General features: G+C 37.8%; 9 protein-coding genes and 1 non-coding gene across 13 annotated transcripts in view; 8 read left to right on the top strand and 2 right to left on the bottom strand.

The window, feature by feature from the left end:
• The first annotated feature begins 6,810 nt into the window (after positions 1-6,810).
• Positions 6,811-16,246, top strand: LOC131985368 (transmembrane protein 42-like). The gene is made up of 3 exons (XM_059350434.1): positions 6,811-7,091; positions 9,122-9,268; positions 10,773-16,246. The coding sequence occupies exons 1-3, from the start codon at positions 6,885-6,887 to the stop codon at positions 10,914-10,916; spliced, it is 498 nt and encodes a 165-aa protein (XP_059206417.1). The 5' UTR covers positions 6,811-6,884; the 3' UTR covers positions 10,917-16,246.
• A 1,593-nt stretch (positions 16,247-17,839) lies between these two features.
• On the bottom strand, positions 17,840-36,410 carry LOC131985196 (palmitoyltransferase ZDHHC3-like). The gene is made up of 7 exons (XM_059350261.1): positions 36,067-36,410; positions 26,193-26,524; positions 25,054-25,178; positions 23,760-23,856; positions 23,343-23,424; positions 22,888-23,018; positions 17,840-20,840 (listed from the first exon to the last, which is right to left on the bottom strand). The coding sequence occupies exons 2-7, from the start codon at positions 26,493-26,495 to the stop codon at positions 20,682-20,684; spliced, it is 897 nt and encodes a 298-aa protein (XP_059206244.1). The 5' UTR covers positions 26,496-26,524; positions 36,067-36,410; the 3' UTR covers positions 17,840-20,681.
• Positions 36,411-38,738: 2,328 nt separating this feature from the next.
• exosc7 (exosome component 7) lies at positions 38,739-43,115 on the top strand. Its single transcript, XM_059350319.1, has 8 exons — positions 38,739-38,829; positions 38,995-39,096; positions 40,039-40,133; positions 40,634-40,799; positions 42,287-42,357; positions 42,475-42,598; positions 42,690-42,845; positions 42,950-43,115. Exons 1-8 carry the CDS (start codon positions 38,773-38,775, stop codon positions 43,052-43,054), a joined length of 876 nt encoding a protein of 291 aa, XP_059206302.1. The 5' UTR covers positions 38,739-38,772; the 3' UTR covers positions 43,055-43,115.
• Positions 43,116-44,619: 1,504 nt separating this feature from the next.
• Positions 44,620-46,813, top strand: LOC131985476 (tetranectin-like). 2 transcript variants are annotated; one of them, XM_059350606.1, is made up of 3 exons: positions 44,620-44,747; positions 44,935-45,033; positions 46,407-46,813. In XM_059350606.1, exons 1-3 carry the CDS (start codon positions 44,651-44,653, stop codon positions 46,811-46,813), a joined length of 603 nt encoding a protein of 200 aa, XP_059206589.1. In that variant the 5' UTR covers positions 44,620-44,650. The 2 variants fall into 2 exon arrangements, with proteins under 2 accessions (XP_059206589.1, XP_059206590.1); XM_059350607.1 differs by having other exon boundaries at positions 44,651-44,765.
• Positions 46,814-49,585: 2,772 nt separating this feature from the next.
• On the bottom strand, positions 49,586-65,451 carry cdcp1b (CUB domain containing protein 1b). 3 transcript variants are annotated; one of them, XM_059350781.1, is made up of 13 exons: positions 65,261-65,451; positions 61,935-62,159; positions 61,000-61,338; positions 59,589-59,804; positions 58,690-59,034; positions 58,373-58,588; positions 57,318-57,674; positions 55,855-56,214; positions 55,434-55,634; positions 53,624-53,986; positions 52,764-53,120; positions 52,592-52,673; positions 49,586-51,442 (listed from the first exon to the last, which is right to left on the bottom strand). In XM_059350781.1, the coding sequence occupies exons 1-13, from the start codon at positions 65,313-65,315 to the stop codon at positions 50,947-50,949; spliced, it is 3,612 nt and encodes a 1,203-aa protein (XP_059206764.1). In that variant the 5' UTR covers positions 65,316-65,451; the 3' UTR covers positions 49,586-50,946. The 3 variants fall into 3 exon arrangements, with proteins under 3 accessions (XP_059206764.1, XP_059206765.1, XP_059206766.1); XM_059350782.1 differs by lacking the exons at positions 61,000-61,338; positions 61,935-62,159; positions 65,261-65,451 and adding an exon at positions 60,622-60,778; XM_059350783.1 differs by lacking the exons at positions 61,000-61,338; positions 61,935-62,159; positions 65,261-65,451 and adding an exon at positions 60,233-60,589.
• A 3,679-nt stretch (positions 65,452-69,130) lies between these two features.
• Positions 69,131-71,119, top strand: limd1b (LIM domains containing 1b). Its single transcript, XM_059349309.1, has 4 exons — positions 69,131-69,175; positions 70,548-70,678; positions 70,833-70,884; positions 70,988-71,119. Exons 1-4 carry the CDS (start codon positions 69,173-69,175, stop codon positions 71,069-71,071), a joined length of 270 nt encoding a protein of 89 aa, XP_059205292.1. The 5' UTR covers positions 69,131-69,172; the 3' UTR covers positions 71,072-71,119.
• A 1,373-nt stretch (positions 71,120-72,492) lies between these two features.
• On the top strand, positions 72,493-78,878 carry nrm (nurim). Its single transcript, XM_059350119.1, has 4 exons — positions 72,493-72,687; positions 76,058-76,251; positions 76,574-76,750; positions 77,223-78,878. The coding sequence occupies exons 1-4, from the start codon at positions 72,537-72,539 to the stop codon at positions 77,511-77,513; spliced, it is 813 nt and encodes a 270-aa protein (XP_059206102.1). The 5' UTR covers positions 72,493-72,536; the 3' UTR covers positions 77,514-78,878.
• trnak-cuu (transfer RNA lysine (anticodon CUU)) lies at positions 72,974-73,046 on the top strand. Its single transcript has one exon. It is a non-coding gene; the product is annotated as a tRNA-Lys (tRNA).
• A 14,873-nt stretch (positions 78,879-93,751) lies between the features above and the next one.
• cratb (carnitine O-acetyltransferase b) lies at positions 93,752-110,692 on the top strand. The gene is made up of 15 exons (XM_059350838.1): positions 93,752-94,088; positions 94,433-94,660; positions 95,324-95,442; positions 96,428-96,481; positions 99,097-99,262; positions 101,422-101,596; positions 102,541-102,631; positions 103,651-103,738; positions 103,830-103,930; positions 104,467-104,586; positions 105,847-105,969; positions 106,864-106,999; positions 107,111-107,173; positions 108,185-108,322; positions 109,847-110,692. Exons 1-15 carry the CDS (start codon positions 94,038-94,040, stop codon positions 110,048-110,050), a joined length of 1,857 nt encoding a protein of 618 aa, XP_059206821.1. The 5' UTR covers positions 93,752-94,037; the 3' UTR covers positions 110,051-110,692.
• Positions 110,693-112,103: 1,411 nt separating this feature from the next.
• The window catches only part of ppt2b (palmitoyl-protein thioesterase 2b), a 12,722-nt gene continuing 2,929 nt past the window's right edge, over positions 112,104-121,896 (top strand). Inside the window, exons 1-7 of the mRNA XM_059350389.1 lie at positions 112,104-112,549; positions 114,219-114,372; positions 117,854-117,949; positions 119,097-119,204; positions 119,793-119,876; positions 120,937-121,021; positions 121,585-121,639. Coding sequence (XP_059206372.1) covers positions 112,361-112,549; positions 114,219-114,372; positions 117,854-117,949; positions 119,097-119,204; positions 119,793-119,876; positions 120,937-121,021; positions 121,585-121,639 — 771 coding nt within the window. The 5' untranslated portion in view covers positions 112,104-112,360. The remainder of the gene's footprint in view (positions 112,550-114,218; positions 114,373-117,853; positions 117,950-119,096; positions 119,205-119,792; positions 119,877-120,936; positions 121,022-121,584; positions 121,640-121,896) is intronic.

Below are 121,896 nucleotides of genomic sequence, written 5' to 3'. Positions count from 1 at the left end.
GAGAGCAGGAGAGTGATTTCATAGTTCAAGGGTGTGTGTCTTTGAGTGAACATTTGACTTGCTGCCTTTTTCCATGCCGGGCTGAAATATGAATCCATACATATTCATCAAGGCCTCTAAAGAATAATGCTCTTTGATATCTGGAGATGAATATGGAGGCTGTAATGTTATATATGGGTCATAATATTCAGGAACTTACAGTTAACCTGAAGGTCAGAACACATTTACAGGAAAAAGGACAGGTAATTAAGATCAGTATATCAACACAAAGGTACTTAGCACTCAACTATCCACAAGAACATAAACCCGACTGCCTACCTGACATAGTGTATGCATTTATGTCCAAATCTTAAAGCTATGGCACCTTAATTTGCATATAGCATAGAGGAGGAAATCTCAAATCACTGTGCTAATTCGAATCACTTTGTTCAATTCAGCTCAAAGATTCTTAGCCAGTGACTGTGTTTGTCCTCGATCAACAAAATTGTCAACTTGTTGCACTCCTTTTCCATCTTGAGTTGCGTCCATGCTAACTAGTTTCTGCGGGCCAGGGAGATTCACTTTTCCCTAACCAACCAACCAACAAAGACAACACCAACAAAGACGACCAACATATCCACCTAAATCTAACATAATTTGAGTCAACACTGAGGCACAGACATGCTAATATACTGGATTTGCTGGGGTCTTAAGGATGTGGTGGAGCAAAGTAAAAACAAACAAAGACAACATTTAAAATATATGAGGTCTAATGTAAACAGCTTGACAACGATGCTAGTCCCACCCACTGCACTGATTGACCCATCATTAGTTCCACCACAACACCCATTGGATCGATTGTTTTTAACCAAGAAACCGCTGTTTCTAAGTGAGTGCATCACCATTTCAGTACATACAACAGTAAGAAAATGCATCAACATTTAATACATTGTTCAGATCAGATTCAGGGTGTCTTCAGGTCAGTGTTCTGTTGCTAGTTAAAGCTCTTGCGTTTAGTTCAGTACAAAATTATAAAAGCAGCGTACATAAAGTTAATAGCTCAGCAGCCTATTATATAAGACAGAATTGTCAGATAAGTTTGGCTTCTGTTGCTTTCAAGGTCTTTTAGTGTGCTTTTAATGAGGACGCTGGCTGCAGCTCCACTGCTAAAAGCTGCTGATACGCTCAGTTCAACTCCTCTGGTACTCTAGCACCTTTCAGACAGAGAGGGAAATATAAGTATATAAAAATATGAAAAGTGCAGATATAAGTTGACCCAAATTTCAATAATGGAAATAAAATTGCAGTAGAAAAATTTATCTGGTCTATCTATTTGGTTCCATCTGTTTGTACAATATAAATTCTGTTGATGTACCGGATAACAAGATAACCTTTGTGTAGGTATTTTTACTTATTATCTCTATTATAGTGTTTCCTTTATGTAGTAATTGGGTGTGTGTGCTAAATAAATAGATGAATACATTTTGCTGATCAACATATTGGAGTCGATATTGTAGTTATTGTGACGGGTGTAGTCAACATAGTCGGCAGAAAAATAGCTTCAAGCCAAAAAAGATCTAATAAGATGACTAACGTGTTAAAGAAAAGGTTATTAGTGTGCTTTACTGCATCTCGAGATGAAGAAGGTGTGATTATGGAAATAGATGCAAAATAGGCAAATTAGTAAGGAAAATGTATAAAAATGAGGAAAAAGTTCCATCTGCAACCATGTTTTAATGCTTGAATTTCCTTTTCATTCATCAAAATCTATTTTTGTCTGCAAGCGACTGACAGCTGAGTTAAAGGTCACAGTTGAAGTCGTTGCACTAATGAACCTGACACTTTGAGGATGGTATTTTCTTCCTTATTAAATCACCTTACAGGACTAAAAGCACAAAAGGTGGACGAAGACACGGGAAGGCAGAGACAGACCTTCAGTGAAAAATGTCACTAAAGCTCTCTGTGGGCTCAATTATCGTTCAATTGAACGGGAGCAGAGAGGGGCCGCCAATTTGCGCTCCAACTTGACACTTATGTTTGTCAGAGGAGCTTCAGGCTGGAAACTACAAGCGAGGAGAGAGCTGCTAATGACTCCTCTTGATTTCAGACTTTTCCTGCTAAGCAGACACTCCAGAAGGATGACGGTGTCAAAATGTGACAGAGCGAGGACGGTCATTTCCCCCGAAGCTTGTTTCAGTGGGATGAGAGCAGAGGACACTGTGACAGAAACACCTTAGTGCTTTTCTCCTGCTCTGTCATTACACGCCACTCTAATATCCTTTTTCACAGACAACACAGCCACACGAGGTCTGGCCCTGCATTGTTATGTGCTTGTTTTATTCTCTTCCTTCTTTTTTGTGCCTCTAATTTACTTTAAGGGGTTTGTTATCACCCTCTTATAGTTAAAATCCCTCTATAACTTAACTTGATATATGCAGATGTATAAAAATCATCAATAATGGCATAATGGCTTCTTTACAGTCCAATTAAGCTTTAATTGATCACAAATGTCAACACAAAACGGGTAATATGGATTTGAGTCAACAAGTCATCAAAACATCAACAAACAGGCTGTAATTCAAAATAATTGTTTCCTCAACCTTCTATGGAGTATAAAAAATAAATATACAGAGGCTGCAGCATCCTCAGCAGGTTGTGGAGGATGTGTATTTCTCTGAAGCACATTAGAGACATCTACTGGCCAGAAAACTGGTTTGGGTTTACAGTTGGCCTTGTTCAAGAAAATGATGATCTAACCTTCAAGATGTGATGTAATCGTCTTTGGAGGATTTAGATATTCTGCCCTGAAAACCAAAACACAATATTTATATATTTGATCAAACCTTTGACATTAGCTATATTAAATGATTATGTCACATGTTGATGTACAGTCACTACTGGAATGTAACCAAGTACATTACTCAATTACTGTATGTGAGTACAATTTTGAGGTACTTTACTTGAGTATTTCCATTTATGTAACTTAAGCTTCTACATTTACTACACTACATTTAGCTGACTGCTTTAGGTACTTTTCATGTAAAAAAAAAACACATTATCAATTTGAAACAATTGCACGTTTTTAGCAATTAAATCAAATAACATGTAATAAAGTGTATTAAGTAGTTAAAACCAACCTACATTGACAACAATAAATGGCATTTACATAAATACATAAAAAATAATAATCCAGATCCGTTGTTAAAGTTGGAATACATTTACCAATCTCTGCAAATTTACCACAATTTTTTCTTTTGATACTTTAAGTACATTTTGATGCGCATACTTTTACTTTTGTACTTTCACTTCAGTAAGGTTTTGAATGCAGGACTTTTACTTGGAGTAATTTCACAGTGTGGTATAAGTACTTTTACTTAAGTGAGGGTTCTGATTACTTTTTCCACCACTGCATACAGTTTATAATTCAGGTGAAAACAGCATGTATTTACAGTGACTATAGTTCAACTGTCAATTGTAAATCTAAATGCAATGATATGCATATGCACTGGCTCTCTCTGCCATTAAAAATAAATACAAATATGAAATAGGTCAAAGACAACAACAATGGTAAAATACAATACAAATTGTAGTTGGAAAAAAGCCAAATTGGAGTAAGTGGCCCAAAAACCAACCACCCTAATCAATGCACTTTCACACAGACAAGACAGCTAAAGTATTAGGCATTTCCAAATATGAAAAGCACAGATGTAGCCTGATTATTAACAGTAACATTGGTAACACTTGAATACAATGGAAAAAGTTAATATTATTAGTAGCACTTGTTTGTTTCTTAGTTAGACAGTCAAACTGTCTGCTGTGAGAAAAACCTGTGGGAAATGAAATTGGCTACAAACAATATTTTTATAATAAAGATGTAAAATGTGGGAGGTGAAATGAGCCACTTAGAGTAATGACAATTTTAACTGGGCTTTACAGGGTGTTTGAGGTAATTATATTTCCGGATCTCAACTTTAGCTTCAGCTTTGGTTGACTCATTTTCACCCGCAATTTTCAGACAAAAATGCTCTTAAAACGGTTGAAACCGATTGTTAACAGTTACCTGAGCAGCACCAAACAACAGAAAGGTAGTGTTAGCTAAATGAGATACTTATGATAGAACAACAACTATTTAGCAGCTAGGCTAGAGTAGTTGGTGTAGTTAGACAGATAACACAAGTAAACTGTTTTGACTCACATTCATCAGTTGGAAGAACCAGCGACACCAAAACGATGCTAATGTTTTTCCGGTGTTGTGTCCTTACTGGTTTCTGAACTAACTGGTGCCCGTATTGGTGTGTGCAGCTGCTTTCTGCCCCATTTAGCAGATTCGTCACATATTTAATAAACATATACAGTCATAGAAAAAATTATTAGACCGCCCTTGTTTTCTCCTTGCTTTCTTGTTCATTTTAATGGCTGGTACAACTAAAGGTACATTTGTTTGGACAAATGTAATGATAACAACAACAAAATAGCTGATAAGAATTTAATTTAAGAGCTGATATCTAGCCATTTAAAATGGTTTTCTTGATAATGACTTTGGTTATAATCAATAAAAACATGGAAATGTCTAGATATCAGCTCTTCAATTCAACTTTTATGAGCTATTTCTGCTATTACTGTCAAGGTGATGGTTCATGAACAATTACATTTTGCTGTAGTGAATTTGAATCCAGCTCTAACCGATCTTGCAAACATTATATTTTCATGCTTTCTTTTTATGTATAGGTGACTGGTGATGTACTGTTCATTTATAAAACAATATTATCCACAGTAGCTAGGACTACGTCAGAGCCGTTGGACTACATTAGCGGACTGTTTTCCCCTCGTTGTTTGCCGTAGTTTGGCAGTAACGTCTCTGCAGCAGCTTGATATAGACTTTTCTATGGAAGGGGGGAGGGAAAAAATGTTTTTGTGCACGTTGGGAAAAATTTGAAATGTTGAGAAAAATGTTGAAATGTCAATGAATAAAAATCAACTTTTTAAGTTTGGTAAACCAGACTGCAAGCTACAACCTGATTTTCCTCAATATGTCACATATATGTCTAAAAAAATCACATAAATTACAGAAAAGCTGATTTTCCCAAAACAATAGTTGTAGTTGTGCTACAAAGAATAGCTTGTTTATGTGTTGGGGAATTTTAGTACTACTACACCCTTAAATATTCTGGTTTTAGCTATTTTTATGAAATTGATAAAAAATCATGCAGTTGTAGTTTGCAGTTTACCAAACTGATGGTCGTTTCTTTAAAACAATGTTCCTCTGATGACTTATTGACACAGGAACAACCAATTTGTGAAAATCTATCCAACTTTACCCAATACAAAAAGTTGACTTGTTGACTCGTCATTTCAACTTTTTTTTCCTTTAACTGCATATTGAAAAAAAAAATCTCAATATTTTCTTCCTCCTACCTGGCCCCAATCCTCTTCTATATCTCTTTTATCATCATAAATTGTAATTTTACATTCAAAGGAATATTAATTAAACTGATGGGTTTTTGTTGTTGTTGTTTTTAAATGTCTTTTAACTATTCTAGGAAATATTTTTCTCAGTTTGTGCAATCAATCATCCACTGATTTGGAAGTAAGTTATTTAAATCCACTTCAACACTGACACCATTCTGTCTTTATTGTCCCTGCAGAGTCTGATGAAGAGAGGGATGTCTTTGTCCCATGACTCTTGTCTTTAATACAACACTCAGATTAATTCAGCCTTCACTGGCCCACACATTCATGACAATGACTCCACGTTCTTTTGCTAAATTAGGGGAATAATTTAGTCTTGTTCTGGTTCCACCTCTCTGACAGCCTCGTCTCTCTTTTAAAGGGCACTGAGGAGAAGAAATGAGGATCTTGTGTGAGCATCCACTACCCACACTCACACCCATCCATCCCACTTGTGTGTTTTAATGTAATGAGCCTTTATAACGCAGCTCATCAGTATGCTGAATGGAAGTCACACTTTGCTGTACGCCCACACACACACACACAAGGACATTGCATTAGCATTGATTGTCCTCTACTTCACCCAGTATTAATAGCACAGAAGAATATAGGAGACTGCAACTCACAGTCTATTAATAATCTGCTTAATATTTATTCTAGGCTACCTCTCTGTATTAGATTGGTAGTATTATCTTAAGTTTACTTCTTCTTCTTCTTTTATTAGCTTAATATAGACTTTCTTTCCCTCTGAGAACATGTTTCTTTCCAACAAAGAACAGTTCAATTGCAAAAACATATCTTTGTTCTATTGTCCAAAATATTTCTTTCTTTCTTGTTAAATCTGTGTTAGGATGTTTTCGATAAGATATCTCTGTCTTTTATTGTCATAAATCCTTTTATTTTGCACTTAAATGAATATCCTTAAACCGACATTGGTTTATTAATTCCTCTTAAAACATTTGTTTTACTTTATTACCACCATTTGGAAATAAACAGACAATTAACACACGTTGGGCTCCACTCTCCACGCTCCACTTATAATATTAAGGTGGGAAGGCTACATGGTTATACAGATGTTTGCTGATTAAATAGGTAGTAAAGGAAAAATAAATGTATTTTTATGTGTTTTTGTGATTAAAACACACATTTGCTGAAAATATGTAAATTATTATGATCCCCAACATGTATGTAAGCACCTTCCTGCAGCCTCAAAGTCATCATTAATTCAGTTAAAGGTTATAAAATAAAGAAACTACATCTCCCAGAATGCAATAAGGGATTTTTTTTGTCCAACCACAGCGCTGCACCGGGTTGACCATGTGTTGTGTGACTGCCACCGGACGGCTGTCTGTAGACAGTGCAGGGAAACGTGCCACTCAGTGACACACAGACACAAACCATGCAGGCAGCTCGAGCCGGACCAGCAGCCGCGGCAGAGACGTAAGAAGATGGATTAGATGAATTATGTGCCTCGGCTCTTCTTCAACATGTTCCCGGGAGTTTTCTATGCACTGTTGGCGGGTTTCCTCGGGGCCGTGGCGTCGTCGTCGGCCAAGCTGTCCCTCGGAGCCGACTACCTGAAGGGAGTCTGTGAAACCGGACTCCGGACGTGGGGCGAGCAGCGGAAATTTAGACAAGCGGACGAAACTACCGCCTGCGACCGGGTGAGGCATCGCCGCAGTTAAAGTTAATTATTAACGCAGTGACGGCCGTGAGTAATGCAGCGGGCAGTGCCTGCGAGCGGGGTGGTTTCTCACGGAGGAAGTTGGGGGTTATCCCCGCCCGCCTCTCCTCCCTGACTCTCTCAGCATCAGCACCATCAGCAGCATCACACGGGGGGAGCCCGTGCAGCAGCTGCGCTCTCGTGCCGTGTCCGCGTGCTGCTCAATGACATTGCAGCTCGTACGATTGTGTGTTAGTGTGTGTATGTTATCGCGTTATTTTGGAGAGCAACTTGTCTTAGCCATAGAGCGTGGCGGCTGTTTAGTTTTGTTTTTGAGGCTGGTTGGTGTCTGATAAAGGGGGTCAGGTTTCATGTGTGACCTTCACGCTCACCGCACACGTCACGTGATGATGTCAGAAACATCTGCAGGCAGCTGTCTGCAGCATGAAACGGTGCAGACAGTCACCTTTAATGTGAAGGATGTTTAAAATAGCACTGAGGTGTGCAGGTGCAAAACAAATGCTCTTAACCATGTGATGCACAACATATAAACACCTTCTAATGCACAACATGGGTCAAAAATGACCCATATTCATTTCCCATGTTATTTCATGCTGGCTGTGTGTTTGATTATTATTTTATTTTTTTATTACAACAGATCATCATATCCATTTTCCTTTCATACTTTATGAAGAAAAATAGTTTTTGATAATTACATCAAGTTTACACACATGGGTCAAAAATGACCTTGTGCATTAGAAGCGTAGTGATACAAAAAGGGTTTTTAGTCAAAGAGTAAGAAATGAAAACAAAAAAATATGATGTATGATGATCAAAAACAAGTTAATTGAGGAAAACCTGGAATACTGAATGATGAAATTCATTTATTGCAAAGATATGGAATATAAAAACTTAGTCGGGTCACTCTAGACCCATGTTGTGCATCAAAGGCTTAACATGCACCACAAGTTCTGCATGCGTCATAGAGTCAAACACCATTTAGCATGCAAATAATGTTATTATAATAATTCATATTAATAATGTTATTCTTTTCTCTGTGTTAGATGTGATGTTTGTTTTGGAATGTAACTAGCATATTTACTCGAGAACTGTACTCAAGTCATGTTTAAGTTGCTTTTACTGTACTGTATTGCATCCGACTTCACTAAATATTGTCCTTTTTACGCTAAAGTTCGGCTACTAGTTACTGAGGTTTAGATTTTACCCCACAAATGTAATCCGTTTATAAAATATGATGCATTGTAGGGCTACAAAATATGCAGTGATGTTTATGTTGAATATCGTGATAATATTATTTGTGGTAAATAAACAGTTATTTAAGTAGTCTAATCAGATCTGCCTTTCTGCTGCTTTCAGCATATTGCGAAATACAACAAATGAAAGGAAATTATTTTGAGCATTCTTTTATTAAGCAATTTGACTTTTACTGAACACAAAAAGCGCCAATGAGAGGTGAGTTTTATCCTGATACTATCTTCAACAAACTAAAAAAAATCCCTATATTGACATCCCAATGGCAATAACAAAAGAACACACTGTGCAGCTCTAAGTATTTAAAGTTTAAACTACCATAAAATATAAAAAGTAGGTAATATTTGCTTCACCTCTGCCAACTTCCACATGAAACTTTTCCTCCTGGTTTGTAGGATATCTTGCGAAATACGACTCTTCTATTTACCCTTGTTAACCGATTGCATGGTCACTGTTTTAAACACATGGTTAATATTGTAAAACTGACCTATTTTCTTAGGTTTAAACAACAAAACGTGCAATGTAAAGGTCAGAAAAAAGATCAGGGTTTGCTTTTATTCTGCTCTTTTTTCTTTTAACTAAGAAGGGTGAAGAGAGCAGCCACTTACACTTTAAAACATCTATTATGTAAATCCGATATTATAATGTATAATACACCGCTGAATTCTGCTGCATAATGAGCGCCTAAAGTCCACAACTTTAGCATTCATGCTGACACAACACAACCTTCATTTATACGTTTCTGTGTTTGTTCTTCAGCTGCATATCCCTCTGAGGCTGCTATGTGGCGGCCTGCTTTTCACCTGCAATGCTGTGATGTGGACCTTCCTTGCCAAAGCACTCAGGTACTCCTCTTCCTCCACCCAAACCACTGTGACCACCACCGCCTCCAACTTCGTATCTTCCGTAAGTACCCGGACCTCCCACACACCCTTGTATGCTTTCCTTTGTACCACTTGTCCTCTAAGTGTAATACTTCAGACTGTAGAGGCCCGTAAGTTAATTTCAGAGTGACCTTACATCCTGCCGTCCTTATATAAGCTGCTTTATTTTAGAAAATAGGCTGGACTATATTCAGAAATAACTTGTCGCAGTGATAAGGGCCTCTTACAGGAGTTTCTTGTCAAAGTTCAACTCCTTCTTTGAGATATCCCTCAGGGCATCTTTGTTGGCACTTTAGCAGGGCTTGAAGACCTCCGGCACGGTGCCGGAAATCCGGCTCGGGATTTTTTTTGGTGTTTTTTTTTTTTTTTAATCATGTTTAAAAAAACAAAAAACAAACCCTTAGTTAGTTAGATCTGGGTATGACCGGGGAGGGCGGCATTACGGTGGATAGCGTACAGCCTGCCGGAGAAGAAGAAGGCGGCTCATCGGCGAGCGTGCTTTAGACCCACGTCATGACTATTTCTCAAGAAAGTGACTGGAGACTAATCCAGCGACTCCTTCTTATTCTCTTTTTAACGACCCGCTAACGAGCCGGAGGCCGGCTCGTTAAGAAGAGCGGCCGTTAGCGGCAGTTAGCTCTGTAGCAGTACAGCGTGTATGTGCTGCTGCAGGAGAAACAGCGATCTGTTTGTTTACAACAAGCACCGGACACTCGGTGCGCAGTTAGCGCGTGCCGTTAATTCACGATCACTATGTTTATGATCAGCGGAGACACTGTGCATAATAATTAGCCATGCTGCTTTGTTTATGATCATTTGCTGTGCACAGTTAACGACGGCGATAACCAAACGTCACCTCCAGAGTCTCTAAATCGCTCTGGGGGCTAACTTGTGGAGACACGCAGAGTGAGCGGACATTTGAGAGGGTGTGGCATGAGACTTTCCCGGTGGTAGTAGAAACACGGCTATACGGTCCGTGCGTGCGCTCTCCCACATTTCCACCGGGCGCGGAGCGGCTCCGCCGCGGGTTTGCTCCGTCCTCTGCCCGGCGTCAGTTCCCACCAGGCGCGTAACGGCAGCGTAGCGAGCCAGCCGTATACACGCGAGATAACGAGAACACGCGATAATCCTGACCATACGGAAGACCGCGAGATCCCGTGATAAACTGTGCAAAAAATTATTTGGTGTCCTCTAGATGTTTGCTCTCATTTAGCTCTCAAAGTGCACAAAATAGATTCATTTTACTTAAAAATGTACAAATTTTCTGCCGGGGGGGCATGCCCCCGGACCCCCCTACATGGTTTGGTTCGATACTTTCAATTGTCAGTACCATATCATTAATGACTTTGATCTGGATCTCCTTTTAACTGAATGCTAATATTTCATCATACATGATGCATCAGAGCTCCCCCCCCCATGCATAAAAAAAATTCAGGCACAGGATTTTTTTCTGCTTCAAGCCCTGCTTTAGTGATTGATTTCATTTGACTAAAAAAGAAACTTGATTGTTTTGTTTCCCCCTGCAGGCTTTCCTGGGCCAGCTGATCTTTGGTGAGGCCCAGATAACTCTATGGTGGGTCGGGATCTCCCTGACCTTCTCTGGTCTGCTGGTACTGCAGAGGGTTTCACCGCAGGATGGGCAGCATGACGCGGGCGCCAAGGACGAATAATATGTCTTGTCTCCACTAGGGTTCAGCCTGGCTCCAGCTGGCTGACGTATGTGTGTTTTGTTTGCACCTCTTCTGATTTTAACATCAGGCCAAAGAAAAGTAAAAATTTCCTGTCAGTCCTCCTGCAATGACTAATTTCAATTGATTCCTGATGAACCAAATGACCCTCAAAATGCACCCTTCCCGATAAAGAGGACATGATTTATTTGTTATGTTGCTGTTTATGCTCCAGGCTGCGGTTTGTGGCTGAGAAACACTGCTGGCTCAGCTCAGCTGTGGTGCAGCATTGTTAAGGCTGGTGCTAAAAATCAGAGGAGGTGTTGGCCTTCAGCCAGTCTGGCCATGGCGCAGCTACAGTCTGGCTAGTGGAGACAAGCTAATGGATGCCCGCACGCAGATGCTTCCCAGAAGCTCTAAAATCATCTCTGTCCACAGGCTTACAATGAAGCAAAAATTATACTAGCTTTAAGTTACTTTTGGGGAATTTTTCAGTCAACGGCAGCACAACAACTCATGAGCTAACAGAACAGATGTGAAGGAAGGGATGAGGATTAAAGGAACTATTTCACATTTTGGGAAATGCACTTTTTTGCTCACTTGCTGAGAGTCTGACAAGTGTTACAGTGAAAATGTGAGTCCACCAGTTTATTTGAATCTGCAGAGTGGTTTTATGGACTCCAAAAAAAATGCAGTGGCCCTGCGGAAAAAAGTTGAAACAAATCATGTAACCGGCAATCAGATTAAATTAAGATGTTAATCGTTGTGCAGTCACTTGCTGTTGATGGCCATTTAAGTGACACACGTCACACAATCCTGTGCTAATCACAGCAATGTCTAATTTCTCTCTGCTGTGTCTGAAGCTCATAAAATTTGCTAAAATTTACTAATTAATATGTTTTATCTTGTTTGTGTAAATCTAACATTCACTTAAACCACAACGTGTTTTTCACAATTCAGTTTTTCTACGGATTAAACAAACAAGGCAGATTTTGTTAGCAGCGGACAGAGCCAGGCTAGCGACTCCCTCCTGTTTCCACTCTTTATGGGTAGCTAAGATAACAATTTCTTACCTGTAGGGCTGCAAATCACAATTATTTTCATTATCATGTAATTTTCTGATTATTTTTTTAGATCACCAGTATGTGAGCTCCCTCCAGCACAGGAATCTTTAAAATATTTTCTAAAAATTTAAATAAATAAATCTAAATGTATTTAATGCAAGTGAAATACTACAATGCTTCAAATGAAAACACTCAAAACTGTGAGATCCAAGAATTGTAATTTAAAAATAAGTTTTTTTCATTCCTGTAATATTTTTGTTTTGATATCAGCCATCTATTAGTCAACTAATCCTATCTTCATAATCTTCTCTTCTAACTCTCAGCAAAAAAGGAAACAAGTGCATTTATCATAAATGATTCCTTTAAAGGAAGAGACAGATAATATAATATATATTTATTTATTTATATAATCTGAGAATCTATGTGCATATTGACAGACTGCTCAGAAGTCAATGTTTTGGGTTTTGTTCATGAGCAGTGGACGAACAGCATCACTGGCGATGTGCACGATGTCACCGATACTCAGCCTGTGCATTATGGACAGTATCGCAGCCGTCAGATCACCAAAGCTTTCTTAATCCTCACATTTCCTTAAGTTCCTCTGACACTCACTGTAAACATCCCACACTGATGTTGCATTTTATGCTTGCTCGGGACGATGTAATAAATGAAGCACTTAGCCGACGAAGTGAACTTGTGTTTTCACAAGTAATAATAACACTAATGTAGCGCTGGAAGGCTCATCCCTGGGTCTTTTACTTTTTATTTGCCTTTCTTGACAGCTTGAACCTCAATATATATACGAGCACGACACATGTTTTGATTCAGAGGCAGCTTTTCTTCCACTTCATGACGGACGTGTGCATGTTCCTACCGAGGCCTGAACTCAAATATCTCACACCAAAGCATCCCGGAGCGCCAGTGCGCATCAGAGCTACGTCCCTGCGAGCTGCTTCATGTTATTAAACTCACAGTCTTGTGATTTAAGTGGACTAAGCGTCTCTCGAGCGTGGGAGGCATCACATGGCCTCTTGATTGCCTGTTGAGCTTCATGCATTTACAATCTCATTTTATCCTTCGCCTGTCATCCCTCTGGGTTTCATAGACACCTGGCTTCATTATAAGCTTCCCTGGAGCTGTCAGTGAGAGTGCAATAACATTATACTTCCTTTAAATCTCATAACACTGTGATGTGTGTAACAGCGAGGGAGTTTTGAGCATTAATAATTGAGCAGAGAGAATGGCAATACATGCTGCAAGAGGAACGTTTCTGTTAGCATAAATCAGCTAAGTGAGTACACAGGGGTTTGATGTGACGGGTTGCTTTACTGAACGATATTTTAAAATCAGCCTTTGCTGTTGTTTGGATACATATCATAATATAAATGCATAACGGTAGCTATAATACCTGTCTGTAATGTTTCACAGCAGTAACGCACAAATATATGAGATGTCCTTCCAGCTGCTGCTGTGCAGGTTTTGTATCATGTGATTTACATGCATCCCTTTTAATGTGACTGCAGTGACAATGTGATTATACAGCTCTTGTGTTAGAGGCCGGCTGAGTGATGTTTCATAGCAGGGCTGTGCTTTTTCAGCAATGGAGATCATTCAGCTGTTTGTGCCGCCATGTTTTGGGTTCCTGGGGTGTTGCATTACATAAAAAAAAATCCAGTCAGGACCGCTTTAGTCAAAGAAAACTTTACTTTCTATTTCTAGTAAGATATTTGGCGTTATGGCTCTGTTCTCTGTTCTCCCTGCCCTTCCACATGCATAGTGAGGCTGTCATGATATCAGATTTGCACTATGTGATTATTTTGGCCAAAAGAATTTGCGATAATATCACGATATGTATAGAAAATTTGCAAAAACAAAATGATATCTGAAAACGTATCTTTAACTTGTGCATTTTGTCTCTTTTAAGGGCAATGCCACAAAATGGATTTTCAGTCAAAGAAAACCTTAATTTGTATTTGCAGTAAGATATTTGGTTTTGGGACCTCCCTGTCCTTCCACATGCATAGTGGGGCTGTCATCAGATTTGCACCAAAAATATTATTAGAATTGTGATAATATTATCACGAAATATATAGAATATTCAAAGAAAAAAAAACTAAACGATATCTGGAAATGTATCTTTAACATGTGCATTTTGTCACCTTTTTGGCAATTGGATGCCAAAAAAAGTTCCTCCAAAAAATTTCAGTCAGCACCACATTTGTCAAAGAAATTTGTATTTGCATTAAAATGATGTTTGGTGAAATGGCTGTTCTGGGAACAGAAAATTTGAAAAAAAAGATATATCTATAAAATGTATCATTAACTTGTGCATTTTTCTTTTTTTTTGGCAATATGAAGCCAAATAAATTAAAAAATGTCTGGTTTTTGGCAATAAATACCAAAAAATGAGTAAGAGTAAGAAAGAATGGGGGGAAAAAACAAAGGAAACAACAACATGATTTCAATGTTTCTTCTTTTTCTATTTTTATCTGGTAAATATCATGCTTACCTTCAATACTGGTATATTGTGACAGCCCTAATGCAGACATGGACAGACTGAGGCAGGGAGAGCAGCAGCTAAGACCCTCATAGGGTGCAGAACAGAGCAGCCATCACTGACAACAGAAACAACACCCATTAGTCAGACACAGCATGAAAAGGAGGAGCTGGGATGGAGGCAGGAGGAAGGAACAGGAGGCGAAGGCAGCTCAAACAAAATGCACCATATAAGATTTACTTATTGGTTGCATAAAAGGGAATCAGTGGCTATCAACTGATGTACCTGGGATCTGAGCGGAACCAACGCTATGCTTAAATAGTTAAACGTTTAAGGAACTTATTTGCTTTCTTTGCAAGAGTTTGATCAGAATGGTGATACTACTCTCATGTCTGTGTGGTAAACCTGTAGCTGGAGCTAACAGCTTAGCTAGGCATAAACACTGAAAACAGGGACAAACAGCCTGACATGTTCCCAAAAGGTTAAAAAAAACCTACTAGCACTTCCAAAGCTCACTAATGAAGTCTAAAAACAACAATTTGTGGTTTCACAATGGATCTCTAAAGAGAACTGGATATAGCATTGGAGGCGGGACCCTGTTCATACCTATGAAAGCTGCTCAGTGGTGCATGGAGGCAAAAAATTTTGACTTACCCAGATCTCCTACATCTGTGGGGCCCATGATAATAGCATTTCCTTTAACTCCCAACCGCTCGGTCTCAGGAAGGAAAATAACTCTGGATTCGGCTATTAGAGAACTTCACAAGTTGTAGGACACAAAAATTTAAATAAGAGCGATTAAATGTTTGTACTCAAGTTTACATATCTAAATCTAATCAAACATTGGTTCTATTTCTTGGCTGGAAACTGAAACAAACAGGCCAAGAAATAGTCCAGTTCATAAACCACAACTTGAGTTTTACACTTCTAATGTGATAACCGCTTATTAATCTTAATTAGTGAGCTTTAGAGGTTCTGGTAAATATATTTTGTTACCTTTGGACAGAGCCAGGCCAGCTGTTTCCTCCTGTGAACGACCTTAATGCTAAGCTAAGCCATTCTACATACGAAAATTAGAAAGTGGTATCAATATTTGCTGCTAACTCGCAGCATTAAAGTGAATAATCACATTTCCTAAAGTGTCAAACTATTCATTTAACATACCTTTAATAACTGTAATGTTTGCTTTTGATTCTGAGGGTTTTTTGTGCCTGGCTCTTCCTCCAGTTAACAGCATGATACGAGGGTTAAAACCATCTACCTGTGAACCCACTCTCACTGTAATCTAACCAGTCGGAGCTTTGCAGTAGCCACATTTATAGCTCTGTGACAGCCGCATGGCCCTGAGTGTGATGTATTTATATCTGCGTGCACATAAACTGTAGATGTGGTTGTACAGAGAAATTAAAAAAAAACTGATGAAATACGATCACATTGTAAAGAAAACAACAGTTAATTTATCAGCACTTTGTTTTGAATCAGTGAAGTTTTGACACATCTCTTGGTAGAATAGTTTGTAATAGTAAGTGCAGGTCGGTCGTCACTTTAATCTGCAAGCTGCTGCGTCGACAAATTTAAAATTTATGCTCAACTTTTTAACACAAATTTAAGAAAGGGTGATATCAATTGTTCATAATGTGTCTTACAGATTATGTGATGCAAACATTTGTAAAAGTGTAAATATATTCTGTTAATAGAAAACACTTAAGAGGATGTGACCGAGAGAAGAAACACTGTTGAATTATTAAATAAACATCTCATCTGACAAACCAGATTCTCGTCTCCATCACTCAGAGATTGTTGGGAAGATGGTGAGTGTGTTCATGACAGCTTTGTTCCTCTAATGTTCGACTTAGATTGAATTAGAAGTGAAGCACAGTGAACTTGTGTTGGTGATTTGCTGCAGCAAACAGGGACATTTAGCTCAGTTTTCTCTCTTTGCTTTCAGACAGCAATAACGTCTAATGAAGAGCCTTCTCACTGGAGTTAATGGGGCTGGATGTAATGTTAGCCCTGAGCTAGTTTACATCTGCTCACACAGTGATGCTCCATTAGACCTGCTCCCTTTCTTTAAATACCTCGGAAAAAAATGGAGGATGAAACATAAATCAGTTTAAAGCGGTTTCAAGATGCCTTGTACTCCAGTTACATAGAACATAAGACAAAATATGGTCCTCTTTTACATTACATTACATTTTTCTTCTATAATAAAAATAAAATTATTCATTGAAACATGCATGAAAGTTATAATAATTAGTCTCATATTGCTAATGGGGTTAAAAAATGTTTTCTATATTTAAAATGACAAGATTTTTTTTTTTTTTTTCTGCGCAATGCGCATGCGCGGCCCCGTTCAATTAAAAACATTTTTTTTAAAACACAATTAAAAATTGTAAAAAATTATGAAAAAAATAAATCAATAAAAAAATTAAATTAAAATAAAAAAGTAAAGAAGTATAAAGGACAGTGGTGGAAGAAGTATTCAGAGTATTGCGCATTATTTTTAGCCAAAGCTCATATCCATAACCACATTGCGCAGCGGGGCCGCGCATGCGCATTGCAAAAAACAAATAAATAAATAAATTAATTAATTAAATTAAATTTAAAATTAAAAATGATAAATAAAAAAGTAAAGAAGTAAAAAGGACAGTGGTGGAAGAAGTATTCAGATCCTTTACTTCAGTAAAAGTACTAATACCACACTCCACTCCGCTCATTTTAACTACCTAATAAACTTTTAAGTGGTTTCATTTATAAACATGGGTAATCATTTTAAATGTATCATGTTTGTCATTTTAAATCTTGACCTGAAAAGTAATTAAAGCTGTCAGCTAAATGTAGAGGAGTAAAAAGTACAATATTTGCCTCAAAATGTAGTGGAGTAGAAGTATAAAGTTACATAAAATGTACATAAAAGTACCTCAAAATTATACTTTAAGTCCAGTACTTGAGTAAATGTACATAGTTACTTTCCACCATTGCTACCTGCCTCTTCTAACTTATACATATCAGTTAAGAGTCCTCCTTCAGACACTGGATGAGGATTAAAGGGATAGTTTGTGCATTATTATACAAAACTTGGTACAATTATTGTCAATGCCCTCCTGAGGATAACCCTTTAAGGTTTTATTGATCGGCCCCTTGGTGGCACTGTGGTGGCAGTCTAATTTCATATTTGGTACTGTGGCCACACTATAACACTTAAGGCAATGAAATTCATAGGGGTGGTATAGACTGGCCCCTGTAACGCACACACCCCGACGGCAGCATGCCCCGACATGCGTGTACTGCGAGGGCCCGTTCAGTACTGCAGTCCCTACATTTTAGAGATATTTCATAATGATGGACCACAAAATTAGAATGGGTAGAAAATGTTCATAAGTTTTTTATGACAATATAGTAGCAAATATGTCCCTGATTTAAAATTGAGAGGTCAATTTTCTCACAGAGTAAAACCTTACAATAAAGAAAAATATAAAGAAAACTAAGAAAATCAAAACATAAAATATCCACAAAAGCTAAAGAAAGTTGTGTCACATACATACTGTTTTATTTCATTCCCCTTTAAACAAATACCACAGTCAAAAAGAAAAAGTCTTGTGGTCCACAGGAAGTAGGACAAATTGCAACCACCTGACCACAGAGAACATATCGAACAATTCAAGAAAAAGAAAAAAGCTGGTGTCTGTACGTGTAAACTGGATAACTGTTGCTCCATATGATGATGTTTTTACATTGTTTTTAAAAACTTCAGTGATTTTTAAAAGCCTCTAAGAAAATGTCACTCTTGATGACGCTCTACTCTTGAAATGGTTTCTTCGATGCTCCTCTTCGTTATAAGCATTCAGTTTGGCAACATGTATGTTCAAAATGTCCTTTCATCTCTGTCAAAAAGCAAGTATTATAAATATACAGTAAGGCTTTTGAACACATTTGAGCAAAGGCATTTTTAGTGTTAAATGCTTTGAAGTGGCCTTTTTCCTTTCTTCACTAAAATTCTCATCACCAGAGGTAAAATGTCCTCTTCACACTCCGCCGTCCACAGCTGCAACAATTTAAATTTCTATCATGGTCTTTCAGGCCTCGCTGAACATTTTCACTGTCCTATATTTTAACATTTTACCCTGTAAGGCTTTTCCCCCTCCAGGCAGGCTCACAACTACAATTTATGACAAACTGGATCATACACAAGCAAATTCCATCAATGAGAGCGAGTGAATTACACTTACGGTCAGTGCATCCAGAGAGCAATGTGTATTGCTTTTATTCCCTGACTTTCTATCTGAGCTGGTGACTGTGATTAAAATGTTTACAAATAAAAGTGGACACACAGGTTTACTTGTAAAATAGGCAATTGAAGGACAAACTACCTGCTGGATTTCAAAACTGAATGATACTGTTCAAGGCGTTCTGCCTCTTGGACTAGAAACAAGACTTTATCTACCTGCCAAGTGTCAAATGTGGGTTTTCTAAAGTTATAATCCTTAAGATTTCCATGAATTCAAAATTGTTTTGATGCAATTCATTGTCTGCATTTTTTCAGTAATTAGCCATTAAAGGCATGATGATTCTCCAAATCCACAATGTGATTAGACTTGTGATTTCAAATTAATCTTAATTCAGTTTCAATCAGTGTCCAAAATAATCAGGGCACATGAAAAAAAAAAACTCCCCCAAATTAAAGACAATTGCACCATAAAACAACCAAGGGGGCAAAAACCTTGTGTTGCTGTATATGTTAAAGCCTCCAGATTTATTTTCTTTTAACAACATCTTTGGGTGCATTTTAATGATTTTTTGATAGAAAGAGAGTGGAAGGGGAAGACACGCAGCAAAGAGCCCTCGCAACTCGAACCTGGGCCGATGCGACAAGGACTCAGAATTAGCGATCTACTAGTAACCCCCAGACGCCCAGTGCCTCCATATTTAAAACATCAGGTGCAAAGATCACCCAAAAATTGCACCATGTCACAATACTGACTTCTACCCTGCATTCAATATGAATAAAGTCAGCTGTTGCCTCCATTACTTCTGTTCTCTGTATAGGGGTTTTATTTCAGTGGCGGAGTCCGCCATTGTTACGCCACATTTAAATTGCCTTCACACGCATCAATGACTTACAGCATTACTATTTATTTTATCGGATTTAGAGAATCAGCACCACAAACCGTTTATCACAAAGCACCCCAGTTGCTCTTCTGTTACTGTTTAAAGAGCGTTTTCTGTAGGATTGCTGTTAATACTGCCAATGACTCGTGTTGACAAATCAAGCAGGACTGAAATCTTAAGGATTATAATATAACTGAGGCTGCTTAACCTACAGCTTTTAAAAGTCCTTCAAAGCACCAGTCTGAGCAGGAATTCAGCTAATGGCAAATCTAAACAACAAAAAAAACAACCAAACTGTGTTATTACATGATTTGTTTCAGCTTTCTTGGAGTACCAGATAAGTGTAGTGTTTAGTGCAGACTAAAAGTATGTAAGTCGAAAGAAAATTTGATCAAATTTAGTGTCAAAAAACATTCCTTAGACAACCTAAACTAATCCACCTATCTGGCATCAAAGGACACAACCCTGTCTCAACCTGACTGCCACATTAAGGCAAAACAATAGAAATTTGTTAAAAAATAGATCATGCCACCGTTCACAAACATACTGTTCTAAGGCAAATCATCTGCAGCATTCAGCTTCAGACTATTGCAACGACAGGAATACAGCAGATAAAGGAGTGACGGGATCACAGCAATGATACAGGAAGACAAAACCAGGAGTCCACCTTGGCTCCCGGACTGCGAAAAAACGTTCTGGACTTCAGTTTCAAGTTCACATTGTTTAGTCTTTAAAGCGGGAAATGATGAGACATACCGCAGGAAGAACTCAGTCTCTTGGTGTCGTTTCACTTATTAAGTGCTTCTTGTTGTAGCTCGGTTTGAGATGTTTTCTTTCTTGTTTTTTGTACAGCAACACTCTGTTAATCTCAGTCAGCATCAAGAGGGAAACAATAAAGTTTAAAAAAAAAGGTGACAAGTTTTAAAAAATAAACATTTTGACAACGTAGCTTACAACAGAACACCCTGAAATATCAATAGACATAATATCCATAAACAAAAGAAAAATGTAAGAGGAGTTCATGCTCGTTGAGGTCCAGCCAATAGGAGGGCAGACAGCGAAATCCGCAGCAGCAGAGCTCAGCGAGGCCTCCAGCTCTCACACAATGTACTGGTACAAGTCCCCCTTGCCGTGGTCGGGTGCTACAAAGGGGCTCAGCCAGGCTATAGAGAACGGGTGACCGAAAACCACCTTCAAATTCATCCACTTTGACTTTTTGGCCCATCGTCTCTCCTCCTTCTTTAGCTGTTCGATTCCCTGCAGGAAGATGATGTAACAAACATTAGACTATAGTAGGCTCAATGTGTTCCACAGAGTAAAAACCCCAGATAAACCTGATCGATAAGCCTGATTGGCTTATCTGCCTCTGGGGGCAGGATTTTACCGTATTTATTTATGCATTTTTGGCCATTAGTTTCTGAGAAAACGAAATAGTAGACACAGTGTCCTGATGGCTGGAACTTTTGGCACAATATTTGTTGTTATGAACACACTAAAATTACATTATGGGTTAAAAAGATCATACAGATGTGTGTTGTCACACAGATGTGTTGCAATAACTGAAACATTTTTTCAAGTGTGAGGAGTTATTTCAGCATTGGTGCTTATATTCCCGTCAGTCAAAGTGCTTTTATGCATATGTGTATCCCTTCAGAACATCAAAATATTGTCAAAAACTGACTCTTAAATGTTCCATTGGATCAGAGGTTTTCATAGTCTGAGACTGTGGGCATGCCCTCAGACAAAACTTGAATAAAAAGGCACCCCATCACTCGCCCTTTAGTTAACTTGCTTAGTTCAAATCAAATCAAAGTGTTTATTATCATATGCACAGTAGAAAACATGTTTCCCTGTACAATGAAATTCTTGCTTTGCTTTCCACACAGTGCCAACCAGTGTAAAAGTTAAGAAAATATACAATACTAATATATATATATATATATATATATATATATATATATACATTTAAGGCAGCATGTGATAATAATAGTAATAAAAACAGTGCACATGTAAGCAGTGCAATTCTGCATGTACAAACTGAAAATTTGACAGTCAGGTTCAGTTATATGAGGTAGTACATGATTATAATCTCCTATGCGTTGTTTAGGAGCCTGATGGCAGTGGGAAAGAAGGAGTTCTTTAGTCTGGTGGACCTGCATTTAACACTTCTGACACTGGGAAAGACAGCAAAAATCCTCCAAATGGCTGTATCTCTTTAACCAAAACACACACATTTGGGTCATTCCATGTGGTATTCTTATGTAATTTAATAACTTAAATAATGTATTTTTACATTTCCATTCACTCCACCTTGCCTGAAACTGTTTGGAGGACACCTGAGGAGACTCACCGCCCACTCTGAAAACCTCTCCAACAGACCTTCAGAGCATTTCTGTTATTTTGCTGGTGGTTGATCATATTTGAAAACTGGCACTATCATCTCCCACACTTTCCTGAACGTTTGAAGTTACAAAGTAGAAACTTGTGTTGCTTTGTCTGAAACAAAGATGAACACACAAGCAGCTGTGTATTTAACATTTCTAGGTGTGACCAGCAGCTCTATAGCTTGCTTGCTCAGTCTGTCTGACCACGAAAATGTCCCCGCCCTTTGGCAGCCACAGGTTTTGCACCAGAAGGCTGAACTTTGGCACTGAGGTCAAGTGTTTGTGAGGTTGTGCTGTGTGAATGCACCTGTGTGGTCGCAGCTATTGTGTATTTGAGTTCCTTTATGTGCCAGCAGGAAATAACCAGTGAGAGGCATAAAAAAAAGGAGCATGTTTTGGATTCTTTCATTCTCTCTCAGAGGTCTTAATCAGGGTTAGGGTGACTCACTCTCCGCATTTCCTGGTGTCAAAAAACAGCACACACACACATGAAAAAGCACTAACAGGGAAGAGAACGGCATTATATTGAAATTGACTGAACTAGATGATCTTTGTAGTGAATATTATAACGGTGAGTCATCTCTGTGGGTGGTTTGAGCGGATACATGATGAGAAAATGCACTAATCTTCAACTACCTGGAGGCCATACAGTAAGTGAATTACCTCCTCCCACTTACATCTATGTTCGGATTTAGTTAACAACAGACAGAATAAATTCATGACTTATTTTAGGAAGTCAGAGCTGCTATAGGTTTGATGTTTCATCAATGTACTGCCTGTTAAAAGGGTTTTTTTGGTGGGATTCTTTTCCTTATTTGAAGAGAGTAAAGCCTTCTGACACACATTTGTCATGAGTGATACTGGGATATAAATGAGTTGGGAGTTATGTAGTCGGGATATCGATGCCGTTTTTTACTCACCGTCTCGTCGGTGCAGATGGAGTGGACTTGCGTCCCAAACATGACAGCAGTGAAGATGAGAAAGAGGAGACCCTCGAAGCAGAGGAGGATGAGGAGGATGACAGTCGCTGGTGGAGAAAAGTTACTGCACTCTGGAGACGAGAGCAGAGAAAAAAGAAATTTGTTACCTGTGTGAAACCTTACAGCTACAGAATAGAGTCGAGCACCTTACTAAAATGTCACAGGTAAATTAATAATAGTCAGCTCTAACAGGAAAGAAATGAGGAAAGAATAATAACATTTTATCCTGAAGTAAGGCTGATCTTATGATGATCTAGATGTTAAAATGCATTCATTAGAGTTGTAAGTGTGCAAGTATAATCAGCTATATTTGCACATTAAGTTGGAAGGTGGTAAATAAGTCCAGTCGCTGAGTGAATCAGCAGCCACTAACTACATCGGTATATATCACTTACTTGTCCAGTCTTCTTGAAAGCAGAAAATGAAATGGAAGGCCACCAGGAGTAACGCATGGAGGGATATTAGTGCAATATACATCTGGGGGAAACAAAGCATAGATTTAGTGTTAAGGTGATCATAATATCTCAACAAAACAACAACAAAATGTCTATATTTGTTGTTACACCATAATTCATTCAGATGATATTTAAATTAGGGTTGCATATGTGTTAAGACATACGGTAAATATATATAACGTAAGAAGCAGCAAAACTACCGATTTAGGATTTGGAGTTTTGTGGTGTTTCGTTTGGGTCCTTGTATGTTCATCATGTTCAGTGTTCTCTTTAATTGGATTATAGTGAACAATAACAGAGCTTTAATGTACGTGCAAGATATATATATATATATATATATGGTGTTTAAAGACTCACTGTGAAGAGCACAAAGTATTTCTGGTTGTTCTCTCCGACACAGTTGTTCACCCAGGGACAGTGGTGGTCCATCTTCTTGATGCAGCGTTTACACACACTGTGGAAACACAGGTACAGAAACATAAAGATAAAGATGATGATACTGGAATAAAAATAATGAAAACAAACTGTCTGCATGAATATATAATTTTGTGTGATAAAGGGCTTACTTCAGATTCACCAAAGTCACACAATAACACAAACAAGCTAACCGATCAAGGCAGTGGTAGACCAGCAACTCCTGTGTTCTGTGAAACAGTTTTTTTAAATGGAGTATGGTGGCTCTGAAGAGAGTATAGATACAGCTCCCTGCGTGAAATTAAACAGGGCTGTCTGCCAGCAAGGTAACCGGGTAAATATATTCTATATATAGCCCACACTGATATTGATTTTTTAGGCGGCTATAAAACATTTTGCTGTTGCCTCTGTTCATGGCAGTATATTACTAATGCAATTTTTGTGCAGGTACTTCTTGTAACTGTGGATAAGTAACTCATTCAACCCCACTTGAAAAAAATCCAAACTATCCCTTTAACTATTAGCAGAGTAAATAAACACAAAAAGACAAACACACTCTGGCAGTCATTCTTTAGCAGCGTGTTGACACTCACTGATGTAAGTCATTGGACTCTGTTTCTCTGAGACTGTGTGTGTGTGTGTGTGTGTGTGTGTGTGTGAGGGGTTATTTATCTCACAGAACTGCATCTAGTTGACAACTCAAGTAACGTCTGACAACTCATAATCTATCATCTGACAAAGCAGAAAGTCATAGTTGATCTATCCGTGTGCTTTGCTTACGCACTTTCAGAGCGAAATCTAGGGTCATTAGGGACAACTGTATCATCTGAATCACCCACAAGGATGACTCATACAAGAAAATCATCCATTTCTTTAAACTGACACCCATTTTTTTCCCTCTGAGACAGAATGACTCACTGGCTTTACAATTCAATTACGCCACAGTGTTTTTGTGCTTTTCATGCCTCGTGATCCCAGGGAAACCACGGAGCAGCCACACAGGGAACTCTGTATCATCCACCTGCAAAGTCTGCAGGGATTTGCTGCACAGCTATTCCAAACAAAACACACACAGGGGAGGTGGGAGAACCACCGGTGCAGGAACAAACACAGATGAGGAGAGGGGGATGCATCAGGACTTTCCTCTGTAAGGTGCAGACTTCAGCAGAACGCCCTAATCTTAAAAGTTGCAGAGTAATCTTCCGCACAATCTACACATTCACAGGGAGTGCTGTACCTGCAGTGGTGAGCTCGGTCAGGCTTTATGCTGCAGCATTTGGGACACTTGTACACCACCTGTCCTGGTTTCAGCTGCAGGCTCTCAATGAATTCTTTGGTGGCGTTCCCTTTAGGCACGGCGCCCTGAGAGAGAGGAGGGAGAAAAAAAATGCATCGACAAGGAATTTATTGGAATTTCTGTTGCTGCAGATGTTTCACAGTGTTTACTCGTCATTAATTGAGCTGCAGGGACTCCTTAAAGAGAGAATTTGCTCTCACAGCAAAAGAGAATTCTTAAGGAAAACTGGCTTGGCTTTAGCACCCAAATTTAAAAACTAGAACAAAAGATAATAAAACAATTACAATCCAGTCATTTTGGACCATTATTATTACCACACACATGTACAAAAAGTTGTAAAAGCTACTGTAGTAGAGAAAATGCTGCAAACAGGACAGGACTGAGCCCAAAGTTCCGGCAAGTTAGTTTTAAGACTTTTAAGACCTTTTAAACCACTGGGAATTAAATTTAAGACCAATTTTACAATGACAAAAAAATGACAATATTGACAATAATTACTTAGGATTAGAGACATTTTTTGCCCAAATGTTAATAGAACTGGAAAATACGAGTTGTTTTCTTAGCAATTGTAAGTTTCTCACTCTGCATGTGGGAGTTCACTATCACAACTTTAATCATGCAGAATATTAAAAACTCATGCAGGGGGATAGAAGAGTTGTAAAATTAAGAGTTGAGATCTACTGAAGGCAGTAGGGTCAGGCTGCTTGTTTCTGTTGAACAATAGTTTTTCTCCTGCTTATTTTGAGTTAGGGAGGTCAGAAATTGTATTTTGGTTTCTCTCATTTTCATTCAAGTAGGAGTAATTGCGTATCGAGTTTAGGGAACTTTGTTTGTTTTTTATTGTGCGTCATTGATAATGTGATTGACCCATGAAAGGATGCAATCAACTGAAATATCAAAAAGGTATTAAACTAGATTTTCAGACTTGCATATGCAAAAAGCTACAGAAAAAACATATTATCTACAATTTACAACTATATCTTAGGTGGCATGTGTTATTACAGTACTTAGAGTAGGAAAATGTATTGTGTATGGTTTAGTTTTCTCCTATAAAATAACCTAATCACAGTATGACTGACCGGGTCTGTGCACATCGCCTTGGCATGAGAGGCGAGGGCGAGGAAAGCGAGGGCGTTGAAGATCACCCCGTTGAAGAGGCTGTAGATGATGTTCTTGGCGGGCAGCAGCATGACGAACACCACCACAAACTCGGCGTAGAAGACCAGGAACCAGGTGATGACGCCACACACGATGCCGCAGCCGTCGCGGATGAACCACATGGTGTCGGAGCCGGTGCGGGGCGGGGGAGGGGTGCAGTGCTCAGGCTTCAGGTAGCCAGCTTGCCTCTCGATGTCCCTGGTGCGGTGCGCCGGGCTCTTCATCCTACAGCGCCCGTGGCTCCAACCACATACTGCGAGGAGGGACAGATGGAGAGGATGAGGGGGAGCAGGGAGATGGGAAGGAAATAAAAGAAAGGAATTAGAGAATTAGGTGAGGGATGGTGAGTGATTATACGCCAAGGAGGGAAGGGATCAGTGTAGGGCTGGGACTAACAATTATTCTCACCATCACGTAGTCTGCTGATTGTTTTCTCAATAAATTAATTAATAGTGGGCCACAAAATGTCCGAAAATAGTGAAAAATGCCCTCCAGTTTTTTTTTTTTTACAGTGGTAGAAAACTGGGTGGTGCTTTCAAATGTCTTGTTTTTTTCCGTCCACCTATCCAAAACCACCTTTTTTTTTTTTCCTGATCAAATTTTTATTATATGATCCAAAGGCATAAAAGCAGCAATCTGACAGTGAATAAAAACAAAACACAAGGACTGGTCAGTAAGGTGTAATAACAACATGACAGACTCACGAAAAACACACAAGTCACTGTGATGAATGCAAATGTATATAAATTCCAAGACATATTCGTCTAGACATATATACAGTCATGGCCAAAAATATTGGCACCCCTACACTTCTGTCAGATAATGCACCATTTCTCCCAGAAAATTGTTGAAACTACAAATGCTTTGGTATTCACATGTTTATTTCTTTTGTTTGCATTGGAACAACACAAAAAATGCAGAGAAAAAAAAGCCAAATCTGATCATTCCATACAGAACTCCAAAAATGGACTGGACAAAATTATTGGCACCCTAAACTTAGTATTTGGTAGCACACCCTTTGGAAAAAATAACTGAAATCAATCGCTTCCTGTAACCATCAATGAGTTTCTTACACCTCTCTACTGGAATTTTGGACCACTCTTCTTTTGCCAACTGCTCCAGGTCTCAGATTTGAAGGGTGACTTCTCCCAACTGCTGTTTTGAGATCTCTCCACAGGTGTTCTATGGGATTTAGATCTGGACTCATTGCTGGCCACTTCAGAACCCTCCAGCGATTTGTCTTCAACCATTTCTCGGTGCTTTTTGAAGTGTGCTTTGGGTCATTAACCTGCTGGAAGACCCATGAACTCTGATGGAGACCCAGCTTTCTGACACTGGGCCCTACATTGCGCCCCAAAATTCTTTGATAGTCTTCAGATTTCATGATGCCATGCACACAGTCAAGGCATCCAGTGCCAGAAGCAGCAAAGCAACCCCAAAACATCTGTGAACCTCCACCATGTTTGACCGTAGGGACCCTGTTCTTTTCTTTGAAGGCCTCATTTCGTTTTCTGTAAACAGTACAATGATGTGCTTTACAAAAAAAGCTCTACTTTGGTCTCATCTGTCCACAGGACGTTCTCCCAGAAGGATTTTGGCTTCCTCAGGTACATTTTGACATTTTTTGTGTCTCTGTGTCAGCAGTGGGGTCCTCCTGGGTCTCCTACCATAGCGTCCCATTTCATTCAGACTGCGACGGATAGTGCGAGTTGACACTGTGGTACCCTGTGTCTGCAGGTCAGCTTGAATTTGTTTGGAAGTTGATCAAGGTTCTTTATCCACCATCCGAACAATCCTTTGTTGCAATCTATCATCAATTTTTCTCTTCCGTCCACGTCCAGGGAGGTTAGCTACAGTGCCATGGGCTGTAAACTTCTTGATGATGTTGCGCACAGTAGACACAGGAACATTAAGATCTCTGGAGATGGACTTGTAACCTTGAGATTGTCCATGCTTTTCAACAATTTTGGTTCTCAAATCCTCGGACAATTCTCTGCTCTTTTTTCTATTCTCCATGCTCAGTGTGGTACACAGACACACAACACAAAGGTTGAATCAACTTTTATCCATTATAACTGGCTGCAAGTGTGATTTCTATATTGACAGAACCTGTTACTTGCCACAGGTGAGTTTAATTACAAATTAAAGGAGCATCACATGCTTGAAAAACAATTATTTCTTACAATTTTGAAAAGGTGCCAATAATTTTGTCCAGTCCATTTTTGGAGTTCTGCATGGAATGATCAGATTTGGCTTTTTTTCTCAGCTTTTTTTGTGTTGTTCCAATGCAAACAAAAGAAATAAACATGTGAATACCAAAGTATTTGTATTTGCATCGGTTTTCTGGGAGAAGTGGTGCATTATCTGACAGAAGCGCAGGGGTGCCAATATTTTTGGCCATGACTGTACATATATGCATAACATACACCTACGCAAAACAGTAACATAGACTCATACATACTTACACATTGCGCATGCATACATAGATGTCTGCAGTAAAAAAAAAGTTATAATAAAAATGTAAAAGGTACTGACATAAGAAAAAAAAAAAAGTTGAGCCAGTATTATAACATTGCAAGACATCTACAATAATTTGTAAAAGAAACAGATTAGAAAGCCCAAAATGAGAGCAATACTATCATGTAAGACAATAAAACTGCTCATCCACAAAGAAAGAAGAAGAAGCTGGAGCAAGATCATATTTGCTATTTTTGATATTCATTTCATATTGTGCTCCGACTCTTATTAAATCATACTGTTGACAGATATAATTATCATCATTTGGACAACGCTTTGCACATGGCACGGACAGGTCAAGGACTGAGGTGCCCTTGAGCAAGGCCACTGCTCCCTGGGTGCGGAATATGCAGTCCACTGTCCCTAAGCATGGTGTGTTCACTGGTGTGTAAAGGATGGGTTAAATGCAGAGGACACACACTGCTCACTGTTTCAGTGTGTGTGCAAAACTGAATCTTGATCTATTTTGTTACCTTAGCTAAAGTGAGGTTCTAAAAGCTTAAAAATAAACAGAAAAAATATATAGAAAATAGATAAAAAAGATATATATTAAATATGCGTAACTACCATTATTTTAAAGTATATAATCATGTGATGATTTTACATAAACTACTTCTTCACTTGAATTTTTTTTTAAATCGCTATATTGTCTTATGAAACATTATCCTGATGTGAAATTAACTATATGGGGATTTTAAAATTTTAGGTCATATCCTATGGTCATATCACACAGCCTGACCTTAAATCACATAAATTAGTCAATTATCAAATAATTAACTAATTGTTTGAGAGGTACACAAGCGCCTCCTGTCTGTGTTAAAGCAGTATCACAGTGTACGAGTGGTGTCCCTCAACAATTAGCAGTTTGTGCAAACCATCTAAAATGCACTCTACATCCTCAGGGAATACAAACACAGATAGGGGCTAATAGGTCCACAGAGTGAGTCAGCAAACAGAGCTGAGGACAACACACAGCAGGAAGCATTAACAGAAGGAGGAACAAACAGTGACTCGTCTAATCCCAACGGACCAAAGAATCCAGATTCCTCTCGCAGCGAAAAGAAGAGTCAGTTGTTGGATTTTGGAAGCTGCATTTTAGCCAAGAAGTGAAACAAAGCTATGCTTCAACAAAAACAGCCTCCACAGTTGTCCTGAGCTGCACTGGGTGTGTGTGTGTGTGTATCTGAGGCTTATGAATAAGCAATTGAGCAGGTCTGAGTGTGTGTAGACAAAGATGAAGTGACTTCAAAGGGGATGAAATGTCAGAAACCCAGGAATAGGCCTCACTATTATATGCAGATAGAACAGAGTGGGAGAAAAAAGCAGCTAATTCCCAGAGGGCGGCTGGATATCGGCGCCTGTCCTCTCACTAAAACCCGAGTGAGAACTGGTCATTCCTGAGGATTCAATATCCTTAACTGAGTGAGAGCCTAATCTTCACTTTTATGTCCGTATTAATTAGGGCTTGGCCAATGATCCTCGCAGTTAAGCAGGCTTCCCCAGAGGTTGGGAATTTAATCAGACTGAAAACTGCGTTTCTATTGCACGTTTGGGATCTCACAGTCCATTACAGCACGAGTCCAGATTGCTCACCAGACCAAATTCCCCTCTTTGTATGCTACCAATGCCCCTCTTCCCTCACATGGCACTCTTGTGACCAATCAGTCATATTGTGTAATCAGTATTATTGTGGTATCATTAAACTGTACTAAACTGACTGGCAAAGTCACAGCCTCAACCAACAACAAAGACATCAACATGTTAGCATTTAGCTCAAAGCACCAATTTTCAAATAGCCACAAGGCTCACCAGTTTTGTTTGTGTTTTGTGGTCTTTGTTTCAGGAAATCTTCCAAGTGTAACTTGCAGCCACCTTGCAACAATAACACATTAACCTTGTACCTGTATGTAGAGCCCATTTTGTTTAACAAAAGGAAAATAAATGTGAAGATAACAAAGATGATAAAGCTTAGGAGTCACAGAATGACAGGGCTCTTACACCTTTTCCAAAGTCAAAATTCAAGCACTTTTCAAGCATTCTTAAGCTGCAATTTCAGGCTTTTCCACCACCCTATGATGTGGTAAATTATTTATGTGTATATTATACAGTACACAGCATATACACCATACTGATTATTTCACTTAAATAAATTAGACATTATTGTACAACAAGCACCCAAAAGTATGTTATGTGACAGCATTTTACAAATGTGTGGCAAATAAAACAATGTGCAATTTGTTCGTAGGTAAACTTGGCATCCTCAATAACTTAAATTTTCAGTTTATTAAATTAAAGTTTTAAGCACAAACTTTTTCTGGCATTAATCTATTTTGAGTTCCTTAAACATATGATTATGTCTTTGTTTCTCTGATACCTTATACATCTTGATGTATGTTTATGTATTTTATGTTTAATAAGAAAACAACACATTAAAATTCAAGTATTTAAGGATTTCCAGCAACTGTAGGAACCCTGCATGAATTGAGGAAAATAACTTTAAGTAGCCTGGTTCAGACTGAACCACCAGCCTAAATCATTCAGGCCAATAATTTATTTATGACAACTGTAAATTTCTACAGTGTGGTTCTCAATTACCTGCCTTCATCCTTCTGTATGACCGTCTGTACGACTGCCACCAGCAATCCAACTCGAGGGACATTGTCTTGATAAAAAAATGTACTTCCTGTTTGTAATGGCTATTTTTAAAATTCCAGTATGACCGACACAAACGGAGCTTCGGAGCCTCGTGACCCTTTTCAACCCGCCTGTCATCACACAGCGGGAGGCAGGCTCAGTGGGAGGTCATGTAGGAGGTCTGGTGTGTCTGCGGGTATCACTTTCACCAGAAGTATGGGGTTACCCAGCCATCTGTCTCTGCTGTAGTGGTAGTAACAGTAACAGTAACACAAATACTGTACTTTAGCATAATTTTGAGGTGCTCATACTTTAATATTTCTATTTTATGCTCCTTTACTACTTCCACTTCACTGCAACAGACTTTCAGGCAAAAACAAAGAAACATGAACACAGTAAATAAGTTCTCAGATCGCTGTACTGGCTTGAAGTTTGTCACTGAATATGGTTTCAATTGCTGGAACTTTTCTTTACATTTCTGAATGTTTTGGGGCCAGAAAACATCTCTGATTGTCTGTTATCTGTCTGAACCCTGTCAATTCATCTATGAGCATTGTGCTAACTGTTCACAGAGTTCAAACTCAGTCAGAAGAGGCGGCATTTAGTTACCATGCCCCTGCTTTGACCTTTGGACCTTGAAAAAGGTGTGCACTGTTATGGGTTGAATGATGTTTCCTCCAAAGTGCAACAGGCTTTAAGGTGTCCTGCTGTTTTTGTTTAAATTAACATTCTGCTACCTCTAGTGGTCTATTCTCTTCATGACATTTGACTGACCTAAAACTGAAAATCTTTAATGACCAATAATGGAAAACCAATAAAATGAAACATAAAACTTCTATATACAAGTGAAGTAGGCTGCAAGTTGTAAACAATACAAATAGTGCAAATAAATAAATAAACTTGCCTCGTCTTATAATTACAAATTATTTTCCTGTAACTATACTGCTTATTGACAGCATGCTGATTAAGATCTTACAAAAAATATTATGATTTTATAAAATATGTGTTAAAGTGGTATAAAAAAAACTAAACTAACAGTATATTGGAGGCAAATACAGCTACAACATTGACATGTTGTTTACATGTAAATGCAGCTGTAATTATCAGATCAGATCAAAAAGGGATAATTAATTAATTTTTTGCAACCAATTAGTAACAAATAATACCAATGAGAAAATGTGGATGTCTTCAGACCTACTTGCCTTACTCATACAGTAGGTCACAAGTTTAAATAATTTTATTTCAAAAACCTTGAAAGATTGTTTAACCGGTTCTGACTGTAGTTGAGTCACGTGACTATTTACCATCTGATTCAGCTGGTGAGAGCAACTCCTTTCAAGAAAAACTTGTTCCAGTGAAGGGGACGCAGAAACAGCCTGTGATGTAATTGTTACTCTAACGTTTCACTCTATTAGAAACAAAGACACTTAAATGGCGCTAAAAACTGTGTTTACTGAAAATGCAGATGATGAGACAAGATAGGACTTTCTATAATAGTAATGAAAAACCTGGAGTGAAACTAACAGCATCACCAGAGTTCATTAACACAAACTCAGTCAAGGTTTTGGTTCTGCTCTGCATTCTTTATGTATGTTATCATTTACTTTTGTCTGTTTGAATTTTATTGCAAAACTTGAAAACTAATTTAAAAAAAACACAAACTCAGTCAATGGTTTATTTTTTGTTGAACGGAGAATGACTCTTTAGATTTCTCTCAGTGAATTGCTGCTTTTTGTTTACAATGAAAACAGCTGAATGACCTAATTGTAACAGAAACAACAGTTAATAGTTTCTGTGTTGAACTGCAGCACCACAGTGCCTCTGCAGTACTGTAACAGTACGTAAAAAGGACAGATTTATATTGTAGCAGCAACTCACTCACTATAAATGTATTCATGGCACAGCGAGATATTCAATTAATGATTTATGGGCATGTTTGATACCCCGCTGTGAGAATGCATTTTAAAGTAAGCGACAGCACTGACTGATGGTGGCAACTAATGTGGACAGACAGGATGAGAAGCATGAAGTGATGTAGAGATGAGAGGCAGGGAGGTTTGACCTCCTGTTGAGATAATTAACAACTCTAATGTGATTTCACTTTTCTGTTCACCTCCTCTGGCAACCTACAAATGGTTTGAGGACTAAAGACTTCTAATCTCATTCAGATTAGTTTCAGAAACACATGTTTCTAATGTACAGTTTGAAGTAAATGTTTGAAATAAGAGGATTAATTATAAGAAAAAGACCAGAGTCGACCAGATATTGACAGGTGAGGTTAAATAGTACTTTCCAGAGAGATCAATTCAGTTTCTACAATCACAGCTATCAGAATTTGTGGCAATCGATACCATTTTTAGATTATAAACTATACTAACATTGGTTTTTAATAATTTATGGAAATCTACTAACTTTTTTGGCATGCTGTATGGCCATGTTGTAATCTGTTGATAAATGCTGTTATAAAGTGCACTAAAACTATTTATTTTTCATTCATTATTTCCTTTATTGAATTTAAGTTTAGTTTTTTATTACCTGTGGACATTTATGTAGTTGGCACATTATATTTTTGTTAAATAAATGTTAATTTTGAGTTCAGCAATTGTGTCTCATTTGTTAGTATTATTAAATTATTCTATTTTAACATATGAAAAAACAACAACAACATGATATCGGCATTTTAGGTCAGCCATCAGCTGCCCCACATGCTAAATATCAGCATCCACCATTGAAAAACCCACATAGGTTAACCACCACTATTTGAGACCTACATACTGTGGAGGAACCATTTTTGCAGCTGCTTTCGCAATAAAATTTGATAACATATGATAAGATAACAGTGTTTACAGTTGAAAAATGAACAGAAACTCCAAACTGGGAAAGAATTTGTTGTAACACCAGGAGGTATTAAGATTTAATAATAGTATTACTTTAACGGGTGCGTAGGAGAGAGGTGAATCTTGAGAACAGTAAAAAAAAAAAAATCCCGCTCACTGTCTGCTTAGCACTGAAATACACAATATATAATATTGTATAATATAACGTTTTTAAATGTGCATTATTCTGTGTGTATGTAATAAAGAAGGCCTTAATCTATAATTGAAGCCATTTGTTTAAAATATTTGACACATTTTATTAATTAAATAATATAATAGTGAAACTTGGTACTACAACTCTCTTAGAGCTTGGTTGATTTGGTTTAGTGGAGGATAAGTAAACTTATACTACTTAGAGACAAACTAATGTGTAAAAACTTAAGTAATAACTATGGAATTAAATCCCTTAAGTGTACAGCAATAAAAAAAATCGGCATCTATTTTGATAATCATTTAATTCTAATGATCAGTTTTCAAGCAAAAATGTGATACTTCCAGTGTGAGGATTTGCAGCTTTCCTTGATCATCTTTTATTATAGTCAATTTAACATTTTAAAAATGTTGGCTGCTAACATGCAAACAAAGCTTTATTTATTTAGCACATTTCATTTCAGGTGGAAGCTCAATGCACTGCAATGCGTGTGAGCTACCACAGAAGTTGCATCAAAGATCATATCTTTAAATGTATTTTGTTTGTCAGACAAAAACCCAATGATATTCAATTTATTGTGATATTAAACAGAAGAAGCAGGAAATCTCCATATTTGAGGAGGCAGGAAACAGCATTTTTCTGCCTTTTTTTGCATGAAAAATTAACAATTAATCAATTATCAATAGTTATACTTAACAGTTATTTCCTTCAAATCCTTGCAAGCTCTAAAAACGATTAATGGAGAAAATAACGTATAGGTGAATCCGTATAATCGTTAGCTGCAGCCAGATTGAAGTGAGCTACACTTAAGCTAAATGGATTTATCAAAGAGCAAAGAGGGAAATATCTCATCTTCACCAGAAAGGCCTGTACAGTAACTATGGCTTCTCAGGGATATAATTAATTAACTAAATCAAAGTGTTAATGCAATTAACCCTCTGGAGTCCATCTATTTATTGAAAATACACATGTTTTATTTACATTAATAACTTTATTTATATATGATATGGAGACAAGCTGAGAAAGCCAGTTTTAAGTGCAATCATAGGAGCTTTTACAGTGTGCCATTTATGTTTCTAGACCATTTTTAAAAATGGTTTCTTCAATAAAAACTATTACTAATTATAATGTACATGCAAATAGACTGTTTTGTAGTTGTATTATTTATTCATTTATTCTGCTGTTTTAGTGTGTATAAATGTTTTTGTTTTTTTAAAAGGTACATTTCCATAGACACCTGTGTCTTTTGTTGTATTTTCGGTTCCTGGCAGCTTTATACTTTGGTAATTAAAATAAAATTACAAATCTGACTGATAGCCAAGTTTGTGTCGAGAAAAGGGAGCCATACATGTGATGTAAGGACAGACTGAAAGATGCTAAACAGAGACAGAAATCAATGCACAGGAAGTTGACAAATTTGAACCAAAATCTCCTGGACATCAGAGGTTTAACAGAGCAGGAAGTACCGCTGGCAGCTGGAGCCATAGATATATAAAGGAAAGTGTGTATGTGACTGGAGCAGCATACCTGGACAGTTGGTAGCTGTTCACCGCCGCTCAGTGGCCGTTACACTGAAATATAAAAAATTAAACATAGTGAACTGTTTTACGTACATACCTCGCACTCCCCTCGCGTGTCGACAAAGTTTCTTGAAGTCCTCACGTAGTTTGTTGGCTTGTGAAGTTAAGGACACGGCAGACTGAGAGTCTTCTCCGCGGCTCTGGCTGTTAGCTCAGTCCGGGCTAACCTCACTGATTTGTGGACAGATGCTCTCCGCAGCTCCGCCGCTCGGCTCCTGCTTTCACCGCCGCCTCGCTATTTGACCAGGTGTTAATTCACCGTGTTCGTATGTTAATTATAAAGGGGAACCGACCCTTAAAACAGGCCGCTACCTAACTACTCTCCCTCCGCTGTTGGACCCAGAAAGCTCTGCGGGCAGCAGGACAACACGGCGCAGCCACAACCAGGAAGTCTCCTCGATGTGCATCCCCGCCCTGAGCTGTGTCTGTCAGGCAGCACTCTCTCCCAGCATGTCTACCCTCTATTACATTATTTACTGCTTTTATTTTGGGAAAACTGAATTAATTTGTCTTTTTGAGATGCAAAAACATGAAACCTTGAGTTTCTGTTCATATCTGAAGCTAAATTGGTATTTACCAACAACCAAGGCAAATTCATTGTATACAGGTGCATCTCAATACTACGTAAGAGGAATAGGGCCACACATGAAAAAAATATTTGAGTTCTGACTTTAAATAATATAATAATATTTCTCTGGGGCCAGCATCAGTGCATGTATTATTGCATTTACAATGGTACAATTTAATTTAGCAGACATTTTCATCCACCTGATAGTTCAACACAAGCAAACATCTAGTCAGAAAACAACACAAGTAAGTTCAATGGGTAAAGTTAGGGTCCAACAGGACAATGCAAATAGTGCATAGAAGGTTTTTTTCACCTTCCCATTATATGTTCATTCCCCACCATCCATGTCTATTATGTGTGAAGGTCCTCAGTAAAGAGCTGGGTCTTTAGCCTCTTCTTAAAGATTGAGAGGGACTCAGCAGATCGGATGGAGTTGGGTAACTCGTTCAACCACCTGGGAACTACAGAGGAGAACACTGAAACCACAGAGCTTGGTATCAATTATTCTAACACTGTCTGAAAAACCTAGAAAGTAATTAATGGCACAATAATTGAATTTGGTTGCTCCTCCCCGACTCAACAGCATCACCAGCTAAATGGATTATTTTTTGGATCTGTGCTAGGTTTTTTTGGGTAAAGTTTATTAAACACAAGTTGATCTAAGAATAGGCATCGAGTCAGCATGCAACTAAAATAACAGACTTGAATCAGATTTTGACACAGCTGCCACCCGAGGGCCCCTCAATGAAGCCGGACCCACTGTCAGACCCTTATCATGTGCTTTAGTTGTGCATATTCCTTCATTGATTTTCTGTTTAAGTAGCACAAAACACATCTGTTGTTGATTTCTGGACCCATGTGGTGTCCCAAATTCATTGACACACCCTGAACCTGGGGCATTTATTTATCTATTTAAAAATAAAAATGAAAATAAAAATAATCCCTGAACCCAGAGGTTGTCCCTCATGACAAATATTAGTTCCACTTTCTCAAAAGGGCCAAGATTCTGGCCCCAACTCCCTTAAAGTCCTGACTCGGGGATAAATACTAGCAACTACAGATCTAGAATCAGTCTCAGCTTCTTTGTTTTGTCCGCAGTGGAAATATGAAACCTTTTAAATCTGACCTAGGGTCTGCGCTAGGGATGGAATCCTGCTGCTACATAAACATCAAGCAGAGCAAACTGATAACAACCTTTGCAGATTAAGAGAAACGCGGGTTCACTCAAGACTCCACATTATTACGGGAAAAAATAAACTTAAGATGAATGTTCAAGGAAATATGTTTGATGTAATGCTTTATTTAATATTAAAGATACGATTCAAAATAGCACGCCTTAAATAGCCAACATCATAGAACCATTTATTATTTGGGCAAAATTAAATATTCATCAAAATAGGTCAGCAATAAGGCCTTCTTTATTGCAATGTAATAATTATTTTTCAACTTTATGGCAAAATCTGACTTTATGTTAAAAACTAATTTTAAAAAAGCGATTAAGACCTTTAAGTTATTAAATGACAACAATGTGATGCATATATCAAAATTCACCTATAAAAACAACCTTATTTTGTGGTTTTCCTGAAGGATGTTGAGCAATAGGTGAAAATACTTTTTAATTGGACTAACAAAAATGCTTTCAAGACAGTGGTGGAAGAAGTACCCAGACCCCTTAACTTACCACTTAATTAAGTGTTGCTAATACCATACTTCGGCCTATTAATGTACTGTTATGTGGTTTTATTTATAAAAATGCATAATCATTTTCAATTCATCTTGTTTTTCATGTTAAATCTTGACATGGAAAGTAACAAAAGCTGTCAGACAAATGTAGTAAAGTAGAAAGTACAATATTTGTCTCTAAATTGCAGTGAAGGAGTAGTATAAAGTTACATAAAATAGAAAAAATCAAGTAAAGTACAAGTACCTCAAAATTGTATTTAAGTAAATGTACTTTTCTTTTAGTACTATTTCAACTGTGAAATAGCCCAGGGTTTTTATTATTATTATTATTATTATTATTATTATTATTATTATTATTATTATTATTATCACATGTATACTGAATCTGTCGTCCTGTGCGTTGTTTAGAAAATAAATAAATCTAGAACTGCGACGTCTTTTGATGACGCAGGAGATACGCGACACACACATGCTAGCAGTGTTTTCTGCAACATGGCAACAGTACAACTGAGCGAGGCTGAAAAGGTTTACATCTTACACGGTATACGGGTGAGTTTTAATAACGACACTTCACCCTCCAACATCTGTCAGTTAAAACAAAGTTTCGATTAACGTCACGGCGGTGGTTGGTGCTCTCTAACGGCAGAGAGCTAGTTAGCATTAGCTCTCTCTGTACAACTGTAGTTTTGTTGACATGATGGTTCTTCACTTCAGGATGATTTGCGGGTGGACGGAAGAGGCTGTGAGGACTACAGACACATGGAGATAGAGACTGATGTGGTGTCCAACACAGACGGATCCGCCAAAGTCACACTGGTAATTAATAATATAATATAATTGCATAATATTTACAGCAAAAGTCCTTCGTGGTGGCTCATTTTTATAGTTTATGCTCTAAAACGTTTAATCTGTGCACCCTCAATCACCTGACAACACTTCATATTACAAAAAACACCTTATCTGTTATCTGTGTTTGAAACGGCCCAACAGCTACTATGTCTTTAATATCATTAATCAAGAAGGATTGCTGATTTTTTAAAAATTATTAATTTTTTTTAAAGTAAATTAAGTACAGGAAAATATATTTGAAGCACAAAATGTAAAAGTACTAATACTAGTAGTAATGGCCCAATTTCAGAAAAAATGTTTATTGGATTATAATTAATTAATTTGTACATCACTTTTATATTGAAGCTGCTAAATGTGTAATTAATTTATACATAATTTGTATAAATGTTATTCTATATACTGATGAGTAGCTTTGGAATTCTCCCCATGCGAATCAAGTCTTATTAAATTAATAATATAATGTATTTTTTTTATCATATTTTGCAGCATTAATCTAAATCTGGAAAGTAACAAAAGATATCAAATAATTGTATTACAATATTAGTCCAATATTTGCCTCTGAATAGTACTGTATTAGAAGTAAAACGTGGTAACAAATGGAAATACTCAAGTAAAGTACAAGTATCTCAAGTAAATGTACTTAGTTACATTCCACCACTCATTCAGCTTCATTATCAGGTCTCTCTTGCTGTTACTGTTAAGGATTTACTGGCTTTATTTGACTATTTTTATTTTATTTCAACTCTCTCTCAATGTGATCAGATGTGTTTTTTTATTTTTATCATGTTGTGGTCTTTAGTATGGTGTCCTTATGTCTTGAGCACTGGACCAAACAAATTTCCCTGTGTATAATAAAGTTAATCTGAATCTGTTGATGATTTATTGTTTTCTGTTGTGTTTTTCTGTCAGGGGGACACAGCGGTTCTAGTTGGGATTAAAGCTGACATTGGTAAACCGAGGCCCATGGTGCCAAATGAAGGATACTTGGAGTTTTTTGTTGACTGGTAGGTGTGCTGCATGAGTAAACTAAGACTTATTTTTGTAGATTTTGCCACCAAACCAATCAAGACATTGTAATTACCACCTATTAGGAGGCAATGTGGAAAATAAACTTTGTATTATGGCATATGGATTTTAATATCATAGTATCACTAAATATCAGAAAATACAGAATTATCTGTTAAATAAATAGAGAAAATGTTTATAAATTAAATCGCTCTCATTTACATTTTTGTAGTAATTAGGTAAACAGTGTTTGGATGTGAACCCTGCCACTAAGAGGCAGTGTTGTAACATCTCTTCCCTGTGAGATTCTTCTCCAACACATCCCAGTGATTATGGACTTACCAAAGAAAATATGACCATATTATAAATGCATAAATATGCATAAAGTAAATGTAGTAATATGAGAAGCAGGGTCAGCCAATCTCACCTTTTCCCCTCTGACTCTGATAGATATTCTGTCGCATGTTAATTGTCTTTTTTTTCTCCTTCTCGTCATTAGTTCGGCCAATGCAACCCCTGAGTTTGAAGGCAGAGGAGGCGAGGAGCTGGGGACGGAGCTGAGTAACACTCTTTACAAAGTCTTCAACAACAAAAACAGCGTGGACCTGAAGAGCCTCTGTATCATCGCAGGAGAACACTGCTGGGTCCTCTATGTGGACGTGCTGGTGAGTGGCAGTGCCTGATAATGTCTTTCATCTCCCAATCCAACATTCAAGCCCACTTCACGCAGCAATTGGGCAGGTGTGAGTCTCTCTAGCTTTTTGTTTTCATTTGTCACATGATTACCTCTGCCCTTTACTGTGAGTATAAACTAGTGCAACACCATAGCTGCCTCAAAAACACGAGCCCTCTTACATTTTTTTAGTCTATTAAACAACCAAATTAAACTCTCAATAACAAGAAAAGAACAATTCTTACACCAATTTTCCTCATTTAACAGACAAATACACCAATACACTTTCTTAATTCAGGTTTCTCTCTGTCAATAAACTAAGACTAGCTAAGTGCCCTGGCAGCACATCACACCCACACGGTTAAATCACGCATTGAATACAAACTTCTCCTCTTGACCTACAAATACCTCCACGCCCTCGCCCCTCCATACCATACCTCACTGACCTCCTCCTACACACCATCCTGAAACCTGAGGTCCTCTGACACAGGCCTGCTCATCACCCCCCGCACCAAACTAAAAACTTTCCTTCAGCTTCGCATCCCCCACCTTCTGGGAGTCTCTCCTGGCCGAAACCTGAAATGTTACCTCCTTTGACATTTTCAAAAAACTTCTCAAGCACCATCTGTTCACAAAGACTTTTGAACTCCCTTCACCCCCTCGACCCAGTGCCCAATTTTTTAGTCATCCTACTGTATCGTATTGTATTGTAAAGCGTCCTATGTTTTCTTGAAAGGTGCTATATAAATTTAAGTTATTATTATTATTATTATTATTATTATCAATATTATTATCATTAAGTGGCCTTGTTAGCTTGTTGTAGTTCATTAAAACTCAATTTAAACAAAATAAAACTAACCAAAACCCTTTTGGGTATCTTTCCCCTTTCTTTCTTTCCACCAATGACAAATCTGCTTTTAGTGGAAATAAACCCAAAAGAAAAAATGCAAAATCTACAGCCGTTTTTCCCCTGCTGCCTCCTTGTTGCCTACTGAGGAGCAGCTCTCACTCTTTCTTTTGAGGCAGACTGTGAAATTAACAAAATAAAATCACCTAAAAAACAACCAGCAATCTGCTCAGCCAATGACTGATGGCCGATATCTTCTTTCAGTCACCCAACCCTAGGGCTTACTGAGTTTGTTACAAATTAACCCCCTGCTTTTAGATTTTTTTTTTACTCAAAGACATACATATAGAGTAAAAATCTATGGAAAATTCCCCAAATTCATGTATGGTTTTGTTCAATATATTATGATATACCTTAACTTCTATTCCTACTGTAACTGCAAGATATAATAACTCATATTCGCATTTAAAATCCTGTTCGAACATTGGACAAACCATTTCTTCTTGCGTTTTATTGAAATATATATAAATCAAAACAGCACTTTTTACATCAGAACAGCTTTTTTGATCTGTGTATATTCCAGTTTCATGGTCTTCACTAAGGTTATGTCTCACACCGACATGTTTCTGCAGCTCCTGCAGTGTGATGGAAACCTGTACGATGCCATCTCTGTCGCAATCAAGGCAGCTCTCTTCAACACCAAGTGAGTAAAATGTGATACTGGTGTTTGTTTGGGGTTTTTCTGATCTGATTGCCAAATCACTTACGGCTGTCATATCTCCAATTCCAAACACTTTCCTACTCATTACCTTTCTGACAGAATTTCACGAGTGCACATATCAGCTGACGAGGAAGGAGGGAAGGAAATCGAGCTGTCAGACGACCCGTATGACTGCGTGAGACTCAACGTAGAAAACGTTCCTTGCATAGTGACGTTGTGTAAGGTGAGCTCACCTGCTGAAACCCAGAGGTACAAACTTTCTGAAGCCCGTCAGCACACAAACGTTGACCTTCACAGTGGCTGTTTTTCTGCAGGTGGGCCACAGGCACGTGGTGGACGCAACTCTGCAGGAGAAGGCGTGCTCCGTGGCGAGCCTGATCATCGCTGTCACACAGAAGGGCACGGTCACCTGCACGAGGAAGGTGGGCGGAGGCAGCCTGGACCCAGAGAGCATCTTTGAGATGACAGAGGTGAGTCCAGTCCTCCTCCTCGGCCATCTGGCCTCCTCCGGGTTTTGAATGTGAATCAGGATATGCGGTAGAAAGGTGCTTAGCTGTGTTTTTGTTGTCTCCAGGCAGGTAAACGGGTCGGCAAGACTCTTCACGCTCCACTCATGAAGCTGCTGCAGCAGGAGGAGGGTTTGGGGAAGACACGGCAGAAAGTCGGCTTCCTTGGTTAACGTCTTCTATAGTATGTGTGTTCATGTATACAGAATTTTCTAATAAAACCTTTAATTTGTACAGTCTTTTTGTCTTTGTGCTAACAGACACTTTTATATAGTGTTGCTGTTTCAACAAATACCACTAAACATGTAAGATCTGGTGTAAAGATCCTGTATAGATATAGTTTTCATTCTTAATATCAATGGTCAAGGTAGATGACGAAGACATTAAAATATTTCAGGACTTACAAAATATATGCCTTATTAGGGTTAATAAATCCTTTATAAGTTGGTTATCAACAGTTAGCTGAACATGAGTTTAAGCATCTAATGATGCTAATGAGCATCTGATATAATTTATTAACTAACGCTTATTAAGAGGACCTTAACATTCACCATAACTGAAATATTTTATTATAAAAACAAAAGCAGTTGCAAACGATATTGCAGAGGTAGTGTTTCACAAAAAAAATTAAGAAAAATCCTATTCACTGCTGGTTAACGGAAGTAACTAGGGCTGTTTGTTGACTAACCAATTAGGTGATTTAACGGACAGATCTGTGAAAGTGAGATTGAAATCTTGTGTTTAGCAGAAAGTGGAAATAAGTAATTCATCATAAAAAAGGAATGTAGAAAAAATTACTCCAAACAATTAAATAAAGATTGATTGTTTATCAAAATAGTTGATCTTGTAGCTCTTACATTTTACACACTTTCTGTCATGTCATAAAACGTGTGTTCATATTTTTTCAATCAAAGATACTTTATAATGTACTCTCAGGACTGAAGTACACAGAAGAAAGTCCGGTCTCTCTGCATCCTTTTGTTTCTGCCACGTGTCAGTGTTACAGAAGGACCAGATGTGACTGGATCATTTCCACTCTTCCCTCAGACTGTTTGTAGGGTGTGGGCGCTGGCTGAGAGCACACAGGTCCAAAACAAACTCCTATTTCTGGATGGAGCTCTCACTGCAGATTCTGAAATGAAAAAAACATGCAGAGGATTGTTTATGAAAGGATACACATTTTAAAATAAGGGCTAACACTGCCGGTAACTTAAATCTGCAGAAGAGTCTTCACAGCTTATGATTAATAGGTTTTTCATTTCAGTGAAGCTTTACTGCCAGAAACACCTGGAAATATCAGCACTTTTCCAAAACGAGGCTTCCAAAATTCTTTTTAGCCAAGAAAGTCTTACACCATCTCCTTTTTTTAAGGTTAAACGACTCCTTTAAGCCAAGAAAAAAACTGTAACCAGTTTGTTTAAGGATTTATGCAACACATGAGTCAAAGTTGTTTATTTCTTTCTCATAAACTTTGATGAAAGCTGCACAGAGTTATGTCATAACTGCTTCATACTGTCTGCCAGTCTCCACCTGCTTTCCAGACCTGGTCCTGGTTTGTTCTGGCCCTCCACGTGAAGCGTCTGGAGCCAGATGAGAGACGCACACGCACCATCCTTTAAATGCTCCTGAGGTCAGATTGTTTTTCCTGCAAATGGCAGTTTGGGACGTCAGTATTTTTCCCTGTTTGGAGAGATGAGAGGGAGGGTGTGAGAGAGGCGGATAAATTGCGAGCATCCACGTTGGAGCAGCCTCATTCACAAGGTCTCACCATGGAGTTCAGAGGAGTGTGTGTGCTGCTCGGAGTACTACTACTGGCCAACTGCTCGCTTCAGCAGAGTCCACCGAAGAAGAAGCTAATAAAAAAAGGTACACGGAAAACATCTGGTGCATCACAATCTGCAGGAAAGATTAAAAATTAATTGAATATTACTTTTCTTATCATACACTCAAACCTCCTTGAAACAAGAAATTATTGAAGCATTTTTCAGGTATTCTTTCATCTCTGAGCAGGCACAGAGACCTGACGTGAATGTCTTTGTGTTTCTGGACTCAGATACAGTAAAGGATGCTGCCATCGAGGAGCTGCAGAAACAGATCAACAACATCAACCAGGAGCTCAACCTACTGAAGGAACAACAAGCTCTGCAGACAGGTAACAGCATAGTCTGAACTTTTTTAAATTAATGAAGGAATGCAAATAATTCCTCTTAGAAAGGCTCAATTACCCAGAAGTCCCATAACACCAGGAGTCTGGGTTCAGATCAAGGCTTTACCAACTACTCAAAACCACTGATTGCAATAAGAAATTTGTATGCAAGTCAGTAGGAAAATTATCCTTCTTCTCACATGGTTTACTATCTCACTAAAATGAGTTTATGATCTTAATTGTTAGTTCCAAGTCTTCTTAAACACAGCATGATGTCAACTTTGTAAATTATGGTCCCGTTTAGAGTAAAATAGACAATAAAATAGGAGATGACTTAAGTTCATAAACACCACAAAGATGAGTGGCAGCTACTGTACCAAACTACCAAACTGAACCAAAAACATAAGAAACTGAAAAGAAAAGATAGGTTATAAATACAAAGTGTAAAAGAAAAAAAAATGCTGGAATTATATAAAAAATATATATTTTCTTATAAAATAAAAAAGATATATTTCTCTGTTCTTTTAGAGTTTTAAAATAATATACTGAGCTTGGAGTTTAACAATTTAGGGTCTCAGACTTCAAAGGCTGGTCATCCTTATTGACAAGTCATGAGTTTGCAACCAAGAGGTTTTTTTTGTTGTATATATTGTTCCCCTGAGGTGCATATTCCCTAAAAAGGTTTAGTCAAATTACCATGCAGTCATTTATACACTCAGAAAGTCTGGGCCCAGGAGACAGGCTGAGAGTCGACGGGGCCCCAACATCTTTCTTCGCCCCAAGGTTGATCTGGTTAATCCCAGCACAGTTCAGATAAAGTCAATATTAGACTTGCAGATTATCAGGTTTAAACCCTGCACTTGTAAACATCTACCTGTGTCCTTGAGCAAGTTGACTGAACCCCTTCCAGCTTTAGGCGTGTAATTCTGTGGCTGAGCGTGCTTTATGATCCCCTATGGAGGAGGGACATTTTAATTGGAAAACAATGTGAACACTTTTAGGAGTCGCTGTTTGGATTTATTGACAGCATGACGTGAGCTACACTGTTCAGCGTACAAAATATGAACACAGGTTAGAGTGTGTTGTGCTTCTCCTAAAAATAACCACAGATGGGATTCATGTGTAGTCTTTTGAACTGAAGTTTGGCTCTGGAGAACACATGGCAAACCTCTGTCTGACTCCATGGTCAGGACACAAAATGATCTCCAGTTGTTGCTGCAAATAAAAAAAACTTCAGTAGTTTACAGGAAAAACACTTCATCATGTTGCTTTTGTCTTCAGAATATCAGAGTACAACTATTATTAAAGGACACCTGTGCAATCTACAGCTGAGTTTGGGTCAATCTAACCATCTGCTCCCGTTCTGTTTTGCTCTTCAGTGTGTCTGAAAGGTGTAAAGATCCATAACAAGTGTTTCCTGGCTGACACTTTGAGAAAACGCTACCACACTGCCAGCGAGGACTGTAACAACCTGGGCGGCGTCCTCGGCACGCCCACGTCCAGCGAGGAGAACGACCAGCTCAGAGACTACATCCGCCAGAGCATCGGCCCCGACGAGCAGGTGTGGCTGGGCATCAACGACATGATGACTGAGGGCACCTGGGTGGACCAGAGCAGCTTCACCATCACATACAAAAACTGGGACACGTCCAACCACCGGTCCCCTCAGCCGGACGGCGGCATGTCCAGCAACTGTGCCGTCCTGTCCGGGGCCTCCCGTGGGAAATGGTTCGATGAGAACTGCCGTGAGGAGAAGCCCTCCGTCTGCCAGTTCAACATCGTTTGATCGCATGCATCTCCTCATAGACTGCGTATGGTTATGGCTGCTTTCAGTTTATGTACTCCCGCTGCGCCGCCACTCTGCCTGCTTTTATAAGAGTAGATTTAAACCAGTGGTTCTCAGCTGGTTTGGCATCTGGACTAAATTCTGATTTAAAAGTTACAGTCAGTTGCATGAGATGGTCACGTGTGAGGTTGTTATTTTTGACAAAAGTGATCCGATGATGTGTCATTTGCAGCATTCCTTGTGGTCACAATAAAACAACAACAACAAAAGGTCAGTGGAGAGTTAGCTCGAAAAGGAATCAGGGATTTCTGCCTTCATTTCAGGCCCGCCAATAGCCATTATGGGGACAATAACTTCTAAATGGGCCTCATCCACACCCAATCCAGCACCATAGACCTTTGCATGGTTCTCCAGCAGACTGTTGGTCTGATTCATTTGATATATTCTAGTACATTTTAACATCTGTGCAAGTTTCAAAACAAGCTATATATTACATTCATATTTCAAAATGTCAGTAGGGGAGACCGGGGCAATTGTGCCAAATTGCATTTGTAACGTCTCTAATTGCACCAATCAGAAATGAGCCACACCTTTTTTCCTACTCTTCAAAGTTTTGAGGTTTAAAAGTTGTTTTTTCCATCTACAGCATTTTCCTTATACTGTCCTAACATGTTCATGAATTTCAATCTGTCATGAATTTCAATCTGTCTAGTTTTTTGATGACTGTATTATCTGACATTTGATATCTTTGTCCAATGTAAGGGAGGTACGGTTGGGAACATTTGACACCGTCAAAATGGTGTTAGGCCTGGTAGTTAATGTAGTTCTTCGTATGTTTTATGAAGACATTATGTCTGTTGTTACAATCACCCTGCATGTGGGGACAGATGTAACATTTGTAACATTCAAATGTTTCAGTCAGTAATGTGAATATTGTAGCATTGTTTTTAAGACATTAGATGACTGTTAACGAGTAGAACACAAATACAAAATACACAATACAAGTTACTGATATAAAAATCGTATCCAAATAGTTCTAGACGTTTTTCAAAAATTGCTAAAATTGCCCCGGGCCTCCACTATCTCATGCAATAAAAGGTGCGTGTAGGTGCTGGCACCTTTCACCAATTTAAAAAGTGGATGAAACCTTCTGTTATTTCCTCCCACATCTCTATTATGACTCACTGGTTGAGAACCGCTGGTTTAAACTCAGATTCTCTTCACTATAACTATATTTTAACGACCAGACTCAACATGGAGCCAGAATTATAAATCTTATTGCTTTAACGTAAAAACAAATCTTCCACCACATTCTTGTAACAGATTATTTTAGTTTGCTAGCCGTGTAATGTCCTATAATGTCTAGCCTGGTGTAACCTGAACAATTACCATCAATAAACTAAGAAAAACTATTCCTCTTTTGTTATTTCTTAAAAGAAAAGTTTGAAGAGATGTGTTTGAATATGTTTACCCACTGGCCTGCAGAGTGTTGGGTTAAAAGATTTATACCAAGTCGAAGAGTCATGGATGGATTACTGGCTCTACTGGGACTTCACCTGCAAAATGTTGCACAAAGAGACTTGATGACCATGAAGAGATGCAATAGGACCAAAAGACACAAAAAACAGCCACAAAACGACTGAGAAGACACAACGATGATTATAAAGAGAAACAAAATGACAAAAAAAGATAGAATTGCCTCAGGGACACAAAGCGACCACAAATAAACACAAAATGACGACAGAGACGAAACACAACCAAGACACAAAACGCACGACTGCAAAGACACACAAAATTACTAAAAACATACAAAAAATGACCACAAATAGACGAAATGACAAAAAAAGACACAAAATAGACACAAAATTACCACAGAGACACAACAAAACCAAGACTAAAAATTGCCTTAGATGACTGCAAAGACACACGGCATTACCAAAAGACACAAAATTACTAAAAAGATATAAAATTACCAGAAACACAAAACAACAACAAAAAAGACACAAAACGGCCGGAAAAAAAGACAACATTACCACAGATACCGAAGTGATAAAATTACCAGGGACACAAAATGACTAAAAAAAAGACAAATTTACCACAAAGAGACACAAAACAACCCAAAAAAGACAAAATTTACCACAGACAGAAAAACGACTTAAAAAAGACCCAAATTCACCACAAAGAGACAAAAAACAACTAAAAAAGACACAAAATTACCATAAAGAGACCCAACACGACAAAAAAAGACACAAAATGACTAAAAGAAATAAAACGGCCAGAGACACAAAACAACCACAAAGCACAGAATTACCACAGAGATACATAACGACAGACACAAAATAGCAGAGAAAGAGATAAAACCACCACAAACTATTTGTGTCTCAGTGTTATTGATCTTCTCATCCAACTCTCAGCATTAAAGTGTGTTTCACAAATAAACTCTATTCACGAAAGTCAAAGAGAGCTCCAAACTGAAAGATAAAAACAGAAATGCAGACCTTTTATTTTAAATTTAACATCTGCAGCTGTAAGAAATGTGGTGCAACTATGCGATCCTGGCCTCCACATTTGTTGTTTCCAGTAAAAACACACTTCTCCACAGTAAACACTGGCTGCTGCCTGTCTGAACGCTGTCCACTCCCTCTTTCACTTCCCTGTTTTTCATGGCCAGAGTTCCTGTGGCTGACATAGTTTTCACCATCCAGAAAGCAAAAAGGTGACGGTCAGAGAAGGAAAATTACATGTGACGGCAGAGGAGAATGGTTTCAGACCTTTTTACTACCATTTATTACAAAAAAACCTACATTGTACAAGTAAATTTACAATTTACAGGTAAAGAAGAAACACATTTCTCTAAAAACAGGTAAACATTCTAAAAACACTTTTAAAACAAGCACTAGAGGTACCTGCTTCCGAATCCATGTCACACATGCAGAGATTTAATAAAACTAAAAACATTTTAGGAGCAGTTTAACATTTCTTGTTGTTTTCTTGTTGAGAGTTAGATTAGAGGATTGATATCACGCTCATGTCACAAACTGGATATTAAAAATGGAATAAATCTTCTAATGCAACTCTCAGCAAAGAAAGTGAAAGGTATCTCTCAAAATGCCCAACTTCCTTTAAAGAGATAGTTCGGATTTTTTGAAGTGCTGTTGTATGACATTCTCATACCAAAAAATATTAAGTGTTGAAAAAAATATGTAGTAATTTTCCCATCTTTATAGCACCACACAGCACTGTGTGAGTTTACATGAGGGGAACTTAAGTCATTATCTATGCTCTCTTCAAAGCCACCAGACTCCATTCACAAAAACAGTCATTTTAACTTACAAAACTAAGGAGTTACAGGTCTACCGCTCTAATAGGCTGTTTGTGTTGTGTTACTTTGGTCACCGAAGTCAGACAATTCACACAAAATTCACTGCCTTTTTATCCATGCATTGTAGAAAAAATGACTTGAAGTGTCAATAAATGCTCCAGGTCATGAGCCTGCACGGACCTGGTGCAGACAGCTGCATGCATTAAAATGAGAACATATTTGCTGCATTAAACGTGTGAGTGAAAAACGCCTCTAAACTTCTTGTGGTCAAACATCAGACCTTCTGGCAAAAAACCCTGAAGGCTAACTCCAGTGAGTGCTATCTGCAAGGTAAAACCACTGTTTTTGTCAATGGTGTCTTGTGGCCTTGAAGAGAAGATAGATAATGGCTTCAATTCCTGTTGTTTAACTTCAACAGGGCTGTCTGAAGGCAAGATAAATCAGTGAAAATATTCTTAACTTAAAAACTGATGAAACCGTGTTGGTATTCCTGCCTGCTTCTCCAAACTGGGGGCGTGCTGAACACCATCTACTGTTGCTAATACACTATCTATTAATAAATATCTCATACAAGCCACTTATATCCAAACTATCCCTTTAAAGAAGTGGATAACAGCAGCCTCCGACTCTCGAAGCGCTAAGAAAAATGACTGACAAAGACGTCTTTCACATCACATTCAAAAGCTCATCGATCTCCCTGAGTGTGATCGAGGCACAGAAGTTCACATCGGTCCAATCTGGAGATACTCGGTGCTCTAACGAGAATTCAGTAACATCGGTCCATTGTACATCGTGTTTCGGTCCTGACACACTACAAGGACTCCTCTGTAATCGGCGGCTGCGGCTCCAAGTCGGCAGCAGAGAGCCGGATCGTGTTCATATCCCCCGTGCTCTTGAACGTGTACAGTTCGTTGTCCATCATCCTGCGGTCCTGGAAGCCGAGGCTGTCCTGCCGGTCGATAGGAGTGCGTGGACGGGGCGGGAGGAAAGACTCAGACGGGTCCAGAAACGTCGTGGTCCCTGGATTGCGGTCCGGTTCTTTGATTACAGGCAGGTCTTTATTGGTGGGGCCTGTGAATGTGTTGTAGGAGTCCACGTTCATGCCGTTGTAGTGGTCCTGCATGCTGTCGGCGTAGCTGGAGTCCGCCAGCAGGTGGCCGTACACCATCGTCTCGTCTATGGAGTCGTAGACGTGGGATTCGTTGTCAGAACGAGCTTTGCTGAAGTGCCTGTCACCTGGGCGGAAGATGTTCCCTTTGCCGATGTAGATGGAGGACTCCTTGTTCATTTTGTCTCTTTTCTTTTTCCTGTTTGGAAAGATGAAGGCGGACAATAAACGATAGGAAAGAGTCAACAAAAGTTGCAAGTTACAGACTGATCTTACAGAATGTAGACAAATAAATATTACATGGAAGTGTCCATAAAACCATCTGCTACGACTGCAGTATTTGGAATGCCTGAACAAGATATACATCGGAGTTGCAGTGCAAAAAATGTGATTTCTGCATATCTTTGAACCAGACATATACTGCTTTATTGAAAGGAAAAAAATGCTCAAACCTTTAAGCTATAGACTAAAAACCTTCTTATTGTATATCTAATTTGATGTTGGAGAAACCATTCTACACTTATTCCACAAGGGGTTTAACTCAGAAATTGTATGCTATATTGAAACCCTTTAAACCTAAATAAGAAAAATGGAAACCACTGATATTGCACTGTAGTTTTGTACTTCTGACCACACATTACATATTTTTATTTTTAACTTTTAAATATATATTTTTTCCATGTATTTGTCATTATTATTATTATTAATAAAATGTTTTCTTTTATTCTTCATTTATTGTATATTTATTTTATTTTATTTATTAATTAAAATTTTAAGGGTCTCACTGTTTTTGTCACATTGTATTTATTTATATATCTGTAAGTGTTCATGATTTCAATTCTCTTATATTACTAAACAGTAAAAGAATACTTTACTTTAATAGTGACGGGGTTCTGTTGGAGCAGAAACATGGTGGGAATATATTGTGTTTATCTAACTGTATCTGTGATTTATTGCATTTTATATGACTTTAAATACCAATAACTAATAACCTTTCTCAACTCAAGGGAAGTTTTTCATATATATATATATATATATATATATATATATATATATATATACATATATATATATATATAAAACCTTCATGAATTAAAACTAAAACCTTAAAAAATTGGAGGCAAGGCCGTACTACAATACATCCACGGTTCAGAGCCATGCAAAGGTTCAAACTAACACAAATCTCAGAAAGATAAAGGATCAATAAGTCAGAAAGACTAGACCATTAATTCAACTAAACAACCTCTGACCTCCACTCTATCTGCTACTAGATAATAGAGAGGGATGGATGGAAGGATTGATAAATATGGGCCCAGATGTGAGCAAAGTTTTCTACAAGCGTACTCACTTTGTGATGAAGCATACAATAGCCAGCACTATGAGCAACAGCAGAAGAGCTCCTACTATCCCGAGGAGGATGGCCAAGAGATCTGCAAAAAGAACACATGGAACAATGAAGGTTTTTAAGTTGTTTCTGGGATTTTCTTTGTGTACATGAAAGGCCTAGATTGCTTGCTTACTGGTCTTCTTCTGCAGAACAATTTGGGTCAATCCACCAAGGTGTCCCTCCTCTGTAATACAGTTGGTCATGTTGAGAGAAAAACTATTTGGCACCGTCAAATTGGCCGGTGGGCGCTCGTCCTCCCTGCGGCTGATCATCTCTTCCTTGTGCCCCTGCATCTTCACCCTGATATAGGCGTGGCCGTCGGCACATTTGGGCTGGCTGATGTTGATAAACTGTAAGTGTGCCTGGTACTGGCTCGGCTGAGTGACAATCCAGGAGACGGTGGAGGAAGGCCTCATGCCCTCAGGCCAGTTGGGGCTGGCCAGCAGGGTCGGAGACGACGTCTTTGGAGTGACTGTGTAAATAATGGTCTCTGAAAAACAGGGATGAAAATAATGTGTCACTCCTATAATCTCCAGCATTCCTGGTACAATAGTGCCCCTGTGTGGACAAATGTAATAAGAATGCAGACACAGATCCTCTTAGGAGATTTGTAACCAACAAATATTTTAATTAGCTAAAAAAGTGAATCTTTCTCTCTGAAATCCATTCAAATTGATTCAAATATGTTAAAACCTTTAAGAACTTTCAAATGCTGGTTTAAACCAGAAGGAAATGACAATATAATGGAGCTGAAACGAATAGTTGATCAACCAATTAGTCAGAAAATTAAACATTTCACAAATTTTTGAAGCAAAAATGGCCAAAAGTCTCTAATTTAAGGACCAATGTGAGAATAAATTGAATCATGGTTGAATAATTATTGGGTTTTGGATTGTTGAGGAAACAAAACAGTTATTATGAAGATACTACCATGGGCTTTTCTTAGCTGAGAAAATTATAACTTCTTTATCTGCAGTACATCCATGTTTTTACCTGAGATTTCCTGACTGTAGTTGACATGGAGAAAAGGCCCCCTGGTCTTGCTGAAGTCCGGGGTTGTGGCTGTGACGGAGACGTTTGCGTGCACCTGAATTTTCTGGATTGTTCCCTTAAAGCAGAAATCTCCAACAGGAAACCCGTCGCTCTCCGCCACATGCAGGGAGAGGGACTGATTACACTCCTGGCCGGGCAGGGACTGTCGGAGACTCCCTGTGGGCGACACCAGATCCACTGTGCCGTCCTGAGGGATGTTGAGGTGCCAGGTGAAGCTGTGGAGGGGCATCGGGAGACAGGAGTCCAGTTTGGGGACACTGAGGGGAGTCCCAGGGCAGGAAGTCATGTTTTGGCACCCTGTTACTAAAAGGGACAAAACAAAGGTTATCAACACATTTAGAATATTAAGTTTCCAACTAAAGGAGCAGCTGGCAACAAATACAAAGGCATTATGTTAAACAGATGTTTCCATGTTTTATACTAAACTTAACTAACTGGCTGTAGATTCATATTTATTAGAGTTTATAAATCTTCACATCCAACTCTCGGCAAAAAAGCAAATGGCATTTTCCCCAGAGATATCAAACTAAACTATTCCATTAAAGCTGGGGTAAATAGTTGTTGTTTCATCATTCAGTTAAAAAAAATCCTTAATTATTTCAGAATATTGTAATTCAAGTGAGAAACTAGATTTCTGCACTTCCTCTTGGCTCTGTTTTCAGGAATAGAAAAAAATAAACTAGCCTCGGATGGGAGAGAGGAGGCGTTACTATTGATGTGTATGCACTTCCTTTCAGATGGTAAAAACCTGATTCAATGGCAGAGAATCCTGCACAAATAGTTGCTACTCCCGCATTGCCACCAACTGCCTGCACAGAAAACCAACACGGAAAAAGGGAGACAGACTTTTCAAAAGAGCCTGACAATAAATGCAAAGACGAAGAAACTGTAAGGCTGGATCTGTGGTGGGCATCAAACTCGTCACTCTGGAGGAGGTTGTGGAGGACAGAATACTGTCCAAACTGAGGATTATCATAGACATCACCTCACACCCCCTCAACACAACACTACAAACACACAAGAACACATTGAGCAACAGACTGATTCTGACTGACTGGTCGCTCCTGTCTCCTGTACCTGTGCAAGGCTGGACTTTGACGCACTGGACTAATGCTTTAAAACAAATCACTATACACATCAAACTGGACTGACTTTGTGCTGCTAACATTTTGTTTTGTCACGTTTTTATTGCATTTGTCACCACATTTATTCTGTTGTTTGTATTCGTGCTGCTGTGACAATTTAATTTCCCTTGAGGGATTAATAAAGTCACTTATCTATCAAATAAGCATGTGTAAGTAATGGTGAAACATTTCAAAGATTAAAAGAAAATGTTGCCTATAGTTTAACCTTCTGGTAACCGTGGCCAAAGACTCACAGCTTTGGTCAGTTATTACGTAGCTCGCCAGTGCCTCACATCACAATCTGTCGTCTCAAAAGGCTTTACAGCGCACACACGTTTGCGGAAAAAAAACAACAGGATGCTAATTCTCATAGAATTGCTGTTAAATAACAGCATCAGGATCTGGATGATGACTGACTTGTACTTGCACAGGTTTCTGTATGAGCCATGTGCACATGACCACACTTAGGAGGGAGAAGGGAGAACTGCAGGAGGAATTGTCTTTTTTTTTTTTTGCCTTTTCCAGAAATTTACCAATGTCAGCGTTAAAAAACTTAACTCCTTAGCTCTTGACAACAATAATTTACTACAATAATTTAATTAACATGCTAAATAAAATTGCCTTACCTGGAATAACTTTACTGGCAGTCAGGCGCACGTCTTCGTGTGGACAGTCGAGGAAGGAGAGGCTGGCCTTCGAGCCTGCAGCCACGTTTATCTTCTTCTCGACCTTCGAGTCAATTCTCATCTCACAGTACGGATCAGATCCCACTTTTTCTATCTGCAGCGACACTTCTGGATGTTTGGTTAAGTCCACCGTGCACAGAACTGAGAGGGAAATTAAACACAGAAAGAAGTCTTCATCTCAGCATTAAAACAATATTATATCAGAAATCATGTCCATGAAAGCTGTGGGATTTATTTTTTTGTCTAATTTCTGCATAAAATGCATGTGAAGGAAATTGTGCTGGAGATTAAAATACTCTGCCCTTCACTCTATCTGCTACATAACTCTCAGCTCTTTAGACCACCACATGTGAAGTTTCACCTGGATGTCCGCTCCTCATCACAGAGACTCTGTATTTGAGGGAGAGTCCCTGCAGCGTCGTGTTGGTCTCACAGTTCTTCAGCACCATACTGAAGTCGCCCTGCTGATGCTGCGGCTGAGCGTCCGTCGGGGTCAGTTTTGTCGCCTTCTTGTCCTGTTTCAGGTACTCCACCATCACCTCCTTGGTCAGGCACTCTGGAGCTTTGTATTCACTAAACTGCATCGTGTAATTGTGCATGCCGGGCACCGTGAAGTCCCATTGCATCTGCTTGTCGTCAGGGAAATCCCGGGGGAAGTTGGCTGTGATGAAGTCTGTGTCCGACACACCTCGTGGGAGGTCGACCTTCACGATGGCAACCACTGCAGAGAAAAGGTGAGAATAATTTAGATTTTACACATGCAGAGGCAGTTTTACCCATATCCCTCTATATTAACTTGTTTTAATGCAGTTTTTATATCTGATGATCATTGAAAACTTCATTACAGCTACGAAACTGTGTTTGCTGAGTAAACAGTAGTGTGTGGATTACATATGGACAAAACCAAAATGGTATACGTTTACAACAAATGTATTTACAAACTACCATCACATATATGACAAGCAACGTCTGTTTAGCGTTTTAAAAAACAGTCAAAAAATTTATTTTTATTTTTTGCTTTTAATTTCCTCCAACCTGTTTGGACATCATTATAATTTTTCTTAAATGCTTTTTATTTCTCACATACTCGTTTTATTGGTTTTAATATTTTAAAATGATTTTTCCCATAAACAACCTTTTTTGTGCGTGGCCTTTTTGTTATATTTTTTAATTTTTATAATTTTATTTACTCATGTATTATTATTATTATTATTATTTATTTGTTTGTTATTTAATTTTATGTAATTGATTGATCCAATATTATTATTATGATTTATTCATTTATTATTATTTTTTATTATTATTTGATTTATTTGATTTATTTAATAAGTTATTTCGCTGTTATTGCTCTTGCCCCCTGTGCTGTAATTGTATTGTTTCGAATGAAAAACACTTTGAGCTGCATTTTATGTTATGAAATGTGCTATATACAATAAAGTTTTATTAAATTATTATTATAACAACATTAAAGATGAAAGGGTGTGAATATGGTGCAGAGACTTTGTTGTGAATGTTTTTTTTATAATGTTTAAAAGAAGGAAAATCTTTATGAGCCCAGTTTATATCTAGTATTTAATCAGTCTTTCAGTCTGGAATAAGAAACCACATTTGAGAAATATTAATGATAAAAATATATATATAGTTAAATATATAGTTATATATATATATATATAGTTAAATATATAGTTATATATATATATTTTATCATTAATATTTCTCAAATGTGGTTTCTTTGTGCTTTACTTTGTTTTGTAAACAATAGAATGAAACTAATAATAATTTCATTTAAAAGGCATGAAAATAAAGACAAATTTACAAACTTACTGCTGGTCTCAGGTCCAACTCTGAGTTTGATGTCAACAGGCTCCATCTTTCTGTCCCCGGGCACCTGCAGAGACATGCGGCCCTTGTAGCGAGCCAGGATGGAGGTCACAGTTCCTCCTTTGCAGAAGGTACCGATGGTTGTCGGGCCCGCGCGCAGGTAGGTTATGATAGAGTACGTGTGCTCGTCCGGACAGGTCTCCTCGTTGGGGATCTGTCGCATTCCCGGTTCTGGGAAGTCCAGCTGGAAGGCCCGAGTGGCGACGACTTTCAGATCCCAGGTGAAGGTCCGGTTGAACTCTGGGAACAGTGAGGACTCGGCCTGAACTATGTTTCCAGAACAGGACGTATCTGTGCAGTCTGGGATTTGAAGAGAAGAACATGTAATTGGTCATGATGATTCAGCTTTGTGCCAAACAACTGCATCGTTAAAGCATTAAAAAAATCGAAAGAATTCAAATTAATTAATCTGAAGCAGGTAATCATGTGCTGTAGAAGGATATTATCAAATCTAAGTAATAGCATCTTTTTAAACTGTCTGGAAAAGAGCAAATCATACAGTTTGAATGGACTATGTGCTTAATGTCATACTTCTGTAAATACGAATAAATAAACATGTTATTGCTTGTTAACAATATGGCTGAAATGCGTATCAAACAGATATTTGTTGTGTCATTTTATGTAAGAAGACCTATCAGGAGTAAGGGTTGTGAAAAATGTAAAAACATAAACTTTCTCCTACTGCCAGAGATTTCTGACAAAAAAGAAACATTAAGTCTCCCTCTACATTGAAAATGAACATGACAGATCAAATAAATGTAGTGGAGTAGAAAGTATATTTGCTTCCAAACTGTTGCGATATAGAAGTATAAAGTGGCATAAAATTTAAATATTCATTATTTTCAAAACAAAATAAATTAAAAAGTATCTTAAATTTTACTTAAGTACAGTACTGCCCCAAATACCCTTATTTCCTTGCTTTATTAACCTGTTTTATGTTTTCTCCTCGACAAAAATTACTTGATGAAATCTCTAATAAAATCATTTAAAATACTTACCAATTTCCCTGTTGATCTCCACAGTGAAGTCCTCCTGAGGCTGAGGACAGGTGAAGTCTACTGTGGTGTTTTTAGGATCTTTCAGTTCGAGATAAACTGGATCGCATACGGGTTTGGGCTCCTTGTTCAAACACACGCTGCAGTCTGGGTTTTTGGTTACGCTTCTGATTTTGATGATGGTGTTGGGATCCGGCGTAACAGACAGCATTCTGCCACCTGAAGGAAAGACGTGATACAATATTGTGTTATTTATTTACCTTGCAACGTTCCCAGCTACTTACTTTTCTTAATGTGTCAACAAATTGAAGGACACTTACGTCTTGGTACTGCTTTGACAGCGAATGAGTCAAGTTCACTTCGTTTGGGCGCTTCTACGGTCACAGTCGTCGGTCCGAGCAGATCCAGATGAGAAACTGCCCCTCCCTTACAGTAACTATTAGTTTTAGTGTTTCCGTCACTTTTAGTTGTGCTCACTGTGTACTGGGGGGCATCCTGGCAGCTTTCTGCTCCAGAAATCTCCTTTAATCCACCAGGGAAGTCCAGAGTTAAGACCGTCCTCTCTGGTACACTAATGTCCCATGTTACGGACCTTTTAAAGTCCTGGAAGAGGTCAGGGACAACTTCTCCTGCGGCAGGAGTGCAGGAGCTCTTCTGAGTGCATTCTGAGTGACAAAAATGATGGAGACAAAATAAACTTATTCTGATATAAATAAATAATTACGTGTATAAAAGTAAATGCTGGAAGAATTACAGAAAATAATTAAATATTTGTTTTAACAAATAGACAATAAATATTTCAATAAATGCTCAGAAAAATACCAAATTTAATACTGAAAAAAATAAAGAATAAAAAGTCACTGATTGGGACATGAATAAATAAAATGAATTAATCTCCATGTTTCGACAAATCTACTTTATGTAATTCTAGGTTTCTTCATTTCACTATTTTTGTTGTTTATGTATGCATGTATTTCTGAAGTATGTTTTTTATATATATAATGAATGAAAATGACTAATTTCCAAATTGCTTTGGTTTTTTTGTTTCACATTTCCCATTGAATTATGTTATTTGAGTGTGACTTTTTTTGTGTTTTTTGTTATAAATAAGTCCTAACTTTGTCTTCAATACATGAACATTTAATTTATAGTTAATCCAAAAATACTGATCCCAAATTTTGCTGATTACTGTTGTAAATGTTGACACATGCATTCTCACCTATTTTCTTCTTCATCTTCACACTGTACACATCCTGAGGTTTCAGGCAGCTGAACTCCAGCGAGAGTTTTTCGACCTTCGTCAGAGTCTTTTCTGTCGGGCTACAGTCAGGAGTGGAGCCGTCCACAGAGCACACTTCACATTCTGGTTCCTTCGGATCCCGGCTGAGGACCACAGTCGTGCCTGAATCAACGGTTATAACCATCTTTCGGCCCTCTGAGGGGGAAAAAAAGGAAAGGGTTACACGGATACAGGGAATAGGTTTTACAAGCTTTTTGTTAATCCTTCACTTAATCTGTTTGAAAAGTCTTTGTGAAGATCTAGCCAACATGAGAAAACTCAAAATTTAAAAGGTATTAGCTTATTGACTTTCTTCTAGATAAGATAAAAAGAATAGATTGACACCACTGGCGAGCTATGGCTCCGTCTTCCAACATCTTTGAAGGTCACATTTGTTTAAACCTATTTCTAGCCATAGTCATAGTCAGTAGCTTTGTCAGTTGGTTTAGTCAACTGTAACAGTTAGCCCAAACTTGACAGTTACAGAATGTTAATAGCATAAGTTACAACTAAAGGTTAGATATTTCAGCCATAGTGACTGCTTTTCCCATCAAAATGGGTAAAATGATACAAGCTAACATTACCTTTGTCAGTTGGTTCAGTTAGCCTACACTTTTCAGTTACTTAGTAAAATATTTTAGTAAAATCTCATGGTTAGATATGTTAGTCATAGTTAAATACTATTGTTCCCATCAAAATTGGTAATATAGTATGTTAACAAGCTATTGTTATCTTTGTCAGTTGGTTCGGTTAACTGTAACAGTTAGCCTACATATTGAAGTTATTAACATTAACTGTAAATATTTAGTAATATTTAATGGTTAGATATGTCAGTTAGCCTACATTTTTCAGTTACTTAGTGAAAATATTAAGTAAAAACTAATGGTTAAATATATAGTTTATGACTTATTTCCCATCAAAATGGGTAAAATGGTAACAAGCTAACATAAGATTTTTCAATTGGTTCAGTTACCTTTAACAGTTAGCATAAACTTTGCAGTTGTAGAATTTTAATATTTAGCGTTAGTAACAACTAAAGGTCAGTCATAGTTTATTACTTCTTTTCCCTTCAAAATTGGTAATACAGTATGTTAAAAAGCTAACGTTAGCTTTGTCAGTTGGTTCAGTTAGTTGTAACTGTTACAGTTAGCCTAACCTTTACAGTTACTGCTGGTGGTTCAGTTAGTTGTAACTGTTACAGTTAGCCTAACCTTTACAGTTACTGCTGGTGGTTCAGTCAGTTGTAACCTGTTTTAAATTAGAGATATTTAGTGATTAAAAAAAATCCTGCTAATACAACAGCTAAAATCAACAGGAAAAAAAGAGTGTGTTTTCAGTAATTTGTTCTTACTTAGTGGACCAGCGGAGGCCTGGAACAACACAGGCTGGACCTGAGCATTTGGTTTAACTTGGAGAGACACGACGGCTTCGTTGAGCAGGTCGAAACGGGTCATTGAGCCACCGGGACAATAGAGAGTCTGACCCCCGTTTGTTTTGGATGTGGAGACAGAATACTGAAATCCATTAGGGCAAGGCTGTGACGTCTCCATCAGCCCCTCTCCGAGGATGTCCAGACCCACTGCTGTCTTCTCAGGTGCCTTCAGCTCCCAGGTGAAGGTTCTGCTGAGCTCTGTGAGGATGGAGGGTTGGGTTTCTACCGTCGCAGGGCTGCAGGCATCCTTAGTGCACTCTGGATTCATATTAAAAACAAGAAAATATTGGTTTACCTACAAATTGTATTCTACAAACTGAATAAATCACAAAATTTGTGTGGTAGAGATCCTCACAAAAAGTCTAATTTTAATATATTTTGTAATGAAAATGAGAACAATGATGCAAAAATTACCATTAGCTACAATATTGTGAAACATACTGCAATTGAATAATCAGAAAATAATAATAATTCCAATCAAATGTATATTTTCTTTGGTTTTTATTTCTTTGTTAATTGTTCAATAATAACTAACCCAAGATTGTTTATACAAATGGCTACATTGAATGTAACAAAAAGCAATTAGCTTCATATTATTTAATCAAACTAAACTCCAATGTGTCATCTTCCAGAATAACCCTGTGACTTTGATTGAAATAAAATGAAGAACAGTAACCATTTTCTCTTTGTTATTTTATTTCCAGGCTTGTGCACAAAATGAAGTTTATACACAAGGGGATCAAAAAAACGTCCCATTTTGTAGCCATTTCTCAGACTATATCTAGACTCGTCCCTTGTTGGTTCCCGAAAGAAAACAATATCTAAAAAACTTCAAATATGACCAGTAAACTCACCGATGGTGCGAGCGATCACCACAGTGTACGCCTGTTCAATGGGCTGGGAGCAGTTCAACAGCAGTTCGACCTCCTCCTCAGGTAGCAGAGTCAGAGAGGGCTGGCAGGATGTTTGTGTGTCGTTCAACCCTGTGATGGTACACACACCACATTCCTGCACCGGCAGCGGGGTGGACACCGTCACTGTCGAGCCTTTGTCCGGTCGGACGGTCGTCTTTAGGCATTCTGAGGGAGAAGATCACTGGGAATTAGCTGCAGAAAGCCTGAAGATGTTGCAAACTAGAGCATGACAGATATATCGGTTGACAAATATTATGGGCCAATATTGGCCAAAGACAACTATTTTTGCACAATATATAATGCAGAAAATGTTGCTTGACATGATTTTAAAATGGTGTTAGCTATTAATTTTTTTTATTATTTTTTTAAAATAACAATTAACTGAAACTGAACAGTAATTATTTTTATTTGACTTTTTATTTTTATTCCAATTTATTCTTTATTTTCTCAGTTATCATTTGTAGAATAACATTTTATTTAATACAGTTTCATGTTGAACAAAGTAGCTCTCTGGGTACATTTGCAGAGTGGGGAAAATCTGTGCAAAATTGACATAAAAAAAGGTTATTGATGAATTTTATCCCTCTATTATCAGTATATCGGCATCGACCTCAAAAGTCTCATATCAGTCGGGCTTTATTGCAAACTGATTAAAGGTGTAATTATGATTTGGTTGAGGAGAAAATTATAGCACTGCAACAATGCAAAATGAGGCCTGTTCAACTGCACAAATGCAAATTGAGAGCAAGCTGAGACATATTTGAGTGTTTGGACATTGCACAAACACATTCTGACAAGCAACAACATAAAAAATATGGTTCACTTTTGCTGTACGATCTTCAAAACTAGAGCTGGGTCAAGTTTTGGACTGTTGGTCTGACACAACTAGACACCACCTTGGAATCTGGGAAACACTCATTGGTATACTTCACTATAATTTATGACATTTTGCATAAAATGTTTTCTTATCTGGAGATTAATGAGAAATTAAAAATAGCTAAAAGTTGCTGTCCTATTCCAACAAACAGTTTGTCCAGCTCTCCTGCATTAGAACTTCAGTTTCTCAGTGATATTTAGGCTGCAGAAGGAACAGGAACGGTCAGACAGTTAGCTGTTGAGCAAACAGAGTGGTGTCAGGCACACCTACCTCCGTGTTGTGTAGAGCCAGACCAAAGCAAATTATCTAATTCACGATATTGTGAGTCATCTGGGCTCTGAGTAAAGGCTGGAACCAGTTCTTTAAAAAGCCGTTTCCGTTAGGGAAACTACCTTTTACAAACTTAGATGATACTGATTCATCAGCAGCTGTAAAGTTACACTGGAGCTTCGGTTTCACATTTGTCCCCATTTTATTCTGGTTCCACTGCAGCCAAAGTCGCTTTAGGCCTTTTTATCTGAAGACTTTCATACTAGAGCTCAGCTACACCAACATAACAGTAGGTTTAATTGGTAACTGTGTGGGAAAAGGAAAAATAAACTGCAGTACAGAAGGTTTAAGGTAATTTAGCAACAGTGTCTCCATTACAAGTATATTTTTCTACTGTAAAATATGCAGCTGATGTATCTCTGTATGTTAGAGGTTACAATTAAAATATAAAACAAATCAAATGGATCTATTTGTTATGCGTTTGTTAAAAAAATACTATTGGTTGAAATATGATTTCTGTTTTCTTTTAAAACTCCCTGTATCTGTACTTAGTATTTCATACATTCACGCTATCCCAATTGAAACAGTATCATGAATAAAATTAAAAATAAATGTTAGTAGTTATATTCTATTGTTTTCTGCAAAAAATACAAAAAAACAACATAGAAGGGGGAAACAATATATACAAAAAAATAAAAAAATAAAGAAGAGACATAGAGATATAATAATAAATACTCATTCTCATTTAATTAGTCTCTAATATAATCTATATAATGTATTATGTGTCTTATGTTTAAATTGTTGCTGTAATATATCAATTTGTAGCATCAATGTGCTTCATTTCGTTCATTCATTAAAATAAAATATATAACTGGGGAAAAAATCCTGAGCTGCAACTAACAATTATTTTCATTATTGATTAATCTGCTGATTTCCTTATCTCAATGTATCTAATTCTAATTCGTTTAGTTAATAAAATGCCTGAAAATTATGAAAAACGTCCATCGCAGTTTCTCAAAGTGAGAGTTGGTATTTTTAAATGTCTTAATTTGTCCAAAACCCAAAAATATTCAGTTTAATATGATTTAAGAGAGAGAAAAGCAGGAAATCTCCACATTTAAGAGGCTGAAAGCAGCATTTTATGCCATTTTTGCATGAAGAATAACTGACAATTAATCAATTATCAAAATACTTGACAATTATTTCTCTTCCTATCAACTCATTGATAAGTCGACTAACTCAGGGGCATTCCCAAATGTGCATAAATCATAACGTCTTGAAATTTACATGAACTCTGGTGGCAGTTATTTCGCTGTAGTGATGCAAAGATAAGATTTGAATGAGAGCATGTTGCTGTACAAGCTGCCACATAAAAAGAAACAGGAATTCAAGACTTGAACTTGCGAGGACTTGAAAGCAGAACTGCAGCACTTAAAATAAACAGGGGTTTCTAGTGACAGTCAACAATGGGTGTGTCGAGGATGTTACAGGGTTCAAATAGTAAAATATAAGTTTATGATAATGTCCACAAACACTGTAAAAGAGGATGAATTCACTAGGCTGCTGATGACTTTTCTCAGAGAAATGAATGAAGTCAGTGCAGAATAAAACACTGAGTTTTTAATCTAATGAAAAATATGATGAAACGCCCGCCAGATTCACGGCTCAGCAGCAGATTGCAGGTCAATCATTAATGAAACCATGATGCATTCAAGCCTCCAGGAAGCTCCATAAATGCCTCATAAACCTTTTGAAAATGGAGGTCTAGAAGTCAGACTCCAGCCTCTCAGCTCCACTGTCAAGTTAATCAATCATGCTTAAGGTCTCATTTTATCTCTTAATGTATTGACACAGAGCTTTAGACACAGCTCACTTTACCCAGAGTGCTTTTAGGTTTCACCTGAGAGAGATTAATCACAATAAACATCATGCACTCCGCTCAGTTGTCTGTTTGACCTAATTGGCACAAACTGGAAATGAAGCCATTGTTTGTTTTAGCGCTTTTTTTTTTAGTAAGCGTAGCCTAAAGAAAGCAATACAATTGGAACAAAATGTGAACAAACCTTCATTAAGCAATAAACGAGCATCTGTTTGTTGCAAAGACAGATTATTATCCCACCTGATGAGTCGAACACCGTCACAAACAAAAGTCCCAGGAGCGCGTAGAGCCGCATGGTCACTGAAAAATAAGGGATTCCTGCTCTTTAAAAAAAAAAAGTTTATAAGTCTAAAAGCTAATTTAAAAGATGCTTTTTGTCTTTCAAATACACAGTTGCATTTTCATTCACGTTACAGCGACGCCGTTGACAGCCACTTCCTGCTCTGTAGCCTACTACCTGTGCGTAGCAGCGCAGCGGGGGAGGGCGTGGTCCTCCGGAAGAGTTACCTGCCCAAACTTGACGGGTGAGCAGGATCTGGCTCTGCCGTTGTAACCCTAAAAAACGAAACAGTGCATGGCTGAAACACCCTGCAAAGACTTCTGATAAGACACGAGTCCTTATGCGACTCTCCTCACTGTGTGGCACAATGGATGCCCTATTTATAAACAGCCAAACATGCCAAGGATTGTTGGCACTGAGCGGTGGATCCCCAAAATGAGGCAGAGGAAGGGGTGTGGAGGCTCAAAGTAGAGGTTTAGATAATCAGCATTAATATAATTAAAGACTAGGATAAATAATACTGCAAAAAGGGATACTATTTTGAGGATAAACAGCTGGAATTAGGAAAAAATTCCCACCCTGATGGAATATTTCTGTTTGATGTTTATATTCAACGCTCAGGTTTTGCCTGGTCAGCTGCATTTCTTTCCACCATGAAATGATGATGAAAATGTGACGAACTGTGCACACTTGATGTGTGATAGCAGGTCATAGTGTGGATAACACTCCCATGTTGTAGAGGCTCTCCTCCTGCCTCCACATGCCTCATGACGCAGACATTCCTGCACAGAAACATACCTGAGGGCAAGACCAATGCTAACACACAGTTGTGTCATATATGTATTTTTAAAAGCTTTAGCTGCAAAAATGTATCATAATTTTAGTGCAAAATGCTTAAAAATAACTCTCAGCTTCAGTTTTAACCCCTTTTGCCTCATTCAAACTTTATACGTTTCTCATTTGAACCCCAAACTTCAATTAAAACACTAAAAAAATCCAGATAAAGAATAAGAAATGTTAAAAAGCTCTCACTTTCCCACATCTTTTTGTCTTTGAGGGCACTTTGATGTGCAAAAAAACACACGTTTACATTCAAACACAAGTGAGTTTTTGCTTTTGTTGAACCAGTCTGACAGCATGCAGAGTGGGCTGTTTGTGTGTGTGTGTGTGTGTGTGTGTGTGTGTATCTTAACAAGAGACCTCAGACAAGAATCAGCAGCTGTCACACATGTCCCCTCCCATAGAGAGAGCACAGCCAAACATGTGCTGTGGAGAGTTCCAAAAAGTTTCTTTTAGGGGAGTTAATGGCTTGTTTAAGCACCTTAAACTCTAAGATGTAGATGTTTTGCAAATGCATGCACGTTTGGAGAAGTTACAGGTTGTGCAATATGTCAAACAGGCCTATGATTACTTGTTTGTTTTTTATGAGACGCTGATGAGTCCCAAGATTGTGACATGCTGAGTCAGCCGTTGCAAGAGTCCATTCTTTTGATTTTCCTCATCATGTTTGTTGTCTCCTTCCTGGTCTTTCATCTACAGATAATCATCATGTGTTTGTATAAATAGAAATATGAGAAATAAATAAATGAAGAAAACACAAAAAATATAAATGTAAAGATTCAAATATAAAATCAAAATAAAGGAAACCAAACTGCTCTGTAACAATCAGTTCTGCTCTCTTGACACAAACAGCAGTGTTTGTTTTTCAACTGTTATTTGGGCGGGTCTGATTCTGGGTCACGAGTTATTAAATTAAAAGTGCCTGAACGCTCCACATGAGGGCAGTAACACAAGATATATATGAGCAGCATCAAGTTATCATGTGTGCAGGTTACAGTGGTGGAATAAGTGTTAAGGTAATTTACTTAAGTAAAAATATTCAATACACACCGTAAGAAAAGACTGGAAAATGTTGCTTAAATAGAAGTAGGTAATCAGTAAAATCAAGACTTAGATTTTACAAAAGCTGCTTTCAGGTCTGTTCAGGTTCATGCATCAGTATTATTATTATTATTATTATTATTATTATTATTAATAATAATAATATTAATTATTATTATTATTATTATTATTATTATTATTAATAATAATAATAATAATAATAATAATAATGACGACTTGTAAAAGTTTGTTTTAGGTTCTTTATTGTTATCATAAGCACAATTATTACAGAAAAGCAGCACTCCAACTATGCTCCTTCAATATATATAGAAAAAAACATGCAAGTTCAAGCAAAATCTGAATCTGTAAACACAAAACTGTGCACGTTAAAAGTTATACACTGTGGTTTTATTTCCAAATTGGTCAAGTAATTTATTCTAAGCACTGACGTGACTTCCACATCCAGCTTTTGATGACAATACACCCATTTGAATGAGAAATTGTGAATAATTGTATTGCAGATCCAGCCCCAGAAGTGTCTCAATTCTGAACTTTGTGCTTTTATAACTTGTTTTAAAAGACACAGATTGTCCTTGCCTGTTGCCACCCACTCAGCCGGCCGCCCCGGAGGAGTCAGGAGGTCTGAGGAGTCGTCGCCCCCAAAGACACCAAAAGCACCGAAAGCAACACCCACGAATCTAAAGAGCAGCTCCCCTTACAGCTGTCTGCAGTGCACATAAAATTAGACCCCCAGACAGTCGTACTGTAGGCTCCATAAGGCAGAGACAACTGGAGACAAGTCCTGCAGGAGATGGACACAAGTTACACTCCCAGTCTTTACTTTGGTAAGGAAAGAATACACTGAAAACATATCTATCTAACATGGTTTTTAGTCTATTTCAGCACTTTGTAGGCTTCAGACAGATCTTTGATCTGTGTGTGTTTGTTGTCAGTGTGTACAGTATGTTTCCAGTCAATGAAGAGAGGCTTAAGTTTCAAAGTTCTTTGTTTGTTGTGGATTCAGGAAGCTGCAGGAGCTGCAGTAAAGCGGTGTACGGTGAAGGGAGAGCCTGCCGCGCCATGGGACATTTATTCCACGACACTTGTTTCATCTGCAGCGTTTGTAGTGAGTCCTTGTGATGTTAGAGGGGGGTCCAAAGTGTCTTAAACCCCCTTAAAACCTGACATAAAATCCTTTGCATTTCCTTATAACAATAAATATGCATCACTAATTAAAAAACAATCTAAATTAGAAATGGATTTTTGGGTACTATTTGCTAGTTTACCATTTAAAAACTTAGATAATCTTGTTTTTTATGGCTGAAATAACAAGTTAAAGTTGAATTTCTCTCTTTTCCAAAATGAATTAATGTCACATTATGAAAGAAATAATCATTATGCTGCTTGTCCTTTGCTTCATGTTTAGGTGAAAAGCTCAGTGGGAAACCATTTTATACAGTTTCAGGAAAAATCTACTGTGAAGAAGACTTTTTGGTGAGAAAAATACTGTTCTGTCGTTAATTATGACACAAACATGATTTGAATCCACTTTTGCATTTAATAAGTGATTCGCTTTGATATTTAATGTGCTCAGGAGTTCATCCATCTCCAAAAGTCTCATGCATAAAGTTTCTTTAGTTAATGGAGTTTTTAAGGACCTTTAACTCTGAGAAGTTGATGTTTTGCAAATGCACGCACATTTGGAGACATTATTGGTTGTGCAATATGTCTTATGAATATTTTATGATGCACTGTTGAGTCCCAAGATTGTGACATGCTTAGTCATTCGTTGCAAGAATCCATTCTGTTGATTCGTCATCATGTTTGCTGTCTCCCCCCTGGTCTTTTATGAGTAGATCTAGTTTCTATAAATAAAAATATGAGACATAAATGTCTGACATTTAAGTGATTTGCTTTGTAATTTAATGTAGTGCTCAGGAGTTCATCCATCTCCAGAAGTGTGTGACAGCTGCGGGCATTTAATCACAGACATGGTGAGTGTGTATTCAATTTACTGTGTGTGTATGTGTTAACACTTACTGTATGTGGTGCATGATGTCACCATGTGGTGGAAGAAGTACTCAGATATTCAACTATAGGAAAAGTAGCAAAGCCATAACCTTGAAATATGGTGTTACAAGTAAACCTGAATTCAAAATTTAAAGATATACTATGCAGGATTTGGCAAAAAACATCTGTCTGTATTTTCTCTTTTTGTTTGATTTTGCTGTTTTCATAATGTTTCTTAGAGTCACCCTCTTCTATATTATTGGATTATTTTTTTCATGCATTTATGTAAACAGCGTTTTAATATTGTCCAATAAGGGTCAATTTTAACTACATAATATACAGGTGTATCTCAATACATTAGAATATCATAGAAAAGTCCATTTCCAGTAGTTCAAGTCAAATAGCCCCAACCAAGTATTGAGTGCATACAGATGGACATACTTTTCAGAGGCCAACATTTCCATATTAAAGATATTTTTTAAAATTTGTCTTTTGTAATATTAAAACATTTTTGAGACACTGAATTTTAGGTCTTCATAAATGTAAACCATAGTCATTATAATTAGAAGAAATTAAATAAATTAAGTCATGAAATGTTTCATTCTGTGTGTAATGGATCTATATAATGTGTTGTTTCCACTTTTTGAATTGAATCACTGACATAAATAAACTTTCTATGATATTCTAATTTATTGAGATGCACCTGTACTTTGATATGGTTTAATTTATAAACATGCATAATCATTTTAAATTGACTGTATTTGTTTCATGCTAAATCTCGACCTGAAATGTAACTAAAGCTAGCAGCTAAATGGAGTGGAGTAAAATTTACAGTAGTGGAGTAGAAGTATAAAGTTACATATGTAGTATAAGTACCTCAAAATTGTACTTAAGTACAGTACTTGAGTAAATATACTTAGTTACATTCCACCACTGTCCTGCAGATCAATCATCCGTGTGGCTGTAAGTCAAGTCAAAGTTTATTTAAAGAGCACATTTAAAAACAACCCCAGTTTACCAAAGTGCTGTACAGTTATTAATATACAATAAAAATCATACACAAATATAGTAATAAATAAAAACTATGAAATAATACTAAAACAATAAAATAGTAATTAGAACTCAATTTAAAAACAGTGAGAGTTAAAAAGGAAATAAAAGAATAAAAAGCAAAAAAAGCCAAGGATTCTTGCCTAGCTGGGACTGAACACCAAGGACAATAAATAGGTTTTTAATGTTTTATTTTATGCTTTATGCATTATATTATTAAATATTATATTATTCCATTATTATTGTTGATGCATTAACATAAAAAGCAGATTTTTTTACTGTTCTAGTATCTTAATCTTGTATCAGGTGCTGCAGGCTCGTGGGAAGTCCTACCACCCGTCCTGTTTCTGCTGTGTGGTCTGCAGACGAAGCCTGGAGGGTCAGCCCTTCACTGTGGACGCACACAACAGGGTTTACTGTGTCAGCGACTACCACAAGTGAGTTTCTCATGCACACGTACAATGAGCCGATCCTTTTAATTCACACTGCAGACAAAAGATGAAACCAAAACCCCGTCAGACGAGTCACACCCAGAGTGACTTCACTTGGAGTTTCTGTGTCCTTTTTGCTGAATCTTCTTCATGGTTTCAGGGTTCAGGCTCCTCTGTGTGCTGCATGCAGAGCACCGATACTGCCGACTGAGGTGAGCTGAAATCATGTTTCATTCATGGAAAGTCTCTGTAAATGATACTCTAGTTTCTGATCAATTATCATAACAATTTCCTCCCATTTGTTGATTGTTCCAGGGATCCACAGAGTCTATTCGAGTGGTTTCATTTGACAGAAATTACCACGTAGAGTGCTACAGTGGAGAGGTTAACCTCATTTGAAGACTATTGCAGGTTGACAGTCCACAGTATTTTATCTGTTGTTTTAGGCTTATTGAATGTATTTTATTTGTGTTTCTATCGCAGTTTGTGAGAGTTGTTCAGTTTTTGTTTTGTTTGTAGAATCAGAATCATGAGCAGGTTTATTGACAAGTATGTTTACAAGGAAATCCATGTTTAGTGCATAACAATAAAAATAAAGTAGGCCTAGTGAAAGTAAAAGATAATTGTAAGTATTGAAAACTGTCAAAATAAAAACAATGACAATACAACTATTTAAAAATATATATGTGATAACAAATTAAGAGATGTTTAGAGTTCTGCAGAAATGTGCAAAGGATTGACCAAAATATTTGCAAAAGTTCACAGTATAAAGCCAAAAGATGTGCGTCATTCGTTCTATATTTTGTCTCTTTATCTCTGTGTCAATATATGTTTTAAAGAGTGACAAAAAAGGGATGGACACTTGATGATGCTTGTTTATATTTAAGGGATTTTGGGGGTGAAAAATCCTTTATTCTTATCATTATTAATGTGTCTGCTTTCTCTATTTGTCTATGTGTTTTTAGAACCTTAGTACTTATTTTTGTTCTTCAAATCAAATACAACCTGAACCCCACTTTGACAGCACAAACACATCGTCACACTGTTAAAATAATCGCCTAAGTCAATTTTTGTCAAAATTGGGTTTTTTTTCCTAAATCATCTCCTCATGACGCCGGTAAAATCGCCTACATCCTCAGTTGATCAGATCATGTGATTTTACCCCTTTAAGATCATCACTTCTTTGACAATTTGCCACATTCATAGGCATCAGATAAGAACCCAGCAAAGAAGAGCTAGAGGGAAATTGTTTAGTTATCAGTTTAGTTTATCAGCTTTTATTGTTGACACTAATTTTGGTAACACTTTACCCTAATGTGTCTACATAAGAGTGACATGAGTGTGTCATAAACATGACATGCGATGTGTCATGAACATAAATGACACTTTGAAGTAACATTAATGCTCATGATACTTGTCATGTCATGTTTCTGACAGGCTTGTGTGACTCTTATGCAGACACCTTCAAAATAAAGTTTTACTATATCTTGCTTAAGTCACAAAGGCATGTTCAAAAAAAGTCATTTATTTCTCTTAAGTTACATAATTTACACACAGTGTGATTACTATGCCAATAGCCACCCTTTGTTACATCCTTTTTGAGTGAAATGATCAATAAATGTCATATGTTACACTTTTGGCGAAGTTCTTTGTGTTTCCTGCAAAACTTGAAAAAATGAGTTAGGCGATTATTTTAACAGGGTGACGAAATACAACCTGAACCCCACTTTGACAGCACAAACACATAAACTGTCTACCTCTCGCCCAGCAGCGACGCCGTGCGTTGATATTCGGTATTACCACAAACTCCCTCCCGGAAGAAACCACGGTGTGAGTTGGTAAATGAAGATAAACCCTGATTGAAATGGCGTCACTCACGGTACGTGGCTGGGCTCTCTGCGCCGTCTCTCTGCTCAACTTTGGGTTTGTTTTCATATCCGGTGCAGACTTTATTCGGTTTGTTTCATTTCGAGCAATTTACCACAACATCACCGGGGACACGACGCTCTGTCAAGGTAAGCTGACTGCTGCTGCTGCTGCTGGCAGGCGACCGGGCGAAGTTAAGCCAACTTTAGTGGAGGAGTAAAACTTAAATGTTAGCTCACCTTAGATGGCAGTCATAGCTCAAGTAGGTGCAACAGCCGCTTCTTTTGAATGAAATAATGTTTTATTGTGAGCAGAAGTCACAACAATTAAAGTTTCTTAAGTCAGTTAGCTCCAGTAGTTTCGCAAGATTCCTATGCTCTCAATTAGAAAATTGTGTATTTTGGATAATGGGCTTTTGTCTCATTGGAGGTCAGCGCCCGGCTAGCTCAGTCGGTAGAGCATGAGACTCTTAATCTCAGGGTCGTGGGTTCGAGCCCCACGTTGGGCGATCAACGTTTTTGTCGCCCAACAATATTTAATTTTTTTATGATCTTATGATGTTGTAGCAAGATAAAATAACACGCTATTTAACCCGCAGTGGAGAAATGCACTCGTCACAGCAGCTTAGTATAACAATCAGTGGAGTGAAATGGGCACTGCTGCTTGTCAGCTCTGATATTAATAGCTACGAATCTGATATCATATAATAACGTGTCAACGTCTGTTTTAAGCCTTGCTGAAAATGACGTAACGGTTTGCAACGGTCTTCGAACCCTTCGCTGTACTACTCGAGTTCGAAACCGTTTCACTACAGCGTGTTGTTTCTTTCCCCAGTCGAAAAACCTTGAAACAAATTTGTAATTTGTTTAATTTAACTTTATTACCCTGAATTCAACACAATAAAAATGAGAAAAACTAAATGTGTGCCTGTATTATATTAAAATAGGTCCATAATATGGTGCAATGGAGCTCTGAGTTGTGTATTATAGTGTATACAGTCATGGAACAAATGATTAGACCACCCTTGTTTTCTTCTATTTCTTGTTCATTTTAATGCCTGGTACAACATTTGTTAGGAAAATATAATGATTTTGGCAGTAAAATCAGCATACCCAAATTAACACTGTCAGAGTTGATCTTAACACTTTTAAAGTGTCTATATGGGTCCACACCTCAGAGTGTTAATTTAACACTTTTCCGAGTGTTGGTACCTTTACACTGAGTTAGTGTAAATTTGACTCTTTCTGGAGTTAAAATTTAACACTTCCTTGTGCAATACAGAGAACTCCGGGTCCAAAACTCATGTCCCTGATACACACAGACGGGTTTCAGTTCGTGGAGTCTGAACCTCGTCTGTTTCCCTCAGACCCAATATTTATCCTAACAATTGTTTACTAAACATGATGGTAGATTTCTTCCAGGAAATTTCGCCTTCTTGATCCGTTGATTCGTCAGTTTTAATCGATACAGGGAAACATCATGTCACCGGGCCACAATCTTCTGATGACCGGCACATCAAGTCCTGACCTGGCCTCTTCTTCATTTTTCATTCACCTTTATTTAACCAGGCAGGTCATTAAGAACAAATTCTTATTTACAATGGCGGCCTGACAAGCGACAAGGGCCACTTGAGGGAAGGGGAGGTGGGCTAGGGAGTAAAACACAGTAAGGATCGTAAAAACGCAACAACAACAGTAACAACAATAACAGATAACAATATATATATATATATATATATATATATATATATATATATATATATATATATATATATATATACACACACACACACATATATATATGAAATTACAACAATAACACAGACAGACAGACAGACGAACAGCAGTCAACAAAAGAAATATGGAGAAAAAATGGTGAGGTGGTATTACATGGTAGAAAAACAATTGCAGGAGTCAGTGAGAATGTCTGAGAGAGCAGCTTTGAAGGCAGGGATGGAGATGAGCTGGTCCAGTTTGAGGGTTTTTTGCAGAGCGTTCCAGTCAACGGCAGCAGCCGATTGAAAGGATGTGAGACCAATGGAGGTGGAGGTTTTTGGTATCTTTAATTTGATGTAGAGTGAGGACCGGGTATTGTGTTTGACAGACAAAGGGTGCAATAGGTGATGCAGATAGGGGGGTGTAAGACCAAGAAGGGTTTTGTAAATAAAAGTAAACCAGTGCATGTTTCGACGGGTGTGAAGTGAAGACCAGTGGACCAGAGAGTATAGCGTGCAGTGATGTGTGTTGAAGGGAGCGTTTTCTCCAGAACATTCAACAAAACCTCCTGCCTTGTTATGTCATACAGATATAATTTGGAGCCAAAGGATTTTTCAATGTTCTACATGTACAAGTCTAAAAAATATTAAACATTAAATATATTCTTTGTGATTATAGAATCTTAATCAGTTTAAGCAAATGAAATATATGTAATCAAAGTAATCACAGTTTCTAAACCAACATTAACACACAAACATAATCATTGTATCAAAATCATATTGCCTGATTAATATATAAATGCATAGAGAGAGAGATAGTACCAAGGTTGACCTTTGATAGTGACCTGCGTCACGCACAGAGACAGACAACAGGGAGTCACACAAAAAAGAAGCAGAATCAAGCAATCAAATCATTTTAACAGGTAGAATGATCAAATTATTCTAACAATGTCTAGTTTAACACCAAGAATTCAACTCTTCTCAATTTGCTGTGTAGATTTCAGCAATTAAATTAAACTCTTATGAACTTTTGTTGTTATCATTGTATTTGTGCTAACAAATATAGTGTTTGGTTGTACCAGGCATAAAAATGAACAAGAAATAGAAGAAAAAGGGTGGTCTAATAATTGTTTCCATGACTGTATATTGCTGTGGCATGTTTAATGCTTGAGTGCTTGCAAACAGTGCTGGTGTGTTCTCAATATCTTTGTGGATAGTGTGTTATTAGGCCATGACTGGTTTGCTACAGTGTGCAAAACAACCACAAACTGAAATAAACTTTAGTCAGTAAATACTGTGCCTGCCCCGAATCACACTGATGGTAATTTTTAATGTATTGCACAAAAAACACAAAGCTGAATAAGCTCTAGTTTAATTCCACATCTTAGCATTTATTTATTTTATTTTAAAGTCTTAAACATAACCTACTACTAATCTACTAGTTTTTTATTTTGGTCTTGGTTGTTTGTTTTTCTGTTTATTTTATGCTATTTATATATTTTCTTATCTTTATTCTATTTCATTTTTTATTCTATTTCAATTCTATTCTTCCATTTTTATTACCTTAATCTGTCTTTACTCTGTACTTGTGCTGCTGCAACACCTGAATTTTACCCCATGGGGGATCAATCAAGGAATATCTTATCTTATCTTATCTTATCTTATCTTACCTAATCTAAATGACAAATAATTTTCTAATGGCTATATATTTATGCTCATTATAAACATAATTCATGACCAAATTTCAAAACTCCAAATCACATTTGAAGTGACCTCTCTCTTCACATTATTTGCTTTCACCTAAGACTCCATACCATGGTCGGCGGCCCTGCAGGACAGCTCTGTCCTGGGGTCCCTTGTTGTGGATGTGGGGCTGCTGGCTCTCTTCATCGTGCAGCACAGTCTGCTCGCCTGGTCACCTGTCAAACAGGCTCTCCAGTCAGTGCTGGGGGCTCTGAACAGGACAGCATACTGCTTCACCACTGCGCTGGCACTCCAGGTACTGCAACACAGACATAAGTTAAAGTTTGGGCTCCATAATCCATGTTGTTTAAACTATGCAATGTTTGACTTGTGCTTTTTATTATTTTATCTATTTTCTTATCCTGCTGTATCTTATTTTATCTTATTTGTATTTTTATTTATATTTCCCTGTTTTAATTGACTGTTTTTACTGTTTTCAATTGTGTCTTGCTGTTTTTAATGTTTATGTAAAGCACTTTGAATTACTTTGTGTTGAATTGTGCTATACAAATCAACTTGCCTTGCCTTGTTTCCTTACACCACTCTGTGCATCATCATCCTCTTCTCTCCTGTGTTAGATGTTGATGCGTTACTGGCAGCCTGTAACTGGCGCCCCCTGTCTGTGGTCAGTGCGTCATGCACCCTGGAGTATCTGGTTCCCCCTGCTCTGCTTCAGTCTGCACTTCCTCTGCTGGGCGATCATCTGCAGCATCCTCATGATCTTTGATTACCCTGAGTTTATGGGCATCAAACAGGTAACCAATCAGTGTTACATTGTAGTACATATTTTTGGGTTGTTTTTGCTTTTATATGACAGAAAACAGTCGAAAGGTGACAGGTAACACACAGAGAGGGGAAACAACATGTAATACATTTTCAGCACCTTTGGCTACTGTAAATTATTGATAATGATTTTCGTTATTGTCAAGAAAACCATGGTAAATGTCTAGATCAGCTCTTAAATTAAACTCTTATGAGCTATTTTTGTTGCTATCATTATATTTGTCCAAACAAATGTACTTTTTAGTTATACCAGGCATTATCAAGGCAATGAACAAGAAATTGAAGAAAACAAGGGTGGTCTAACATTTTTTTCCATAACTGTAAATGAGTGTAATCTGTGATTGTGGTTATAAAAAACCTCTAAAATGTGACTTAAATAGATTGGCTTGTTGTCGGTGCAGTTTAACCTGATTCCTCCCTCTCACCCTCCTTCTGCTCTTTCAGGTGTATTACGAGTGTCTCGGTTTAGGCGACCCCCTGTCTCACAAGTCGCCTCGTGCCCAGCGCTTCCTGTCTCACCTCCGCCACCCGGTGTGTGTGGAGCTGGGCGTCGTGCTGTGGCTCCTGCCGGCCATGTCCCTGGACAGACTCCTGCTGGCGGGGAGTCTGTCCACCTACCTGGCCCTGGCACACTCTCTGGATAAACAGGATTTAGCGTACCTCTGCGTGCAGCTTAACAACAAGCTGCAGCTCTTAGCGGAGCCGCAGCGGGGCAGCGAACACAAGGAGAAGTGAAGTGAAGGTCTTCTTACTGCTGTGATGTGAAGCTGACTGCTGTCTTAATACTAACCAGAAATATTGTCTAGAAACTGACTTCTAAATGAGCCTGGTGTCTGCTGTGCTGAACAAGATGACACAACTTGACACTGTATTTTTTAAAAGTTTTCTTGTCACTGGATATGTGGTTTCAGAAAGGGAAAGATTTGTTACAAAGGGAGAATTTATTCCACAGTTTTTACACAATTACTATTCTATATTTTTTTTCAGAATATCTCTATATTCTTCAATATTCAATATTATTCAAGCCCAGAGAGGCAATTGAGAAAAAATTCAGGTGATCCATTTTCTAAATCTGATATATTTTTTTGCCAGAACAATTTTTCTACTCCTATTTCTGTGAAATAGAAGGGGTTGGGGGGATATTTTTTTAAATCAGTCAAAAGGGTGGAGAAAAAAGTTTGATAGCCATTTTAAAGTTTTGCTTTTCACTGTATATTGGGTTTCAGAGAGGGTTTTTTTATAAAAAAGATTTTATTCCATTATTCAAAAACACAACATATATTTTATATTAAGCTTTCTTTATTTTTATATTCTGGTTAAATTCAGGAATAAATATTCAATAATGTTATCAGAATTTACACAAAACGATTAATTGGAAAATTTAATTTCATGTCCAAAATTGATGTTATATGTAAACTTTTCCAATTGTACCCCAAATATTATACAATATATATACAATACACTGAAATACTTTTATTTGTCACATATGTTATTTTTTTGAGACTGTTAAATTCCATGTGCCAACTGCAGGTACACTGAATTTCTCTGCACACTAATTTCAAGTTTAATTCATGAAAAATCTATGAAAAAGAATGTCAAAATGGTACAAAAAGGCAGCTTTGTTTTCCGCAACAATGGTACGTCTGAGACCATGAATGTATTTCCTCGTGTTGGGGACACATCAACAGTAATGTCACGAACAAACATTTGGTATTTTGTGCCTTTTTCTACATGTCAAACTTCAAAGTACTGTCATATTTCATTTAACACGTACATAGTATTAGTTGTCTGCACTGTAACGACAATCATAACTTTCAGTATTTTCACATGAAATAAATGTAATAAGCTGAATACTGTAAGTGTGGGAAATGTTTATTACTTATCTTTATTCGTGCATTCTCATCAGATGTGTTCTTTATTTTTTAATAGACAAATCAGTTTAATAAATTGTTTTTGGTTTATTTGCACTCTTTACATTAACATTAACTTTAGTCACTGGTGTTTTTTATATATGGGATGTCAAGGTGTCACACTGCTTGATTGTTTGTGGAAGAATATAACAAAGATTTAGTTTTAATAAACAAAACCTTTGGACCCACATTGTGATATTTCTTATTAGGAAATGGCTTCCTGCCATGCTTTGGAGAAATTAACCTCTGTTGCCAGAGGGAATTTTAAATAAATTCAGGGAAATATGTGATGTTTTTATGAAATTACTGGAAATTTAACTGGTTCAAATGAATGAGTGAAATTGACAAATTAACTGGCATGCACCTATAAAAATCACTATACCTATTTTGTTAATATTCTATTTTATTATTATTCTAGTATATGCTATTTTATATTATTATTTAATTTCTATTTATTTATTTATTTATTAAAGCATTGAGTGAAATTCACAAATATACTGACACGCACCTACACTGTAAAAAAAGATAAACAATAGCTACTCAATAAAATTGAGGCAACAGATTGCACACAATATTATTAATTAAATCTAACTACGTTACAAGTTCAGTTAATAACAACTTAACAGGAAGTGCCTGTCAATTAAAAACGGACTAATTCTATTGTGTTGATTCATTCAAAATTCTCTTGATTTAGAATTACATACACATAAAGATTATATTTAATGTGATCAAAATAAGTAGATTCTATCTCAAACATTTTTATATTAAAGTTACTTAAACAACTGCCTCAAAATAAAGGACACATTTATATTTCATACATTTTTATCAAATATCTTAAGTAAAATGAAATGATTACAGAATAATGTATTCTAGTGTATAAAAAAAGTCTAATCTTTTTTATTATATTATAATTGCTTATATTTTTAATCAGTTATTTTTTTCTAAATTTCTATTTATTTTTGTATGATTAAAGCCTCGAACCTAAATCAGTGGAAGAATAAAGACTGATTTTTGTTTTTATTATTATTATTATTATTATTACCATTTTCGGGCGGATCAGTGGCAAGACACCTGTTGAGTAGAAAAAGCATTGTGGGAAGACATTTTGCATGCTTACATGAATTAGCCAATAATCTGAAGTAAACTGAAGGTAAAGTCAGGTAAACTCCTGCAGCTCCTCTCTGCTCTGCAGCCCTGCTGACACCACAGCCAGTTTCTCACCCTCCCTCCACCTCCATTTCAACCTCTTTTCCAATTAGCCCTGCGGGACGATGGGGTGAGACGGGGGTGGGGGTGAGACGGGTTGTTTCCCGGGCAGACGGCTGTGCTCTTTAAACGCCTTTTCTTAGGTCCGACAATATGGTGTGTGCCACTAAACTCTCCTGACGGAATTTAATGTAATTATCGGATTACAGTGCTGCCGCTCTGAGGCTGGAAATATTTACTACTATACCGACGACGGAGGTGTTTTCATGCTCTGATGCGCAGTCGGGTCGTGGGGGTGATTTGACATCTTTTTAAAACCCTCCGTTTTGACAGCAGAGATTAATCCGCTAGTTATCGAGAGAAGAAGGCTTTTTCCGTCGAGGAGTGGAGCGCTTTACGCACAGCCAGGACGCACACAAGTGGACATGACAGCTGTAAAGTCGAGACGGATTTACTGATATCTTTGGGCTTTTGGTGAGTTTTATTCAACACTTTTATCATAAATAGTATACTGAAGCAGAGAGGGGTTTCTGTTGCAAATGCACAATGTTCTGTAAGTTAATTGGATGAAGTTTCTGATGCTTTGTGCAAAATATGAACTCAGGCAAACAAGGAGTGCAGACTTTTGTTGATAAATGTCCCACAATGTGATTCTGCATTGATTTGCATCTTGGAATATGACGTTATATTCAATATTATATTTTAACTTGATATTACACTTTAATATTGTATTATGTCCTAAAAGTTAAATATGTGGGTAAAGTACACCTTTATTTAACATGTTTATTAGAGAAAATAGATTTTAATTTAATGTTTCTTGTATTTCCAGATAATTCCCAAAGGCTCTAAAGAAGAAAGACAGCTACCTTGTCCAAAAACCTTTTTCTGTTATGTCTGTCTCCTCTCTGCCGGAATGGAAGCAGCTCCTGCTGGAGAGAAAGAGGAGAGAGGAGGAGGAGCGAGAGAGGAGAGAGAAAGAGGAGGAGGAGAAGTTTGCTAGCATGCCCGCCTGGAAGCGAGGGATCATCCAGCGGAGGAAGGCGAAGCAGGACAGCTTAGGTGACAGGGAGAAGGACAGAGACGTCTGCCTGCTGCAGGTGGATGTCAGATCTGTTTCTGAAAGTGACACGGACAGTTTTATGACGGTCAATTTGGGAAGTGAAATGTCACTCAGTCCAGATCCGGGGCTTTGGCTGGATGGAGTAGACATCAAACCAGAGAGTCAGGTTTCCCTAGAAACTATAGTTCCAGTTCATGAAAACCCATTTATCCGCACACAGAGTGTATGGAAGAAAGGGAGGGATTCAGAGGGAGGAGCGAACGAGCCGGAAGTCAAGGAGAGGGAGAAAGACAAACTGAGCCCCAGGGGTCAAGATGGAGAGTCGGGAAGGGGAAGAGATATAGAGCTGAAAATAGAGAGATTCAGAGATTTAAGTGAGGGACGGGAGAAAGAGAGGAGCAGGGACCGTAGTCAAGGAAGAGAAAGAGAGAATAGCAACCAGTGGAAGGAGTCAGGTAAAGATACAGTCCGGGAGCGGGAATTCCTTAAAGTAAGAAAAGACGAGGAGGAAAAAGAAGCAGAATCGCCATCCAGTTCATTTCCTCCCCACGTCCCTTGTCTGCGCACCATCCGGGCCGACAACATCATCATCATCGAGCAGGAGAGGAAAAGCAGCGAAGAGAGGAGGGGTAGATGGAGGGGGGAGGCAGAGAGGGAGAGGCCCGAGGAGGAGCACCAGGTGAAGAGAGGGATGAAGATGGACCTGAGGGAGATCCTTGCCGGAGGAGGGAGCATCACCGAGATCCGAGCCTCTGAGGTTCTGATCATAAAGCCCTCGGCAAGCCCTGAAGAGAGGAGTCCAGATGGAGGAGGAGGAGGAGGAGGAGGAGGAAGAGGGCCGGGAAGAGAGGATGGAGAGATGATGTGCAGCAGTGATTCAAGGAGGGAGAGTTTTGGCCGGGAGCTCAGAACAGACATGTCCTGGCTGAGAGACAAAGAGAAGGAGAGACCGTGGGGTCAGGCGACAGTTATTAAAGACGACAGGAAGGACAGCTTGGACGATAACGTGTTCGTTGACAGAGGAGCGAGGGTCACCCAGCTGCTGAGTAAGTTCGGACAGCACCCAAAGCCTCCATCTCGATCCAAAAGCTCTGATAACTTCCTACGGCCCGGGAGGAGAAAATATTCAGGGGATGAAGATGACCAACAGTCTGAGGCAGACAGCATGCACATGCTGCTCAAAGGAGTGCCCAAACGCTCATTTAGCTTCTCTGAGCGTGTCAAGGAGAATGGTTTGGATGACGATGGGTGCTTTGAGAGGAAAACGTGTGAGAGGATATATTCAGAAAAGAGTGTGGTACCGTGGGTCGAGGTCGCAGGCTTGGGGAAGGAAACCACAGCAAAGCTCAAATCAGCAGGCACACGGCTTCTAGATAAAGAACGGTTTGGAAAATATAGAGATGGACTTTTAAAAAATGAAGATGAGAAGCCCGTGCAGAGGATCCAAGTAAAGAAAGTGGAGCCCGTTGACACAAGGGCTGCGGAAAGGCCGTGTGATCCAGATGGAGACGAGGGGTTCACAGTAGCGTCGGTCAAAAACACAGAGGGAATCTCGTTTGCTAGAAGAGTTGCGATCAGGCAGGACGGGAAAGCAAGAGCTGAAAGAGACATGAAGCGACAGACAGAGGAGAAAAGTTTAGAGATGAGTGTAGAAAAGGATTCGGAGGCGGGGGGACAGATTGAGTTGCAAGTTTGCGACAAAAAGGTGTCCGAATTTCGAAGAGAGGAAGGATTTGAAAGCAAGATCCCACCTGAAACTTTGCAGAAGAGTCACGTGGAATCAGCGTTCACAGAGTGCTCCAGTCTACTCTGTGCTGTCACAGAGAGAGGTAAAGACCTCTACAGAGGCCCGGAGTGGAGTGGGCCACAAGGATCTTACCTAACACACTCTGTTTTGTCCCAACACACAGAGGAGCTCATAAGTAAAATAGAAAAAATTGGAGACACGACTGTTTATAGCAACGAGAAGGGAGAAAGGGCTTACAAGGCTGCGTATGAAATGAACAAAGGAGCAGATCAAGATATTGGATCGGAGAACATTGTTCATGATGTGATCACCAGATCTCCTAAAAGGATGGCATCCATGGGGGTCTCTCCAGGTCCCCTCGAGATTCAGATCCCCAGAAGTGTGTTTTACGTTGCAGAAGAAATTATGGAGAGAAAAAAGGCAGCGGGTCAAAGCGACGAGGGGCAAGACCGAGAAGGTAAAGGGGTCGAGAGGAGGGACAGTTGGAGGATCGGAAAACCCCTGAGCCGCATCGAGTCCCTGCGAGAGAAAATCAGACAGAGAGAGCTGGAGCGGAGACAAAGAGAAGCACAAGATGGAGGCGGGAGAGAAGGTGCAGAGATAAACGACTCTCAAGCAGCTGGGGACGAGGGGGGAAGTGAAATAGAGAAAGAGTGGGAAGCTGCAGCTCATATGCGGAAGAGGCATTTTGAAGCGGAGAGCGGACAGGAAGACGCTGCAGTGCAGACATCCACGGCTGCGTTTGACGTCACACAGGAAGTCGGCGTGTTGAAAACCTGCCCTCAACTTCCTGTTTCTGTCCCACAATCGCAAGCTGTCAGTAGGGAGGAAGTAACAGGCGTACACGCCACTGCTGTCTCCGAAGTGATCTCCGACAGCTTCCAGGTACCGGAGGATGAAAACGACCCCCTGAAACATGTGGAGGAAGAGCTGAGGCACCACAAGGGCCAACACGAGAGCAGAGAAGAAGAAAGGGACGAGGAGGAGGAAAAGGAGCTGTCAGAGGAGGACGAGGAACTTACATTGCCTCTAGATCCTGTGCAATCTCTCTCCCCTTTGCCATCTCTTCCCAACTCCCTCACAGCCATGAGCCGGATCTACAACTTGGAAACGGTCGGCTCCAGGTCGGGCCTGTGCCTCAGGGACAGGGCTGTGGACATCCCGTCAGTGCACCTCGTTAAAGTGAAGCCCCTCATATCAAACGCACAACAGGCGGACAGCAAAGCATTCTCAGGTGAGGACATTTGTGGTGTTCAGACGATACAGCGGCAGATAGAGCAGTTCCAGCTGAAAGAGCAGGAAACTCTGAAGTCTTGTACGTCACCGAACAATCCTCTGAAAGACAGAGAGACAAAGGGGCAGCAAAGCCCCAAAAGAGTGTTAAAACCCCAGGTAAAAGACGATGCAAAGACCCCGGAGAAAGATCAGGAAACGCCAGAATCGAACCCTAAACAGTCTCCTCGGCGTGTTTGTTCTCCAATATCTCAGATCAAACAACCGAACAAAACTGCCACCATCACCCCCTCACTTCTCAGGAGCCAATCGCCAGACAACACTCTGAAACCCTCGGATTACGCCCCGACCCCGGTCTCCTCTCCGTGCTCCCCGTCTCCTGCCCAGTCCCCTAGTGTCTCTCCGTCTCCGACCCCATCGCCCACGCTCTTCTCCATCAGGAGTGCCTCTGGAGGCCAAGTGAAGAGAGGTGCCACCATCACGATCACCCCCAAAAAGCCTGCAGGAGGCGGAGGAGTGACAGGGCCCACAACGGGATCCACCACAGCAGCAACGTCAAAACCTGCAAAAACCTCCACTGGGGCCGAGCCGGTGAAGAAGAAGTACCCCACGGTGGAGGAGATAGAGGTGATTGGTGGATATCAGAATCTGGAGAAGTCCTGTTTGGTGAAGATCAGAGGGACTCCAAAAAGGGTGAGTGGAAACTGTTTTTTGTCTTTCACCGAGAAAGATCAAAGCAAAATAACAGACTTTCTGTCCTCATTACCAAACAAACAATCACACAGCAAGCAAAATGGAACTGATCTGCATCTCCAGACAATTTTAACATTTCATCTTGCAAAAATGTCAAATTAAAAGACTTCTGATTTCAAATTATAGTCAGAATAAGGTGGTCTAGACGCATCACCTTGTCGTCATGCAGATTCTCCTCTCTCTCTCTGTCAGGAGAACATCCCTTTTGATTGAGAAGTACGATCACAGACACCTACCTAAGCCGGTTAAAGCCTTATCAAGCACGACATCTTGATTCTTAGCCATAAAATCCTGGAGTCATCTGCTTTGCCATTTGCTTCTGCGGTCTGATTCTTTGCTGACTTTTGACTTTTACCCTGGGATCATGATCTCACCATAGCCAAACACGTGAGAGCAAAAAAATTACATATGTTTTTACTTTATGGGGGGGGGGGTTTGACACACAAAACCACAGAAAGACAGTAAAACTAAAGAGCTTGTTGCTTTTTCTGCTAAAATTAAGGTAATTATGAGTTCAACATAACATAAAAGTGTTGGATATAGCTTACTTTAGTTTAGGCTTTTATAAAATTGCTGCAGGCCTCAGTGAATAAGTTGAAAGTTGAGTAGGAAACCACAAAGATAAGCAGCAGATGTCTTCCTCACTTCTTTTTTTTGGCATTATGTCTGCCTGTCTTACATCACTTGCTTCTCTGTGTGAATGCATGTAAAGACCACACTGTTGTTTACAGTAAAACTGTCTGAGCAGCGTCAACTCAAACTAATATTATAATTATTATAATAATAAGCTTTATTTATATAATGCCTTTCAAAACAGTTACAACGTGCTTTACAATAACAACAGAACAGAATTAACACATAAAATTATCTTAAAAACTCAAAAATACATAAAAGGGAAGATTTAAAATAATAAAAATAAACAAATAAACCAGTAATAGCAGGATATGCTTTCTGATAAATGCACGTTTTTAGAGACTGGTGCAAGTTCATGAAAATGAAAATTACTTCAAAAAATTATCAATAAAATGAAAATTACTTAAAAGTAATCAATAAAACTTCAAAATGAATCCTAAAACACACAGGGAGCCAATGCAAAGAGGCTAAAAATGGCGTGATGGGATGTGAACTATGAGTGAATCTCACTGGAGACAAAGTTCATGTCAGGACTTTCCTCTTTTTTTTAACTGAATCCAGGCGTTGTTAGAGAAAGAGTGGGAGAGGAGCTCTTATGTAATAAAAGGAGCAGACTAGAAACGTGTGTCTTCTCTTACACCATCCTGGAGTGTTGATTCTGACTGTATTTATGTGTGTGACTGCTGTTTAGAAGAATGATATTGATTTTTTTGTCACTCTAAGAGTTGTTAAACTGCTGGTAGTTTCCACTCAGTCTGCAGCTGAATGTGTCGCAGACTGCTTCCTTGTTCCCTCGCACCAATTCTGCCATTTTTGTTGAGTCAGCCCTCCTGTCCTCCCAGACAAATCTCTCTTTGTATCTTCTTGGCTGTTTCCTAGCAGGGGTTCGGTTTGTTAGACTGGAGTCTTGGCAAACAGTTTTTCGACCACGATGACCCTCCAGAGAGTTACTGACAGCAGACTGCCAACTCTGTCAGTCTGGCGTGGGTGAAATGAAAAGTGTTACAGAAAGATGTGAAAATAACTCAATGGTGGTCCTTAAAAAAAGGCGGTTTGACAGTCATACTGAGAGGATTAAAGGCTTGTTTTCTGGTGTAACAGAAACTCCCTCTCACGCTGCATGTCTTTGCTCACTTCCTCTTTCAAACTTCTTCACTTCCTCCGAACAAGAGACACAAGGAAGTGACGCGAGGTCCCTTTTTAAATCTCCAAATGCGACTCAGACACTGAACCACCTGTTTCAAAAGACTCAGCCAATTGAGCGAAAGAGAAACTAGAGTTTGTTGCTGATCTCCGCATATGATTTTATCTCAACTGTGACCTCTAAAACAATCATTTATCAACAAACATGTTCCACTTTTAGCTGCAGACCGACCACTTTACGGCACTGATTCTCTGACCACCTGTCGCTCTCTTGTTGATGCCCTTCAGACGGTTTGACGTCAGGCCTCCTTTCCTCCCCCTCCTGAAGCCACGCTACCATGTAACAGAGGGAGGTGACCTGCATGCTCCTCGCCTTCCCCCTACTTTATTTTCCTCCTCATATTTTTATCCTGGATTTTCCTTTCATCAAATTCACCCCCTGCTGGATTGATCAGTCTATTGAAACTAAAATTATAGAGATTTCTGTTGTTTAAAAATGTAAGAATATGACATTTGTGTCACTATCTTAATTCATCATTCACAATTATAAAATGTACTATAATTTACTATATTCCAGACAGTACTGCATGCCTTTGAAAGTATTGTAGTATTGTTTTCTTTATAATTATTCCTATAATTATACTATAACACGGAACAGATGCAACACACACAATTGTAAAGTACCCATTAAGTTGCTCTGCTTTTTATTATCTTTATTTTTACTTATATGGGAATTCTCTATTTAGAATTACCCCTTGAGATGTGCCAACATCAATACAATATAACAAAGATTAGACATTTAAACATTTAGCAATACACACGCAAACACACAAAAATCGACAATACAACAATGCCAAGAAAGACAACACAGAAAAATAGATAATTAACTGAAAAAAAACATTTAAAAAAAGAAAGAAACAAAGAAAAACTCCTAGAAGAGTGTACCAGAGGACCTTACATTCATAGATTATATTATATTAGTAGTAATGCAATATACTGATATATTATATATACTTACATTTGATGAATTCAATGCTTTTAATATGTTTTAAAATGTAATTTTATGTCCGTTCAACTTGAAGCACTTGGTGTCTGTAATTTTCCTGTTGTAAAGCACTTGTGCTGCTATACAAATAAAGTTCCTTATTATTATTATTTTATAAATTGGGCATCAGTCTTATTTTTTAAAAATCCCTCAAATACAAGTAGTTATGGACCTATGCAACAGTTTGGTCACATATGAATATGAATATTAACTTCTTGTAAATGAAAACTTCCCTTTTTCGCTGTCTTGTTCTACTCTTTCGGTTTTTGTCTCTCATCGGTGCCTCTGCTGTCCTGCTGTGTTAGCCCCGGTTAATCGGGTTCAGTGAGGGAGGATTAGCCTCCTGTGCCTGAGCATGATTCGCCCCAGCCTCTCGCTCTAATGCAGAGCTATTATCTGCACTCCTCTGCAGACAGCCGCTGTCAGGGTGAAGCAGCGTTAACTCCAATAGTGTCTGTGCTGCGTCCAGATCATGCCTGCACCTCTGGGTGTGTTTATTACCGTACAGGTCGTGTTATTATAACACACACTGTGGAGGTTCTGCACTGACCCCGGTCTGTTTACACCCAGTTGACCTTTTGTAAACAAACTCCACACAAATATCCCTCAGTCCAGGCAAAGACAAGCAAAACATTTCAGTCTCATTCTCCTTTTCCAACCGAAGTAAACCTGTTTCTGCTTCTGCTCATAATCTTTATCCGTCCCCAAATAATCAATAAGTTAGCGCATGGAGTGTTCAGTCAGTAAGTACTCCTCAGAGGGAGTATTTCTGCTGTGCTAAGCCTCATGCTGTCACTTAACATTACACTGACAGAGCACAAACATCCCAGAGTGACAGACGGAGCCTCTCCTCAGCGCCTCACAGCTTTGTTTACATTTGACCATGTAAGCACATGTCAGATGAAATATCAAAGAATATTGCTCCTTGTGGCATTTTAACAGCTTCCGCATATTTCGATCTTCCCTGAGGTTGAAAACTGGATTTCATTAAAAAAAATAAAAAATCTACTTCTGTCATTGTTGAAAAACTTTTGAATAATCAAAAAATATTACATACAAAATTCATATTGCTCATAACATTGTTGGTACTTAAACTCACCATATAAATGTGTAAACCTACTTCAAGATGAATGGTTGAAAAAAATTAAATAAAATAAATAACACCTTTTTGACTGATGGTTACTCCAACCAAGCTACAGGTAACTTTTGTGGCATTTGAATCTGTAAGTATTTCGGATGAGTAATGAATCAACTTTCATGTTAATATGGTGTGAATTTCAAAACCGCTACCTTTTTTGCCACAGGATTTTCACAGTATTCATATAACATCCATATAAGTCATTTTTAAAACTGTGATCGTTTCACAACATTTTGGGAGTCATTGGCAATCAATCTATTCTATTGTTTAGGCAGGAGGATTTTAATTTAGTTTCTCTGGATTTAAAAGTAAAATAATCTTCTCTTTCCTCATGTCTTCAGGGAAAGGTGTGTTTCGACGAGGACCAGCTGGAGCAGGTGTGTGAGTACCCGTCAGAGACCTCCATGCTGGCGTGTACACCTTTCCCTCACGACCTGTGGAGGACTGAGAGGCGGTCGAGCGAGGAGTCGCAGGAGGACGAGGCGACTGAAGTAGAAGGAGGATCGACCATGTCCAAAACAGCAAGAAACAAGGGGATTACATCGGGAGGGGGTCTAAGAGTGGGTCAGTGTCACCCCCTTCTCAAAAAGCACAGCGTGTAATGAGTAAGGTCATGGGTTCTGATTGTTTGCCATTCATAATGTGTCACTGTGAAACTCTCCATTAGTTTGGACTTTCATCAGGCTAACTTGGTGTTTATTTTCCTTTATTTTCACTAACTGTACTTGAATTACATGTCTGGCAGTATTTCACTGTATAATTGTCGATAAACCCCAAGAAAAGACCAACATCAAGCACCATAAAGCTCTATATTAACCCATAAATTAGCCTGTACTAGGTGACATGCCCATGAAGAACCTGGGCACTTTTTTCTAAATTAATCCTACATGTCATAAACACTCCACAACTACCACAAAAAATGTATATTCATTTGCAGCTTAAAATTGTATCCCAGCAAATACACTGCTGTTTTCCTATTAGACGTAACATAATGTTAGCTAAAAACCACCATGCTCAGTGGGTTTAGTAAATTATGGAGCCTTTTCCACAATAAACAATATATTTTTGATCATTTTTTAAAGATTTAAATGATTAGGATTAATGAATTGGCCTCTGTATTCCCCCTGGCATTTGAAAAAAACAGGACAGGCCATTATTACATTCAGTAAATAGTTTTGCTTTTTAAGATGGAAAAACAAAAGAAAAACCTCTCTAGCGAGCTTGCTAACTGACAGTGCTAACCGACAGCCAGCTAAATGTCTCTTAGCAAGTCAAGTTCACAGTTTATTCAACTATTTACTCCTGCTCTAAAACTGACCACAAACTATTCCTCTTTTGAGGAGCACTTTACAAAGAGAAGGTTTAATTAAACTTGGAATAAAGCATAACCGAGGCCTATATAGACAATACTTCCAATTGACAGTGCTAACCGACAGTAGGCTAAATGTTTGTTAGCTCGGTTGCTAACGCTAAAGTGACATAAAAATTGGATGGGAAAAAAATAATTTTAAACTAAATGTCACTTTTCGACTTTGTTAGCTTGGCTGCTAACACAACTATAACTTCACAGTTGATTTATCAGATGCTGACTCACAGCATTAGCTGTCTTAAAACCATTACTTCTTTTGTTGAAGAGTTCATACTCTAACAGAGGAGGTTAAATAAAAGTTGCAGCTCCCTCTAGTTTAGACTCTGGGGCTCTTTATTCCCTCAAAGCCCTTCCCCCAGTTCGACCAAAGCAGTTTCAGGCCCAGTTTGGAGCCGGTGATGTTGCTGGTTCGCAGTTGGTTCAACTAGCGAACCAGCTCTTAACTTGTTTGCTTTCCACAGGCTCTGGAGCCACGTCATTACCTCACTTTTAATATCTGTATATGTCTCTGCCCCTAGGTAATGGCTCCTTATTAATAATAATAATAATAATAATAATAATAATAATAATAATAATAATAATAGTAATAGTAACGTTAGCATGCTAGCTCGCCCTTATCAATCACATTGCAGTTAAACAAATCCAATAAACGAATGATACACCATCCATCCATTTTCCTCTTCCTAACCGGGGCCGAGTCGCGTTTATTTAATTTCTCTCAATGTCAATGAGTTGGTCTTGGTCTTTAACCCTTTAATGTTAGCACGTCATAAAGGATGTTTGGTCAACAGAGTTTGCTGTTAGTCAATGGCATAAAAACATTTATGAAAGGGATCTTAATTTGATGCAAAAGATTTGCAAAGGTTAACTAGTGTTACACACTGTAGGGGAGCTGTCAAATGTGCTTTATGTAGGACTCAGTCCAGGCAGCTGGAAATGTTGGGGAAGGACTCAGTTTTTAAGTTAGTTTAATTGTATCCCACATTGGACTGCTTTTGGCTAATATTCTATCAACATTTCACACTAACTACTAATATAAATGATCATGTTATGTTTCCAATTAATTAAGTGGTGTGAAATTGGAGTCTAACTTATTATCTTTCAGACTGTATATCGTTTTAACCATGTACGTTAGCCTTGGGTTTACCAGAGTTGGCAAAAGGACGCTAACGCCAAATAAATATCACCGTTATCAACCATCGCTATCAACACACCTGTACTGTACTTCTGTCTTTCGCAATAAAATACAGTACAGTAAAAACACAGATGTACTTTTAAGATCGTCGCCTGAGTGTCGCCCAAGTATTCTTACAGAGTTACTTTCGTATTGTAATTAGACATGTAAATCTCCATGTACACAAACTAAATGTCACACGTAGATTGTTAAATATGCATAAATCAATTATACCTACGCTAGTGGATCTTATTCGAAATGACCGTGAAAACACTGAAAAGTGCAGCATTGCAGATGTGTCCGATGTGAGATACAGTCTCTACATGTTACAATCTGTTTCAATGATTAGCAGTATAAATGATTATTACATGTACAAGTACCTTTGTGGTGGTCTTTTCATGGGATTTATTGACTATAAGAAACATCAGGATTAACACCAGCCTTTAATAAACAAACTGACCAGTTTTCAGAGTTTTCGCGAATGTTATCAGTGTGGGCAAGCTCAGTAATGAGAAAAAAATAAAGACATCTCAACACAACACTGGTTTTAAATGCAGCAATGAAAAATGTAAAATAAGTTTTTAAAAAAGTATGTTATTAGAGAGCGAATGGAATGGAATGGTTGGATTTATGGTCACCACAAAGCCATAAATGTCCCTTTTGGTGAATGGAAAGCTCCAAAAAAATAAAGTAGAATATAAACAGTTTATTATTCACCTTCCATCTCCGTCTCTCTGTCTTCCAGATGAGTCTTGCCCTCGGTAGAAGCCTTCGCCAAAATTGCCCATGTGACGAGATCACCAACTTTTTTGTTGAACAATACATTTTTTTTCAGTTTTGTTTTGAATTGAGTGTTAAAGTGAGTGTTTGTAATCCTTTGTTGTGTTTTGTTGTATATAGCATCAAAATGAATGAGTTGTGTGGAAGAAATGAACCTTCATTATGCAGTTAAAGAATACACATAATTGTGTTTACTGCCTGGGGAAAATATTTTACCTGGTTTTATTTTCTGGTAAACTGAGAGACAAATGTGAATGTATAAGTCTGGTACATATGATAAAAGCCCCTCAGGTTGTTGGGCGTTGAAGGATCACTTCTCTATGCAATACAATGATAAGATTTTATTTTTTAGTTAATATATTTGATAGTTTCTTTTATGTGAATTACTTTCTATATTTAAGTCTGCCTCAGCACAGAAGAGTGATGTTTATATCATCTGGTTTCATGTGCCTGCTGGATTTGCCCATACAGATGATATGAAGATCAGTTTATATATATATTTAGATATTTGATTTTTCTTGTCTGAAGCCTTTTTTTGGTAAAAAAAACCTCCTCTCAGTGGTGGTCGAATGTTGCAGGCACAGGGGTGGTGCAATGTGTAGAGGTCTTTAATGGGGTTTAATTGAGCCTACTGTTAACAATGACAACTCTGGTAACAGTTTGTATATGGATATATATATATATATATATATATATATATATATATATATATATATATATATATATATATTATTTTGTTATTTTTTTTGGAGAGATCTGTGTGAGTGAAAGTCCCTGAGAGGAAGTTGTGTTGAGCTGAAAAAATAGACAATTAACAGATTAACTTCATCATATTACAGCTGCTATCTGACTTTTGGCTGTACTACGTTTATAATACAACATATACAGTGTTTCTTGTTTGTAAATGGATATTTTAATTGGTGGAAGAAAATGCAAATTCTGTGCAAATAATTCTTTTTCTATGATGGTTGAAGAAGCTGGCTTCAAGAGAAAAAATCTAATAAATACTTTGAAAACAGTTTTGTCTCTTCTTGTGTTTGCTAATAGTAAAATGTACAAAAATAGAAGTGTTTCTTAGCTTTTTGATATAAATTATGCTTCATATATTTTTTTTCTAGTACTAGGACTGAACGGCACGGTTTGAGTTCAATTATAAATAAATACTATGATTATGGTAAAATTATTCTAGATTTATGAAATATAAAATTACCAAAAAATAGAATTTGTGTTTGGATGGAAACCTGAAATAATTTAACACCTACAACTCTTGTCAAATTCTAGCTGGTATATAAAAATGTACCTTATTTTCCTCACATTTACCTAATTTGGAGTTAGATTTAACATTTAAAGTTAGATTTAGTAATACGATTAATATTTCAGCTAGAAAATCGTAACCAAATTTTGACATTGGCTTCCCCTTAAATAACATTCACAGGGGATATGTTTCTCCTGTAGTACATTTATTTTTAATACTTTAAGTACATGTTCCTGAGACTTTCACTTAGGTTTTATATTAAATGCAGGACTTCTACTTGTATTTCTACAGTTTGGTATTAGTACTTTAACTTAAAGGTTACTTAAAGGTGAACAGGAAAAAAGGGTTGACAAGCCAAAAGGTTTGAGAACAGTTTATTTGTTTACAACTTTAACCATCCATTATTCTGTATAACAGCGACATCCTGTGGCGAGATGCGGCACTGCATGTGTCGTTTCGGGGCTCAGTGACGTAGCTGTTTACTGAAACGTTTTTACGTCAGCACGTGTGCAGGCTTGCAGCGTCAGTTGAGGTCTGTACGTGAATCTTGGCACGCTCGCAGTTTGAAGGAACAAAACACGGAGGGATTGACTTTTTCCACATGCAACGATGTTTTCAAACTAGGATCCATCAAGCGACAAGGACTTTAATCCACATCGACCATGAAGAAGAAGTAGTAGGAGGGACCTCTGCTCCTGCACTTTGACGATCTGTTTGTGCAGCTTGTGTACAAATAAATAGTCCGAGTATAAATCCAAAGCTGCTTTGTGTAACACACATGCACCACAGAGTGGATTTCTGATTTAAGGAAGCATGATTATGAGGAAAATTCAACCAGGAACCTGCAGAGCATGGCTGTCCCGGGTGAGTTGTTGACTGTTTTTAGGGCTGACTATAGCGCCATATTGTTGACATTTTTGTTTTATATCCTTTTATAGAGTATCTTTAGTAAGCAGCGTGAGTGTTTAAACGAATAACAAAGCAGCTGAGCATGTTTCCACAACCATAACTTGCACACTTCCTCTTCTGATACGCCCTAGTCCTGCCTTGCTATTATTGGCACTTTGTCAAACTTTCATGGAAGTCATTGCACTGTGCTGACGTGCAGAGTTACTGTAACTGAGCTGGGATTGAGTTTTCAATGCTGTAACTGAATATATGTCATTCACTTCTGCAGAAATCCTTAAACCCCCCCCCTCTGCTTCCAGGTTTCTCTGAGGCAGGAGCTGTATTTCTCCTCCTCCTCTGTGCCCCCCCAACCGGTGCCTCCTCTGATCCAGACCCTGCAGAGCTACCTGAGGAGCCTGGAGCCCCTGCTGCCCCCTGAGGAGCTCAGCCACACCCGCAGGATGGTGCAGGAGTTCGGCCGGGCGGGTGGCCTTGGTGCACGGCTGCAGGAGGGGCTGGAGAAGAGAGCCAGGAATACCAAGAACTGGGTCCGTGTGTGTTTGTGTGTGTGTGTGTGTGTGTGTGTGTGTCAGTGTGGGAAAGTTGACAGATGTTAGATGTGGATATGTGCTGTGGTTTGTTTGAGGCAATCAAATATGTAAATATATCAGTCCAAAGCACTGGTGTTAATAATTAAACACCACCAGCTCGTCAGCTCTTGTATAAAGGTAAAATCTGACTCCAAATGACTGAAAATGACCTATAATAGGTATATTTTAAGTTGTTATATTGAAGAAAAGAGGCTTCAAAAGAAAATCATAATTCACAACAGAAACTATGTGCACAAGAAAGGCTGCACAATCCATCATTTGTCATTTTAATTAGTGCAAAATGTCACAACTGCAATTTAAAAGCATACTGTACATTATTGATGTTAATGCCTTTTTGTGTAATTATTTTAACACAATTAATGTTAATTGTTAATTCAATTAATTATAACATTGAATATAAGTAAGATTTACTTCTATAGTCCTTTTCAAAACAAGTGGCTTGCAACATGTCAAACAAACAGGATAATAACAAACAAAAGACAGATAAAATGACATTTGGAAGACACAGACCTGTTGTCTTTAAGACCATATGTTGCATATATATTGATATAAACAGCAGGTATTGAACGTGTGTGTCTGTGTGTGTTCTCTCCGCTGCAGATCGCACCCTGGTGGGCTCAGTGGGCGTACCTGGAGAGCAGACAGCCGCTGCCTGTGCACTCGAACCCGGCCATCTCTCTGCCCAGGAGAGATTATAACGACTGGAGGAGCCAGTTAGTGTGAGTCAACATGAATATACACACTACAGCACCACTGATGCAGCAAAGTGGACACTAGTAGCTGCTTTAATTCTGTCGCTCACACCTCGTAAACATGCTTACTTCAGGGCTGAAATGATACTTTGTTGATTAGTCAAGTAAAACCATAAACAAAGTTGGATTGCTGTGAAAAACAAACTAATAAATAAAATCATAATGCAGTAATTTGCAAAAACCTACAGGCTACAAAGATAAGATTAATTTCATTTCATTATTTAATGGCTAAACCATTAAACCTTTGTTGATGCATTCAGTTTTTATTTACATTTTATACAACATCACAATGTCTCATGAATCAGGGTTGTAGTTTGTTGTTTTTGTCGATCAACTGAGGCAAATTAAGTTGATTATTTGTGTTTTGTGCATGTTTTTTAAACTAACAGCATAAGATGTTACTTGGTTGAAAATATCTGAAAATGTTTAGCAAAATATCCCCAAAACTAGTATAAATCTGGTTCTTTATTCTTTAATAAGCATTCAGTTGTAGTAGTAGAGTTGTCTCCTTATATATTGATTAGTTAATAAAGTCCCATAACTGTTAGTTAACTAAACATGAAGTTAAACACACAGCAGGCAGAGCAGCGCTCTATCAGGTTGTTGGCCTGAAACATGATCTAGAGTCACACACCTGTTTATTGTGTAAATATATATATCATGTTGTTGATGCTGTAGCCTGGTGATCTGCTCCTCTGTGACCTGAGGAACTGCTACAGTCTTTAAGTAAATCAAAGGGACATTAATGAATGTGGTTGTTTTATCTGAGATTCTTGGGAATATCCACTGTGATGATGCATCTCTTTCACCTGACAGACAGGAAATCTGCTCTGTGGATGATCTGACTGCTTTAGCAGATGTGACTGAATATGTAACAATTAGTTTCCACCTGTGCATGTTCCATAAAAAGCGAGCACATAATCAGCTGTGGTAAATGTTTGTCTCCACTCAGGTTCGCATCCAAACTGATCGCAGCAGTTCTGGACTTCAAGGCCAAAGTCAGCACGTAAGTTTGACTGACACACATTAATAAACCTGTTGATCCTTTCCATGTTTTAAAGGTTAAATGTTTCAACAGCAGAAATATTCAGAGAGAAAAAAAGGAAGAAAACGAGAGATGTGTTTTTGCAAATTAGCTTTTCATATATTTTACCAAGATCACTTAATTACTCACTTTTATAAAAGTTATAAAAAGCACTACTTTATATTGTGTTGAGCTGCAAAACTTAATAAAGTTATAAAGGCATTCCTGTCCAAATTAGGCCTAGTTTTGTTTTGTTAGCTTGTTTTTAGAAACAGGTTGAAGTTTTTCTAATGCATTTTATATCTTTTGAAGATTTTTATTTTATTATATTATAATACATTTAATTGCATATTATATTATTTATTATGTATAAATTTATCTTTTATAAACTTTTTAGATTTCAAAAATAATTTTACTTTGAATTTAATTTCTCTACAATAATATTTACTTACTGGAGCTGGCATAAAAAGAATTTCACTGCACATTGTACTTTGTATAATCCTGCCAGATAGAAATAATGGAGTTAAAATTGCAATACATTGAGTATTTAAAGCTCAGACAGTTCAGTGTGTACAGTAATTTCTTTTACAAACAAATTACCCAGCTGCTCATAATTATCTTCAGTTCTAAGCTGCTGTATATCTTTTCTCAAGTGCTAAAGCAATCCTCTGTAGAGGCTTTTAACCTTTTGTGTTGCAGTTACTTTCTCTAGTTTCTATTTCCTTTTTGATCCTCTCACCCAGCTGGCATCAATCTGGAGTTCTGTAACAGTATCTGCAAAGCCAGCAGCTCACGACTGAAACGTCTCTGCTGCTGTGTGTCCTCCTCTCCTCCGTACTCTTGCTGAAATACAAGCTGTAAAAGTCTTTGTTTACGTCTGTTTAGTTCACCACATCAGGATATTTATTATGGTTTTGTAATCTGGAAGTGTGTTACAGTACAGATCCCACGCTCCTGGACACTAATTAGGCAAAACTGAAGGATTTATGTCTGTGTCTCTCCACATGCACAGACAGCATTATCCAAAATGTATTAAAACCACCTAAAATACCTGTATCAGTTTAAGTCTACTCTATATTAAGAATATTTTTACCACTTTACCACGCTGTCACACCACCATTAAAGATGTGGAACTGAAGCTTTTATAACCATATGAGCTCTTCAGAGCCACCAGACTCCATTGATAAAAACAGTAATTTTACCTTGCATGATGTCATTCATTCATTATCCTTAACCACTTATCTGTACTCGGGTCGCGGGGGCCTGGAGCCGATCCCAGCTGACATTGGGTGAGAGGCGGGTATACCCGGGACAGGTCACCAGACTATCACAGGGCAGACACATACAGATGGACAATCACGCTCTCATTCACTCCTACGGGCATTTTAGAGTCACCAATTAGACCTAAGTGCATGTTTTTGGACTGTGGGAGGAAGCCGGAGTACCCGGTGAGAACCCACGCTGACATGGGGAGAACATGCAAACTCCACACAGAAGAGCCGCAGAGCCCTGCACAATATCAGAATAAGTTAAATATATATATATATATGGGAGCTGTGGGTTTCTAGCTGCCCCCATCAATCAGTTAGTTGGATAGTTTTGTTACTAGTTACTTGTAGTTTTGTCAAACTACTTTAAAACACCAAAGTCACATGAAAAAACACTAGCAAACTAATTGACTGGGCTAGCAGTGAACCAGCATTGAACTGTCTGGTGGCTTTGAAAGAGCACAGAAGGATATAACTGCTGCCCAACAGTATAAAAAGTAGATTAATTTGCTCTACCTCCAACAACTAAAAGTAATAATTATCTGATATAATGATCTACAAGAACAAAAACATCCAGCCTTTGGTCAGATTTGTTTCCAGCAGTGGAAACTAACAAAGTCCTTTTACTCTAGAAATAATAATAATAATAATGATAAACTTTATTGACATAGCAAGAGAATAAGACGGACCAAAGGCCAAAAATCAAACACATAATGAAAAGCAGAGAGTAAAACACACTAAATGTCATAAAACATCAATAAAAGCGTCATTTTAATCAAGTGTTTTCATTTTCATTTTCCATCCATTGGAACATTTCAGAGAAAAAAATACTGCTTTTTTCAGGGTACGTACGGGTGCTTGAAATCCTTGAAAATGCTTTAATTTTAATGTTGTATTTTCAAGGTTTGAAAAGTGCTTGGATTTTGGATAAAGTGCTTGAAAATGCTTGAAATCCTTACTGTATTTCTCGTGCAATCTGACTATAGATAATCACATGTTCAATGAAAAAAAAATTGAATATTGCGATTAGCAAACTGTACTTTTGGTTGTTAAAAGTGTAAAACCATTGCTGTCGGCATTGTTGAGTGAAATTACCCCTTTTAGCATGTAAGTACTCATATATAACATGGGACCGTTGAAAGGTCCTGGAAAAGCTTGAAAATGGACCATGAAAGTCCTTGAAAAGTGCTTGAATTTGAGCACTCAAAAAGTGTATGAAACTTGTTTTTTAACTCCTATACTTCTATGTGACAGCTCTAGTTCTAGCTGTAATAAGCTAATTAGTTATTAAACATTAACACGACACATCTGTCTGCTTCTGTCTGTCAGCGGGCAGCTGCCGGTGGAGTACATGCGGGAGAAGCCTCTGTGCATGGAGCTCTACCCGCTCCTCTTCTCCTCCTGCAGGATCCCCGGCCCCAAACACGACAGCATCGTCCATTACGGACGCTCCCGCCGCTCGCCGACTCACATCACGGTCGTCAGGAACTACCAGGTGAGACAGCAGACAACAGATGACGCTGTCGGGTTTCCTTGTTGATGCATCGTTCTCTCAGGGTTGCAAGTTAAACAACATTACAGGCATGTTGAGTCTTGAGCGCAGACACACCTTCTTACTAATTAAAAAATGCACCAAGCCTTCAGAACAGAAGTCACATGATGCACAAGAAGCTCTGATATTTTTGGCAGCAGGTCAGAGAAAAAAATCAAAACAAATCTGATCTTTTTATCTTATAAACTTATATGTACTCTTCACCTTTGTTTCACCTCCTCTTATCATTACATCAGATAAAGTGAGGAAACTGTTCCGTGCTCATTTCAGGAGTATTTCACCTGAAAGTCATGATGAAACACTTTTATGATGTTTCTGTAAACATGGTCGTATTCAAATGGTGATATTATGAGGCCCATGCATCATATTTACCATCAAAATTAAAGGCTTAACTTAAGTAAACTATAACAAAGTATTATTTTAATAAATTATCTAAACTTTCTTGATCAATGTTTGGTCAAAAATAGAGACAACAACAAATATTTACATTGGAAAATCTGAAATCACAAAAGTGTTTAGTAAAGTTAATGACAGATTAATTAAATAATTGATTTTGTGCTGATTAACCAATTATTCCACATGGACATATCTGTTATAGTAAAATGTGTATGAAATGTAAATTTCTATTTTATTTTTCTTAATTTTATTTTACTTAAAAAATATATATTTTTCACTTTACTTCTTCTTTTGTATTTTTGTCTTGTTCCTTTTTTATTTTCACTCAATAACAGTATAACAGTTTTTTTACTCTTTTAATCTTATCTTAACTTAGCCTGGGTATACCCAGACTGCCTTGCGCGCTCAAATTTAATTTCGAACCTCCAGGCGGTCTGGCAACTAAGCCAGTTTCGTAGCCCTGTTTTAGGGATCCAATCACAGAGCGGGGAGGGACGGTGAGACGATGACGCGTACTACTCGGCACTTGGAAGCTTTCCGGATCCAACATGGCTGCTGCAGACGCGAAACTCTCTAAAGCTGCAGATGTTGTTTTAAATAGTTTAGAGCGAAAGTTGAAAGGCGAAAGGTCTCTCGGCGGCTCCGCTGAGATCACCGGCGTTATGGTAGCGGGGCTATTAGCGTCGCTAGCGGCTATTAGCGCCACTCGCGGCTAATAGCTATTAGCGTCGCTAGCGGCTAATAGCCCCGCTACCGCGGACAGCGGGGCCGCCGAGAGGCCCGCAGCAGCTTGTTTATTGCCCATAAAATCAGTGGATGTGTGTGGCAGAATGACATGAGGGGGAATAAAGCGTGAAAATAAATAATCTTGCAGAAAGCGAGAACTGGAGAAGCAAAGCAGCAAGCAACACTCTCTCACAGACACACACACAACAAACATCCATCTCTGTTGCTCTACTACGTCATCTGGTATAACTGATCTGATTGGCTAAGAGCTACCTACAGACGCTTTGATAGACATTGTAAGCGTCCAATAAACGGCTCTGGAGGATCGTAAACCACACCTCCTCTACGGAGAAATAAACAGCAGGTGCCCAGACCTAATCTCCAATGAGATTTGGTCTGGTGTTAGCCAGGCTAATCTTAACTAACAATTGTTTTTCAATAAATCGAACCAAAGATAATTTTTTTTACAAATAATTGATGTAGTGTATAAAATACCAGAAAATAGTAAAAGAAAAAAAAAAAGTCCCGGTGCAAATAGATAGCTTAAATTAGCTTGTTTTGTCCAAAAATATAAAATTTGTAAATATAAAATATTATTATTATAAAATATTCATATTTGAGAGGTCAGAACCAGTGCTTTTTTTGTCTCTTTTGCTTAAAACCTGACTTGAAAACTTAATTGATTATCAATAAAACCTCCAATGAATTTTCTGTTGAACACCTAATTGATTAAAAGCCTGATTATTGGAGCTTTAAGTGTAGTTTGTGTTAGCAGCAGTAGTGAACATGTTGTGGTTATTATGAGAGAGAGAAGCCCCAGAGATTTAATAAATCACTACAAGAATGCAAACTGTGAACCAACCCTGAGACGCTCTGTATCTCTGAAAAGCACATAAGCTCCAAACACCACCACTATTCACGTCTCCCATCAATCATCTAAACAGACGTAAAACAAAGATGGCCTCCTGTTTTCCCTGCAGTTCTTCCAGCTGGAGGTTTACAACAGCGACGGCTCTCGGATGACGGAGAGTCAGATCCACAGCCAGCTGCTGCGGATCAGGTCTCAGTCCTGGAAGACGGACAAAGAGCCGATGGGGATCCTGACCAGCGAGCACCGCCACACCTGGGGACAGGCCTACAACCGTCTGCTGAGAGGTACTGCACAGGAAGACATGTATATAAATATATAAATACCAGGTGTATGAGACATTTACTGTATATCCAAACACACTACCACACTAGCTAGATACCTTGTAAGCTTGCCTCACTTTAATCAAGCACCAACCTCTAAACAGTGAAGTCAATGCTGAAGAGCCTTAAACATGCATTTTTCTAATAGCCAGCAGGAGGTGACTCCACTGGAAGTAAAAAGGAATGTGATTGTATAGAAGTCTATGAGAAAATTACCTTTCTTTCTTTCTTTCTTTCTTTCTGCCAATTCAACTGGATGCAAAAAGAAGATTGATTGTATAGAAGTCTATGAGAAAATTACCTTTCTTTCTTTATTTCTTTCTTTCTTCTTTGTGGCATTCAACTGGATGAAAAAAGAAGTTTGATTGTATAGAAGTATATGAGAAAATTACCTTTCTCTCTTTTCTTTTTTTCTGTCTGTCTTTCTTTCCTTCTTTCTTTTTTTTGTGCCAATTCAACTGGATGCAAAAAGAAGTTTGATTGTATAGAAGTCTAACTGAAAATAAATTTTCTTTCTTTCTTTCTTTCTTTCTTTCTTTCTTTCTTTCTTTCTTTCTTTCTTTCTTTCTTTCTTTTGTGGCATTCAACTGGATGCAAAAAGAAGTTTGATTTTATAGAAGTATATAAGAAAATTACTTGGACCCCATATTTCATTACGCTATTATAATCAAATAACAGGAAAATATGCTTGAGAAAGGACGCCATGAAATGTGCTTCATTGTTGTTAACATGTAAGCAGATACTATTTTCTATATGGCTTCAAACCAGAACGAAACTTCCAAGTTAACAAATGTAGTAAAGATTGTATAAATCACTAAAGGCACTTAATTTAATCCAAACATTTTAAATAATCAGTATGTTTTTCTGTTTTTTTTTCTGTCTTCTTGTTTCCTCTTTTTGTGACTCAGATAAACTAAACAAGGAATCAGTGCGGTTGATAGAGACCGGACTTTTCTCTTTGTGTCTGGATTCTCCAGTCATGAGGATATCAGATGAAAAGTATGCACACACACACACACACACACACACACACACACACACACACACACACACAGCCTACTTTAACCCTCTTTACATCCTCTGTCTCACAGTCCACACTCAGGTATTTTTGTGTTTGCTGAGTGTGTGTGTGTGTCTGTGTGTGTGTAGATATCATTGTGTTGTCTGTTGACATTTGGTTCTTAAGCAACGGCGTACAGTTTGTCACTTCTTCTATTTGAAATTTCCTCGCTGTTTCTGCTTGTTGGGAGATACTGTAAAGAATATTGCACACTCAGATGTTTCTTTCAGTGTTAGTTTGGATTTTTTTAGTGGTGTTGCATAAGGTTGATGTCACCAGAGCTAAGTAAAGTGCTGATGAGGACCAGGGCACTGGTTAAATGTGTTTTACCCATGTAAAAAAATGAATGTCAGTTCAGACCTCAAAGAACACAGGAGTTGCCTCTGCCCTGATTGGTTAGTTTGTTGTGTGTTTTTGTGTGACTTTGGTGTTTTAAAGGGTTATTTTGGATTCATCAATGTCACAATAACAAAAACAAACTAACTGATTAAGAACAGCATCTCCCGTTTTCTGGTTGTTGTTTTAATTTCACTAGTATAAACTTAAACAGCAACTTCATCTTGCTGTCTGACAGCAAGACGAAGTAGTGAAAATGTAAATATAGCATACACTTAAGGTTTGTATATTGTATATTATTTATGTTTTTTATAACTAATGAATACATGGAGTAATTCAATATTTTAGTTTGTCAGTTTTCTATACTTTGTGAACTACAGGGTGGTTTACTAGTGTAGTACAGCATCATATCATATGCTATTTTATATAAAAAGAAACTACATCCGTCAAATAAATACAGAAGAGTAAAAAGTACATTAAAGTAGCATAAAATAGAAACACTTGAGTAAAGTAAAAGTGTGTCAAAACTGTATTGAAGTACTTGATTTAATGTATTTACCAGTGATCTTGATATGTTTTTTCTTCTTGTGTTGATTTAGTTTGTTCCTTCTTTGATTGACAGGTATGCCAGCCGTAAAGCAGCGCAGGTTCTTCACGGAGGCGGGACGTTCTCCAACAGCGGCAACCGCTGGTTTGATAAAACGCTGCAGGTGAGCGGCAGCAACATGAAGGATAAGAAAGGTTAAATAAGGCTGACTGATAAAGCTGTTACCTCACTGTTGTCTGTATTTGTTTGAACAGTTTGTGGTCGGCGAGGACGGCTCGTGGGGTCTCCTGTATGAAGCCGCCACAGCGGAGGGTCCGCCCATCGCAACACTGCTGCATCACATCCTCGAGTACTGGTGAGATAAACGGTTAATGAGGAGGTTCATTTTTATGTTTGAATTTAAGGTAAATAATAGCATCCAATAACATTTTGCTTGGACAGATAGATGGGTCAGTGACAAATAAGGATTGGCAAGATGTCAAATGGTGTAACCACAAAAAAATTGATAAATATTAAATACTTCATCCACCTACATTGTATTTTATATATTTTTATATATATTAGTGGACTTATACATATAATTACTTCATTTTAAAAAACATCAAATTATTATTTTTTTTTTTACCATTTCTACATTTACACATTTTCGTCAATATTGAGCAGAACATATTATAAACACAACCATTTTTCTAAAGTTTTGACAAATTATGTAAAATTTGTTATATACCATAGTGTTGCAATGTGAACGTCTCATTTTAGTTCACATTTATTTTACTGTATATAATCACATTTTTATGGGAAGAAAATGACTGGTTACACCAACTGACACTGGGTTAGATCACGTCATTGACCCAGATACAGTAAATAAGATTTGTGTTTTCTTGACTGCAGTGAGAAACCCGACCCAAAGAGAGCGCCGCTCATCCCGCTGGCGATGCCAAAGAAGCTTTACTTTCACATCGACCGAGAGATTAAGAGGGACATCGAGCACGCCAAGCAGAACCTCGATATGTGAGTTTGACAGTTATTCTCTTTTTTTTTTCTTTACAATATTTTTTATTGAAGTTTCAAGTGCATATCAAACTTTATGTCCAATGTACAAACATTTTCATTTATATCCCCTCGAACATACATTCATTCACACAGACAAAGAAAGTGAGCAAATAAAATGAACAGTGACAACAAACATCAAACTAATGGAAATAATAAATAATAAATAAATAAATAAAATAAAAGGCAGGATCATTTCATAACCTGTTGTTCAGTCAGTGTTATCCGTTTCATTGGTCAGGAATGACATAAATGATTCCCAAATCCAAGCAAACTCCTCCTGTTTACCTTTAACAATGTATGTCAATCTCTCCAGTCGACACTTATTGTCTTTAAATTGGGGTCTCCAGTGGCAGTTTGAGGTTAAGTAAGGGAATATCTTAATATTATCTGCAGAATATCCGTCATAAGAGAAGAAAGGCCTCGCTGCACAACTTGAGCTTCATGTTTGCTTTCGTCTCTAACAAAGCTGAACTGAACTCGCCACAGGAGTGTAAACACGTTTATCTCCTCTTTGTGGTTGTAACCTTGAAGAAACAGGAAGCTGTCATTGACCTGACTTGACTTTTTCAATGTCATTGTTATGACTCCGGTCTTTCCCACAAGCCTTCAATACACTGCTGTATAATCTCAGAGTAAATCACTGACATGCCAAAATCTAAATGAGGAATAAAGGCTTTTTTTTTTTTTTACATCCCCTGTGGAGAACAGTATTTGTCTTTAAACTTTAACTCTTTCTTTGGAATCTCACATACTGCTTTAGAGTACTAAATAGATGTTAATATGTAAGATATAGCCATATATATTATATATTGGAATATATATAATATATGTCTTCAGAGAAAAGAAGTTATAATTGTTGACATGAATAAACACTTAAAAATGTCCCTTTAACTGCTTACAGTTATATTGTAATGTATTATAGACGATATATTAAATGTTTCTATACCTTTTATAAAGAGGGGGGTTTAAGTAAAGTTCTACCGTATAATTATCTATATTTGTAAAATTGCTGGAAATCTATTGTGTTGAAAAATGAAGAGTGTTAAAAATATCATCAATACCATGTAAAAAACAGACGATGCAGATTAGGAGCATTGAGGTTCATTCTTCTTCTTTCTGTTATAAATTCCTTGAGGTGTGGACACAAGCTCAAGAAAAGGTTGGTAAATGATACTTGAGCTTAGAATATTTTCAGTAATACATTTTAATTTCCTGCAGATTGATCAACGACCTCGACGTGAACGTGTTCAACTTTAAGAGGTTCGGTAAGGAGCTTCCCAAGCAGCACGGCATGAGTCCCAACTCCTTCATCCAGGTCGCCCTGCAGCTCGCCTACTACAGGTCAGCCACTGTGACATCACTAACAGATTTAAAACATACCGTTTTATTTTAAGGTTTGTATCAGAAATGAAATCCACCTTTAGAAACTCTCACACTGTCTTTTTTAGTTTTTATATATATATATATATATATATATATATATATATGTGTGTGTGTATATATATATATATATATATATATATATATATATATATATATATATATATATATATATATTAATTTAATTTCTTAATTTTCCCTAAGGAGCAGGTAAGTTGTGTCTCTCAAAGACAATAATCACAGTAGAAATTATGTCAAGTCAAGATATTGATATATATTTACATATAAAGATACAATATCAGAATCAGAACCAGAAATATTTTATGGTTTTCCCAGTGAAACTGAGTAATATTACAGTTGCTCCCACACTAGAATTAAAATATGGATAGACTTGTATCAATTACAGAAAAAAATAGAAATAATAAATTAGTATGTTATACATAAGTTATGATACAATAGAATACATTTTTTCTTAGGAGCAGGTAATTTGTTTCTCTCATAAGACAATAAACAAAGAATAAATAATGTTAAAAAATAGTATATAAACTCAGTTATTGATATAGATTTAAATCTAAAAATAATATATCAGAATCAACACTAAAGTATTTTATGGTGAAACTGCATAAAATTACAGTTGCTTGCCCGCTAGAATGAAAATATAAATAGACAAATATGAATTACAAGAGAAATATAAAACATGTTTTTTCATAGATATTGTAGTTGCATTGTTGCATAAAATTTTTACAATTTGATTTTATTGATATTAAGTTTCTCTTTTCTTTGTGGTTTGTCGTGAAACGTTCATCGGTGATCAACAAATAAATTTAACTCTTAACTTTTGTTTTTCATCCTTAGAGTCCATAACGAAGTGTGTCCTTCCTGTGATATCGCCTCTCAGAGGATGTTTCGGAGCGGAAGGACAGCTTACATCCGCTCGCCCACAAATCAGACGCTTAAGTTCCTTCTTGCCTTCGATGATCCGACTGTAACGGTGAGAAACGTCGGGGAATTTCACCCAGCAAGGGATTCATTTTAGCTTGTTTGCTTTCAGTTGATTTAACAACAAAGAGAAATTTAACCATTTATTTCCTTTATTCCTCAGCGTGAAGCGAAGCTGCAGCTGTTCACAGAAGCTGTCGATGCCTACACGGCTCTGACTAAACAGGTGAATAACAAGTCCACTTTCATCTGTTATTATCAGAGGTGGGACCAAGTCATTGTTTTGCAAGTCACAAGTAAGTCTCAAGTCTTTGCCCTCAAGTCCTGAGTCAAGTCCCAAGTCCTACAGTTTGAGTTTCGAGTCCTTTCGAGTACTTTTAACAACAGAGAAATAATATTTACACAGATGCTTTTAAAATAAGTATTTATTTATCAAAACTTATTTTTGCAAGTACATTCTTCAAACACATTTGAAAAAAAAAAGACAAGTGCATAACAAGAGCATATTGCACTATAACTACTTCAACAGCAGTTTCTGTCCTGTCTTGTCTCATCTTATATTGTCTGTGTGTGTTTTTTTTCTCTCTCACTAATTTAGCAATGCTGCTAGTAAAGTTACTTTGCAGAGAAGCTATCGTTAGCGTTCATTCAAAACTTACCGTTCTTTGTGCAACTTCAAATGTCGGACGAAGTTGGAAGTTATTCTCCGTCTGTAATCTTCGACTCGCATGTTCTGCATACTGCAGTTCATTTTTTGTTGACCACTTCGTAGCTTTTATACCCGGACAAAACTATCTTTGGTATCATTTTTGCCAACTGGCGCCGTTTTTTGACAGTTCTTCTTCACTGGTTGTCCTGCAGTTTGATTGGATCGATGCGGTCGGATCAAAATAACGTGGATCGAATTTGATTGGATGTTGTGGCGACACGTCAGACACACACACACAGACACAGCGAGAGACGCACACATTTACACACAGAGAGAAAGAGCGGTCTTTATGAAATACTTTTTAATCTTTGGGTAGTAAGTCTTTTCAAGTCAAAAGGCTGAAGTCCAAGTCAAGTCACAAGTTATTAAGTCCAAGTCAAGTTGCAAGTATCTTTACATTTTTTCAAGTCAAGTCAAAAGTCATCAAATTCCTGACTCAAGTCCAAGTCATGTGATCTGAGTCCACACCTCTGGTTATAACTCAGAAACACTTGTCTCTAAACTCTTCTTTTCTTCTGCTCTGTTCAGGTACTTAACGGACACGGCATCGACCACCACCTGCTGGGGCTGAAGCTGCAGGCCATCGAGGACGGACTGAGCATCCCCAAAGTTTTCATGGACACGGCGTACGGCCTTGCCACGCACTGGAAACTCCGGACAGGACAGGTGTGTGTCTGTGGAACTATGAATATAATGTTTCTTTTTTGTTTTACACAAGGCATTGACAGTCATGTAGCACAACAGGAAGAAGTGGGAATTTACTTTTTGTTTCTTTTATAATGCTGTGAATTTATAGAGGGAAGTTTCAGCAGATGATCAGCAGTTTTCTTTTTGTTGTTCTCGATCATGTGATGTTTCTCTTAAAGTGGCACATTTACTGACAACAAAAAGCAATTTGGGAATTTCCAGCAATCGCGTTTATCTTATTCTGCAGTTCAGACACGCAGGATGTTTGCTCCTGAGCCGATTGGACTTTTGATTACAACAGAAGCTCATGTGGTTTTTAAGATAAGATATTCCTTTATTAATCCCAAAATGGGGGACACAAGCATCAATAAAATAACAATACATAGTAAACAAACAATATTTCAAGCAAGAAGAAATATAAAATTAGGAACAATAAATACAATATAGACGGACTCAACAGTTTAAATTGCACCATTACACAGAGAAATATTTTTATGGCCTGTTGTAATTTCCCAAGTCACATTTTGTGTAAATACGCCATCACAGTGTAACTAGCTGATTTATAATGTGTTATTCATCTGTTGATTCACTCTGGAACACCTTCCTTTACTTTTCCTTTTCGCACTTTATTCAATCTAACAATCCTTTACAATCATAACATATCATTTACATGACTTTTTAAGTTAATACTAGATTAATGGATTGTTAGTAAAAGATAAATAAGGACAGGATTTGATGTCTTTTTTTATATCAATTACACCTAATTAGGTCTGTTTTAATATGATTTAATTTAAAAAGGATTTTGGCCCAATTTGATAAGGTTTTCATTCCTTTAGTCTTTTATATTATAAATGGTTTGCTGTATTTTCTCATGACAGGAGGGAAAGTGAAATCTTCAACCAAATGCATATTTTTCATGATGATGTATAAGTAATGAAATACAAGATATAAGTGAAATGTTGTTGCTTGTTTTCTGGAGAGACACAGATTAAAAAACAACAACATGTTTTACATAAGAATACATCAAATTCATCATTTCACTTACCACAATAACAAGAATAAAATAAAACAAAGTTGGCTCAATCCAGAAAAATACAACAAAAAATGAATGTCAACAAGGAGCACACAGAATGAACAAAAACTAACTTTAGCTTAAATTTCCACTCAATTTTAGGAACCACTGAATTTTGATTTCAGCTATTTGTTGTGAAATACAGTAATATAATCATACATTATTGTCTTTTAGGGCAGCAACTTACTTTTCCTTAATTACTGAGGAATGTGCCAAATAAAAAATTACCAGTTATTTATGTTCTCTGTGAAATGCCGGGAAACACACATTATATATGCCATATTGTGATATAATGTTCATCCAAGTCAGGAATATATATGATTTTGTTTTCAACTGCAGTCGTAGTATGTACATTATATTAATTCAGGTCTATCTCGCTCTCTTTTGTTACCTTACTTCATGTTATCCCTCTTTCTCTCTCGCTCCTTCAGGTGCCTGCCAACACGGACAGCGTGATGTGTTTCGGGCCCCTCGTTCCAGACGGTTACGCCATTTGCTACAACCCACAGGCGGACCACGTCCACTTCTCCATCACTGCCTTCAACTGCTGCGAGGAGACGCACGCAGAGACTTTAGCTCTCACCCTGAAGGACACTCTGTGTCAGCTACAGGAGCTACTGCAGCCTACCGTGTAGAGCTGCACACTCGCCTTCACCTGGGGGGACAAAAAAATATTTTCTTATAACAACATTTTGCAGGAGTCTTGATGAGGCTTGTTTTGGATGTGTTCTTGTGCATGTAACGCTTCAGCTGTTAGAGTTTTGAAGACTGAACAGGGTGTCTCTGAGGTGCTTTTGATGCTTTTTTATTAAAGCTTTTGATGGAGCAATGAATTACTTTCCTTTTCTAGCAAGAGCCAAGCAAGCAAGCTGCATTATATTCGTTACAGTGGATGAACTTAACTCAATATGTTGGTGTGAAAAGAAAAAAGTGAACCTGACACTCCATCAGTAATCAGAAAAAGTTTAAACCGACTGCACTCCTTTTACAAGCCATGATGTGACCAGCAGACTTCTTATTCAGGATACATGTGTTTCATGTGTTGCACTGCCATCAGATTTAAATGACAAACATTTATAAAAAATAATTTTGTAGGTCAAAAAGTCTATTAGAAATGGACCAAAGGCTGGTAGTTAATGGTGACAGCGTAAAGAGGTGACAGGAGTCGAGCAACCTGAACTTAGGGTGTATTTACTTCATGTTGAAATGGATGTGAAAGAGGCTTTGGTGTGTTGTTCTGCTCTCAACCTGCAGGATTGGTTAATAAAACCTGTTGTCACATGACTCCTTGTTTAAATGCCTTTTGTGTGTGAGAGCGCGAGGGAAGGTATGTCCGCGATTTGGAAAGGTGGAGCTGCTTTTTTTGCATTGACTAGTGTGTCTGTCTTATGGCATTCCTGCAGAAAATTTGCGATTTCAGCTATGCATCTCATGCATACTCGTCTGATTTGATCATATATCAGCAATTTAAGGCATGATTGGTGACTTTACTATTAAAAAAATACAATTTTATAAAATAATCTCTAGTATCTTCCCCCTCCTGTGGATTTAGAGAAGTTTCTGGTGGGGCACTATGTCCCGTTTTTAGCACAATTGACAGCTAAATTTTAATAACAAACAAGTTTTCCATCTCTTTTTCATGACTTTGACACCTCACATCTCTGTTCTCCGAGTGCCTGCTCATAAAAACATTGTTCTCCGTAAGATTAGTAATCATTATGGATATGTTTTGTATTGTGATTTTAAAAACAAAAATAATGTTTAATGGGAAAAAATATGCTGTGATTTGGGGGCACAAAGCACAGACAGACTTTCAGAAGTGAGCTGTTGTTTGAAATAAGGAGACTTTTGTGTAAATTCAACTGTATTTAAATGTATGCATCCATTTGTCGGCCGTCCATACTGGAATTTCACTGACATGCTGTGATATTGCAAATCTGCAATCAGTTACATTGGAAATACACAATGAAAAGATCGTTTAATGGACAGTATACACTGGAGGAATTATTTCAGAAGGAAACCCTGTTTACATGTGCATATAGGCATCTCACAGTTGACAGACTTGAACGTTTCTGTCTTCATTTCTGTGTTCTAGGTTTCTTTTTATTTCACAGTTTTTTGTGCTCTTTGTGCCGAATATACAGTCATGGAAAATAATATTAGACCATTGTTTTCTTCAATTTCTTGTTAATTTTAAGAGCTGATATCTAAACATTTTCCATGGTTTTCTTGATAATAACCAAAATCATTATCAAGAAAACCATGAAAAATGTCTATATATCAGCTCGTAAATGAAACTCCTATGAGGTATTTTTGTTGTTATCATTATATACAAATTCAGTCCATACAAATTTACCTTTAGTTAAACTCTAATATTTTTTTCCATTACTGTATGTGTATATATATATATGTATATATATATATATATATATATATATATATATATATATATATATATGTATACACACACACACACACACACACACACACACACACACACACACAAACTCATGCCATTAAAATGTGATTTTTACACAATATATAAAGTTTGTAATGACTTGTTATAAATGTGAAATAACAGAGGGGACGGTCAACGTGTCCACGCTGCGGATTGGCTGAACCGAAACCGGAAATGACGTCTCAAGCGGCCGCATTACGTTTAATTTAAAACCGGAACAAACAAAAGAAACCAAAGCAAAGCTGAGCAGCTGTCTCAGTGTTTTCGTTATTAACAAATTAAATACACAGCTCCCGCAAAACAGGATCATTTAAGGGACCGACGAGCGGAGCTTTAGCTCTTCTGTACCGCAGTTTGGAAAAAAAAGAAGAAGAAAATAAGATGATAGCATAACATTAGCCAAACACCAATTTTATTTTATTTTAAAGTTATCTCTTTTATTTAGTAGACATTTTTAGTGTTTTTTTATATAATTTTGAGTTAAAAAATGAAGGGCTCCAGTTTTGGTTTTTCAAGCCGGAGGAGGCGGAGGAGCAGCGGGGCGGCCGGGCTGCTGTACCCGCTGCTCGGTGCGTGTCTCTGGGCTGCGGTGTCCGGGTACAAGCCGGTGATCATAGTGCACGGTCTGTTCGACAGCTCAGGGGATTTTATAAACTTACAGCGTTTCATTAACGAGGTGAGTGCTCCGAATTCAGATGTGTGCGATAATGTGGTTGTTTTGGAGATATTTTAGAACAAATAGTACATTTTGTTTTTTCAGGGGTTGACCCTATGCATTGTATACTGTCGGCAGGCCTTACAGCTCATATCACAACATGTTATCAGCAGAAGGGTGGATCTGCTTCTTGCAACATGTGCTATGCTCCATTAGTCAGCTTTTGTCATTGTGTTTGACTCAGAGGATTGTGTTGTGGTGGAAATATAAGTATTTTTCTGCATAATTTCTGCAGCAACACCACAGGAAAGTGAGTTAATGCACTTTAATGTGTTGTTACAGAGTTGTAAATGTGTTGTTGTTTTTTTGTTTAATATATCCTGTAGTTTACACTGTGATCAGAGCAGGATGTTTAAAACGTATTTTCGGGGTCAACATTAAAGTAAAATGAACCCAGATTAAAACAATTATCATCACTTTTTGCAAATATGAGTAATTAAAACACATAATATTTATATATTCAGTGCAGTGTAACAATGTAACATCAATGTTTGTGTGAGTGTGTTTTAGAGATACAAATCAAATACATTGACTGCAAACATAATAATGTATGATTAGGATATTGTCCTAAACTGTAGATGTATATTATTTATTTTCTAAATATTGGGCATTGTTTTCTCTAAGTTTGTGGCAGACTTTGGTCCACTTATTTCAGCGTCCTCCCCCAAGAAAATTTGACAATTACACAGTTAAATTACATTTTATTAAATTTATTCTGTTTTACATATCTGTGTACTAAAATATGGAAAGGTTAGAGCAGATAATAAACAAACAATGCACCAAGAGCTTAAAGATAAACCTGCTAAAGAAATATATTGGACACTCGCTACAAGCATTAGATCTGGGAAAAGTCATTTAGTTTGTTTTGATGCTCTCCACATTGATTTTACATTAATTTGTCTGAGTTGGCGCCTTATAATGGTAGGGAAAAATCAGTTAGGAGCACTTTTTTTTTTGTCTCAAACACAGTTTTAGGGGAATTCTGTGATTTTTTTGGGGGGTGTTATTCCCCTCAAAGCCCTTACTTTCTTATACTGACTGTGATTTTCTGTAATGTTTTCCATAATTTGTGTGTGGAAATTGAACTCCCGTGAGCCAAACTGGTGTTTCTGCTTCGTTAAATCAGTAAGAATCAGGCTGCATGCAAGTGAAATGTGCCCTGCTTTTCTTCTTGGATCCTCCAAACCCCTGACACACCCTTTTGAAACAGACACACAGTTTAAGATTGCAGCCTGGTTTGCGTTGAGGATGTGGTGAAGTTTTTGTGGGGGCTCCGGCAAAGTTGGTGAGGTTAAACTCAGATTTGGTTCCTCTTTTTCTCCTCTACTGTATTAGAAAGCTGAAGACCGAAACCAGACTTTTTACACATATTTCTGCAGGGAAAGAAAACAGAAAGCGGAAATCCAGACTTTGGTCTGTCTGCTTCAGTTGTTCTGTGCTCCTGCCTCCTTACCAAACAGTCAAATGAATCATCAATATTTAAAGCACATCCTGATCAATTAGTAGATAAACCTCCCTGTGGATCTCTGATAACAGGGTTTTAATGCTGAGGTTAGCGTGCTGTTTCTGTAGCTGTTTAACGCTTCATGCAACAGTCTCTTAAACTCTCCTCCTCTTCTCTCTCCTGCAGTCTCATCCTGGAACAAATGTCACGGTCATCGACTTGTTCGACAGAAGCGCCAGCCTGCAGCCCATGTGGAAGCAGGTGGAGGGATTCAAGGCAGCTATTTACCCAATAATGCAAAACGCGGCGGACGGGGTCCACTTCATCTGCTACTCTCAAGGTCAGTGAGTGCATCCAAGCAGCTGAAGTAGAGACATAAATGTGGTGTTTACTCAAGATTATAAAACAGTCTTTGGTATGAACGTCATTCCTGCAATAAATGACCTCAGAGTGAGATTCTGTAAATTGTAAATGTTTCACTCTTTTATTTAAGAGACTCTCTTTGTTGTTTTATTCACTGGATAGGTTTTTTTATGGCTCTTGGGATTTCTGCTGCTGTCATGAGTTGGAAATTCCCGTCAGCAGCTCGTAAAGTAATGAGATTTTCTTTGCCCAGCATGCATGTAAATTTTACATGGGGAATTTTTGCCACCTTTTACCACAAATATTTAGTTTTCTCCTTAAGGAACTATAGATTTTAAATATATTTCCAATTACAGGGTTTGTACAAATTTGCCAAGTGCTTTATTTTAACTTTTATTGTATTCAAGAATATAAATTTGCTTGAATTTAAATATATACTTGTTGAAAAGTGCTTTATTTTATTAAAATAATCATTTGTAACATAATCATCTGGCGAATCATCTACACAATCCCTCATGTAAACCAAAAAAATATTGTAATGTTTTAAATGATACAATCCTGGCGTCTCACACCAGAAGCAAAAAACACATGAAGATAACGCCTGTACTGGACACTTTTTACTTCTTTCTGACATTTTATTGACCAAACAATTAAGTTTAATCAAGAAAATAAGCAGAATATAATAAGTGCCTTCCTTGGTTTGAGTTAAAAGGTTAGTTCTTCTCAGATTTCCTGCTTAAAGCATCATTAAGTTACGGAGCCCCCCAGGGGACACGGGGGAAAAAAAAAGATGGGTGAAAAAAAAAAAAATGATGGGTGAAAAAAAAAAAAGGACGGACTTTTGCGAGATCCCGAGATAGTTTTGCGAGATCCCGAGTTAGTTTTGCGAGATCCCGAGATACTTTTGCGAGATCCCGAGATACTTTTGCGAGATCCCGAGATACTTTTGCGAGATCCCGAGATACTTTTGCGAGATCCCGAGATACTTTTGCGAGATCCCGAGATACTGACGAAAGAAGAGGAGCAATGGAGGAGCGATATTCGCCTATTTTCCGGCCTTCTAACTGGAATAGCGTCACGAAAACCGCACCAATTTCCCCCAGGATGGTTTTATTTTGTACAGAAAACTAAGACTGACATTTCACAGGCTTGATCAACTCACCAAAATCAGCGAGTCTGGCGAAAGATTAAAGTAACCGGGCCGAATATACGTCCTAGTGCCCAACGGCAGCCAGAGTGCTTAGGGACCGTCGCAAAAGTGCAACGTCTTTCTTTTCTATTTTTAATAACTCACTGGAAATTCATCTAATAAACACCAAACGACTTCTGATGTGTTCATGAACTCACTGTGGACTTCCCACACCCTTTATTTTCAATACACACCTTTTCAATTCCTTTTATTCAGTGTGTACAATATTTAAGCCTTTTATTTTGTAATAGCTCTCTTGTTTTTATAGATAGCCTATCAACACCAAACCACTTCTGATGTGTTCATGAATTCATTGTGGATTCCCCACTTCCTTTATTGTCGTAAAACAAACACTTTAAATTTCAGATACCATTCCTTCCAGTGTGTCACCAATCACAAGACATCTGTAAGACAATGAATAAAAATGTAATTTACGTATTTAATTACTGTGCAGCCCAATTTATATATGACTATGTTCAACAAAAGACAAAGACTGCTCTTAGTATTTTAACTCCTCACTATTGCTTGCTATAGTTGTTCTCGATTTTCTGTTTTGGAAAGCATCACGAGCTGATGGTCAAGTACAGATGCATACTTGTGGCTGTAGTAATCATATTTTTGTTTATTCACTTTGCTTTAACAGCTTGCAATTAATGCTAAACTACCTGAAAGGTTGTATGTGTCATGCTTGAATGACAATTTGCATGCTTGACCTGAATTAACAGCAGCAATTTTGAAGAAAAAGAACAGTGAAGTCAAAATAAAAAATGAGAAATGTAAAGAAATGAATGATGTCTAAGAATCTTGTAAGGGTTTTAAAGGAAAGCAAGAAGCTGTGGAAGCTTCATAGTGAGTTCATGAACACATCAGAAGTGTTTTGAAGTCGATATGTAGAAAAACAAGTGAGTTATTAAAAAATAAAAGCCTTAAGTATGAATAGAATATACACGCTTATTGCTCCTTATATCTAAACAACTTGTAAAGGTTTTGCTTGAAACTAAAGGGTTGTGACTGATTCAAACAGCTATCAAATAAGAAAGGCCTTATATATGAAAGAACTATACACACATATTACTTGTGCCTTTAAAAAAGGGGGTTTATTGAAAATAAAGGGTTGTGGGAAATCCACAATGAGTTCATGAACACATCAGAAGTGGTTTAGTGTTGATATCTATAAAATCAAGTGAGCTATTACAAAATAAAAGCCTAAGATGTGAAATAATTATATATACTGATTACTTATGCCTTTTAAAAAAATTGAAGGAGTTTTTAATGACAATAAAGGGTTGTGGGAAATCCACAATGAATTCATGAACACATCAGAAGTGGTTTGGTATTGATAGGCTATCTATAAAAACAAGAGAGCTATTACAAAATAAAAGGCTTAAATATTGTACACACTGAATAAAAGGAATTGAAAAGGTGTGTATTGAAAATAAAGGGTGTGGGAAGTCCACAGTGAGTTCATGAACACATCAGAAGTCGTTTGGTGTTTATTAGATGAATTTCCAGTGAGTTATTAAAAATAGAAAAGAAAGACGTTGCACTTTTGCGACGGTCCCTAAGCACTCTGGCTGCCGTTGGGCACTAGGACGTATATTCGGCCCGGTTACTTTAATCTTTCGCCAGACTCGCTGATTTTGGGGAGTTGATCAAGCCTGTGAAATGTCAGTCTTAGTTTTCTGTACAAAATAAAACCATCCTGGGGGAAATTGGTGCGGTTTTCGTGACGCTATTCCAGTTAGAAGGCCGGAAAATAGGCGAATATCGCTCCTCCATTGCTCCTCTTCTTTCGTCAGTATCTCGGGATCTCGCAAAAGTATCTCGGGATCTCGCAAAAGTATCTCGGGATCTCGCAAAACTATCTCGGGATCTCGCAAAACTATCTCGGGATCTCGCAAAAGTATCTCGGGATCTCGCAAAAGTATCTCGGGATCTCGCAAAACTAACTCGGGATCTCGCAAAACTAACTCGGGATCTCGCAAAAGTCCGTCCTTTTTTTTTTTTCACCCATCATTTTTTTTTTTTTTCACCCATCTTTTTTTTCCCCCGTGTCCCCTGGGGGGCTCCGTATTAAGTTGCATTTTCCTGGTAAAAAGGGTAAAATTTTAAAACTGAAAGCAACTGATTATCTGTCTGTGTTAGTCCAGTGATGTACCTCTGACAATATGCAGTAATATATGATGAAGCTGTGAATCTCACCCATCCCCAAGATGAAAAAAACACAGAAAAGACTGATGTAAAACTGTTTTTGTTGACCTCTTCACAGGTGGGCTGGTCTGCAGAGGAATCCTCTCCACTCTGTCCGACCACAACGTCGAATCTTTCATCTCTCTGTCTTCGCCTCAGGCCGGACAGTACGGAGGTGAGTTCAACTTCAAAGGCTGAACACAAGATTAGGATTAAAGTGCCTAAAATCACTATATTAATAGTAACAGTGTATCAAATGTTAATGTGAAAACATTGTTACTCACATCTGCAATTCAGACTCACTCCACGCCTTCAAAAATAAACTCAAAACCCACCTTTTCAAGATGGCTTACAAGACCTGAACTCATAATCTCTCATCTCTGTTTTGTTTTTGTTTGTTTTTTCGGCATTTTGTGTTTGTGTGTGTCTCTGTTATGTTAAGCGACTTTGAGCACCTTTTAAAAGCGCTATAAAAATCTAATTTATTATTATTAATGTGGCAGGGAGCTGATTGTAGTAGTGATCCAGTCCCATCACTCTTATACTCTCATTTTCAGGTGGAAAAAAACCCTAAAACTCACTGTACACTGATCAGCACCAAACAATCTGATCATGACTGTTGTGTGTTTAGTTTGTCATCCTCTGGAAGAGCTGGGAGGAAAAAGTCTCACAAAGCACGACTCAGTTGAACAATGTTCTATTTTATTACACACAATAGTATTTAGTGTCAGTAATATCATTTCAGCAAATTCCAATGAAGGGAGAGTCGACAGATAGGAAAGATGGAGGAGAGGAAGGAGGGTTCAAGGTTTGGTTCTCACAGATAAATTGTGTCAGGGAGTGAAAGTTATTCTACAATTTATGAGATGAAGTCTGATGAAAAAAGACAAGATTCAGAGTTTAACAGTGTATCAGATTCAGAACAGCAACAAGCTGGTGAACACAGTGGAGCATTTAAAGATGAAGATAAAGATATTTCCCTCAGGAGTGGGTGGGGACTAAACCGAAGCTAAAAGAGAATACATATTGATCCATATATGTCCCTAATTTACTTAATTTAATCAACAATTTTAGGATTTTTGGTTTACAATGAAGCAACAAAACCGTTTTCTTTATTAAGTGGCCAGAAACACGACTCCACATGAATGAAAATGTTGGCCTATGTCAACTTAAAAGGTGATTATATGTCAATGTTCACAACTTGTTTCCGTTAGCCCTGAATGGCCAAAGAATCAGTTATTGCAGAAGTAACATGGTAAGGACTGTTTTTTTTCATCTCTAGCTGGGAAGCTTGCTCCTCATTCTGCTCTTTGTCTCTCCAGACACAGACTACTTGAGGTACCTCTTCCCACAGTTTGTAAAGTCAAACCTCTTCCACCTCTGCTACACGTCGATAGGTCAGAGGATCTCCATCTGCAACTACTGGAACGGTGAGAACAACTTATATTCCTCATCTTGTCAAACCTGAAAAAAAAGGTATTTAGTTTTCCTGCTTGCATGAAAAGAAGAGTTCAGTCTTCACACCGCGTTACCTTGAAAAAAAAGTGGGGAAAAAATTGTAGCAAAAATGGGTTATACTGCACAAATTGTGTGAGAGTTTGTAAACCGATGCTTTTTTGTTTTGTTTTTAACTTAAGATTTTATTGCAGTTTCAGCACAGCCATATTTACATTTTTGCTGGCTGTGTTTTCCATTTTAAAATAACAAATCAACAAAAAAATAATATAATAACAATAATAATAATAAAAACTTTAAAAATTAATAGTATTTAATAAAATTAGTATAAAATAAAAGTATACACCGATGTTTTGCTATTTTTGAATTTACTTAATTTCATCAACAATTTACATGTTTTTTTTTCTCAAATAATTTAAGGCTACACTGGATAAATAATTAATTAATATAAAAATGGTAATTTAAGGGTTGCTGTATTCCTTTAAGATTTAAAGAAGATTAAGTGTGTGAAAGCTTCATAAATAAGTGTTTTTCCATGCTGTTTGTTTGTTGTCCTCCTGCAGACCCTCACCACAGAGACCTGTACGTGAACAGCAGTGAATATTTAGCTCTGCTCAACAGCGAGAGACCCAATCCAAACTCAACAGGTCAGCACATTTCTTTGTGGATAAAACTCATCTAAAGGTCGTTTTAATGTACGTAACTATCAGTCGGGTGTTTATCTTTATCTTCATAAAGCAACAGTGAGTCCAACTGACCTAATGACTATAAAGAAATACCAGCGAGTAACAGAATGATGATGTCAAGTAAAACGGAGGATAAGGAGCTTTATTCACAACAAATAGTTGTCATGACACAATATATCCAAACAAATGATAACAGAAAACACAGCTGTCATCATTTAGAAAACCAGATCAAACCTACAACAGTAGCAGCAGTTTCTAAACATAGATAGGGAAAAACACCCTTATCACCTTTTATTTACATTTGTTTATAATAGACTTTATACATCAACAGTGCGTGTTTGCACAATACAGTTTCTCCTCAGGTAGATAATTAACACTGCAATAAGACTTTTATTTCAAAAAGAGACTAAAAAGCCATTAACGAAAGGTTTGATATTTTAAATTCATCAGGCGTTGATGAATTAAGATAAATTACAGTTGCAAGAAAAAGTATGTGAACCCTTTGAAATGACCGAGTTTTCTGCATCAAGTTGTCATAAAATGTGATCTGATCTGCATCTAAGTCCCAAGTAAAGACAAACACAACATGCTTAACCTGATAACATACACAAAAATATAATATTTCATGTCTTTATTGAATATGTCCATGAAACATTCATAATACAGGTTGATTGTGTTTGTCTATATTTGGGACTTCGATGCAGATCAGATCACATTTTATGACAAATGAATGCAGAAAACCAGGTCATTTCAAATGGTTCAAATACATTTTCATGCAACTGTGATGGTAATGTCTAATGAGACGTTCATTATCAGGATATAATTGCCTTTTCTTTATTTGCTGAGTGACAACAATCAAGATCTAAAGTTTTTTTACAAGCTAGAACTGTCAAACTTGAAGAAATTAACAGGGAAATTAACCCTGAAGCCATCATTAAAGTCCCATAACAGACTGTAAAGGTGTACCTTATAAAGTGGACACTGAGTTTAAATTTCACTGTGTTTTATGTCTGAATCTCAGAGTGGAAGAAGAACTTCCTCAGAATCAAGAAGCTGGTGCTGATCGGAGGTCCAGACGATGGAGTCATCACTCCGTGGCAGTCGAGGTGAGTTCATACTCTCCTTAAGTCTCCTTCGGTTTATTTATTTAAAAAAATAATAATCTACAGTATGATTTCATGTAATAATCTTTCTTTTGAACAAAACAATTTTATGGTAATCTTTGACACATTTAGATGCTGTTGGAAAGAATCACCACAGGATTAAATTTTGGACATTTTTCGTACATTGATAGTAAAATATTAAATAATATCTTAATATTTTTCTACTGTACTTTGTTGAGGCACACAGTCACATGTGCTTAAATGCCTTTGAAATTAACTCCAGAGTTAATTGATTAAACGGAGTATTCATAAACTTCTGAACCACTGATTAGCCTTTTTTGTGGCACAGCTGAAGGATTTTTTCTTGTCCACACTGATTTTCTGCTGTAATATTAATTTTTACTGCTTTAATGTGTCTTCTATGAAATCTCTTTTTCCTTGAAGTCATATGACACTTTCTATGCTCCCTTCACACATTATTCCGCTTATTTTTTTTAACTGTGGATGATCAGATGACTCTCATGTGATGTTCACACATTTTTCTGTCTCTCTCTTATGATTTTCAGTCAGTTTGGATTTTATGACGACAACGAGACTGTCGTGGAAATGCAGCACCAAGATGTGAGTCAAAATCATACACACACATACAGCACTGTTTTTATTATTCATTTTTTAAATGAGACTTTTCAGACAATGATTACAACAAAAACTGACATAAATGACCCCTTTTATTTAATTTCTCTTTGACATAATTTTATATTATTTTCGATATATTTCATAAACGGTTATTATTTTATTGTCTTTTTTTTAAGGGGGTCATTTTTTGACATCCCATAATATGGTGTTTTTCTTTAATTTCTGGCCATATTATGCTCTAA

This window comes from Centropristis striata, chromosome 14, assembly GCF_030273125.1.
Source record: "Centropristis striata isolate RG_2023a ecotype Rhode Island chromosome 14, C.striata_1.0, whole genome shotgun sequence".
Lineage (NCBI taxonomy): Eukaryota > Metazoa > Chordata > Actinopteri > Perciformes > Serranidae > Centropristis > Centropristis striata.
This window is presented reverse-complemented; position numbering and strand designations above follow the sequence as displayed.

What these genes read in the sequence shown, in the direction of transcription:
- limd1b (XM_059349309.1), top strand. An exon ending in TGTGTCAGCGACTACCACAA is followed by an intron (nt 70,679 to 70,832) that starts GTGAGTTTCTCA and finishes TCATGGTTTCAG; the next exon opens with GGTTCAGGCTCCTCTGTGTG. An exon ending in CACCGATACTGCCGACTGAG is followed by an intron (nt 70,885 to 70,987) that starts GTGAGCTGAAAT and finishes TGATTGTTCCAG; the next exon opens with GGATCCACAGAGTCTATTCG.
- cdcp1b (XM_059350781.1), bottom strand. Translation starts at nt 65,315, where the DNA reads ATGCGGCTCTACGCGCTCCTGGGACTTTTGTTTGTGACGGTGTTCGAC. An exon ending in CTACAGTCAGGAAATCTCAG is followed by an intron (nt 53,121 to 53,623) that starts GTAAAAACATGG and finishes CCTGTTTTTCAG; the next exon opens with AGACCATTATTTACACAGTC. An exon ending in ATTGTATGCTTCATCACAAA is followed by an intron (nt 51,443 to 52,591) that starts GTGAGTACGCTT and finishes CTTTCCAAACAG; the next exon opens with GAAAAAGAAAAGAGACAAAA.
- LOC131985476 (XM_059350607.1), top strand. Translation starts at nt 44,651, where the DNA reads ATGGAGTTCAGAGGAGTGTGTGTGCTGCTCGGAGTACTACTACTGGCC. An exon ending in AGGTACACGGAAAACATCTG is followed by an intron (nt 44,766 to 44,934) that starts GTGCATCACAAT and finishes TTCTGGACTCAG; the next exon opens with ATACAGTAAAGGATGCTGCC. An exon ending in ACAACAAGCTCTGCAGACAG is followed by an intron (nt 45,034 to 46,406) that starts GTAACAGCATAG and finishes TTTGCTCTTCAG; the next exon opens with TGTGTCTGAAAGGTGTAAAG.
- exosc7 (XM_059350319.1), top strand. Translation starts at nt 38,773, where the DNA reads ATGGCAACAGTACAACTGAGCGAGGCTGAAAAGGTTTACATCTTACAC. An exon ending in ACATCTTACACGGTATACGG is followed by an intron (nt 38,830 to 38,994) that starts GTGAGTTTTAAT and finishes TCTTCACTTCAG; the next exon opens with GATGATTTGCGGGTGGACGG. An exon ending in TTGGAGTTTTTTGTTGACTG is followed by an intron (nt 40,134 to 40,633) that starts GTAGGTGTGCTG and finishes TCTCGTCATTAG; the next exon opens with TTCGGCCAATGCAACCCCTG.
- LOC131985196 (XM_059350261.1), bottom strand. Translation starts at nt 26,495, where the DNA reads ATGAAGAGCCCGGCGCACCGCACCAGGGACATCGAGAGGCAAGCTGGC. An exon ending in AGGCGATGTGCACAGACCCG is followed by an intron (nt 25,179 to 26,192) that starts GTCAGTCATACT and finishes CCTCTCTCTCAG; the next exon opens with GGCGCCGTGCCTAAAGGGAA. An exon ending in CTTTCAAGAAGACTGGACAA is followed by an intron (nt 23,019 to 23,342) that starts GTAAGTGATATA and finishes TCTCGTCTCCAG; the next exon opens with AGTGCAGTAACTTTTCTCCA.
- LOC131985368 (XM_059350434.1), top strand. Translation starts at nt 6,885, where the DNA reads ATGAATTATGTGCCTCGGCTCTTCTTCAACATGTTCCCGGGAGTTTTC. An exon ending in AAACTACCGCCTGCGACCGG is followed by an intron (nt 7,092 to 9,121) that starts GTGAGGCATCGC and finishes TTTGTTCTTCAG; the next exon opens with CTGCATATCCCTCTGAGGCT. An exon ending in CCTCCAACTTCGTATCTTCC is followed by an intron (nt 9,269 to 10,772) that starts GTAAGTACCCGG and finishes TTCCCCCTGCAG; the next exon opens with GCTTTCCTGGGCCAGCTGAT.
- cratb (XM_059350838.1), top strand. Translation starts at nt 94,038, where the DNA reads ATGATTATGAGGAAAATTCAACCAGGAACCTGCAGAGCATGGCTGTCC. An exon ending in GCAGAGCATGGCTGTCCCGG is followed by an intron (nt 94,089 to 94,432) that starts GTGAGTTGTTGA and finishes CTCTGCTTCCAG; the next exon opens with GTTTCTCTGAGGCAGGAGCT. An exon ending in ATGAGGATATCAGATGAAAA is followed by an intron (nt 102,632 to 103,650) that starts GTATGCACACAC and finishes TTTGATTGACAG; the next exon opens with GTATGCCAGCCGTAAAGCAG.
- nrm (XM_059350119.1), top strand. Translation starts at nt 72,537, where the DNA reads ATGGCGTCACTCACGGTACGTGGCTGGGCTCTCTGCGCCGTCTCTCTG. An exon ending in GGACACGACGCTCTGTCAAG is followed by an intron (nt 72,688 to 76,057) that starts GTAAGCTGACTG and finishes CTTTCACCTAAG; the next exon opens with ACTCCATACCATGGTCGGCG. An exon ending in AGTTTATGGGCATCAAACAG is followed by an intron (nt 76,751 to 77,222) that starts GTAACCAATCAG and finishes CTGCTCTTTCAG; the next exon opens with GTGTATTACGAGTGTCTCGG.